Here is a 123,039-nt window from a genome sequence, read left to right as displayed (position 1 = left end):
CCCAAGGTAAAAACATGTGTGTGTGTGTGTGTGTGTGTGTGTGTGTGTGTGTGTGTGTGTGTGTGTGTGTGTGTGTGTGTGTGTGTGTGTGTGTGTGTGTGTGTGTGTGTGTGTGTGTGTAATGTGATGTGGTGAAATGGTACACCCACTGTGTGTGCCATTAGTCTAGAGTAAATCCCTCATAGCAATACAGGTTCAGTTGAACCTTTCGTAGATGATGATACATCATTTGGCATAAGCAAAACAAAACGCTACAGCGAGAGAGCAGTACTTTTTCATCCAACATGTACTCACAGATTTCATATTTTGAACTAGCTTTAGCCAGTGTTTTTTGTATAGTGTTTCCAAAACAGGCCTCCAAAAAGACAATAATCTTTTAATTGGAGCGCGACCGATGGCAGATTTGTGGAGTCGTATAGACCACGAATTACTGATGTTTTGAACGATGTTTTGTCAAAAAGTGCAACATCAATCAAATAGCCGATCTATGAGCCTTTAATGACATGCCGAAAATAGGGATGGCAGGTTGAAAGTTGTAAAAAAAAAAAAAAAAAAAGGAAAAGCTGCATAATTGCCAATATATCAGCCAAACCGATACAGTATAGCGGACTGTCTATATATAACATCTCAGCTGTGTGGACCTCATGTCTCCCCGATACCACACTGACACACATCTGCAGCAGCTGCTCTCTTACAGAAAAGTTCAGGCTGTGGTTTAGCCTTTGGACTGGACTTAAGCTGTGAAAGTCCTATTTGATGGAGGACCGGCCCAACGTACCCCCCCCCTCTCCACACACACACCGCCCCCCTCCCTCCCTGTCCACAGTGACCACACTGTTTACTCCACATAAACAAGCCGCCCGGCCCCCCAAGTCAGGGACAGCGCTCTGCTACCGGCGCAGCCACGCCGCTTGGGTCCAATTCACACATCCAGAATGACACCATGATCAGCCAATTAGAAACGAGAGGGGGGGAGGTGCAGGAAATTAGCAGGTAGCAGCAGCGTGGACTCGGGAACGCCGCGTAACGCGGCTGTCACAATCGATAGCTTTCATGCTGATTTGTGCCAAATCCCGAGCAGGACGCGGGTCGCTCTGAGGCCAACGCAACCAGAGCTAGAACTAGCATGGTTCTGGAGCAGCTTTTTAAAAGACATTCTGTTTTCCTTTTTCAGAGCCGTATTTACATAATATGTCAATGGCCGCCATGGAGTTTATTTGTTATGGTGCCTGAAAGCTTCACTTGTGGTTATTCTCCTTTTGTGACCTATGAGATGAATAATTCAAACTGAAAATGTTTTTGTTCTTCAATAAAAAAAAAAAGCTTCTTTTGAAGCCACCTCCTCGTTGAATAAGAAAGAAAAAGAAGTGAGAATTTTTTTTCTTTTCACCAGACCCGACTGTTTGTGTAAGTTATAATTTCACATCAGAGTCGGGCCGAGTTTTACATTTCAGCAATTACAGAAACTACATGTGTGCCATGAACAGTCTCTATTGAGTCTGGGGGAGAGAGGAAGGGAGGGGGCAAGGGAGGGGGCAAGGGCTCTCAAAGAGTACATAGGATTTTTCAGCCCATGTGTTTGTTTTTGCTCATGTTATAAGTGAGGGTTCAAAAGACATATCAAATGTCCCACATATCTGAGCCAAGGCCGTGTTCTTTCCCTCACTAAACACGCTCTCCCTTTTTCTCTCTCTCTCTCCCTCGCTGGCGTCTTTCTCTCTCCTCCTCTCTCGCTCACATTCTCTCTCTCTGTCTCTCTCTCTCTCTCTCTCTCCGTTGCGACGCCTAAGGCCTAAGCGAAACAGGAAGCCAGCACAAGGCCCGGCATTCACTGTGTCTCAATGACACGCTTCATTATGGCAGCAGCGGTACATGTCTCAGAGGCGGTGCTGAATCCGGGAGTCACGAGGACGGACGGACGCCATTTTGGTTAAAACATCACCCCCCCTTTCATCTCTGCACGCGCTTCAAAAAAGCAGCAATATGTGTTGATTTGTGTCCTCCCCAAAACGACCCGCCCGGCCACAACCACAAAGCCGCTTATTAGTGACGCAGCGGCTGGCTCTTCCTTCTACAGCCTTCCCTAATCTGCGGCTCCGCCCAGGGGGCAGCACCTCTTATTAACAGGGGTAATCTGTGCCCCTGGTATTGACGTTGTCTGCCGGCCAATCAAAATATTTGAAGGAAATGTTTATTTTCTTGAGCGAATCGCACCAGCTGCTTGCAAGCCCTTTCTGAATAAGGCCATTTATGTGTAAGAATTTGCCATTGTGAGGCGCAGCGCCGGACCTCTCAGTGGCTGAGTGCTGATTTGGGTCTTTGCAGAGGAAGTGGAGGAGCTCCAAGGGAAGTGGAGCTCCGTGTGCCTCGCCACCCCCCCCCCCCCGACACTACTGCCAGCCTCATTCTAGGTCATGATAGCGGCCGGTCCGGGGCTTCAGGAGGTTAGGAGGTACAGCAGTGGTCAGGTAGCAGTGCCGTATGATACCACACAACACGGCCCCCCACCCATTAAGAATTAGGCCTAACATGAGAACAAAATAACAGTATAATTTCCCCCGCAGTGGTTGCATAACATCCAGGTTTCTCTCTTCTCCTGGCTCTATACGACATGGAACACCGCACTCGGAGCAGAACCAGCATTTGAAAATGAAGCTCTCTCTCTCTCTCTCTCTCGTGCACACCCTGCGTGTACTGTACGTACACAAGGCTAAAGCTACCCCGTGTAAAACCACACGTGTGTTTGAGGCTGCACCGCGGTGGTTCGTGCAGGTTGGCTTGTAACAACTGCACCGTCTCAGACCGAGAGCAAACAGCCACTATTTGCATGTCAAATCGCCAGCCCTCCTGCGGTGTGACCGTCGAGTGCGAACCTGGGTCCCACGCACTGGGCCAGTAGGGACACTTTACTCTCCCTTGGATCCTGACAGCCCCGTTGGATGGGTCACCAAAAGACCCTGGCTGCACCCCCCCCCCCCCCCTTGCCAAAAGACCCCAAAATATCTCCCATAGGCCTATCAAGCATGCTTTCCCAAGCCCCATCTCACTCTGGTGAGAACCCCCCCCCCCCCCCCACCCCCCCGCCTCTCTCTCTCTTCCTATTCCTCACTACGGGCCAGCGGAGGCAGACCTGTCACAAGATGACACGTCTCCAGATGTCCAGACAGCTTTGACGTGTCCGTCACATTCCGTAACGCGCTTTACATTTCGATGGTATAGACTCCCGACTTCCTCGCTCCGTTAACACACACACACACACACACACACACACACACACACACACACACACACACACACACACACACACACACACACACACACACACACACACACACACACACACACACACACACACACACACATGCTGCGCGCCTATAACAATAATAATAATATTGACGTTTTGCATTCCTGCCCCCGGCCGATATATATCCCCCCACTGACCAGTTGTGCCCACTGAGTATAGAACCCAGAACTTAATCCAGTCCTATACGATGTGTTTTGCTAGGAGGCCTGTGGCCAGAGCCCATGGAGACCTCATCTCTGAAGACTTGTAAGGTGGAGGAAGACCTGAGGCCATGGTCAGGTAAGAAGAATTGCAACCCATTTCTATTCATTTGTATTTATTTATTTAGGGTAGCTTTCGCTGTGTTTCAGCAACGCCCTGCTTGCTTCATACAGACACACATTGACGCCTTGAGAAGCCGCCCCGGTACAACCACAGGCTTATACTGCTCCACTGGAGCAGTTGGGATTTAACCACTCAAAACCCTATATGGTTGTCCGGAGTGCCCCCTGGGCTCTATACTAGTGTCTTTTCAGGTTTTCAGTTATTGTGGGGAAAGCTTTCTCTGAAAATAGCCGATCGACAAGCTCACACCGTGTTAGCTTGTCGATCGGCTATTTTCTGAAAAAGCTTTCCCCACAATACGGATGCTGGGGTTAAAGCTACGATCCCTCATTTTTTTTTGTGGATAAAACATTTAAGCACTCTGACTGGTAGTGTATGGTTGGGTAAGAAGACCACTACTGGATGACAAGAGAGAAGTATTGCATGAAGCTCAAAACAATATATCCCATGCAATATACCTACCACTACAGTGGTATCAATACCCGCCACTACACAGTGGTGGGTATAGAGGGAAGGCACTCCCCCTCCCCCAAATCCTCCCTGCCGGTTCAGGGATGGAACCAGCAACCTTCCGACTACGAGCATGCCTCTCTGTCTGTCGGTCTCAGTGTTTACTAAGCCCTGTGCTTCTCTGATAGCTTCACCTTTCCTCAAAACAACAGGAAACACAAACATGATGTTCTCCTCATTTGACCCCAAAGTTTATGGGAATTTGAGGAAGGTTGTGTGTGTGTGTGTGTGTGTGTGTGTGTGTGTGTGTGTGTGTGTGTGTGTGTGTGTGTGTGTGTGTGTGTGTGTGTGTGTGTGTGTGTGTGTGTGTGCGAGCGTGCGTGCGTGCGTGCGTGCGTGCGTGCGTGCGTGCATGTGTGTGTGTACGCACACATTCTACGCTTGTGTGTGTGTGCACATGTTGATGAGAAAAAGAGCTTCCAAGTTAGCTAGCTTGTTGTCGAGACTTAACTCTTCCCACTCTGCTCGTTCCCCAGTGAACAAGCAGCAAGCAAAAGTGTGGGTGTGGCTAGCAGCACGTTAACGGCCTTAATTACAAGTGTGAGAAAAACAGGCCTGGAAAACACAGAGGAGGTGATTGAAGAGTGTTGGACTGTGTACAGAATACCGTCCAAAGTCAATTCACTCTCCATCCAAACCGAACGTCTTCAAGAGCATCTCAGGACAAACGAGACATTTTCCAATGTGTTTCTTTTCATTTAGTAGTCAATCTGTCATCTCTTCAATATAGAAACAAAAAAAAACCTAGCTTGGCAACTGGCGAGGTGGGCACGGTGGTGCATGTGCCACCCATTGGGATGTTTTTTTTTGTTCCATTTTTTTGTTAGCGTGTTCACTTCGCCCTCCGGGCTCTGCTGCATCTCAGTACATTCTTATACGCCCTCCTCCCCTCCCCTCCGCCACCCACTCGTTCTTTCACTCTTGTCTTGGTGATTTGGCACTTTGCTGCTGCCCAACAGCCTCCTTTAGTTGTGTACACGTCCCCTTCCCAGAATCCACCACACCACACCAAGACCTGCTGAGTCATCTACTCACACATCTACTCACACACGCACACCCACTATACTGTATATACACAGTACATAAATACATACATATTATATACATAGTATATTATATATACATAGTGTGTGTATCTATATATATCTCTATATATATATATCTCTATATATATATATATATATATCTATACACACACGCACACGCACACACACACACACACACACACACACACACACACACACACACACACACACACACACACTACACAAACACTTGGAAAGAATGTATGGATTGGCATATTTACATACGGCACTGCTTGTGCAAGAGTAACAGATTCACTGCAGAGCAAGATATTCACTATAGTGTGAAAGCTGTGATTGACAGAGGCTGGTTGTAAAGGCACATGTTTGAGATCTTAAGACCTACACAGGAAATTCCATCCTATCCCGACAGAACAGCGCAGAATGACACAGAGAGACCAATGTGTCATAGATCATATAATGATGCTTGTAGCACAGGGGTCTTCAACGTTTTTCAGGCCGAGGACCCCTTAGCTGAGAGAGAGATGAAGCAGGGACCCCCCCCCCCCACTACATAGTTTACAATTGTGTTGCAGATTAAACTTTTTCATAGATTTCATAGATAGCTTCATTGACTATCATCAGTGTAGTGTAAATGTATGTTTTTTGTCAATTTCAGACATTTAACCTCTTAAACCTTCAATACTTAGTACTTGATTTGCTCCTTTTTCCGCCTACGCCAAACATCTTTGCCGAAAATAGCCGATCTACAACGCCTCGCAGTTGTGAGCTTGTAACTGCTATTTTCGGATGAAGTTCCCCCTAGAATAGGAATGCTAGGGTTCAAGTGGTTATATGCTTAATGATTTGGCGGCCCCCTTGTAGTAACTCTGAGGACCCCCCTAGGGGTCACGGACCCCCTGTTGAAGACCCCTGTGACCTAGATCATATAATGATGCTTGTAGCGTATGAAGGTTATATAGTACACAAACCACCTGGGCTTGTAAAACACACACACATCGTGTTCTGCCCACCACATCTTCACTATAGCAACTTCAGGAAGAATTTAGTTAACAAATTCAAAACCCGATCAATCACATCTCGTTCGTTGACGCATTAGGTAAATCACCATGGCTTTCTGTAATCACAACAACGTCCCTATTGCCGTGCTCAGACTGCATGCTGGGAGTCAAGCCCATGCATGCAAAGTCCTGTGTGATCACATGACACCCCCGCTGCCTAACGTGGAGGAGACTCCAGGGGTTGCTGACCACGCGGCCGCGGTACATAGGTGATTATCATTTGCATTAGACACGATGCAGCGTCCCCACACACACACGAAGTGCTTACATAAACACCTGTGGATCATTTGTGTTCATTTGGGTCTCCTATTCTTTGGCTTTGCCCCAGTGGCATCATGTTGCATTGTTTCTCCCGGGGTTATCCACAAGGACTATGACATGTACCTTTCAAACTAAAATAAACAGAAACCAGCTATAGCTCGTAAAGTTAACCACTTAATGAACCTCATAGTCGACCAGGGTTCCCCAGGGGTCTATACTTGGTCACCTCCTTTTTCCCCTTCTGTGCCAAATTTCTTCGCTGAATGTTCGCCGACAAGAATAGGGTTCGCTAGGGTTCATGTGTTTTAAAAGTCTCAACTACAGAGCTATCTCGTCTTTCGTATAGAAATACGAGGGGGGAGGGGGATGAGAGAGGTATGGTAAATCTGAATGTTGCTAGGCGACCCACAGGTTGTAGCTTCTCTTTTATTTCTTCCCCGTATCATTTGCCTGAGACACCATTCCATGAGCGCTGGCCGTCACAGTTTGCATCAAGCCTGAGTAAACACTTCACAGGTGAGCGCCTGGATTTGCATCTTCCCATTGCCAGCAGCCACCACACACACACACACACACACACACACACACACACACACACAAGGTGGACAGCCTCAAACTCACCCCTTGTGTTAACAACCAAAATCAGTTTCTCCCATAACCAAATGAGGCAAACCTCCTGTCAGATCAGGGTTACACGCTTGACTGTGGACTAGTGGACTTCTCAGGGTGGAAGTGACCCCCCCCCCCCCAGGCTTAACGGAATTAACCCATTAAACTGGGAAAGCATCTGTGGCATTTTAGATTTTAAGCAGTTAATACAGCATCACAATATTTTTAACCATTTTAACCATTATTTTATAATTTGGCTATTAAAAAATAGCAGATATACAAGCTAGCGCGTCACTTCATGCTTGTAAGCTTGTGAGCTTGTAGATCTGCAAGCTTTTTTTATATTGAATTTTTTTGTCAATCTCTGTGTCTGAATATATGTATATATATATATTTATTTTTTTTAGCGATTTTTTTTTACTCAAATCTTTGCTTCTGGAGGTCCCTGGAACAGCTTACTTTGAAATGGGGGGGGGGGGGTCCGCGGCCAAATTCATATAATACAATTTTGGGGGTCCTTGGAATGAATACGTTTCAGCACCACTGATATAGCAACATAAGCTTTTCAGAAAACTGTTAAGGATTTAGAAGACATTTTTAGAATCGACCTCAGGTCTTAATGGATTATTAAACAGCCGCTTGTTGGCGCTGCTGTGGGGCATTAAACGGCGAGCAAAGGGTGCACTGGAACACTGTGTTCTCTATAAAACTGTGCTTCACGGAGTGAGAACATCACACGGACGACAGGCTGTGCCAGCCAGCCCTCTGGGGTCCATCCTTCTCTCTCCTCTCTGTCCCTGCAATTTACTCAACACGTTTCAGCTGAGCGTAATGGGGATCATGTGTGGGGTTGGGCCGCAGAGAGGTTGTAAGGCAGCTACTATAGCCCCGTTAGGAAGGAACCCTCTCTCCCTCTGCCAAAGATACACCACTTTTACCACAGCCACAACACTGAGGCCTGTACTTAAACTGGGAGTGGGGGAGGGTGGGGTAAGATATGCAACGCGGGGTTAAAGAGGAGGAAACGCAGTCGCAAGAAACCAGGGTTCGTTTTGTAAAACAACAGAGAGAGGGGGGGGGACTTATTCTTAACCACGTCTTAAGCCCCATGTACTTTGTCGTATGGAAATAGCCGATCTACATGCACACAACAAATCACGGTGCAACGTGTTGTGAGCTGGTAGATCTGCTATTTTTGCTATTTTTTTAATACAAAAAACGTTATGCAAAAATGTTGATTTCATCCGACAGTCCAAAAGGACATGCATGTATTTAATACAGTATGACCAGAAGCAGGGATAAAACATATCCCCCCCTGGCTATTGAAATGACCCAAAGGGAGATATCAAAAACAGAGGCATGGATCTCCCCCACACCCCAGCAAATCAAACCCTGCCAGAAACTCTTTGCTTCTGTGTGTCAAGGAGGGTGCAGTGTTCTGTGAGACCCTCTCCTCTAGAGGGAGCTGCTGTGCCACAGAGAGAGGCTAAGGGAGGGGGTGGCACTGGCCTGGCTCGGGTCCAAGCTGGTGACATTGCACGAGCCCCATTAAGGTGTTGTGATAAGTGTCCAGTCCAGTTTCCCCTGACGGAACACAGGAGTCTGTCCCCCACACACCACAGTTTAGCCAACACGTTTCCACCGACTCCCAATTAAATACAGATCATGTGTGGGGCGGGTCGCAGCCGCCAGAGACATCAACTCCCAAACGCCACTGATCCCCTCCTCAGCTCCACCCTGAACCCTATATTTAGCAAAGACAGACAGACAGACAGACAGGGGGAGAGAGAGAGAGAGAGAGAGAGAGAGAGAGAGAGAGAGGGAGGCTTTTTGGGAGTCCGGTAGGAATTAGTGGGCCGACTTCACTTCTCCCGAATCAACAGCAGCTGAAGGCTTGGATTTTCCTTGCGTGAAATCAGATATGGAGCCCGGCTCCGGTGCCTGGTGGAAGCTGGAAAAAGAAACAGCCCCCCCCCCCTTACCCCCTCTCCACTCCACTGCTCCACCAAACCCCCTCATCCCCAAAAAGAAGAGAAAATGTGACTGCAGAAATGTGTTGGAGAGAGAAAAAAAAGAGAAGAAATCATAGCAGAGGCCGTGGAAATTGCAAAGGAACATAATTTTTTTTTCTCGTAGCTGAAAATGGACCCAGTTCTCCAGACGTAGGGAAAAGACATTTCAACGAGAGTGTGGCACGCAAGTTTGACATCCTCTCCCCTCAGGGGCTGTGGCGTGCAAGCGCTCGCTGTTTCACAAACACTAGCTCTCTTTTCTCTGCCATCCAAATCCACATTTTACACTTACAGTCATGTGGATGTTACTAGGCCCATCGAAGCCACCTACAGAGACAAACAAACATAGCACGGACTCAGGTGTGTGTGCGTGTGCGTGTGCGTGTGCGTGTGTGTGTGTGTGTGTTTACAAGTGGCAGGTGCAGGCATCAATGTAATACTGTATGTTGATATGAGCTATCCCAAGTCAAATTAACAAGGATATAAATATCTAAAATCTCAGGGCGTCTTGGCTTGGTTAGAGGCCATCTTGACATTTTTCACTACAAGAACCAGAAGTTCACAACAGATACAGCTCGACACCAACAAAGCGACATTATTGATCCATTTGGCTCTCTAGTGAATGTCACGATGCAGTGTTGCTAGACATAGACAGTGAATGGAAAGAATCTCACGCACTTATTTTACACATTCTGTACCTGTGTGGTACGGATCTCTGTGATTAATGCAGCCATTTTTCTTCTGGGATTTGGGGTTTCTTTCACCATGATACTACAACATGACAAAATACCCCGTCTGTTCTTTTGTAGAAGCAAGGAACTTAGGTCTTCTAACGTTGTTTAGTATCTGTCCTGTTACTAGAGAAGGTAGTCATTTCGATGAACAGCTGTGAATTTCAGTATTTGTAATGGATTATAATGGATAATTATAAGTAATTAATTATTGATTATTGACAATGACAATTATGAGTGTTGATTCACCACAAGTGCTACTGTTGCTAAAATGCACTGAACTGAATAGTCAACTCAAGCAATTTGTGGAGACAGATTGCTGTCAAAATACTCTTGTCAATAGTACCGGAAAACAACAAACGATAATATCTCACTAATCAAAAAAATAAAATAGGCATATACCTTAGGCTGAACCCAGACAATTAACCACTTAAGTCCTAATGTACTAGTGAAAATAGCCAATCTACAAGATCACACACAACGTGTCGTACTGTAAAATCCCCAATGATAATATAACTCTGAGAGTGTGTCTAAATTACATTTTTACACTATCAGAGAGAGTTAAATTAACACAGAGGGTTTCGCTGTGCACTAACTTTAGCTTATAGGAGCATATGACATATACTATACCAATTACCAAATTATGTCCCCAACTGTCCTTGCCATCAGGATTCAAACAACAACAGCAACGCTACGGCAGGTGGCAGCAGGTCCCCCTGTGGGTCAGCCAACAGCATATACTACAGCAAGCTGTCTCAGTTGAGTGAACGAGGCCATTATGGGTGTTTTGCTTAAGGAAAATAAGTCAGTGACACTAGCTGGCCCGAATCCCAAAGAGGGAAAGTGCTGAGTCAAACACCTCGAGCCACATTTATCTATTTCCGTTTCGCCAGGTGAATGAATTAGGAAGTGTGTGCATTGAAACATGTGAAGCAAGCAGCTGGACTTTGCTTTACCTGTGGGATTACACCTCCAGATAGGTTCAGCAGTTAACACTGACAGGCCTGAGACATCGATATGCACAGCTCTACATCTGCACATACACACTCTTTCTTTTCCTTTCTTTCTTTTCCCCTCCCTCCCTCCCTCCCTCCCTTCCACCCTCCCTCCCTCTGTCTTCCTCTGTCCAGGATGGTTTGTCTGCTTGCCTCCTTTGTGTGATTTATGGTGGGTTGCACAACAGCACAACAAGCTGTCGGTGTTTGTACAAAGCACCCCTCTGCTCCGACAATGGCGTCCTTTCATCCCTCTTTTCATCCCTCTGAGAAAGACAGAATGCTGTACATTACTAGCCTCCTTTTTGAAGGAGCGCTGTGGAGGCTGCGACGGCGAGGGGGTTGCTTTCATAACTTCAGTCTTGTGCACGGAGCTGTGGGATGATGTGCTGTCAGTGGTTGATGAGTGTTATTAAGCAAAAAAATGTCTCAGTTCATTACTTTGAGCAAACATTTCCAGGGCCAAGGATATCGCGAGAAACTTGAGCTCAGGAGGGGTGGGGGTGGGGAGGGGGGGGGGGGGGGTCGCCATTCTGGGGACGTGGCCCCCTTCTTCTGGGAGGAAATGAGAAAACTGACCCCCCTGTTTCATATTCATAGCAGCCGTTCTCATTAATGCCAGGATGTTTGCCGTCTCATGCTGTTATTTAACATGCTCCGTGTGTGTGTCTGTGTGTTTTCTCTGCAGCGACTACAGACATCTTCCCCCAGAGGACTCCGTTCCCGTCTCTGTCGCCGCTGACGGACCCCCGCTTCTCGGACCCTCGCATGCACTACCCGGGGGCGTTCACTTACTCCAACAGCTCCAGCTCAGGGATCGGCGGCCTCAGCATGTCGGCCTCGTCCCGGTACCACACCTACCTGCCGCCGCCGTACCCGGGCAACCAGACCCAGAACAGTCACTTCCAGTCCAACTCCTATCTGTACTACGGCACAGGCTCCGGGTCCTACCAGTTCTCCATGGTGGCGCCGGGGGGCACCGGGGGCGAGCGCTCCCCCACCCGCCTCCTGTCCTGCTCGGGGGCCACGGGCGCCGGAGGGGCCAACAGCCTGATGAACCCCGGGCTGAACAACCAGAGCGAGGGGGTGGAGGCGGACGGCAGCCACAGCAACTCCCCCACGGCCATGAGCGCCTCCGGACGCATGGATGAGTCCGTTTGGAGGCCATATTGACTGACGGGCAGCTAGAGAGATAGAGAGACAAGAGAGAAGGAGAGAGAGAAAGTAGGAAAGATAGAAGGAAGGAGAGATAGGTAACGAGAGATAGAGAAGGTCGAAGGTGCCGAAAGTAACAGTTAAGGAAAATGTAAAGATGATGAACAAACAAACCAAAAAAAAGCTGAACAGCACCGACTAAAAAACAAGAAAAAAGAAAAAAAAAATGATGCATGTTTGTCTTTATTTCTCAAGCATTCGCTTTAAAGACTTTCTGCATTTTACCGACTGTCAGCCAGACTTCCATGTGTTTTGTCCATTCTGAGAGGACTCCCGCACTGTGCAAGGAAATGTGTGCACTTAAAAGCACATTTCCAGGAGAAGCCATACAAATTGAGATGACATTTGTAACTTGTAAATGTAAATACTGTAGAAGCAGGGGGTAAAACCAGAGAAGCCATAGTAATATATCATTGATCGATTGTCTGGTACAAACAGCTACTCAACCAAAGATGCTCGGACAAATAGAAGAACGGCTGTATATATGATTGATCACCCCTGTCCGGCTGATGAACTGATCGACGTAACGCAGCACACGTACATTCGAAACGCGTTGTTGAAACGAGGAGGGGAACACAGACTGGATTTTCGTGCATTTGCCCTCGTGGCTCCAGAGCCCTCCCCTGGTCGTGGCTGCACTGCTGTAGCGTTGGGTCTTCTTATGACTTTTATTTGTGGACATGTTTTGATATAAGACACAACACGAGTTATTCGATCTTTTGTGGTGAAAAGATTATCCAAAGATCATCAAAATGCATTCAGGGCTGTTTTGTGTTCTCACAGTACTTATGCATTACCTTGATAAACTAATTTATTATTATCCAAATGGACACTCAAGCCTTCAGTCTGTCGGTGCGCTATGGACAAAATGGCCGTGGTGTGTTTGAGTGACAAACGTTTCATTGGTCAGGAGTCAGGACTCGTGTGTTTAAGAAACTGTTCCTCTTCTGCAGGGTCCTTCATTTTTAAGTAATATTCCGCTGAACGGCGGCAGTCATTTTGAGGAACATCAGACACAAGCAGAGGGGTGTTTCTTGATTAGAATTTCCACAGGATTTTATTTTTTTGCCCTGTGGCCTATCTATTTTATTTCTTACATTTCTTATTTGATCCCGTTTCTGAATATAGTTCTAGTGTAGTATTTTTTGAACTGGATGACATGGTTTACTTTTTATATTTATTTGAGCCAAATTCTGAGGAAATGTACACATGTACCCCAAATCCTTAAGCATTTATCTTTACCTTTTTATAGACCTTTTTTTTTTTTGATTATTTGTTGTTTAAGTATAAAATTGGAATTTGTGTAATATATTGCTCCTAAATTATAAAAACAAAACTTAATGTAATTATTTTGTTTTCCAATGTAGCTTTGATGCACTAAAAACCTGTATTCCTTATGAACCACACCCAACATCAATTCTGCCAATGAGATTGTGTATTTAGGATTCCTACCCCAATATCCAAGTTGTCTTTTTGTGCACCATAAGCCATCGTTCTATTTCTTTTGCACTATATTACAAATTAATTTCTCACCCGCTTAATCAAAGGGAAGAACAAAATACCAAATATTCCTGCACATATATAATACAACTCACTGAAAGTGTCCTTTCGCATTCACCATAAATACATTAATACACAAACTCCTCGCAACTCAAACACCATGTCACACACACACACACACACACACACACACACACACACACACACACACACACACACACACACACACACACACACACACACACACACACACACACACACACACACACACACACACACACACACACACACACACACACACACACACACACACACACACACATTCCTGCTCCACAGGTGTGAGTGTGCACATTCCCCCTGTCCCAAGGGCCTTTCCCATGTTGTCACACACATGATCCCTCCATCCCCGGAGGAGGAAGAGAATGGTGGATGAAGGGATGATAGGAGGAGGAGGAGGAGGAGGTAGGGTCAGGGTGGTGTCATCTTACTAGCACCAAGGGCAACCATGCAAAAAACAGGCCCTTGTTCTGCACAGGCCCCTTTGTTCTGCATAAGCCGTGGGTTCTTTGAAGCCTTTATGGTCCTGATTTCTCTTTTTCTGTTTTGTAATTTACTGATCATTAGTGCCAGGGGCTCATGGTTTCGCCAGCGATTGATACGTCTGTCTGCAACAGACCATCTTTGTGTACGAGCCATGCTGAGCCACTTTATCAGCCACGTATCAGGTTTTATCGTCCAGTGGCTACCAGAAGGAGAGCAGGGCTACTTCTTCGGAAAGATGGGAATCCACACTGTGGGAATCCTGCGTGTTATTTAACCCAGAGTGTGCACATAAATGTAACCAAAATGGTTCCGTTCCTGCGCTCTCTGTATTACAAATGGATGAATTAACACTGAGGATTTTTACCGTGCAGACGCCACACAAGAATTAAATGTAAGAAGAGTAAAAAAAATCCAAAGAATGCTAGCATTTTTAGCTCAGGAAAAAAAAAAAGGAAAGAAAAAAAAAGTTATGCAAAGTGTTTTGTAGAGCCCAAATGTAGGCTCTCTCTCTGCCTTATTTCCCTCTTTGACAATCAGTCACAATGAAACTCATTCCTATCTCCCTTTGAGCTGGAGGAAAAGGCTTTGCATGTTACTCAGCTCATTTCCTTTGGAACCCCTCCGGGGTTTGACAGCCTCGCTTTATTACGGGCAACAATCATGCAGCTAGATAAACCACACACGTACCTGGACGCAGTTGTGCAAAGAACTTCACACCTGCTGCCTGCATTACGGTTTGGATATCGACAACAGGAAAAGATTTGTAGTACAAGACTGATTCTTTTGATCGGTCTCCAATATCATTCTTTGTGCAAGAGGTTGTATCTAAAATAGACTCTTGGAAGGTTTCAGAGACCGGGAGGCCAAATTTGTTCAGCAGAAATCTTTTTATTGCGTATTGGATGAAAGAGCACAATGATATTGTTGTTTTCTCTGATGTTTCTTTTTAAAAGAACCTCGTCTTCATCTTGATATCTAGGCTACCATCATGTTAATTCATTTCGCTCTTTTGTTTTTCTTTATGCTCAAAGCATGTACGTCTGAAACTGATATGTTAATTTAAGAACTTCATCTATGTATGTACTATCCTTAAAGACTCGGTATTAAGTGCTTGTAAAGTGTGCGGATAATGTAGTTTTTAATCATTTTAATTAAAAAAAAGACCTGTTCCACTTTTTTTCCTCACAACTAGTGTTTATTTCTTTTTTTAATGAAACCTGGTGTTCACAGAAACCGTGAGAAAGCAGGAAACGCAGTTTTGCTACATTGCTCAGAAGCTCCACCTGCTCTCTTGCAAAAATCATACACACACGCATTCACACATGCCCCCCCCCCCCCCCCCCACACACACACACAGGAAATGGTCTTATGAGTTATGTTTAATATTCCCAACCACATTCTTCAACAATATTTCTTCACCATAAAAATAATTCTATAGTATAATAGTTCTCTAATTTTGAAACTTAATACTCAAAAGTCGGGGATTGTGAAAACTTTTATGGTCCAGGGTTGGAAGGTGTTGAGAGTGAAAATGTCACACACGGAGGCTCATGCTATAACTCATCTCCAGAAAACCAAACAACATCACCTCAGCTGACAAATGAGTATGTGAGTTATTGGGCAGAAAGACTTCCAAAAAAAAGTTAATGAACCCAATTTAATAATTCCAGTTCCTTTGGAACCCAAACAACTACCGTTTCCTCGTCCAAGACTGCTCCCGGCGTCTGGCCTGTAAATACCACGGATACCACGCCCCTCCTATTCCTAACGCTGATCTCACAAACCCTGTCTAATAATTATCCCCTGCTCCCCCATTAGTATGCCTCTCACTGGCAAATTACCTACACTTCTCAGAGAGGTTTTTGCGGACGCCACGGCTGTCAGCGCCTCGGTACCCTGGGCGTAAATAAAGCATGGCCCAGGAATCCAACACGGCTCTCTGGCAGCCGCTGCGCCATTGCAACGGCGGCAAGTTGTCACTCGTTAAAAACAATAGGGGAAAAAAGAAAAAAAAAACATGGAATGCCACGACTTTCTTCCTTTTTTTTCTCTCTGGCTATGAGCTTGTTAATTCATTGAGTGCTGATGGCATCTACAGTACTTGGCCCGTTTTGAGGCCTAGCCACAAGGATTAAACACTTGAGATGGTACCTTGTAGGGTGGTCTGAGCTCAGATGACTCATGTGGTTAACCTGAAATACAATGCCCACAATCCCTCACTCTCAAACTAATGCCACCTGTTGATTGAGATACCATGAGAAGGCCTTTCACTTCTATCGCCCTTCTTTCTTTCTCTCTCTCCTCTAAACCTTTTTTATTATATTCTTTTATCTACTTATACTGTCCTCTTCCCTTTCCTATTCTTTCCCCCCCTCCTCTCCTTTCTTCTCCTCTTCTATTCTCTCCTTTCTTTTCCTCTGCATGGCTTAAGCTGTGTGTGTGTGTGTGTGTGTGTGTGTGTCTCTGTGTCAGGCCTTCTATGGGGGCAGTTTTGGCAGGACTACAAAGGACCCGAGACGCTCACACACAGCCTTGATACACACTGTATTCAATTAACTCTGCACACTCAAAGCATTTACACACACGCACGCACGCACGCACGCACGCACACGCACACACACACGGGATAGGCAGCCACACACAGAAACACAGTGAGAGACACACACACACACACACACACACACACACACACACACACACACACACACACACACACACACACACACACACACACACACACACACACACACACACACACACACACACAGTCACACACACACACACACAGGCACACAATCCCTCGCTGACAGATCTCACACTATCCTCACCCACACAGTCTGAGCAGTGCTCCAGTGTGCCAGTGTATGACAGATCTGCACCGTCTTAAACATTCCCGACTATTTCCTGTAGGTCTCATCACAGAGACGCCCTCCGCGTCGATCCCCCAGAGCCCAGGGAAGCACAAAGGGAAGATGATAAGCTTTCAATTAGGCCCGGCTCTGGGGAATTTTCCAGCTGTCTTCACACACTCCGTGAGATTGACTCTCCGGGTTCACATGTGGGGAACAGAGGAGCTCCCCATCTGGCTCGGGCTTTTCGTCGTTAGACGTACAAGAACCGACGAGCCACTCTGGTTTTCCATCTTCTCCCCTCTTCCTAAAGTTGTAACTCTCCGGGAAGAGAGGAAACGCGCACACAGAGAGATGAGCGTGTTTGTCTGGTTGTGATTGTAGCTAAAAGGCATGATGAATTAATGTACAAGACGAATGGCTGAAACATTCAATGCCGCAGAAAATATGAAAAGAAATAGAAACGATTGACCATGGACATCAATTTATATAAGACTAAAGCAAAAAACTCAGGTAGCAGATCAAAGTGAATTAGGTCATAATCGCCACGGTAACCTTGAATGTTCTCCCTTTGATCAAACCAGAACTTAGCCTAGTCTCTATTGCTTCTCTCTCCCCTCATTCACAATCTCATCTTCACCTCATCAGCTGACTGTTTTTCACAAAGAAAATGACTCTATTTATAAATGTGGACTGGGAAGACATACTCAGAGAGGGCTGAGAGGGGGGGGGTGTTTTGGAAAGAACAAGGGCTCGTTAAAGCCCTCTCATTTCTCATGAACACAATATCCCGCGTTGCTGCTGTGCTGTGGCCCTGCGGTACCTGCATACGAAACCCATTAGGGTCTCTATTCTGGAGACACTGACCTCCCTCTCTCTCCTCGGGACCCCGTGAGAAGGAGTGGGCTAGAACCGGTTTGGTTTGGGCAGCCTGGTACACAACCAGAAGTCTATTTTCTAACCGGACCAGCGGTGGGAAAGGAGGCTCTCGTCCAAAATCAGGGTTCCCACAGATTGACCGAGAAACAACAGGGGCCAAAGGGGTCTCACAAACCACCAGAGCTGTGATGCAACCATTCTTCTCACACTGATGACGACTGCTGCTGCTGAGAGAGAGAAATAAGAGAGAGAGAGTTGTAGGAACAAGAGAGAGATAGAAAGAAAGTTAAGGAGAAATGAGAGGATAGGCATGGAGGGTAAGTAAAGAGGAGCACATACTGTACAGTATCTCTGCCAGGCCAGGTGGCCTACCCAGGGCTGTGTAAGTCATGGGTTGCAACCATCAAGATCCCTATAGGTCTAAGAGTGAAACCAAGTTTGGCCCTGCGTTTGGTAAAGGCCCTTCACTATCTGATTCACATTTAGGGTTGATTGGTTAATATGGTTTGGCTTTTTTTCTTTTGTAAAATAGGCTCCTCAGGCAATATTTGCCAATTGGTATAGAATATCAAAAATAAATCGGTACATGTTTATCACTTGTATAATGTGCCGCAATTTGTATGAGTTATGGACAAAGGTTTTAGAAGCAAAACGTTTGTTGATGGAAATTCTAGTTAGGCGGAAATGGCTGTGACATATATGGGGTGTCATGATCCAAGGAATCGAAGGAAAAAGTCCAGGGAACATTCTTCAATTGTATGACTTCCAGATTTATAGGCCCAAATCTAAAGTGGACTATAGCGATGAAAAAAATATAATTCTTGGCCTACTGGCAGCATGAATACAAAGTTTGCAGCAGAACGGTCCAGCAGTTTGAGAGCTCCAGACAGACATACAGACGAGCAAAAACATAATCTCCGTTCCTGGCCTTCGGTCTGACAGAGATAATAAAGGGGAAAAGATAGGATAGACTTTAGACATGGAAGAGAAGAAAAAAGGGCAGCAGTACATGGACTGATAGATACGGATTTTGTACAATTTTTCTTTTGTATATGTGAAATGAATATGGTAAAAGAAACACAAATATTTGGGAGCCCGCAGGTCCTCCAGCTGAAGGTAGTTTTATCATCCAGTGTAAATCTACTCAGACCAATCTGTGTTAAAACCTATATGGTTCCCACAGCGCCGGAGCACCTCTCTCCACGGACGCCAGGCCCTTGTTCCTGACAGTGTAGCCAGAGGAAAGGCACTCCTAGACAGAGTCCCCGCTCTCACATCACATCCAGAGCGCTGCCACAGTGAAGTTAAGGTCACCGTGGTGTGTGTGAGAGTATATATGGGTTGTCGTGCAGCCGCACAAAACGCAGACAGGAAAATATCTACGGTACGCGGAGACTGGGCCAAGAGGGCGAAAAAGCTTCAGCTTTTATGCAGTGTGCAACTAAATATTCGGCAAGTGCAATTGATTACCGAACAGTGGTCACACGGAGAATTATTTTGATACTGCTGATCTTAAACGGGACCAAGCTGGAATCAATCTGCTGAACTTTATAGCGAGTCCTTCTCCCCCACCCCCGCTCATAGGAAACCAAGACATGTAAATGAGTCAAAACCAGAGACAGGCCTTTATAGAAATCCAGCAGACCACTGCACGGTGGTGGACCTGTGGCTCAGACCATGGTTATGGGGTATTCTGACAAAGACCACAACAGCTAGCTTTCATTCAGATGTCTTAATGGAGCAGGGGACATTTTGGATGCCTCTTCGTTACATAACAGCCGCAGCTACTCCGCGCCTGGCCCGATCTGCCTTTAATTTGATTGCTTGATAGCGAAAAGACAGAAGAACATTTGATAGAGAGCGGAACACTGCATTCCCCCCGTCTGATCGCGTCGCAGCACCGATGAATGCGTTTTGGAACGGTCCTGGCCCTGGACGGAGTGGAATCGTACAACAGCATGTGTTTGAAACTTTGATTCGGGCTGGGTTTCATGCTGCTGCATTTGAGCTTCACCAGCGAACCGAGACGTCGACATCGGAGGGGGAAAAAAAGACATGCAGTGAAAAAGAAAAAGTTATTTTTTTTTCTCCCAGAAACAATGACAGTTGTTTCCCATAAACTGAATCATGAGAATCAATACACATGGCTGCACTTCTCTCTCTCTCTCTCTCTCTCTCTCTCTCTCTCTCACAGAGCCTCTACAGTACAGTACATGTGAACACTGTTTCCTCTATAAAACAGGAAATTAACACACACACATGCACACTCTCATGCATGCACGCACACACACACACAATCGCACGCCTGGAGCCCAGTGCCAGGCAGGCTGACTCTTTTGGGGGGAGTCTTCATGGTGGAGTCCTGTGTGTGTGTGCGTATGTGTGTGTGTGTGTGTGTGTGTGTGTGTGTGTGTGTGTGTGTGTGTGTGTGTGTGGGGGGGGGGGGGGGGGTATCCCTGCGGACGGGGTCTCTGTTCACTTCCTGTTCTGAGCAGGGAACACGCTAACTTGGCAGTTCACATGCGCACTTTCTATCTTCCCTTCTATCTCTTCTACTTTTTTCATCCCTGCTTGCGCGAGCAGCAAGCGAGACGAGCATGATTGCTTAAGTCTGTTCTGGGTCGCATGGGAACACGAAAGGCTCATTACAGGGCCGTGTCCTCCGCTGCTTGTATCTGCACAGCCAGCGTCAGATATACTTCATTGTTTAACTAATTGTTTTATCGCACATCTCCGTCCTCCGTCTGAATGCAAATGTCATTCTGGGGCACGCCACAGACTTAATGACTCATATCCGTCAACCAGTGATGGTTCATGTGGTTTTGCAGTGAAATCAGTAACACAAAAAACACATCACAGCTGATCTACAGCCCGCTCTCTCTCTCTCTCTCTCTGCCACCCATAAACTCCTCAAATATCAGCGGCTGCGACAATGTCACAAACATCTTCTCGCGCCTCCCCTCGTGTGTTGGTGTCACAAAACACAAGGGCCCCGTCGTAAAACGCATGTATCATCTGTCATCGTCTGCCACGCCGTAACAATTGCGTTTTTTCCCTGCTTTCTCCCTGATGCTTTCTCTATTGTCGCACTTTGATCATCAAACTGCAACCACACCCCAAAAATACATTTATACCATAATACCACTTAACCATATGAGCCCCTAGCGTCCCTATTCTGGGGGGCGAACTTTCTGCAAAAATAGCAGATCTATAAGGCCACAACACGTCATAACGCGCATTATTTCCGGCGAGACAGGTGGGCAAAGAGATTTGGTGGTAACGCGTGACATTTTGTGAGCTTTGCAGATCTGCTATTTTCGGCGAGACAGGTGGGCAAAGAGATTTGGTGTACACAGGTTTCATACTTCATCATATGAAAGTTTCCTGTAAGTATTGCGAAAATACAAGCTCACAATGCGGCGCTTGAACACCAGCTATATATGTTATTTAAATAGAAAAGTGATTATAGGCTCTGGTGACAGAATGGCGAGCAGGTGCTATCGTCCAATGTTATTGGTTCAGGGCAGTGGCGTCCCCAAGAATTACATTTAGGGCAGGTGAGATTTATTTTTTTGCCTCCCCTCTATTACCCCCCAAAAAAGAAATTTCAACTCAATCGAAAATCCGTGATCGAAAACCGCAAAAGTGGCCGTTTTCAAGATAGTTTGGCCATTATCTCTGCAATGGAAGGTCCAATCTGCTCAGTTCAAAGCTTGTTGGATTATTGACTTTGAGGACATTAAGCACGCTATGACAATTTCGGGTTATTTGGGTTTTCTAGGGGAGGCGAGATCTTAGTTGGGCAGGCCTGCCCTGCCTCTACAGTCGGTACGACACTGACTGATTCAGGGTGAGTGAAGTGGATATCGTGTCGGGAACAGACCTCCATATTGAAACTTTTTATTTTCGTAAATGAATGCCCTATGTTTCATCATACTACAGTGTCAGACAAAAAATAGTAAAAATAGCCGATCTACAAGCTCAAAACGTGGCGCATCACGACACGTTTTGGGTTTGTAGATCGTCAATTTGTGCTATTTGAATCCTGAAAAGTAACAGTTTAGGACATACAGTATGAGCGTGGTGTTTCATTGTGGTGATGTTTTGTTTCTGGGCTGTGCAGCGTGTGTGGCAGTGTGCTCCACACCCCCGTGTCTGGCTGTGGCCCTGCAGGGCCCGTTCCAACCCGTTCCCATGGTTCCACCAGAGCGACAACTTCCTCAAGGGGGCTCCGCCTACTCACTGGTTTGTTTTCACGCTTAATGGGAGATCGCCTTACAATCATTTTGGTGTGTGTGTGTGTCTCTGTGTGTGTGTGTGTGTGTGTGTGTGTGTGTGTGTGTGTCTGTCTGTGTGTGTGCGTGTGCGTGCGTGTGAATTCCTTGTGTTTGGGATATGTGTCAGTGACTGCGCGGGAGCGTGCGTGCATGCGTGCGTGTGTGCGTGGTGTGTGTGTGTGTGTGCGTGGCCTTGTGTACGTGTGTGTGTGTGTGTGTGTGTGTGTGCGCGCATGCGTTTGTGTCAGTGACTGTGTGTGTACACATGCATGCGTGTACTGTATGTAATCCTTGCAGTCATCGTAATCACCTGTGAGGACAAATGCATATCAGTATCTATATACTCTGTGCGCGCGTGTGTGTGTGTGTGTGTGTGTGTGTGTGTGTGTGTGTGTGTGTGTGTGTGTGTGTGTGTGTGTGTGTGTGTGTGTGTGTGTGTGTGTGTGTGTGTGTGTGTGTGTGTGTGTGTGTGTGTGTGTGTGTGTGTGTGTGTGTGTGTGTGAGAGAGAGAGTGCGCATACAGTATGTGTGGCAGCCTATAGACACCAGACACCTTGATTTCTGCTCCCTTTGTTTTTGCCCATGAGGCAAAGAGGAAGACGAAGGCAGAGGAGAAACAAGTCTTTTGAGTGACTGGCTGTGTCTGTTGGGGAACATTCATTCATATTGAGGAATAATTGCTTTTAAGTGCTGAGATAAAACAGCCAAATGGGCCGGGGAACAAAGGCGTCTTGTGGGGGGATGGAAAAATGAAGCATTTACATTCAGGGCCTGGTAATGAGGGGATTTTCCTGAGATGACAGTGAGGAGGAGGATCAGAGAGAGAGAGAGAGAGAGAGAGAGAGAGAGAGAGGTAAAACTGAGAATAATGTCTCAGACCAGGGGGGTGGCAATTATGCCTGATACATACTTAGTTGCATGCCGGTGTCGCGCACGAAAATAGCCAATCTACAAGCTCACACAGCGCATCACAGAGCACCATTGTCAGCGTGTGGATAGGCTATTGTTGGAGCTTGACACCAGTATACGCAACTAAGTATAAATCAGGCAGAGCACTGATCCTAGACAAGCTTCTTTTGGCTGTGAAGATGTCCTGTGACTATGACACGCTCCGCTTACACTGGCCAGGAGATCATGCACGTCCACGGGCAATAATACAGATCTTTCCACTGTATGATGGAACTGGCTCGACTCAACTCTACTCACTTTACTTAGCTTTCGGCTACGGATAGGACTCCCTCAATGTAACTATAGCGGTGTCCAGGGACGTGCACAGATAGACTCTAGGTGGTGCTAAAGCACCTGCCCTTTGCCCTCTTGACCAGAAGTGCCCTTTTTTTCCCAGTTTACAGCAGGGGTCTTCAACAGGGGGTCCGGGACCCCTAGGGGGTCCTCAGAGTTACTACAGGGGGTCCGCCAAATCTTTATGTGATATGATTTTTCTTTTTACCATAACCACTCGAAACCTAGCATCCCTTTTCTGAGGAGAACTTTAGCCAAAAATAGCAGATCTACGAGGCGTTGTGGGCTTGTAGATCGGCTATTTTTGGCAAAGAGGTATAGGTGTAGAGGGAAAAAAGAGCAGACCAAGTAAACAAAAAAAAGTATAATTTACTTGAGCACCTGCCCCTCAAAATGTCTGTGCACGCCACTGGCGGTGTCCCATTGATATACACATAAGATACTGGATTTGCCGCTGCTGTTCATTACAGCGATGCGTCAACCACGGCCACCATATTGGTCGGGGCAAGCCGCGCCTGCTATTGTATGTACAGTATGTCTATTAAAGCAGGCGGTCTATCCGAAATTAAAATGACCATAGCTCGTTACTAATGCCAGATATGTAATTATGTTATGATGAAACAGGATACTTGGTATCATGTCTTAACGCAGTATAGAAACAGTTATGGTTATAAAGCAGACAACTTATTTAGTCTCAGGTACTTGTATACAACTCATATTTCTTGCAGTGGAGTTATGGCCCTGCGACGTCTATGTATATTATGTCTATGGCAACATCCAACCCACTGCGTAAAATAGTGCTAAACGATGTTAAAGTTAAACTAACGCTAACACTAATTGCTGTCTGGAAACTATCTCTATTTAACCTGTACACTCCAACAAAAACTGTTTCTGATTGCATTTTAATTGAGAACGCTGACATTGAAAATAGGCCATGCATGCAGCTTTTCAATATGGATTCATTTCACATTCACGCCTAGTTCTAAAAGGTTTGTTGACAGTATTCGGGAGCTTCCACGCGGTATAGGGGAGTCGATCAGTAGTCTGCAATGTTTTCACGTCACCTTTAGTATCGCCTCAGCTCGCTTGGAACCTCTAGAAGTGATATACCAAATAACACATCAGGTACTAGATACTCATTTTGTCAGGTGGAAGATCAAAAAAGGCTATAGGACAGTGGAAAAGCACCGAAAGACTCGCACACGCACGCGCACACCAGTGGTGGAAAAAGTACTCAAATGTTTTACTTAAGTAAAAGTATCAATACTGCAGTGTAGAAGTACTCTGTTACAAGTAAAAGTCCGGAATTCAAAATTTACTTGAGTAAAAGTACAAAAGTATTGGTATCAAAATGTACTTAAAGCCAAAAGTAAAAGCACAAAAATGTTTGAAAATAGCAGATCTACAAGCTCACAACGCGTCGCATCGCAACGCGTTGTGAGCTTATAGATCGGCTATTTTCAAATAGCCGATGTATAGAACAGGGCTAAAGTGGTTAATGTATGTTTTATAACGTAATAATTTATATCTGCAAAGTAACTAGTGGAGTAAAAGTACAAGCTTTGCCTCTGAGATGTAGTGGAGTAGAAGTAAAAGTGCAGAAAATTGGAAATACTCCAGTAAAGTAAAATACCTCAAAACTTAAGTAAATATACTTATTTACTTTACACCACTGACACACACACACACACACACACACACACACGAAGCCTCCAGGTGTTGGTCTTTTGAGAGAGGCCGTGTGCCGCTCGTCTGCAGGCCTTCAGCAGCAGACTGAGAGAGAGAGCAGGAAGACTTTGGCCACGGGGACGTCTTTGCTGGTCCAGGAACATCATGAGTTCCACTGCTCATGGCTTCATGTTTCAATTGGTCAGGAGGACTCACAGCGGGCAAAAGCACATACAAGAGCACAAGAACACAGCCGGGCCTCCAGAACCCATTCATCTTGTGCGTTAAGGAACAAATTATAACTGCACCGATCTCATTCACTCGACACAGCCAAGCCAGAGGATGATGTCTGACGTTAAAGGGGAATACCACCCGTTTTCAACATTATACTATGTCATTTACATATCTTGGTGGGAATAAGAAAACGTTCCCCACCTGCTGTGCAGCATAGAAGGCTGGGCCAAAGACTACAGCTTTGTCTGTCACCGATCACATGACCCAAAGCAATTGATTCTCAGATTCTAGCCGGCACAAAAGTTGGGGAACTTTTCCAGCCCCTGAGGTATATATTTGACATAGTGCAATGTTTGTGTGTTCCCCATTAACCACTTAAAACCCCATAGCGGAGTCCCTCAGGACTCTATGCTAGTGTATTTTCAGTTTTCTGTTATTGTGGGGAAAGCTTTTACTGAAAAGAGCCGACCGACAAGTGAGCTTGTCGATCTCCCATTTTTGGCGAAAAGCTTCCCCCACAATACGGATGCTGGGGTTTAAGTGGTTAAGTATTCATTTGGGGCGCCACGGTTAAGGAGTATACCACATATAGGCTCTAACAGCAGCGGGTCTAACAGCGAGTTGCAGGTTCGATTCCCGAGCCTGACGACCTTTGCTGCGTGTCACACCCCGTCTCTCTCTCCCAGTGTCCTGTCTCTCTCTACCGTGCACTATCAATAAAGGCAGAAAAAGCCTTCGGTATTCATTTGAATAGTCAAATACGTCAAATTCCTTGGAATCAATTTCAGATCCTTAGTGAGGGGACTGTGAACAGCGGTTATCAACAGCCTTGTGATGCTGGATGTCACCCTGTGTCCTCTAAAGCAGTGGTTTTCAACCTTTTTCATGCCAAGGACCCCTAAATTGATATACATTTGGCCACGGACCCCCACCTGAAAATGTTTTGTAGCAGGGACCCCCCAGAAGCAATTTGAGTTAAAAATGTTTGCTTAAAAAAATATATATTCAAATATATTCAAAGATATGCAGTATTATGCACACATTTTCATGATTTTTCAAAAATAGCAGATCTACAAGTTCATAGCGCGGCACTCGGTGCCGCACTATGAGCTTGTATATCTGCTATTTTTTAATAGCCAAAGCTAAGTGGTTAAAATGATTGTGACGCTATGTTAACTCATTTCGCTGGGGACCCCCTGGTACCCCCCAAGGACCACTGGTGGTCCCCGGACCACTGGTTGGGAACCACTGCTCTAAAGCATGGGTCTTCAACAGGGGGTCCGGGACCCCTAGGGGGTCCTCAGAGATACTGCAGGGGGGCCGCCAAATCTTTGTGCGATAGAGACTTTTATATATTTTTTTACATAAACCACTTGAAGCCTCGCAAACCTATTCTGGGGGGAACATTAGCCGAAAATAGACGATCTACAAGATCGACTGTACATGTAGATCGGCTATTTTCGCCGAAGAGGTTTGGCGTACAGGGGAAAAAAAGAGCAGGCCAAGTACCATGCCAAAGGTCAAGTTTACAAAGTATTGAGGGTTTAAGTCGTTAAATGTCAGAAAACACACATAACATGAATCCAATATGTAGTGGGAGGGGTCCCTGCTTCATCTCTCTCTCAGCTAAGGGGTCCTTGGCCTGAAAGACGTTGAACACCCCTGCTCTAAAGGGACACTCCGCTAGGCATACTGTGATCCACAGTTGGTTCTTGGTTCACTGAGGAGCAGCCCTGCAGTTTTACTTTTTGTGGTTTTCGTGGAAGGCCCCCACTTTTCCGGCCCTGCTCCAATTTTCTTTAAATACGACCGTAATTGGTTAGATTTCCTACCTCCGGCCTGGTGGCAGGAGTGTGTAGGAGTGTGTGTGCGTGTGTGCGTGCGTGTGTGCGTGTAATGTGTATATGTGTGCATGTGTGTGTGTGTGTGTGTGTGTGTGTGTGTGTGTGTGTGTGTGTGTGTGTGTGTGTGTGTGTGTGTGTGTGTGTGTGTGTGTGTGTGTTTGGGCGTAGGGTTGTGGGGGGCAGGCGAAGGGGGACACAGCCCACAGCGGGCGTTCGCCACGCTCGGGTGCCGAGGCAGTCTAGGGCCTCCATGCCAGCGTTTCTATTCCTCTGTTTATGGGCAGTTTACGGGCAGACCCTGGAAACCCATCCTCCCTGGAAACTGACATAAATCCACACAGAACAACCTTCTCTCACGCGCACGCGCACACACACACACACACACACACACACACACACACACACACATACACAGTGTTACTTAAACGTGTGTGGCGCAATTTACCTGAATGGCTTTCAAAGTGGACACACACACACTCACACATGATCCGTCTCTCTCCTCTTTCACTTAGGCACACATCCATGATGTATCCATCCATCACGGACCCCTGCCAACGTATCTTGCGACATTATCACAAAGGCATTCCGCCTTTCAAATCAAAACCAGTCTGCTGCACAAAAGCCTTTTCTTTGTGATGTCTTTCAAGCAGACAAAAAGGAGCGTGAGCAGCTCAGCAAAACATCAGGCAGGCATGAGTAATCAAACAGGAAATAAGACGTAGCGTCTAGGCAAGGCCGAGCAGCGGCCCCCACTGATCCGGAGCCAGCCCATTGTCCCTGCCCGCCATTGTTTCCCTCTCGGTCGGCAGACCAGAGAGCAGCCGGGCCGCTCCGGCAGCGCGCCTTGATCCCACCACTGTTTGTCTGAGACGCAGACAAACAGCGTGGGCAGAAAACTACCTGTGGAGTAATGACGGGGTAAGAGGGAGAGAGAGAGACACACACACACACACAGGCAGAGAGAGAAGGGAAGAGAGAGGAAGGGAGAGAGACTGAGGAGAGGGAGAGAGAGTGGGGAGAGGGAGAGGGAGAGAGAGAGACAGACAGACAGACAGACAGACAGACAGAAGAGAGAGAGAGAGAGAGAGAGAGAGAGAGAGAGAGAGAGAGAGAGAGAGAGAGAGAGAGAGAGAGAGAGAGAAGGGGGAGAGGGGGAGAGAGTGGGGAGAGGGAGAGAGAGTGGGGAGAGGGAGAGGGAGAGAGACAGACAGACAGAAAGGGAGAGACAGAGAGAGAGAGAGAGAGAAGGGGGAGAGGGGGAGAGGGACATAAAGAAAGAGACAGAGAGAAAAGAAGGGGGTGGTGGGATGGTAAAGGGTATAACTCTGATATATGCCTCCGGTGGGACTTGATGGCGAAATTGAAATCCAAGCAAATCACTGCCAGCAAATGTATCAGTGTGAGGAGAGAACAAAGATGAAAGGCTCAGGGTGTGAGAACGCCTCGCAGGTATCAAAACATAATGACACACGCTCTATTACTGCATTATGTCAAACTGAGACAGCTCCGCAACGTCGGCTGGAGCACCGCACTTGCTTGTCTCGTGAAATCCGATGACCCACCCGCAATCCGATCACTTAAGAGTGAAACATCAAAAGCTCGGCTGATCTACGAGCAACCACACGAGTGTGAGATGACAACGCCACGTTTCCTACACGGAGGAGGAACATCTAAACCTCCCTGACGACGCGTCCAGGGTGAAGCCTATAGACTTCCACGCTGCCTTAATCAGCTTCCTCACAGGCTGCAGCTGAAGGGCCTCAAAGGCTAGCATACTTCCCACAGATTACAACCACACACAGAGACTTTGAAAACATGACCAACGACAAAAAACTCCCATATCTGCTGGGCGAAGTACAACAATGTGCAAACACAGCAGCAAGATTCGTGAGTTGTTGTGATAGGAGAAGGATATCGAACGGAACACAACCACCCTAAAGACTAATCATTGTGTATATTCCTACACTATACCTGCACCCAGTGATCTTGGTACATAGAAATTGATCTATTGAAGATTCTGACTTTCAAATGTACATTTTTTGTTTTGATTGTATTGCTGTCTTTTTGCTTTGGCAATGTAAACGTATGTTTTCTCATGCCAATAAAGCCCTTTGAATTGAATTGAATTGCTAGCGGGAGCTTGGGGAACACACACACACACACACACACACACACACACACACACACACACACACACACACACACACACACACACACACACACACACACACACACACACACACACACACACACACACACACACACACACACACACACACACACACACCTCTTGTTGACTGAGCGGGCCAAGAGCGCGTGGGGAAACTGGATCCACACGCTGAAAAGTCGCAGTCTGGGGTAGAGGAGGTGTTGATTTTTACTGTAACCAGCGGCAGCCCCAAAACGGACCCGCTACAGTGTCAGCCAGAGCCAACGGGGTTGTTTAATATGGGAAGGCGAGAGCGAGAGAGCGAGGCGGGGGAGTCTCTCCTCTTTATGGTGCCTGGAAAGTCACGGACACATGTCCAACCAAAGCAGGGTCTCTCGGCACGGGGCGGGCATGTGGTTCAGCCGCACGGGAACTAGACCCAGAAGGCTTCCGTACCGTATAGCTTGACGCCTCCCTGGAGCGTTGGTGCGGAGAGAATCCAGGGACGCTTCCAAAAATGGCACAAAATTGCACGCACACATGAACACACACGTACACACACACACAAACACATAACGCACCACTTTTCCCGGCAAGCGACAGTCGCCTCTGTGGAAAAATGTGGTCACAGACGCATTAAGGCCCAGGAGTTTGAGGGACTGCAGGGATGCAGTGGCTGCAGTGGCAGACCAGTAGGAAGCTCAACACACCACACCACACCACACCTCCCAGTACACCCAGCAAGGAGAGACAGGTCAGAGGAAACCTATACTCACTCCTCCTGCTGCTGCTGCTGTTGGCTGAGAATCAAGCTAATACGATTTGGGCCTATGTATGAAACACAGGTGGGGTGTGTGTGTGTGTGTGTGTGTGTGTGTGTGTGTGTGTGTGTGTGTGTGTGTGTGTGTGTGTGTGTATATACTGTACATACATATATGCACACGCACGCACGCGCACACACACACACACACACACACACACACACACACACACACACACACACACACACACACACACACACACACACACACACACACACACACACACACACACACACACACACACACACACACACACACACACACACACAGTGTCTGTGTGTGCATTAAATGTGCACAGCCTTGCTCCACACATCAACCCATGCCAGTGTAAAGCCAGACCTACCCGATAATCACGGTGATTTAAAACAGTGTAGGCCACAGCGCTTTTCTCCACAACCGAGAGCCATCTCGCTCCTAATAAACAACTTTTATCAAAACAAGATGGCCCGGGAAGCAGAACCAGACAGCAGCCCAACAACAAAAACCCGACAACGGCTCCCCAAAAACCCAACCCCACTCTGCCTTTCATGCCTGGCCAGGCCTGTGGTTCTACTGGGAGTTCTGGTGCCATATAACATGATCCACGATCCACTTACAGACCCATTCCCAGTTCAGCCCCTCTGCCCTAAATATTGAGTGTGAAGCCCACCATTGTTCAGGTCGCCGTTTAACCCATTAAGACCGGGAAAGCATCGGTCATTTTAGATTTCAACCACTTTAACCATTAGCTTATGCTTTGCCTATTCAAAAATTGCAGATGTACAAGCTCATAGCGCGGCACCGAGTGCCGCGCTATGAGCTTGTAGATCTGCTATTTTCTTTCGAAAAATCGGGAACATTTGTGCACATCTTGATATGTTTTTTAAAGCGAGCATTTGTAACTCAAATCTTCTGGGGATTCTATAAATGTCTTCTAAATCCTAACATTTTTATGTTTTTTACTTATGTTCCTATACTATCAGTGGTTCTGATCGTGTCAAGGGCCCCCAAAATAATATGTATTTGGCCGTGGACCCCCATCTCAAAATATGTTGTTCCAGGGTCCCTCAGAAGCAAGGATTAGAGTTACAAATGTTCGCTTTAAAAAATAATATATATTTAAAGATTTTCACAAATGTTCAACATTTTTCAAAAATAGCAGATCTACAAGCTCGTAGCGTGGCACTCGGTGCCACGCTACGAGCTTGTAGATCTGCTATTTTTGAATAGCCCAAAGAAATCTTAAAGTGACAGATGTGTTCCCGGTCTTAATGGGCTAAAGACCACAGACCTCTTAGCTCAAAGTAACAAATTCTAAAGAATAAAAAAAGTTAAACAGTTTGACCCACGGTGACATTAGAACCTTTAGTCTTCAGTGGCATCCATCTCTCTAAACTCTGCATGACTCTCCTTCGCGTATCTCGGGAACAGTTAATCCGCTCGACTTCACACTTGGCGGGCGTATTGCTGAGGACCCAAGGAAGTGCAGTATCAAGTGTGAAGTCGATAAGATGAGCAGTTTTCCAGAACCGGCCCCGCACCAACAAAAACACGATTTCCCCTTACCCCCCCTCCCGCGCCCCCCGACCACTACGACTTTGAACTCTCGACCAACCTTTGTGCTTCTTTGTGATATGACAGGCTGGAGCGGTAACAGTGTCCGTCTTATTAATGCTTAAAGCATCCTGACAGGCCCTCTTGTTACTTACTTAAACCATGCTCGCTTCAACCACCTAATGGAGGTTCTAAAAGCCATTAGGCCAGAGGGCCTCCCTGAGACATCACAGGCTGTGTGCACGTTCTCCACAGAGGAGCAGCTAAGGGGCGATCAATATAAGGCTACTCTCCTCCTTGTCGTCTTCCTCCTCATCTTGGTCTTCCCCTTTCTTTGCCAGTGTTAATTCCAAATGGGACAGTATATCCACTATGGCTGCTGGCGAGTAAAGGAGACACCGTGGTTTAGATCAGAGAGGAGAGACACTGGGGGCGGAGGACCTAGCAGACACCTGCAGTGTGGGTAGAGATCACAGGTCTCCTCTGAGGTCGGACTGCAGGTGAATTGCCTCTTTTGCTCTAGGCTTTTCCACCCAACTGTCTCCCATTGCACTCTAACGTTTATTATTCGAACTCATATCCCCACGCTGCTGGTTGTCTGCGTGTTAAACTGGGATGCCCCCATTGTGTGTCCGTGGCATTTGTCAGCAAAACAATTGATGCTCTGTTGCAGCGAGGCGGACGACACGGACAGAATGCTATCATGTTCAGAGTCAAAAACACTAAATGACTTTACTGGAGTGTCCGTGCGTGGGCGTGCATGAGTGTGGTTGGTTGTCGTTTTGCACCGTGGAGGGAGGCAGCACTGGGAGGGAGGGGCAGAGCATTTCTCTCTAATGGGCCTGGCCTCTGCAGTAGCTGGCATGAAAAGAAAGCCAGCGAGCCTGGAGATGGATGGCAGACCTACAACTTCAAAGACCTCCTCTCTCCCGCTTCGATGTGCCACAGCTCTGAAAGGGGAACCTGCTAGTTCACTTTAGTACAAAGACACACAGAGACATGTGCACAGACGCTCAGACACACGCGCGCGTGCAGGCGCACACACACACACACTTGAACACCTTGGATTATCAGTATGTCCAACAGACATTTCCTGATTCTTTTTAAAAGGTACAATAAGAAATTGTTTTGGTTATTCTGAAAATACACACACAGCCTTATAGATCTGCATCGCACACTCTGACTCACGCACGCGCATGCGCACGCACAGCAATAATTCTCCACATACCAGACAGATATCCCCTCCGGGCTTTGACACACTAACGTAACACATAAATTGCAAGGTAAATCTTCTTGAGTGTTGGGTTTGAAGTCTGTATATGTGTGTGTGTGTGTGTGTGTGTGTGTGTGTGTGTGTGTGTGTGTGTGTGTGTGTGTGTGTGTGTGTGTGTGTGTGTGTGTGTGTGTGTGTGTGTGTGTGTGTGTGTGTGTAATCTTATATCTAATCGGGTTTTTTTGGTCATAGACTTTTAGAAAGATAGGCCACTGTTGTAGGCTACTCGTGCACAGAGACAACGAACACACACCACTGGTGTGTGAGGTGGCATCATATTTGGAGAAAAAACTAACAATCATGATCACACATGTTTACTGGTTTTCACATTTTGAAACAAAAAACTTTACACCCCCCTTTCTCCTCCCATTTTTCCACAAACATTCATAAAAACACGCACACGCGCGCGCACACACACACACACACACACACACACACACACACACACACACACACACACACACACACACACACACACACACACACACACACACACACACACACACACACACACACACACACACACACACACACACACACACACCTCTCTTCTCATGCTTCCTGTGAAAAAGTGCTGACCATGTAGAGCAGAGAAGAACAATGGCAGGGGAACAGTCCTCCTGTCAGCTTCGGATGGAGAGCGTTCCTTCCCCCTTTGATTACTGTAGCTGAGCGCCCTCTAGTGGACGTTATCGTCAACAACACCTCTCCCACTTGGTTTGTGCCCCCCGCCCCCCCCCCACCCCACCAGCCGACAGCCGCAGTCACCACATGGTTGCCACAGGGTGTGACGGAGGGGAGGCCAGATGGGGTGAGGGGCAAAAGAGGTGGGTGAGGAGAGAGGGGTTGGTGGGTGGTGGATGGGGCTTGGGGGGGTTAGACATGGCTCCCTGGGCAGCCCAAGGGGTCCACCACAATCCCCCCCCACCCCTCACCACTCACCACCACACTGGCCACCGAGCCCCGGAGAGAAAAAAGCCACCCCCACCGCATCTTAATGAGGGCTAAAATAAACAATGTGAACACACAAACCCACCCTGGCTGGTTGACTGCGGGCACGGGGGGCGGGGGGGGGGGGATCAGAGGGGACATGTTGGGTTGTTAGCTGGTGGTGTAATAGTAGGGATGATGGAAGTGGCTGATGATGCCTGCCTGCCTGCCTGCCGAAAATAGCCGATCTACAAGCTCACAACGCGTTGCGATGCGACACGTTGTGAGCTCATAGATCGGCTACTTTCGGCACACTAAACATTTTGTCCTTCTGCCCGACAGAAGCTTAGTGAATAATAACATCTGAATTATAATGTGTCCTCCAAAAGCATTGTCATATACAGAAGAAAGACACAATTAGATAACGAATGGTCAACTTCACTTAAAACTCAATGCAATGCATACATTTTTTTTTGACATGTGAAGCATTAATTACTTTCATCTTGATACAAGAGCCATCTCCAATAAATCACTGTCGCTGTGGCTCTGGCCTGGGTCTTATTTTTTCTTTTTTTCTTGCATTGTTTTGTCAATTCGTCACTACTCTTGATGTTCACTGTTTTTGAAAGTATTTTGAAATATGTGGAAAAACACTTTGAATGCGAGAATACCCTGAGGTTTGAGAAATGTAATCCACTGTGTCGCCCCGCATCACTCTTTACTCACTGATGTATTGAAATTAGGTCCATTAGGGTGTAGACAGGGTCAGGTTTTGAAAGCCATGGGCCCTGGGGACACACACTACAATGTAACCCACACACACACATGCACGCGCGTGTGCGCGCACACGCACACACACACACACACACACACACACACACACACACACACACACACACACACACACACACACACACACACACACACACACACATTCAGTGTGTCTAGGGCCACAAAATGAAAGAATAGAAATTATGTAAGAAAAATGACAGTCAAAACCTATAGACAACAGCAACCACAACATTTTAAAGAAAATATGACCATGAATGAGGAAATGCTATTAGAATTATGCTGCATTCACACTGGCAGCTACAAAGATACAGGCTACGATTCTTTTTCAATGGAAGCCAGCGACATGAAGATACAACGATACATCCAACGGTTGTCCCTGCTACAAAAGCTACAAAGCTACACAAAAGTTGAGCGGGTTTCAACTTCAGATGCAAAGTTACAAATATGCTGCGTATAGCTTTGTATCTTTTGTATCTGGAAGTGTGAACTCAGCATTAGCCTTCAATTCTGACACACACACACACACACACACACACACACACACACACACACACACACACACACACACACTCCTTGAACTGTTTATTGTACATATTTCTTGTTTTTCATACCAGTAACCTGTATAGCTGACTGTGTCTATATATAATAAAACTATAATGTCATCATGATTTGAGTGTGTGGGGATCTCATTTTAAATAAGCCATTGTGCTTTTATGAGCGATCCAGTTTAGAGGACCTTGTATTGTGAATTGTACTTCCATGTACTGTTTCCATGTCATCCATCCATCAATCACACTCTCACTCTCACTCTCTCTCTCTCATGAATGAATACACCAGCCACCCTGTAACAACTCAAAAGCTTTAACAGCAGCCACAACACAACATACGTACATACTGTACATTTGTAGATTCGTATCAGCCAGGAGCCAAAAACAACCACTGAATATGATTCATTACCACCCAGCCTTTGGGCACCAATAGAACAGCCAACAGCAATAGTAAGAAATAAATTAGAGGGCTACACACAACACAACAGTACGTTCAAATGTCCTCATGTCAAAGACCCTCAAATTGACATCCAAGCAAAGTAACTTATGATACTGTGTAGGCTATCTACTCTATAATACAGAAACTGAATTAATATTTATAATCATAGCTCTATTGAAACATTTTCTATATAATAGTCATACAATTGTTTTGTGTTGTATAGGCTAATTTAACCTGAATTGAATTGAATTACAGCTGAGATAACTAGGCTACACTGTGGCTTCTCCTTGCCTGGGGGCCCCTGGAACTCAGCCAAGGGCCTCAATTGAGGGCCTCCAATACCCTTTGCGGCCCCCCAGGCACCACTTTGAAAACCAGTGTTGCCATGTCCGCTAAGCGACTTTGGGCTTGTTTCTAAAGTGTATTTGTGCTTGCTGTTTAAACCAGTGGTTCTCAACCTTTTTCATGCCAAAATACTATGTATCTAAACTGAAAGAAGCGACCTATTATAGTCGCTTCTTCTGGGCTTGTTTTCACAGACATGGTTGCTTATTTCTCTCACAGAATCTGGCAACACTGTTGAAAACCACTTGTTTTTATAACACAGAACAGTGTCAGTGCTTACCTGGTAGCCGTCTTCGCCCAGGCCCGGCAGGCCGCCTACCACTCTTGCTTGTAGATGGGTTATTTTCATAGGTTATTTTAGCCAAGCGACACCGTCCCGTCGTACTATGGATATAGCCTCTACATTCTCTCGAGCGTTCCTTGCGTCCGCAGCACAGCAGCCTCGGGCTTAAAAACATTTGACACTCTCTGGTAGATTCATCTGGCCGCTTGCATTTCATGTTCTTCTCTGCCTCTGAGTCGTCTTATTAACTGTGACACTGTGCTGGGGACACGATGTTCGCTTCAAATGGCCTCACAATTGCAAATAAAGAGTGAAAACCGTTCACAAACATGCGTACGAGCCGGGCCGACTCAAACATTTCACTAAATCAACAGCACAGAATCTGGTGTGACTGTGAGTGTCATTCTGGAGTTTACATTTCCCGCCCGAAAACTGTGCTCTCACAGCATCTTCCTCCTCATCCCACAACAACCTGCAGTATTAGCCAGCCTTGATACAAAACTGTCATATCGTCACTGATGTAAAATAACTAAGTAGCCTACATTTACTCAAATGCTGTACTTATAATTTTTAGGTATATGTTTTTTTTTTACTTTACTGGAGTATTTCTAATTTTCAGTACTTTTACTTATACTCCACTACATCTCAGAGGCAAATATTATTACTTTAACTCCACTATAATTATTTGAAAACTTTAGTAGTTACTTTGTAGATTTTGATTATTATTACAAAACATACATTAACCACTTCAGCCTACATTTAGGCCATTTGAAAGTAGCAGATCTACAAGCTCACAAAGGCATTGTGTGCTAGTAGATCTGCTATTTTCAAAAGATTCTTATACATTTTATAGATTTGAAAACTTGTGAAATGGGACATTCTGCATAATGACTTGAGTATACTTTTACTCTTGTACTTCAAGTATATTTCAATACCAATACTTTTACTCATTTTGAATTCCAGACTTAACAGAGTGCTTCTACATTACATTATTGATACTTTTATACTTAAGTAAAACATTTAGTACTTTTTCCACCACTGGATGTAGGCTACACCACCACAAGACGCGTCCACATCACACCTTAAAAATGAGGAGTAGGCCTATATCCACATCAAACATGTTCTGATTAAAGCAAAAAGTTGTTGTTTTTTTGGTTAAAAAGTTAAAGCTCAATGTTCTGATGTAGCCTAATTAGTGTTTGTTCAGTCGCCTAATAGGGTCTCTCCAGCTTTACATTTACATTTTTGTTCCAAGATTGTGTGGGTCTAACCTGTATGAGTTCTCTCTCCTAAATAAAAGTGGTATCCCCCTCTCATAAAAGTGGTATCCCGACCCGAAAATAGATTTTCAGTTTTTGTAAAGAGCTGGAGAGGGGGAGACCTCCGCTTCTGAATCAAACAAACACTCATATGATTATTACTGACAGAATATTGAGCTTATTTTAACATAAATATCACTCATGCTTAGGCCTACTGCACCTTTACCCACTCAAGCCATTAAAAACGAACCCTTAAAATAGCCAATCTACAACCTCACAAGTCATCGCATCGCCACAAGTTGTGAGATTGTAGATCTGACATTTTCAAAAGATTTCATCATGCCAGGTTGAAAGTGGTTAATAGTTAATACACTCTGCAAGTTTCATGGCAATCTGGCCAGATGTTGCTTGGCACCGATGTGTTTGACAGATGAGGATGGACAGACTGACTGAACAACCGACACAGTCCCACTGTTATAGAGGGGATAAAAACTCTGGTAATATTAATACATTTTCTCCAGACATTTACTGGGGCCCCCTAACAAGCGGCCCCTGGGGTGCCGCCTATTTTTGAAGACCTGCATGCTGTATGAGAGGAGACAAGAGTCCTCTGTTGCAGCCAAAATAGACATGATAGAAGAACGACAGACTGTATGACTTTCATAAGGCTGGCAAGAAAAGCACACCTTTATCAACGTATAGCCATACCCTCCTCCTCCGTATTTTTTTAAAGGACGCGTTGGATGCCAACATATTTCCTGAATAAAGGCCAACGCCGCTGAAGATGTAAAGCGCAGATAAAGTGCATGGAAAGCATTAGGGAGGCTGTGAGATTTACAGTACTGCAGTCACAGAGGAATGTCTCAAGTCCACCGCCTTCCAAGAACAACATCACACCCAGAGTATGCCCGCCTTGCCAGGCCAGAAGTTGCTTGTAGTCTATACTGTACATCCAGGGTGGGTTGCTGCTTGTTTGGGGTCCAGGTTGTATTTTAAGGGGCCTACCAGCCTTTTTTACACGTGGGTCCTTTCATTTTCTCTAACTTTGATAGGATTTCATTCCTCAAAACATTGTTTTTTAAATATCCTAACACACTCTTATAATATACAACATGTATCCTTCCCTTTAATTTAAAGCTGTCATCCATGTCATGGTATGAAGCTGATAATGTGATTGAGTGCCATATTTTAGTATTTTATGAGAAAAACTAAAGTAGATATCCACTTAACAAACAACATTATATTGTAGCCTACAAGATTAACAACTCATCTCGTCTCTCATATATTCATTCATATTCGTATAGGTCTATCATTTCTGGGTATGTGCGCTCTGTAGAATATATGTCTGTCAATAGATTGAGTGAAATACAAGACAAGCTGTGTCTGTACCGAATATCAGGTGCACATACAGTAGTCCATACGTAAAGAATGTCTTGTGCATGTTGTGGGTTCAAACCCCACTTGGCGTATCACTGTGTAGCCTACTTTAGAGTGAGTGCTTCACTAGTGTAAATATTTATCCAGCTGTATAAATGGGTGTTGTAAAAAAAAAAAAAGTAGCCTAAATGCAACTGGTGCTGGCTGCTCATACTAAAGACCATTGCACAGAAAAGATTGTACTATGCTTTTTGCTTTTTTTTTGAATGATCATGAAAGTCGATACGGGTAAATGCCAATCACACATTAACATTTGTGTATGAATATGATAGAACGCAGAAAGCCTATCAATTGAAATACGTATTTAGAATTAAGTGTCCTCTCAAATATGACTTATTGTTGGTTGTCCTAATAGTCCAAACGGGAAAATAATTGTATATCCTATTTGAGTGACATGCCCAAAATAGGGATGCCAAGTACTATGGAAGGAATATAATTCATGGTGACATGTTGGCTCCCTCTGTTGGCCTTGACTTCTGCTGTCCTAAGTGGACTACATGCTGTAGTCAACATGTCAGCCATACATAACAACCTCCCTACTTTTTACCTCATCACATAATTACCATTACCCTGCAGGTAATGAGTGTGGTGTCTGATGGCCAACTTTGTTGTTTCACCCCCCCCCCCACACACACACACACACACACATCTGTTTAAGTCTGGGTGGATTTCCTTTGCTGTGGAGCTACGAGTGTAGAGACCATGTGACTATGTTCTTCAGGGGAAGGAGAGGAGAATGTTTGTGACTGAAACATGATATTTTAATGATCTGGACAGTATCCAAAAGCTCTACGCCCCCGACACCTTTTTTTTCTCCATGTTCCTCCTTGCCTGTTGCGAAACGTTGGCTACGATCAGATCTGCAGAGTAGACTTGTTTGTGCTGCGAAGAACATTGGAGGATTGGGAGCAGGCTGCAAAACATGGTCAAACCGACTGCTGTGGGTGTCTTCAGGGGGAGGAGGAGTTGGCAGAGTGGGTGGGCACCCACTCGATACATTCCTTGGTGGTGAAAACTGTGAGAGACAGAGAGAGCGAAGGGGGGGGGGGATTGCACACTGCAAACAAACAGGTCTTATTTCTGTTCCATTGCTTCCTCGAGCATCATAAGACAAGAAAGATGTGCAACAAAAGCACAAATACACAAGCCAGATGGCCAATAAGAGAAGAGTTTATTTTTATTCTGTCAAGACTTGTAAAAAAAAAGAAAAAGAAAAAAAAAAGCCATGACATAATTCAGTTGTCTTTTTTTTTTTTTTTTTAAACAATGAAACTCATTTCAATGCAGTGATTTCTGGGAGACGAAAAAAGAAAGTCTTGGGGAAAAAAACATCAGGAAAGAGAAAATGTTTTAAGGCCAGAAGAGATATTTTCTAGAATTAAAATCCAAGCAGGCAAGAAATAGGCCTAGTTCCTCGAGTTGAATGTATAAAATGTACACATTGAGCAATCACAACAAAATATTTACAATTCCTTTTTAATCAAATTTGTTTCAAAACAAACGTCTGAAAAACATGGCGGGTGGGGTGGGTTTCTTTTTATCTGCACCTTTAGAGAGCTACTGTATAATATCATACATTCACTAACTCAGATCAAGCTACATACTGAAGACGAGAATCCATTGATACTCTCCTCTATTCATTTTCTCATAAATATCTTTAGTGTCACCTTTCCTGGTGTCTGACCGCACATTAGAGTCCTTCCTTCCGTCTGCTGCGGACGAGAGCGTGTTTTTTTTTTAATGACTACACTAGTTTACATAGCAGGAGTCATCCTATCCACAGTGAGACCAGAATAATGTGCCCTTTTTTGGTCAGTGATGTGTAATCCAAACTGCTGCTACTTCCAGCGCCACGCAAGTGAACACTTCCCTTCACCAGAGAAGGAAAGAGTCAGCTTGCATTTCTGGTAAATAGAGGCTTGCTACTCAGTGTGTTGGTGTCTATGCAGACATATTTTGAGGCAATGTAGTGATTAAAAAAGGCATTTTTTTTTACATTTGTACAAGTACAAATGGTTCTGTAAGCTACATGCGGTTGAAGATTTCATAAATCTCAGGTTCCCTTTTTCCTGAGTTAAAAATGTTATACATACATGTATGCAGCCAGTACAGTTTAATTTCTACACAGCCCTACGGTGCTGAACACTCTTGCCCATAAAATATAATGAGAAATCAGAGCATGGATGCCAGGTAGCCATTACCTGTAGTTACAGTTATTCTGATTTATTGGAGCAACTCTACAGTAGAATAAATGCATCTTTCGCTTGATATGTCAACCGGTTCTGGTTCGGCCTATAGCCTCTAACTGACAAACCTTTCAAATACACTAACCAAAAGAAATAACAACAACACTGAAGCTTTCAACACTGTTTTACGCTGCTTCGTTAGCCAAAGGCAGACAGACAGACAAGAGAGAGAGAAAAAATAACTGTCCTCCCTCAGTGTTCATTTCCATAGCAAGCTTAGAAAGAGCAAAATCAATATGCTTTAGACAACAGAAAATAAACAACAGCGTATGACCATACACCGGTAGACTGAAGGTCAACTTGAAGGTCACTTCTCGGGGAGCATGTCAACTGGTGCTCCCAACACTGATAAGCCCAGATACACATGCAGGCCTCTGTAGTGTCTCACTGGCCCTTTATGGTCTCGCCAGCTCACATTTATCAGACGTGCAAGACAAAAAACAAAACAAAAAAGGAAGCAACTAACCACATTCAATCTGGCGTCCCTATTTTGGGCATGTCATTATAGGCGAACATTAAAAAAAAGGAGAGAAAACAGCAGATCTGTACAATCTCACACCACACCACGTTGTAAGATTGTAGATTGGCTATCTCTGTGCGACACCGTCGTATGACGTAGTATAAAATAGGGATTAAGTGGTTAACCACTGAACATAGAACATCGGAGACGTTTGCCGTCTCAGCTACAGAGATCTATAAAAAAAAAAAGAAGAAAAACGTTGAGAAATAACGAACGAACAGAAAACGGGTTCATGCACTGGGGTTCGCTCCTAGATGAGGAAGCGAAGGAGAGGAATCCATAGTTTTTGTTTATTTTTCTTTCTCGTGAATGAACGGATCCTTGAGCAGCGGGCAGGGCATCGAGGGTGGGAGGTGGGAGGGTGAGACGGAGGAGTAGCGTGGTACGAGTAGGAGCTTATTTGATCAGCCTCTTGGCTACGTCTGCGTAGGCGAACTCGATCTCCTTGTCACTGGGGCAGGTGTTGGTGAACTCCTCACGAGTGTAGGCGTTGTTCAAGTACTTCCACACCGCTGTCATCTCCTTGGGGATGTCGAAGCCTCTGTACTTCTTGGTCACGACCTGGAGAAAAGAGTTAGTGATGGTGAGACTGAGCCAGTGGTGGAAAAAGTACTCAGATATTTTACTTAAGTAAAAGTAGCAATACCACAATATAAAAATACTCTGTTAGGGCGCGCTCCCACCGCACTTTTATTTTACCTCTGGGGCAGAATCTGCCAATGCTTTGTCAATGCAAATGCGTGGATTCACGCAAGAGCAGATTTTTACGCTTGTCGCGCAGACCTTGCGTTTATCCGCCCTACACGAAGAAGCATAAAACTGCTGGAGGCATGGAGCTGATTTTCCCCCTCTGTCCAATCGGGTGAGTCGAAGGCGGACCGTCCCAAGACTCAGGAAGCAACATGGTGCTCTCAGTGGACCAACTGGAGATGCTGTTGCATCTCACCCAGTACTTTATGATTTGTGCACTTGGGGTTCGTACATCTACATACACATTCAGATTTAAAATATAAAGTGCTTACCCCATGGCCACGGATTTTACAATCATGTACGGGCCCTCAGAAGTAGATAGATACGGATACTTATGAGGGCCCGTACATGATTGTAACATACGTGGCCATGGGGTAAGTACTTTATATTTGAAATCTGAATGTGTATGTAGATGTACGAACCCCAAGTGTGAAAGTGCAAAGACATTTTTTGTCTAGTGGCTAGTGTCTAGTGGCGGTGCGGGCTACGGGGACGGTCTTGAATGTGAATGACAGGTGCGTCACAGCGTTTTTTTAGAATCCGCTGGCTGCAAAAAACTGTGGCCGCGCACAACCTGCGTTTAACAGCGGCCAGCCAACTTTTGGTGAGAGCGCGCCCTTACAAGTAAAATGCCTGTGTTCAAAATATTACTTGAGAAAAAATATAAAAGTATTGACATCAAAATATACTTAAAATACCAAAAGTAAAAGCACTAAATTGTTTGAAAATAGCAGATCTACAAGCTCACAACGCGTCGCATCGGCTATTTTCAAATAGCCTAAGTATAAAATAGGGCTGAAGTGGTAAATGTGCGTTTTATAATAATTTATATCTGCAAAGTAACTAGAAACTAAAGTTTTCAAATAATTATAGTGGAGTAAAAGTACCAATATTTGCCTCTGAGATGTAGTGGAGTAGAAGTAAAAGTACTGAAAATTGAAAATACTGCAGTAAAGTAATAATTCCTCAAAATTGTACTTAAGTACAGTACTTGAGTAAATGTACTTAGTTACTTTACACCACTGGACTGAGCCATCAGCCAGGTTGTATGCTCTGATAAAAACACTTTGTACAATACTGTAACTACTAAGGACATTCACATTCTTAGTTGTTACGCAGTGGCTCTGCAGGAGGCTATTTCATCTATTTCATAGACTTGTTTTCCAGCACTATCATCGGTGTTGTGTTGGGTTCATGTTAATGTGCATTTTCAGACATTTAACCACTTCAGCCCTCAGTACTTAGTAAACTTGACCTTTCACTCTGTACTTGGTCTGCTCTTTTTTCCCCTGGCCTCTACGCCAAACCTCTTTGCCGAAAATAGCCGATCTACTAGCTCGAGGCTGAGTTCTCATCAGAAAAGGGTAGGGTTCAGGTGGTTAATGTAAAGTAAAAGTTCCTATCACACAAACATTTGGCGGCCCCCCTGTAGTAACTCTGAGGACCATCTAGGGGTCCCGGACCCCCTGTTGAAGACCCCTGCTATAGAGTGTTCAGTAAAAGGGGGCTCCTCATCGTTCCAGCTCTTTAATAAACAGAAATAAAATGTTCAGGTCGGGGTACCACTTTCATCCAGTCAGGAGGATAAAGAAAGAAGTGAAATTGAAAGTGATTAAACAAAAAAAGAAGCTGATGAAATTGGATCTGGTTCATTCTAAAATTAAAGCTGATAGATGAAATGGGCTGTCTCGCCTGATTGGATGAAATTGCAACTCCATAGCAATGATTATTGTCAGAATATAGAGCTTTAGCACAAATTCAACGCTCTCACCTTGACTATATGCAGCTTGGGCAGCAGGTTGCAGTCGGCCAGGGTCATGTCGTCTCCGTCCAGGAACTTGCGACTGGACACCTTTACATCGTCCATGCTGTTATGGTCGATCTCGTCGGGGAGCGGCGAGCGCAGGTACTCGTCCAGCTTCTGTAGTGTCTTCAGGACCCCACGTTCCAGGGCTACACAGACAGACAGACAGACAGACACACACACACTTGAGAACAAGGGCAAAACTCAAATGGTGATCAGCTCTTCTGTGAGCCTGTGAAGACATTAGGTTTTGATGCCCAGTCTAAAATGTTTACATGCTCATAAGCAAGTGTACTGTCGGTACTTGTTCTATAAAAAGGTTAATTTTTTTGTGTGCTTTATTTAGACAAGTACAGTGCCCGTTTGGGGCATAGCCGTTCAGAATGTCTGCCCATTCGGAATGGGTCGATTGCTTGGTTCCCGGAACTTCTGCTTGCGGCATTGTAGAGAGAACCGCTTTAATAAACTTTACACTGGCCGGACTGTTGGCGTAACCGTCTGGGCACCTATAGGCTGGTAATTCAGCCTGACAGCGTGTCGCGGGTTCGACTCCCGATGGCCTTTGCTGCAAGTCAGTCCCCATTTCCTGTCAGCCTATGTTCCTATCAATAAAGGCATAAAAGCCAAAAAAAAATCTAAAAAGAAAAAGAAGAAATTACACTGTTCTTCCTTGTGTCCTCACACCTCAGCAATACACATGCCAAGTGTGAAGTGGATTGGATGAGTGGTTCTCAAGATATGCAAAGGAAAGATATAGATACAGAGATTCCTTGAATTTATACATATAGAGAGGAAGCAGAGAGGTTGACGCAGCTGCCGGCACGCCCCGTTGAGGCTTTTCTTGAGGCCTCCAACCACTGCACAGCTGTAGTGAACATATTACGATCACCCACCAGAGGGCAGCATTTCATTGAGAAAGGCAACCACTCTGGTATATAAAGATCTTATGTGTCACATTTAGCAGTATGCTACAGCAGAATACCTAGGTCTATCATTAACCAAGTAGTGTCTTTATCATCTAGACTGAATGAGATTCAGGCATAAAACTCTATTGACATAGCCCTGCTGGCATTCAGCACCTAACACAGTAGGTCAATATTTCCCCAGGGTGGAGAGCAGCCATCTAAACTAAGATACCGCAAGATAGCACAAGGCAAGTGTCATATTATACCTCATGCTTTTCATGAAAACCATGCTTAATATTTAAAATATGATAGATACAATACAGTTCCTCAAATCTTAAATAGTTGGACTGATACATATAATCTCTGAGAATGTATTACATTAATTGCAGTATTCTATGAAATATTTGTCCTATCATATAAAACATGTTTATGTTTGTTTAAACTACTGCAGCCTGTCTTTGGGGTTGATTAAACCAATTAGGGAGATTATGGAGACCAGTTCCCTTTTGGACTCTTGCCCAGTGTTAGGGTGACTTCATCGTATTGTATTAACAATCCATCCAAATGAGATGGTTTGAGGAGACCTGGGTGACAAGATTCAGTCCAGGTGAGATGGTCTGAGGAGACCTGGGTGACAAGATTCAGTCATGGGGACAGAAGAACAAAAGCTCTGTGTTCCTGTGTGAGGCCACACTCCCAAAGCAAACCTCCAATCACAGCAAGGCAACTGGCGTCGCCTAGCAACCACCATTCTGTCACAACTGGAGGACTTCTGGGCTTTGCGCCTCTCTTTACAGTTACATACCACGCTGTGAGTGCAAGGGTGAGAGAGAGGGAGAGAGAGATAGATAAGAAAGGTGTTAGGAGTATCAACTCACCTTCATTGGCATCTGGTTTTGAGTTCTTGATCAAGGCTGAAAACTTAGCGAAGATGTCCATACCAGCTGTGTTTGACTCAGGATGCCTGGCGCTGAGCTTAGCAAACCTACCCCACACACACACACACACACACACACACACACAGAGAGAGTGATTAGGTTACACAACAGCTCTGAACTTGACAGTGGTCAGGTTCTAACAAGGCACACCCACAGGCACAGGGTGCTCATGAGGGTGGCGTTTTCACAGTCTTCCTCACTCACTTGGGTGGGCTGAGGATGTCCTCGAGGAACTCCTCGATCTTGTTGACATCGGTCTTGACCTCGCCGTTGAAGGTGATGAAGGGCGGGTGTGTGCCAGGGGCCAGGTTCTGAAGGTCTGCAGGTTTCCTAGGATGAGACCACATGAACATTGCACATCATGTTGACTGAATGGGCAACACCTGCAATGCAATTTATTTAAGATATTTCAGATTAAACAAACAAAAAAATAAAAAAATAAGCACAAATATGTTTTTGAGAGGTAAAAAATAAACACATAAACCAAACTTTATTTCATTTAACCACTGCGTTGCAACGCGTTAAGAGCTTGTAGATCAGCCAATTTGGAAAAACGTTGAAATCATTTGTCTATAATGACAAGTCAAACAATGGCCTGAAACAAACAACCATATCATACTGGCCGATATGTATTGGTCTGGCTCTAGAATGGACACAATATTAAAAACAAAAAAGACCACTTCTGAAATACTCAACAGGACTGGAGCTTTTCGATTTGCGTCAAGGCTTTAATAAGTTGCATACAACCATAGATATCATACAGATATGATAGATAACCATAATATCAATTCGGAGTCATTCTGGGGAGTGACATCTTTATAAAAAAGCACATTTACAAACTAGACTGTAGACTAGCTTTCCTGGGTCAGTACAGAGGATTACAATAGCCTGCTGCAGCTGCACCATGCTCAACTGTTCTAGACCATTTCACTCACCCCAACACACACACACACACACACACACACACACACACACACACACACACACACACACACACACACACACACACACACACACACACACACACACACACACACACACACACACACAGCATGTATGTTTGTGCACATTCCTATCTCTGTGCAGTTCTCAGAGCTAGCACGTTGTGTTCTAGTTGTCTCGAGAGGTCAGATATGATGTACGTAGACACACACAAAAACACACCCAGTAATAAGCATGTGTTGAATGACGGGTGTGAACACAACACAGGCCCAATAATACCAACAAAAACCTCCAACTAAACAGCTCTGTCATAAATCAACATAAAGCAAATGTAACTGTGACCTTCAGAGACTGACAGAATCCCCTTTCATTTACACTACAGTACACCACAAGTCTTCAAAGCGGGGGCAGCCAGGGGGCGCCATATAGAGGGGAGGAAAAATAAAAAAGGGAATATTCATTCATCCATCGTTCTTTTTTAAACACTCACAAAAAATGTAAAGTTTCAAAAATAGTGAAAATAACACGTTGCTGCATCTAGATCAGTATTTTAATGTATTTCTTATTTTTAAGCCATTTCACAACAGGGGTGCTGCAGCCAGAGGCTATGGCTATTTGGGGGTCCATGTCATGGAAAGGTTTGGGAACCCCTGCCTGCAGTACAAAACACCATCACTGATCCAACATGGAGCCCGTGTCACTGTGTGCCGTGACCGTGCACGCACACGGTACTTATCAGGGTTTTTGGACAAGCCGCCCAAGGGCGGCAACAAAACAGGAAACTATTTCAATTCTTGGGCATGCAAAAAGGAAGTGGCACCCTCACTCAAAGAGGAGGGGGAGGGGGGTGTTCTCCACCAAGACACTGGTTCTTAACGTTGGGTCTGGGGACGACCAGGTGGTCTAAACTGACCCTTAACACTGAGACTTTTATAGTGTAGATTGGGGTGAAAGATTAAAAACAGCTCCATCTCAGAGTTCCAGACCCTTAAGGGTCCATTTGGACCCTGGTGGGCCCTGGACCAGACGTTGATTAACAGTGGTGTAAGAGAATTCCCTGGAGATTATCAGGCTTTTATCACAGCAACATTAGACTGCCTTGGAGGCCGAGAGAATGGAACTTTTTTTTGTGTAGGGAAAGTCACAGGAACCATTTCCACTCCAGGCAGTAACTCTTTGCATGGCTAATAAAGATGAGACAAGGTTCTCACATTCATATTCACATACTGCAGTAAAAGAAATATATAGAGCCATAAACAGGACAAACAAAATGCTTCTTGTGCAGAACGCTTGTGCACAGTCAAGGTCACACGTATGCTGCTATATGCAGCGTGGAAAATGTGAAGCAACGTTATCAATGGTCTCCTTAGAACAAAAAAATGCCAGCCAGAGCAACGAGCGGTCGCACCGGCGGAACAAAGGCTTGTTTGAGGAGTGGAGTGAGAGGAAAACAGACACTGCTAAGTGGGCGGATATCCTCCAATGCCTTTTACAGCAGGACCATGGCAGCCTGTGTTTTAGATTAGATACCCTGAGCGAGAGTATGGACGCACAGAATATAGAAAAACGTGGGGTGTTAGTGCATCCCCACACAGAAGGGTACAGTGCAGAAAGACAATCTATTCATTAACAGTCGATGATTGATATTATATAGTAACAGTCGATGATTGATATTGTATAGTAAAGGACAGTTCCGTTCCAGTTCAGTTTTATGTCAGTCCATTCTATTGGTAAAGTGACAATACATGACGATTGATTATACAGTATATGACATACTACTAGTAAAGTGCCAGTGCTAAGTATTGCAACAATAAGGTGCCAGTGAGTGAGACTAGAATAACGTGTTTATCATCAGGCTGGGCAATATGACTTCAAATCAATATCATGATTATTTTAAACTTTTGCCTCGATTATGATTAATGAATCAATAATACAAATCACACCCAGTGTGAAGAGAGTGGTGCCTTTGAAAGTGTAACTGGTTGCATCCTTGTGTTGCAATCAGCAACAATATGTTGTCACGTGACACGTGACAACATATTGTCACGTGTCACGTGAAGCTTGACCAATCAGCCGTGCTCAAACATACGGACGGACATACGGACGGACGGACATACGGACACAGTCAAATGTAGGAGTGGTTAGCACCACTCAAAAAAACTAAATGGTGAAAATAGACTATCTACAAAGCTCACAACGCATCGCAATTTTCGTACAAAGTATAATACAGAGTTAAATGGTTAATCAGACCAATCGATTTAGTCAATTATAAGAAATCTATTGAATTTGTTTGTGTCCATTCCTTGATATATAAGCCCCTCGATTATTCAATTAACGTACAGTACATGAGCAAGATTAAGTAAGTAATTGGTTCGAAATATCGGTTTCTATATATTTTCGTTGAATTGCCCAGCCCTAATTCATCGTTGATACAGTCCTGGGAAAAAAAGCGATATCTGAGCCTTGTTTTTGTGGCCCGGAGACACCGGTATTGTTTCCCACTCAGCAGGAGGTTGAACAGTCCATTAGAAGGCTGGGTGGGGTCTGCTCTCAGTGTTTCTGGCAGATGTACTTGATAGTGGGTAGCTGGGTACCGATGGTTCTCTCAGCGAATTTTACACGACAACGTATCTAGGGCTTAAGTCAGTGGTTCTTAAAGTGGGGTCCCCAGAAAAATGGGGGGGGGGGTCCCCATAAAAAATCGTTAATACAGCATCACAATCATTCTAACCGCTTTATCCATATTTTATACGTTGGCTATTCAAAAATAGCAGATGTACAAGCTCGCAGCGAGTCACTTCGTGTCGCGCTGCGAGCTTGTACATCTGCTATTTTTTAACATTTTTGAAAAATCTTGAAAGTGTTTGAAAATGTTTTAATAATTTAGAATTTATTTTAACACAAGTCTTCTCTTCTGGGGGTCCCTGGCACAAAACCTTTTCAGATGGTGGTCCGCGGCCAAATACATATCATTTTTGGAGTCCTTGACATGAAAAAGTTTGAGAACCACTGGCTTAAGTGGTTAACCACCAAATAGACACACATCATATTATGTTTCTGTGTAAGGAAAACAGTGTGTTCTGAACATGACTATGATGTGTTTCTCCAGCCAGCAGTTGGTGGTGAATCCAGTGGAACACGTCACGAGCCACGCGGCAACAGATCTTCTTCTTTCTAAGCGGCAATGGATCTGCACGTCTAAAATCCAGAAACGGGTCGCAGGCTCTGAGTCAAAAATAAAAAGAACCTAGAAAAAAAGACCCATGGAAACTAGGAGTCCAATCTGTACATGTCTGAAAATAATCAGCCGTTCGCCGGGCCTGGCCCAAGACGTGGAAAAACAATCAGGAAGCATTTACATGACTCATTCACTCAGACAGAAACATAACGAGTGATGGGTTATAGAGAGCTGCTGGTAGCCTGGTACAACTTAAGAACGTTCTCCTCATCTGGGAGGAGAAAATACTGGAAGTTGAAAATTGCAGACGATCCCCTTTTTTTAATCCTGCCTTTGATTCGTGGTGACCTCGGTGGTGAAAAATAACATGTTACCCCCCAAAATCTGAGGCAGGAAGTTGAGCTGGGAGAACAACCTTAAATAGCCTCCCCGGAGTCCCTGCACGTGTTTATTTTTCCTCTGGTTTTTCTACAGCTTGGGAAAGGGTCATGGGAAAAGCAAATAAGCAGTCGGGAGGCGGCCGAACGTGCCGGAGGCGGGGCCGGATCAAAGTGCTCGCCGCCGCGTCGCCGTGAAGGTCTTCGTGGAAAACGTCCGGGAAGGTTCCCGGGAAGCAACGAGAATAGGAGAGGAGGGAGACAGCGGAGAGAGACAGGAGATGGAGAACGGAGACCTCCTCAACCAGGAGGAGGAAGAAGAGGAGGAGGGAGGGGCTAAGGGAGGGGCTAAGGGTGGGTCTCCCCCCCTGCGATGGCCTGTGAAGGATTCCTGCTGACTCACCTCTTAAGATCCACTGTGGTGACGTTGAACACGACCCCCTTCAACCACAGGATCATGAAGAGTCTCTGGGAGAACGGACAGTTTCCAATACTCTCACCATCGCTCCCCGCCTGAGAGAGAGACAAAGAGAGAGAGAGAGAAGATAAGATATCTAGAATGCAGGAGTGCAAACGACTATACAGAAGATAGTAGACAGATACCATCTCCTTATGTCTCGTAGAACGACTACGGACACAACAGTCCACAATGAAAACTAAACAGATTAGACGTTTTGGAGGCAGAACGTCCAAGCTAGCACACAAAGAGTTGGAGGTAAAAAAAAAGGCCTCTCAACGAGCCTGGTGCACTGATCCCAATCGGGTCAAGGTTTAGCCTTAAATGGAAGAGGTCCCGATGCACTGATACCGATCACATCTCCTCTGCACCACCTTACGGCCTGAGGGCTGGTCCACTGCACTCACCCAGAGAGAGCCCATGAAAGACAATGATGCTTTCACACGCACGCACGCACGCACAGTATTACTATACTTGAGAGGACGTCAACATATTAGGACAGCATTTTAGGACTGGAAATAGCTGATAAGTACCAGTTCTACAAACTCGCAACGCGTCGCAGTGCGATACGTTGTTGTGAGCTCGTAGATGGGCAATTTCATGGTGCGCGACTTTGCCGCACAACTAAGCATAACATTAGGAAATCTCTAAACCAACCCCTAAACCTATCCTCTGAAAGAGCCTAATCCTAACCTGAATCTTTTCCTAACCATAAAAACAACCATTTCTCAAATTCTACTCTACTTTTTGTGGGGACATTTGGCCCTCACAAGTATCGTGATACAAGTACACACACACACACACACACACACACACACACACACACACACACACACACACACACACACACACACACACACACACACACACACACACACACACACACACACACACACACACACACACACACACACACACACACACACACTGAAGGCATAAGAAGCAAAGAGAGAGAGAGAACTGACCCCCTTGTCTCAAATGCTTCAGCACACTTCCCCTGCTGCCTCCATTAATCCCACTCCGCTAATGTCTCAGTGTAAGAGGAACCGTCCACTGTGATTAACCCGTTTAGACCGGGAACGCGTCCGTGTTAAGCACTTTATCCATATTTACTTTGGCTATTAAAAAATAGCAGATATACAAGCTCATAGCACGGCACCGAATGCAGCGCTATGAACTTTCAAGATTTTTCTAAAATGTTCAAAAATAGTAGATCTGCTATTTTTGAAAAATCATGAACATTTTGAATATATATTTTTATAAGCAAACATTTGCAACTCAAATCTTTGCTTCTGGAAGTCCCTGGTACAAAATATTTTACAAATGTTCACTTTAAATAATATATATTCAAAAGGTTTTCACGAATTTTCAAGATTTTTCAAAAATAGCAGATCTTCAAGCTTGTAGCGTGGCACTTGGTGCGGCATAATAGCCAAAGTATAAAATAATGGTTATAGCTAAAATCTAAAATGACACAGGTGCGTTCCCGGATTGACTGGGTTAAGGACAGGACAGCTTCTTGTTCCCCTATTTGCAAGGCTTATTTCTCACACACACACACACACACACACACACACACACACACACACACACACACACACACACACACACACACACACACACACACACACACACACACACACACACACACACACACACACACACACACACACACACACACACACACACACACACACACACACACACCTTGTGAGTATAGCAACGTTTTAGATATAGCCATTTTGAAGCCCTAAACCTAAGCTTAAATCTAACCCTACAAGCCAAACTCCTAACCTACCGTGATCCCACGCCTAAATCTTTTCCTACTTGTTATCTTTAGCTCTAAAAATCTTTGTTAACCATGAAAACAACACTTCTAGCAAAATGGTTCACAAGGTTGATTTATAAAACCATATTTGTGAGGACAACAGTATCCCTCACAAGTATACACACACTCTTTTTTTGTGGAACAAAATTCTCACACAAGAAGATTAAAACCACAGTAAACACAGTATAAAGAACCAGCGTGACAAATGACAGCACAAATGTCCCAAGAAGTGGCCTGCTCTGTCTCCACACACACACACACACACACACACACACACACACACACACACACACACACACACACACACACACACACACACACACACACACACACACACACACACACACACACACACACACACACACACACACACACACACACACACACACACACACACGTAAAGGGGGTGGGGGGGGGGGCTAGAGAAGGGTATTGCAAAAACTTTCCTTGGCAAACACACCAATTCTCAGAGATCTCTCCGTCTGACACCAGAACCATGTACTGTATCTCTCTGTCCTGCAAACGCCCTGCTACCGGAGCCAACTTACAGCCAACTGCTATAACCACTTTCAAGCCGTGTACCTATTTTGGGCATGTCATTATAGGCAAACATTTTCAACACTTTCATCAAACAAAAGGAAAACAAATTGTAATTAAACTACAAAAGTATTGAAGTGAGCTTGAAGATCTGCCATTTTATCTATTTGTCGTACAACAAAGTATGGACTATGTAGGTCTTAAGTGGTTAATGGACACTTCACAGCTTTGGAGTTATGAAGCGCGTGTGTGTGTGTGTGTGTGTGTGTGTGTGTGTGTGTGTGTGTGTGTGTGTGTGTGTGTGTGTGTGTGTGTGTGTGTGTGTGTGTGTGTGTGTGTGTGTGTGTGTGTGTGTGTGTGTGTGTGTGTGTGTGTGTGTGTGTGTGTGTCTCTCTCTACATGAATACGACATAAGAGGGCAAATATGGTTTGGATTTGTCATCAGAAGGAAGAATAACCATTTGATTTGATTAACGGACCCCAGCGCAGTATCTTAATTAAATCTGTGCCGATGACTGACATAGGACCGTATCGCCTCCAAGAAACCAATTTAATTTCTATTAAACTGCATCAGGGCTAGTTCGGTGAGAGTCATGTGATTGCAATCACACAAAACACAGTCCAGAATCAGATCTCTCCAGGTCATTCATGGTGTGTGGTTACTAAAATATAACCCTAGTGTTTGACTATGTTCATTTTGCATCCTTCTCTCTCCAGGTCATTCATGGTGTGTGGTTACTAAAATATAACCCTAGTGTCTGACTATGTTCATTTTGCATCCTTCTCTTTTCAGACTTGAAACCACAAGCATTCACAAAGTATGAACCGATTCATCCAACGTTTTTGCTCAATGTTTTAAAATGTTAAAATGTAATCTCGCCTTCAAAATAATAAGTAAAGCTTATAAGCAGAAATATTAAGATAACACATTAATTATAATATATATATATTTTTCAAGTAGAATTTCTCAACAGAGAATATATTGCAGGCTGCAGCTGTGGTTATATGGAATAAAGAATGTTGGGTATTCAGGTATTCACAGGACAGACGTGGAGGAATGGAATGCATCTTAATTCAGTGCATTACTGCAGCCAAACCTCTGTATGAAAGATTGAATTGCTTTCCCTTTGTCTGCCTCTTTCAATGTCACACATCCTTCAGGCTCTTTTCATTGCATTTACCTTCTTGGCGTGGCATGGAATGCCCCCTACCCCTTCTCTATCCACTAAAGCTCTATTTAAAAAATAAACGCATTATGAGCTTACATAGATCCGCTATTTTCTCTATTTTTGAGAATTCTTGAAATATTTAGAAAATGTAGATGTATAATTAAAACATGTCAAAATAGGGACGCCAGGTTCAACATGATTAATAAGGAAAAGTGTTCTTGTGTAAACAAAACATTCTAATGTAAAAAGTATGCAGTTAATCATATGTTAAACTGTGCTGGGGATGGTTTAAGACATCCTGATATAACCACAGCCTTGATGAAGAGTTAAACCATTCAATGTAAGACATTTAACCCAGATCGATCAGTTCTCCCAGTCTATTCTACCAGAATATCTGTGTTAGAAACATTTGGTGCTTTTCCTTTTGCATGGAAACTTGACACTTTTGATTTTCCATTCGACAAAAAGTACGGTACTATTTTGGTACTGCATCACCTCCATCGAGGTAACTAGCGAGCTGAGGCGATACCAAATGGTGATGCGGGAAACACTGCAGACTACCGATTGTCGTGATGTAATGACACTAGTGCATTATTCTCTCTGACCAGAGTCCCCTATACAGCATGGACGCTGCTGAATACGGTTAAAAAACCTTTGTTGTAAATGTTGTATGTTGTAAATGTGACAGAGCAACTGCATGGCCTATTTCTCACCTAAAATGTTAACCGTTTTTGTTGGACTGTACAGGTGAAATGGAGATCGTTTCCAGACAGCAATTTAGCATTGTTTACCACTCCTACACAGACGGAAGGACGTTGGCAACGGTGAAGTTCAATAACGTCCAACCATAGCGACGCGCTATGGTTGGACTCGGCTTTCTGTGGAAGAAGTTAGTCGGTTCTATGCATTGGAAAAGCAGCTATTGCGCCTCAGTGGGCTGAATGGTGGCCTTGCTTCAGCCCCCTGCCACTGAAGACACACCAGTCGATGCCGTCCTCTGTGGGATGGCTCTGTTGGATGTGTCTGCTTGCCGTCATTGTCCTGCTGCCTTTCTCTCCCTCTTTTCTCAGAATTCAATAACTGAGAGGCTTTGGGATTAGATCACCACTGCCTTTGTGCAACAGATGAATATACCCCTTTTTTCACCTCGCCTTATTCGATTCCTCTGCTAAAAAGAAATGTTTGTCCGGCAAATCTTTGGGGCCACAGCAGGTTTGCGGCTCTCACTGAGCAAGCAATGTGTTTGTGTCTAAATTAAAGACACAAAAACATCAACGGGCTGATTACTCCATTTCTCTCCCCACGGCGCTACACCTACAGACCGATCAATTCAGGTTAGTTATTATGGATCGTCACCGTGGTACGCTGGCGGTCACCATGGCAATAGCCAGACACACATGACATGGAGTGGAGCACACAATGAGAGGATTACCAATTCAAAGGTCTGAGGCTGAGGAGAACACAGGCACCGGCAGCAACACAACTGACACAATCTCTCTCATAAATGATGTTTACAACATTCCGAACGGTCGCTGGCTTCCAGGCATAGAGACTTGGGGTTCGATTCTTCCACGGTGCATCCAGCTTAGCCTGAGACCCCAACAAACACAGTTGGCCGTGTTTGCGAGTGGGAAGCCGGGAGGAGAGAGCGATCTCTGTCACTGGCACTGCACTAGCAACTCCTACAGGTTGGTCGGGGCACCTGTTCAGCAAGGAGTGGAACTGGGAGGGATAGCATGTTCCTCCACATGTGTCATGTCCTCCTGCTGAAACTCCTCACTGTCAGGTGAAAAGAAGCAGCTGGCTCCATGTGTATCAGAGGAGAGGTGGGTGTCTACCTCCTCCCCAGACTAACAAGTAGAGGTTGTCAGTGACAGGGACTACAGTATAAATATGTACAGCCAAGGGGAATTGGCATAACGAATAAATTGGGACAAAAATGTAAACCATTAACCACTTAAGCCCTATAATATATACTTTTCTGTGCGATGAATAGTAAAAGTAGTCTATCTGTGACGTGAGCATGTATATCTGCTACTGTAAATGCTTCGGAATTGTTGGAAAACTGCTGCCTACAAAGACATGCCCAAATAGGCATTCCATAATAGAAAAAAAGAAAGAAAACAAAACACTGCTGCACAGCTGATAAAGATTCTCTTTTTCTTTCTTTGTTTCTTGTGTCCTCAGAACCAGGGCAGTGCTCCTACGCTACTCTCCAGCTGAGCAGACCGCAGCTTGTCTGATAGTAGAGAATATACTGTACTGCAGAAAGAGAGAGAGAGAGAGAGAGAGAGAGAGAGAGAGAGAGAGATACAGAGGAAGCCAAAAACAAAGATCTACTGCTACTGCTTAATACTCCCAGAGACACCGTGGGGGGGGGGGGCGGGGGGGGAGACAGAGGCATGATGAGTCGACATATAGAATTCTAAAAATAGATCCCCAAGGTGTGAGGAGGAAGAGAAAAGTCGAGTGAGACAGATGGAAGAGAGGAAGAAAGCAGATGATAAAACCTGGCCAGCATACAGTGTTATTAACAAGCTGCAGAAGCAATCTGAACCCCCCTCCCCCCTCCCTCCATCCTGGGCCCCTTGCTAGAGGCAGAAGGGGGGGGGCTGGGAGGAGGGAGAAACTATTCCAGAAATGTCCTGTTCCTCCTGCAGAGGAGCGCTTTGTTTAGTTTAAGTGATGACGACGCTGGTGGAGGGACATTTCTTCTGCTTGGTACACTATCTCTATCTAGTAATACATTATAAACACACCTGGAATACATACTACTGGACTAGATTTAACCACTTTCAACCTATGTTTGGAATGTTATAGATACATCTAGTCAAAAACGTACAAAATATATATATATTTTGAAAATAGCCGATCTACAAGCTCACAAAGAAGCGACACCACACTATCATACAACAAAGTATAAAATAAGGCTTGAGTGGTTAAAGGACAAGCTTGTTAGGGCCAAGTTGCGTGTGTAGATCGGCTGTGTGTGTAGAATGACCTTCAGCTAGCATGAACAAGCCTTATGAAACCATATCAAACTCAAACAAGAGAGTAAATGCTTTTGTTTACACACAAAAACAGTAACCAGCTAAATAAATATGATTAAATTCTTGAAAACAATCCTTTACAATGCTCTCAAGAAAAGATATGACAAAAATAATCTTTAGACCAAATAAAAATAAGAAATGATTGTGAGATATATATATATATATATATATATATAAATATATATATATATAGATAGAGGAGGAGTTCTATTCATACGTTTCATAATTCTATGTTTTTGGAGGTTTTTAGGTCTCCCATTAGGCTCTCGCTAAATGAAATTTACATTTGCCAGAGAACAAAATTAAATGTTTTAATTGAGACGATTCTGTATTTTAAATGGCGGCTGGCAGACCTGACCTCCAACACTGTGTGCTCTTACAACCTAAGGCCTCATAAGTGAAGTGTCATTATTCCACTGCTATGCAGCATTGAGAGGGAGCTGCCTCCTTCAGTAGAACACACTGTACATTCACAACACAGAGCTCTTTTTGTTTGTGGAGAGTTTGGATCGCGTCACTACTTGGAAAAAAAAGAAACACACAAACCCACCTCAATAAAACACCCAAAGTGAGGTAAGAAATGTATTTTGGGACAGCAGCACCTTATAAGGTTGGGAAATCAGTTGAAGTGGACGTTTATGAATGTTATCCAATAAATACATGAACAGTGATTTAGTGGTCATGTTGTAGCAGTTACACTGAGCCCGTAGGAACGGTTAGCGCCAGTAGGAACGGTTAGCGCCAGCCGTGGGGCCTGAGTTCTGATGTTCCACTGGCTGTGCTGTGAAAACTACCAAGCTTGCAGAGTGTTGCATCATCTTCCACAGAACGGCTGCGACATCTCACCCTTATGGGAAAACATTCACCAACAGCTGACTGCTGATACACTGTCTCCGGAACATGAATCAATAAATACACACACACACACACACACACACACACACACACACAGCTGCATGGTGGAGAATGTGAGTCACCCTAAAGTCAAGGCATGTTATCACGGGCTCACTGTCCAGGACAGGACGGCCCCACCACTGAACAATGGAACCTCAGACAGCTAGTGGTCCGCTCATCTCCTGGGGATGAACACACACACTCCACTGGTGAGGTCATGCCTCATATCACTTCCACTCTAACTTGGCTTACATTCAGTGTGTGTGTTGGTGTATCGACTGCCCTGTGCGCGCTAGCGCTGATTGCACTCGGTCTTAGCTAATGAGTCTGCCGATGACACCACAGTGTTCTCACAGCAGAGTCTATCCATGCGTGGATTTTAATAGGCACAAAGGTGCAATCGTTGGAAGGCCTGTAATATTTTATGACTAGGCAAATAAAACGTCTGCCGCTCCCTGTGTTGTACCTCTTATTTCAGAACCATGTACTGATGTTTCAGCTACGGATGCAACACACTTTTTAAAGAGCCCATAATAACTGAAAGCACCGCCCTTGACTCCCACGCAGTGTCAGGAGATCAAAGTTACAGTGTCTAGCTAGATTAGCTAGGTAAGATATAATAGATATTGTTTAGGCTGGCCACAGTTCTCTGGGCCTCTGCTCATGACCTAATTTTAGTACCATGACAAGGCTTGAGCCCCCCCCCCCCTCACAGACACACACACACACACAAACTACACATTCTAAATTGGGTGGGCTGCTCTGAAAGTTCAGGCCACACTTTGACCGAATAAGGCTCTAGAAGCGAGCGAACGGTTTCTTCCTCCCGCTCAGGGACACAACAGGAATGTCGTCTGGGAGGAGGTGGCCATGGAAACGTCATGTTAACACGCCTCTCTCCGTTTGCTGGACAAGCATGCAGACAGGGCCAGGCTGGGTGTGGGGCCAAGACTGTGGCTAGAGACCCAACGCTGGCTGCTTCCACTGGGATAAGTCAGCTAGTGCTAGACTGGATTTAATGGGCTGTGTTGGGCTGAGGGGTGAAACCATTAATGGAATGATCAATTAACAGAACTTTTTACCAAATTCAGATAAACGATTTAGTGATCATGCAAATATTTCTAATATGTGCCATTCACACTACAGCTTCAACAAACGTGAATTCTTGTTTTGCTCCATATAAAAAGGAACATTTTTGACTGCTGGGTAGTTAACATTAAAAGGACCACAACGGTGGTCTGGCATGTAATCCACTGACAGTGACTCCACATGACATTACTGACATTTTCCAAAGCTTGCTGTGGGTTGTTCTGATGAAGCCATTGGATTCCATTCATTTTAGTACTGTATAAAAAGAGATGGGTAGTCCAACCCTAAATATAATTGCATGTTCATGTTATATTTTGATTGTTTTAATGCATTTTTTTAAAAGAGGCCTAAAAACCTTTCTTTTTAACAAGGCATTTGCCTAGATAGAGATGTAGTTGTTATATTCTTTTTAAACTTCTACTGTGTTTTGCTGACTTGATTTGAAGTTTATTCATTTCACTGTCTTTTATCATTGTTGTCTTCTTCTTTCTTTTCTTGTTTTTAAACCTGTAGCACTTTGAGATTTGTTTCAAATATAAAGTGCGTTACAAATAAAATGTATTATTATTATTATTATTATTATTTTAAAGCATCAATTTGAAAAGTCGATCTGAAAATAGTCTGTGGAAAAAAAGACTGATTTACAAACAAAATACAAAAAGGCACACTGCAACGACTATTGACTACGTCATCTTAACATGTTTTACTTATACCCCCCAATTAATTACATCATTTAGGTCAGAGGTGGTAGGGGGTTGGGATGGTGAGTGGGATGGGTGGGGTCTGACCACCGTCAGAGACAAGAATGTGTTGAGGAGTCAGACCCAGCCAGAACGCAGAAACGCATCACATCCCTGGTGTGGCCGTGACTCAGGCTGACGTCATGCAGTGGAAACCTCAAGGCTTCCAGGCAGAGACAGGCCCACTGTGGTGGAGCCCTCTGGTTCAGCATGGAACGCTACTGGATAAACAGAATACTGCCATGACATAATCCTGCCAAGTTAGAATGGCTGCCATGGAGAATAATACAGTGACCGAGATAAAACACAGAGAGACTTTAGTTTCTGTGGGAGAAGGTAGGGTGATGAAGAGCGACAGAGATCCAGTGTTGTGGAAAAAGAAACAGAACGTTGCTGAACCAACCAGCTACTGGTAAGTACAGCACCACCAACACACAGACCGACCCCTGGCTGGGGACTAAAGGCAGACAGGTGCATTCAGCCTTTATCATGTGCGCACACGCGTGCACGCGCACATTTCTGTCTCCTTCTTTTGTTCACATCCTTGCCATGACCATTCTTAAGAATAGAAGTAAAGAACATCCTTTTCAAAGCCCCATTACCCTGTTGAAAGCGGTCGTCTGACAAAAGAAAGGCTCTTTAAAGCCTCTCTGCACAAATCAAAGTCTCTTAACAGAACAATGAAGAAGTTGAATCAAACTGAATTGAACTTTGTCACCCCCCACCCACCCCCCCAAAGGAGAACTCAACGTGTCAACAGCTGTGAGCAACAGTGACCAACCGTTGTCACATGATGAGTCCTTTGCCAGGTCCACATGGCAGCAAAACTTGCCCCATGGTCACACAAACAAACACGTGCCCCATCGCTCATTCTGAGCTGACAATTTGGTTGGACTGGACACATGCCAGACCCGTGCCCCCTTGACCTGCAGCAGGCTTCCCTTCCAAAGCTACTCTGGACTGGGGGGGGGGGGGGGGGGGCGGTGGTGGGCTTTACTGCCCTGCTACATACAAATGAGCCTTCTACCCAGGGGGCAAAACCCCCTTTTTTTTGGAATGCTGCATTTGCCCTGCTATAAAAGGTTGGCCACCAGAAATAATATGTATGACCCCGTAGGATCACAACCTATATGGACAACCCGGTCAATTTTTTGCTGGAAATCCAATATGGCCGCCTCAATATTGGCCCCAACAGTACCCAGGGGCAAATGGTGGTATGCTGCATTTGCCCTGCCCTAAAAGGTTGGCCACCAGAAATAATATCTATGACCCAGTAGGATCACAACCTATATGGACAACCCGGTCAACTTGCTGCTGGAAATCCAATATGGCCGCCTCAATATTGGCCCCTATCAGAAAATAGCTTTGGCAATAACTTTTGAACCAGATGGGCTAGAAATAAAAACTTGGTGTCTATTTCATGGTTTCAGAGCATGAGAAACTCAATGGAATACTTATCTTTATGATTGGGTGTGTCTGGACCTTTAATTTGCATATTACCAAGATGGACGCCACGCGAAAATTAGTTTTACTATGACTTTTACAGTGACAGCTGACTGTTATGGCAACAGAGATGGCAGTCCTAAGAGAGCAGCTGCTGCTTTTTCAGGAATCATTGAATGGGCAACCAACTGCAGTCCTCTGGTCAACCTTCCTGGAGATGTCAGATATTCTCCAAAGGTTTATCTACTACGATCGCGAAGGTGACTGGACAGGACATCTCTGTGAATCAGCAAGAATGCTACCCTACCTCACTGCAGCAGGCCACTACAAGTACGGGCAGCAATCTTTACCTCTGTATTTGGCTGAGATGAAGAAACTACCAGAAACACCTTCTGAGGTACATGAAGCACTGATGGCAGGTGTATTTGTTGGCAGACGAGCAGATGGCAGCCACAACAGTGTTTCTCTTGACATGCTACTGGAGCAGACCTATAATGCCGATGCCAAGGAAGCAAGCAGTCTGGATGGCATTACACTCAGCCCTGCTGCCAGGACAAAATGGGTCTACACAGCAGCTGTCTCTGCAGAGCTCAAGTCTATGCTCCACCTCCACTCCTCCAACCCACACCATGAGTCTGGTCAGAGTCGTGTAATCCGAGATGCAGAGATGGTAGTCAAGGTCATGGCAGCAGTGAGCACATCATCCACGATCAACATATCTACAGGACAGTGTGCTGATTCCACAGTCAAGGACCACTTGATGAGTGTGAAAGAACTGGGTCTGAAGGCACTGTGGGATTCATTGTCCAGTGAACAGAAGAAGACAAGCATAATGAAGCTTAACACTTCCCACACTCAAAACACAAAATCTAAAAAATCTAAGGGGAAAACCTCAGCACCTGGCAGAGCAATGAAATTACTGCCCTCCTGCGCATGACCCAAATCATAGCCAGTGGTGGAGAACTCAACCTTGTTGACTTTATAGGCAACCACGAGTGCAGTGGCTTTCCCTCTTCCTTCTTCCAGGAAGATGGCAGGATGAGAACAGGTACCAAGGCAAGCCTTGTGAAGGTCCTGAAAGAGGAGACCAAAGTTGCATGCATCCCTGACCTGCCTACAGAAGACAGAAAAACAGCAGTAGTTATTGATGCCATGTATGCCATACGCCATTGGTCGTTCCTGAAAGGTGAAGCATTTGGAACCATCGCTGAACGATACCAACGTCTGCTGTTGAATGATGTGCCTGCTGGCACAGAGATCATTCACTTCTGTTGTGACTGGTACAGTGGACCTAGTCTTAAGACAGCTGAGCAAGAACACAGAAATGCTCGACCAAAACCTACCAAAGAATATGAAGTCAGTATGCGTTACACAGCTCCAGATCCTCAGGAGTTTTTTTGCTGTGTCAGCTAACAAGGCAAACCTATTGAGTTTCCTCTGTGATGAATGGTGTGAAAATGAGAAACTTAAGTCGGCCCTTGGTCCATCACATCTTTACCTGGGTGGGTGGTTTAAAGAAGAGACAAGGAGTGTGGTGATCAAGGAGGGGTCTATTGAAGATGTCCCTGCACTAGAATCCACACAACAGGAAGCTGATACAAGAATAATACTCCACACCCTGTACAGTGTCCAGAATGACAAAGTTGACAGAGTTGTCATCCATGCCAATGACACAGACATCATCATCATGTGCCTTTACTATGCAGCAACCCATCTCAGATGCCTTCCAGAGCTGTGGGTGAGAACAGAGCAATATTCATACCTTCCTATCCATCAAATGGTATCAGCACTGGGGCTTTCACAGTGTCGTGCCCTGCCCTTTATCCATAGTTTAAGTGGCAGAGATACCACCAGCTATCCCTTCTTCACTGGGAAGAAGGCATGGTTCAAGGCCAGCATGCGTTTGGATCTCCCTGCACTTGAGGAGTTTGGTGAAAACTCTTCTGATTCCCTCTCATATGAAGTCATCAATCAGGCACGAGACCTCACAATTGCTGTATATACATCCAAAGCGGACCACCCGGAGGATTTTGACCTGAGTAAGCTTAGAGTGTACAAATTCCTCAATAATAGATCAACCCTCTTAAAGCTGCTGCCCCCGACAGAGAATGCCTTTGACCTGCACCTGAGAAGAGCTGCTCTAGCAACTATAATAGATAAATGTGCACATATCGCCATGCCGGATATTCCTTCTTTCACAGAGTATGGATGGTCTCTCAGTGCTAGCAATGCAGTCCCCCTTGCATCTACCGAGCCAGCCTTGCCTTTGTCAATGAACAAGGCAATATCATGCCTCTGTTCCTGTGCAAAGAAGGCAATTCCATGCTACTTAGGATGCCGTTGCCAGGTACTGGAGACACAATGCAGCAGGATCAGTGCAACACATGACAACAGTGACAGTGAATAGCATTGTACCATAGTATCATTGGCTTTAGAATCAGGCAAGACAGCACCATAGAGGTCAAAATGAACCTTTTGTAGGCAACCTCAACTCCACCTTTACTCTATTTGTCACTAAGTAGTCTATATTTTGTTATGTTACTTGAATGCATACCACTATGTTAATTTGTATAGCCCTAAAGTTTAAGTTTTTGGCAAGTCTTGGAGTGTGCATGTGTATGTTTATATTGTATTTAGTTTATTAAAATGATACATAAGATACATTGTGGGCTTTTTCTCCGTTTTTTCTCTGCAATCATCCCCACAATAGATCTATAAATCAATACATCTGGGGGAAAATGTAATGCCATACATTATTTATGACTGCAGCCATATTGACAAAATAGAAATGAAAGCTCAAACTGACCAAATGTGTTCATATTGCTTAAAAAGCAGACTTTTTGCCATAACAGTAAGCTGTCACTGTAAAAGTCATAGTAAAACTCATTTTCCATCTTGGAAACATGCAAATTAAAGGTCCAGACACACCCAATCATAAAGATAAGTATTTCATTGAGTTTCTCATGCTCTGAAACCATGAAATAGACACCAAGTTTATATTTCTAGCCCATCTGGTTCAAAAGTTATTGCCAAAGCTATTTTCTGATAGGGGCCAATATTGAGGCGGCCATATTGGATTTCCGGCAGCAAGTTGACCGGGTTGTCCATATAGGTTGTGATCCTACTGGGTCATAGATATTATTTCTGGTGGCCAACCTTTTATGGCAGGACAAATGTAGCATACCCCCCTTTGCCCCTGGGTACTGATAGGGGCCAATAATGAGGCGGCCATATTGGATTTCCAGCAAAAAATTGACCGGGTTGTCCATATAGGTTGTGATCCTACGGGGTCATAGATATTATTTCTGGTGGCCAACCTTTTATAGCAGAGCAAATGCAGCATACCCCCCTTTGCCCCCTGGGTATTCTGCTGCTAACTGGACGGAAATGGTGCCAAACACTTGAGCAACAGCTCGTGCACAAACACATTTGTTTTGACTGTTCCCTCAGCTTTAAAAGGCTGAGAGTGACATTACAAGGACCTCCCCGCCGCGTCGTCGTCGTCTCAAGTCAGTGGTGGGTTGGCTGAGTTCACTGGTTGAAACCAGGGCTGCTGCAGCTAACGATCATTTTCATTGTTTAATCTATCCATTATTTATTTTGATTGTGTGATTAATTTAGATCAATTGACAGTACCCTAAGGTAATTAAAGTACAAAAAGGATGGCAAAGGCTCATCTCAAATTACCTGGACCTAAACAATTAGAAATTAGAAAATTGCTCATTACCTAGTTCACCTAGTCCTAGCAGTTAAAAACATAAGTTTTCATGTAATAATATGTACGTATTGGCACAAATGTTTGCAGACACCATCAAACTGATTATTGGATTATGTTCAATTGGATTATGTTGTTCAATTAACATTGTCGATAAACAATCTCCGTCAGGCCAAAGGCCGGGGAAGCAGGTTATGTTTTCACCCCTGTCTGCGTGTGTTTGTGGCAAATCTCGCAAACTACTGGGGGTGGCGGCAGTGGCTCAGGAGGTAGAGCTTGACCCCGGGCTCCCCCAGAGTTAGTGTCGAAGTGTCCTCAAGCAAGACACTGAACCCCGATGAGCAGGTTGGTGCCTTGCATGGTTTCCTGTGCCGTCGGTGTGTGGATGTGTGTGTGAATGTAAAGCACATTGTAAAGTGCCTTGGATAAAAGGCACTATATAAATGCTATATTGATGCAATGCCACACATCATCCCAGCCAATGTCACATTCTGCCTCTTACCAGGTACTTTGGCCTAATGGTAAAGCAAACAAGAGGAGGGTACTGCTAATACTTATATGCACCAGACCTGGCGGACATCTGCACTCCACAGTGTGCCCTTTCTAGTTGATAATTCAATGAATCATTGTAGTTTAACCCATTCAATCCGGAACGCATCTGTGTCACTTTCGATTTCTCTGGCTATTCAAAAATAGCAGATACAAGCTCATAGTGCGGCACCGTATGAGCCTGTAGATCTGCTAAAAATTTTTTAATCGTGAAAATGTATGCAAATCTTTGAATATATATACAGTGTATACATTTTTAACTAAAATATTTGCTTCTGGGGGTCCCTGAAGAAAATATTTTGAGATGGGGGGCCGCAGACAAATACATATCTATATACATATTTTGGGGGTCCTTGACATGAAAAAAGCGTTTGAGAACGTCTGTTCAAAAAAATTCACACACACACACACACACACACACACACACACACACACACACACACACACACACACACACACACACACACACACACACACACACACACACACACACACACACACACACACACACACACACACACACACACACACACACACACACACACACACACACACAATTTTTCAAAACAATTGCAGATCTGCAAAAATAGCAGATCTACAAGCTTGTAGCTTCTACATCTTGTATATCTGCTATTTTTGTAAGTCTGCAATTTCTGAATAGCCAAAGACATCTAAAATAACACAGATGCATTACCGGATTGAATGGTTAAAAGCCTATGACAGATATATGGGTCACATCAGGTTGAATGTGTGCAATCACTGACAGAGCGATGAGTCAGCCAGGCAGTTCCTGCCACCCTATCCCCTACATGCAGACAGTCCAGTATGGGTTATCTACACTTACGCTAGCCGTCTCCCCACAGCTCACGTAGCTCATTTTACTACAGTACCTGTTCAAAGAACACAGCACCACGTGAAACATAAGCAGAGAGGATCGTGTTGTGACTGATTGAGTTACACACATTTCTGTGGCTGCAGGCCTTGTCATGGTGGAGATGATGTAACAGAGAGGTACAGTAGAAGCTCAAAGGCTTGTTTTCTCTGTGGGGGGCGGGGGGGTCTCCATTATGCAAAACACCCTGAACATGCAATCTTCTCCATGTCAGCCCCGTCTCTCTCCAAAGCCTCAGAACACAACACACACATCCATCCAAGCTCAATCCATGTTTTCCTACGTTAACGACTAAAACCCTCAAGCTCTAGATTAGTAAACTGGACCCGAGTTGGCTCTGTACACCAAATGTCTTCGCCCCAAAAACAGCCGATCTACGCGTTGCGAGGCGCTGTGAGCTTGTAGATCTGCTATTTTCGTTGATATGTTACCAGAATAGGGATGCTGGCGCTTAAGACTCATTTCCTGTTCCTGCAGGAGAAATAGCTCATTAACCCTGGGCTTCCCCGTGGGCCAGCTTTTAACAGGACAACTCCCCCTAAAGAGACACATCCATCAGGCCTCTTCCTCAGGACAGCGTGGCGTTGCCACGTACGCATAACATGGTGCTTTTATACAAGACAAGTTAAAGCAATCACGTCTGTGGAAGTGGGTGCCATTAGGGATCGAGTTTTCTGAAATAAATATGAAATGAGCCTTCTAAACTACCATCCCATTAAGCCCTACTATATGTGCTTGCATTGTATTGTACGTGCAATAGCCATGACGCGTTGTGGGCTTATAGATCTACTATTTTTGAACATTTTCACTTATTTTCACCTACAAGCTCAAAATAGGGAGGCCAGTTTTAAAGTGGTTAAATATGCGATCAATAACTTTCATGTCCTACCGGGGAAGTAAGTGCTGAAACGAGACTATGTTTTCGCCCCCGTCTATCCGTCCATATTTCCGCATGTTTGTGAGCAGCTAATCTCCGGCACCGTTGGACCGATCGGCGTGAAACTGTGCATGCACACTCCTACAGATTCAGTCCAAACATCACGCAAATTGGTACATATTATCTCTATAGTCGTGGGATCAAGACGGATCTGTCTTGATTTTTCATATTCCATCCTAATTGGCTAAATATTGGCTTCTAAAGTTTGCAGGAGTCACCTGTTTTGAATAAATCGTGAACGCAGTGTCCAATTGCCGTGAAACTTTGCACGCACATTCCCACTAGGCCAAGGAAGAACTGCCACCCCACATTTTTTTAAATCGGCCTCATGGTAGCGCTATAACAGGCAGATTTCTGTGAGCAGCTAATCTCCAGCACCATTGGGCCGATCGGCGTGAAACTTTATGTTTTTTAAATAATGTTTTATTCAAGTCATGGATTGCAGCTTTAAATCCCTGAATCGGGTTGCTAGGCTACATTGTCAGATTAGTTGGGGTTTTGCCTAGAGGCCCAGTCCAAACAGTTATAATGGATGTAGGTAGCACAAGGCTAGGTGCTGCAAAGAGTCCACAGAGCACAGCAACATAATTGTACTATCTTAACAAGTCATTAATCTTTGTCCCTGGCCTAACGCACGATGCTGACTGCAGCAGTGCTTAGTGCTTGTGAAAAATAAACTGCTGTATTGATTTCCCTATTAAAAAAGAAGGACAGGCAGCTCTCAGTGTCTAAAAATGCCACCCAAGGGAAAAAGTAAAACCTTATTCAAAATGCAACATGCAAACAAGAGGCAAATTCTGTCTGACTGACATGCAGTCGTAGCAAGGGCCTGCTTGTTTTCAGGAAATAAGTTAATACTTCGGCTAGATACCATGTCTGCACCAAACAGTAGCTTGGCTTCAATCACCACAAAAAAAAGTTTACCTCTGGGTTGCCTGGTGGCTCTGCCAGACCACATGAGATGCCAGGAGGACCTGAGTTCGAATCCCACTCCTGTCATGTCTACATTCTCCCTGACCTCGGTTTCCTTTCCGTCTACACTTGTATTATCTATTAATGAAGCAAAAACTGCCAAAAAACATTATCCTCAGGTAAACCATAAACTCCTACAAATAAAACATTTAAGAGGGGAGTAACTTCTTTATATCTTTATAAAATGAAAGTTATTAAATACCAAATGACATGCAATTTCAGTTAAATACTATAGTCCATGAAATGTAATTACAGACAATGGATCATTGTGAAATACAATGACCTCACATGGAGTACATCACATCATCTTATGCCGTGACCATAAGCCTCACTTTCTAAGCACCTAGAACAAAAACGATCAACCAGATCCTTTCAAAATATCACTGTGACACTCCCCAACTTCTAACCTTTCAGAGGGAGAGAGACGTCAGTGACTCAGGTTGATGTCCTAGGTCAATCCACCAAATGACTACAGCTCTGCTTTGTCGAGCGAGCCTGCTTACTGGTATGTTACTGGGCTCCATCTCCATAGCAACCATTAGATTGAGTCAGGAGACATGCACAAACACAGACAACCACCCCTCGAATCCCTCCAGGGTCTCTGGCTGTTAAGGACAACAGTTACCCAACATGTCTACTGTACTGGCCTTGGAGGTGGAGGCCTTTAAAGCCAGTGAGATGACCTTGGCTTGCTGTCAGGCTGGAGATGTGGACTGAACCGGGGATAAAACAACCTCATCTACATCCTGTACAGTGTCATGGTCACCGCTGGGGACTTTTATTCCGTCAGCTCTGAATTAATCGGGGTCAAGCTGTGAAAAACTAGACTGGAAATAAGACTGCAGGAGTCCTGATTTTATCATTTAGAGAGAAGAAAAATTAAGGATGGAATGGTTACTACCAGAATAGGGACGCTGGGATTTGTGTGGTTAAGTACAACTTCTGAAGGATGTCATCTCTTGCTTAGTCATCCAACACACAGCCTACAGCTGCAAATCTGAGTAATCTCCATCCGTTAGGAAAGACACTCAGTGGTTTTTGATTCAATAAGTAAGTGAAAACAGGGTTTAAGTTAGTTAACGCCGGAATCAATAAAGGTAGAGATTGAGAATGTGGGTGGACCTCGTTTAGCTCATGTAGACTAGAGGAAGGAAAATGGGTGTGATAATAAATCCAATTATAAGTAAACTGGACGTCCTGTGTCTACAGGACACAGGGGGCTGGGGTGCTAAGGGGAGATCACAATGAGAAGTGATCAGGTGACATAATGTCAATCATTCTACAAGATCACATGCTCTTAAACTTTTCCCCTCTCCCATGGCTAACTTATGAGGAGGAAGAACGACATTTGCCTCACAATGCTAGGGGTGACTAATCAAAATGCATTACAAAACATAAAGATTGCAACATTAACTACTGCAATTTCCAAATGGAATGAATTGCTTAAGAGAGAGGGGGGTCCAAAATGGACTTCCAAACAAGTTATGCTAGTGCTTTGAGTAATATTTGGTCAATGAATCAAGTTAAAAATTGGTGAACCCTTTCATCATATTCAAGCCCAGTAAGTCCTCCACAATAATTTCTAGCTGAAACCACTCAGCTACTTGGTCGCTCAGTCTGTCAAACATTTTTTGATGCAAGTGCAAACTGGTCGCAGTGTATCACGAATGACATGCATGCTTGCTTTTAACGAAACCACGTTTCTCTAAACAACATACAAAAATGTATGACAAGAAATACTAATCATTTTAAAATGCAATTACAATTATTATTCTTTGTCAATATTGTTCAGCCATACCCATACATGGCTGTGTATCTCATCTGTCCGACATGTACCATTATCATTTATTACATATGTAAAAGTACCACATTACATATGTTTTTTTTTAAAGGGACAATATCTAATCTGCTGAATTGCAGGGGGGGTCAAGGGTTGGTTTTTCTCCACATTTGGAACTTGGAGTAATAAAACCTGACAACAAGCAGCTTCACTTCCACAATCTCAAGGATGAGGACAATCAAACCATGTTTCCATAGTGATGTGACAACTTAGCAGGTCAGTGTAAACAAGGTGGGTGGTTTTAAAGCTGGCAGACAGCCCAATTCCTCCATAGTCTGCAAGCATCAGCTACTTTACTTGTCAACCTTTGCCTTTCAATGAATAGAGCTAAATCTCAGGTGTGTTAAGACATAAATGAGGCAGCTTCGGTACGTAGCATGGCCCTGAAAGATCGTACAGTACGTAGTGAGCACACAGAGCGTGTTATCAGCTGTTCCCAGGGGCCACGGTTACACAGCAGGGTGCCTATGGCAACCTGCATGCCTACCATTGTCTCCTATAACTATGTTTAACGCAGCACAGTGGGAACAATGACAGACAACCTGGGACATCAATAATGGATGCAGTCGTGTCAGCCGCTTCTGCACAACGCCAAGCGGCACAGGGGAGATAGCAGCTTTAGACATACATACAGTACATTGGTGCACAATAGAACCTCTGTACACAAGCACCGCTCAGGCTGAGCACACATGATGCTGCACGCTCACTGTGAAGGGAGGGGCAGCCGGGACAATGACGTTGACCACATGTGTGATCCTTACAGGCAGCAGGGGTGGTGGCAAGAGGCCGTTGATGAGGTGGCTAGCTCACCCAGGCCCATCTGTTGTGCCTCAGAACGAGTCAGCTGGTCACTCGGAGGCCAAACTGACTCAGTGACCAGCCTTATCAAAGTTTGACACTCAAGAGACACAGCAGGGTCTGACCACTCAAGAGTCAATAGGAGCAATAAAAATAAAACCTTCTCAATGGCCAACGAATGGAATGACTGGAATTTCTCAAAAGTGTCACAAGCAATAACAATAGATAAAAGGCCAGGCTTCAGGCTTATTTTCAATCACACCATGATAAAACGGTCTTTTATGGTCCCAACTTACTAATGTGAGAACATAAGAAAATGGGGCAAAATGCCACAGATTGATCTGAATGTAAATAATGTATTAATCATCATAATTCAAGTAATAATTATGGAGCTCGATCTCCATTGTAAGCTGATCTACAACTCCACTAAAGCTCAAAGGTTGGATGCAGAACCAATGGCCCCCCTCTCCCAATGTTTAATTGAATTCAGGCCACCATAAACCCCCTCCCATTCCCCCCTAGCGGGGTCCCACCCTCCTCTCCCTCTGTTCTTTCTTCTACCATTTTCCCGCCCTGCAAAGCAACAGGCTGCAGAAAGAAAAACATCCTCATTCCTCATCAAGAATCCTCTCTCCCATGAGTTCTGTTCTGTGGCAGGACAGCATCACCTGGGTTATGTTAAGATGCTGGTCCACAGCAATAACATCTACATGTCATTGTGTCATCATCCCTCTGCTTTATCATAATAATAAAAACACATACAAGAATCAGCTGTGGGGAGGTGGGTGACTACCACCAGATATTTCACAATTGTCTGCAATGCAAGAGAGCAAAATATCTACAAGTTCCCTTTATACACAATTAACTTAGAAGAGAACAAAGTAACACGTGTATCATCATCACACATCCCTGTGATGTTAGAAATCAACCCTATGCATCTGACACTGTGGTAGGCTATGTCAACAAGGTGATCAACAGTGACACATACTGTAACACATACGTCAACAAGGTGATCAAATAATAAACACAAGTCAACAAGGTGATCTAAATATAGGCTGAACACTAAAACGATCCACAATGATTTGCCCTCTGTTGAATCATTGGACCTTCCTATCAGGGCGGATCAACTCCTGTGGCTCGGTCCACGTTATAGTAGGCTGTGCGTGGACTGGATGAGCCGCTACATTGTCTCACCACCGGCGGTATTAGATACAATACAGTCATCCAGTCAGATCAAAGAAATCAAATGTTACCAGGGCAACACTGTAACCACAAACAATTCTAACAACGAAACCAGCGTCCAGTTGTTAACATTATTATGGCCATTTACGACGAGGGAGAAGAAGTGCATCCGCCCTGATAGTGACACTGCAGAGGGTCCACATGGTCATCAGATCTGAAGGTTATACATCTTAAGGAAATATAATTATGAAAAGTAATTGGGTTCATGTAAAGGTGAATAGGCTACAAGGACTGTAATTAAAAGTAAAGTCAACTATTAAATAGAAGCCTTAACGACCTCGTGTGTTCGTAGCCTTATATTGTTGTTTCTCTCCTCCCGTCTGTGATGCAAACGAAACATTCGCCTCAATTTGATCAAATAAACAGAAATATATATATTTTTAAGTCCTGTAAACTGAAAAATCAAAGTTGTCCATGATGCGACTTCTTACCTTCACAAAAAGCTCGATAACGGGCTCGTTATCCGCCTTTATTCCGTTCTGTGGCACCGACAGAGACATTTTAAATGTTAGGCTACTTTCTTTAAAGTTTCGCCAGCAAAAACACTTTTTCTTTTTTTGCTACCACGCCCGTCCCAGTTTGGTCCTTGTCTCTCCTTCAACCGTTTTCTTTTTCCAGCAACGAACCAGCTGCAAAACTCGCCCCGATTCCCACACGAGATGAAAGGGAGAAAAAAACAAAACAATCGAGAGCGGGCAGCAAGTAGACCTTCTGTACCTCAGATCAGAAATACTAACGGCTTGGAGGTTGTTCCACAATAAGCTACAGAATCATTGTTCAACTAAAGCTGTGGTGTAGGAGATGAGAGGAGCAGCTAGGGGAGGGAAGAAGCAACGGGAATATTTAAGGCTGTGATGTCATCTGCAGAGCAAACACTAGAATGTGGGCAGGGTTTGAGGAGGAGAGTTGTAGGGAGGGAGGATGCCTGGAGCTAGATTCTGTAGTATGACGGTGTCGCATGCCGACTAAACACATGATGGGAGTATAGATGAAACCTGAGGCTATGCAGGAACTGGAAGAGAACATGGCTTAATTCAGTGGTTCTCAGAGTTGGGTCCAGGATATCCTTGATACAATGACCACACTTATGACCGATGATCATCTTGATCCAAGGCTAGGTCCAGGAACCCCCAGGGGTTCTTCTTGAGGGGGTTCCATATAGGGTCCCCAGCAAACGAGGAACAGTTTAATTTCACTAATATTTCACTGGTTAAAAATTAACCAGATAAGAGAATGTATAAGAATCATTAGGCAATAGGTTTCACTATCCACTGTTATCCCCCCAATCCCACTTCCAAGTTGTAGAGTACCAAATATGGCAAAAATCTTTTCAAATGGGGGTGCGTGGCCTGTTTCAATTTGGGGGTCCTTGGCATTTAAATGTTTGAGAGCCACTGGTGGGGGTCCCTGGCTTATAACAGTTATGTATACATTTGGCTGTCCTTGGCATTTAAATGTTTGAGAGCCACTGCCCACTTAAGTCATGTGATAAGTCATGACAGGGACACAGATCTTGCTACCACAACTACAGCTCAACTTGAAATAATTTGATTTTTACATTTAAATAACGTATTTCAATACAATTCCGTGTTTCCGGTTACATCTTAACTTGAAACCATGTGGAGCTTTATATGTGCCAACACAAAACATATATAAACGCCATTTATGAAAGAAAAATCATAGATCCTATAAAAAATCTTTTAATCTTGAAAGGATGACAAGAGCCAGGAGTATTAAATACAATTCAAATAGCACTCCGACAGAAACGATTGGCTTAATACAACAGCGTTTTCTCGACGTAAAATTGCATATCAACCCATTTGGAGAAAGAAAAGAAAAGTGTTCTCAGGATTAGGTCAAATCATTTTAGTCCAAAACAAAAAGACTGCTTCACAGCCAGAAATAACAGCAAGGTTAAACAGCGCCAAACACCTCTATTACGATACAATATGGGTCAAGACATTCTGTTACCTTTTTTCTTTAACAGCACACACAGAAAGGAAGAACCATACTGTATCCACTGATAAAATACAATGGTAACAGGATGCTACTGTATGTTAAGCTCCTGTCTACGCTCCAGTTAGGACAGTGGTTCATGCACATCAGACAATCACTGTACATGCTATCAATCTCCCATGAAATCTACTGCAACTTGTGTTAAAGATGTGAAATTTAGCCCCAACACAAATCTTGACGTTTAAACTGTTTCCCTTCCTCAAATTATCTCATATGCAGGGACAACACAAGCTTCTTTACAGTTTACATAATACAGTGTAATATTACACATTGGGCAAAAAAAAAAGAAACACAAATCAAGCTCTTGATAAAACCCACCCATCAGAACATAGTACCAAACCCTTACAAAGAAATAAAAAGAACAAGGAACCAACACTTTGTACATTCTAAAGCTGAACCATGTTGACGACAAACTTAAAAAGAGAGAAAGGAAGATTGTGGAACGGGAGTGAAGGAAGGGTGTCACGTGACGTCACCCCCTCCCTCCCCCCCTGGGTTTCATGACATCTGTGACGGGGACAGCTGTGCCTTCCTCATGGAGCGCAGTGCTTTCTCTCGTAGGTGTTTCTCCAAGTCATCGAGGCTGTCATCTACTTCACTGTCTGATTCCTTAAAGAAAGGGGGCTTTCAATTAGACATGATTCGGCATAGCCAGCAGGATACACAGATAGAAAGCTGTATGACACGGGCAATTAGCACAAGAGAAACACTTGCTACTTTAACCACATGAACCCTAGTGGCATCCCTATTCTGGGCATACCATAAGAGGCCATCATTAGTAGAAGATTACAGGTGTACAACCTCACGTGTTGCATTGTTGAACTTGTAGAGTGGCTATTTTCAGCTAAAAGATTCTGTGTAGAGGGGAAAAACCCTGGGGGACTCTGATCACCACAGTTGGGTTTACGTGGTTAATACTTAAGCCCTATATACTTTGTTCTATGATGAATCGCGATCTACAAGTCACCTTCCAGGAAGCAATCGATTTCCATTATTTTCAGTACAATATATTTTTTTTGTTCAAAGTTTCTTTATTGGTATTTTCTATTTTCACATACAGGTCAATGAGACAAAAGCATACAAAAACAGTGTATGTTACCCCTCCCACCCCCCAAAGTTTCTGCTCCGAAAAAAACAACCATGGTATCTTAACACAAAAAAGACAATACCCTTTCAGTACAATATTAATATCAACTTGCAGACTTGAAACGTGCTTGATATATGCAAATCAACAAGGTGAACTTTATTTCCATTGGTTCATTTGTCAAATTTATATTATCCACAGCAAAATAGTTTATTGTTGCCATGCCGTTGGATGGTCTACTCTATCCCATGACAGAGCCATTAGGCCATGGTGCATTGGAGTAAGAATGGTGCATTGTAGTACCATCTTACTGACCAGAAAAATTACTTCCCTAAATCAGAAGGTAGTCTTCGTAATGCTACCAAATTCACATCATAATTGTCAACTTCTAATGTTTGCCTACCGTTTCTTACTGGATACATTTTCCAACAAAATAGCATGAGAATGTGATAACGGAACCTTGAAAGGAAATTAGGGTGATATAAAGTTTGCTATGTTGGATTACCCTTTTCAAGCTAGTCTCGCATAGCCAGACGATTGATACGTCTGGTGACATCTAAATTCAATGTAGCTGTTAGAACAGAGGCGCAAATGGCTGCAAACAAACAAAGACATAGGACCAAAATGGAACCAAGTCCCCAGGACCTTTTTGTGTTATGCTTTTAGCCCAAATGTCTGACTGTACCTCATGCTGTGTACATTTCTGTCTAATAAAGTATGCAGTCAATAAGTCCTACTGCTTTGGAAACCCATCATATCACAGTCCAAATATGAAGGACCACCCTAAAGAAATTGCATTTAGTTATTTTTGAAATATCATGATTGTTTTTATCCAGTTTTAGCAACGATATTGAATAGATATCACCAGACGTCTCGGTAAGCAGAGATCTCCGATCATCTGGCAATGCAAGACTAATCTCAATCAAACTTTAACTCTGTTAAATTGATTGTCATATACTGAAGTAAGGAAAAAATGAAGAAAAAAAATGAATCTTTAAGACTATGGAATGTGTTGGAAATGTAATGAATGCACCTTTTTCGACTCTGCATCCTCGTTCACCCCCTGGTTCTCTGGAGCATCTCCGGCTCCCACGCTACCAGCTTTCTCCTTCTTATGCTTCTTGTGTTTCTTGTGTTTCTTCTCTTTCTTGTGTTTCTTTTCCTTCTTCTTTTTCTTCTTCTTTCCTCCGGCCTCAGCATCTGAATTCTGTAATGGCAGATATTTCACACATGCATTATTAGCAGTGCTGCAAGCGACGACAACAACATTTTAAGTGCATTTGGAGTGTGAAAAGTTATCCCTGCCCGTCCCATCATCCGGAGAGACGGTCATGCTGTGACTGTCTAGTTGACCATCGTTTTGGGTTTGATTGATTTTATAGTTGAAGGCAGAGAGTAATCTAAAACCTCAACACTATGCTCTTCATATTAACTTCATCACAAAGGTGATAGGATTTCAAAACGCAGCAATGCATATGGTTTGGAGGGAGAATCGTGGGCACAAAGTAAAACTGGGTGGAAGGCGGCTTTGAGTAAATTCCAAACATGACATACGTAGAACAACTTGCATCATCACTATGCTCAATAAACCAACATGTGTAATCTGATAGTCGACCCACCTTGCTTGGGCTTCTGGAGCCACTGCTGGCCTTCTTGGCCGGGGGTGGAGAACCACTGGCTGAGCGAGCAGGTGAGCCGGAGGCAGACCGTTTCTGTACTGCTGGAGGTGGAGGGGAAACAGACCTGGACCTGGACAATGCTCTCCTCATAGGCTGGGGGCTCGGAGATACTCTGGGGAAGAGAAGGAAGAGTTGATAAAAAAATCCTAACATTTTTTAAATAAGAAAATAATATTCAACACAGGTTCGACGAAACAATTAGTAGTTGATTTAACCCATTCAATCCAGGAACGCATCTACTAATGTCCTCTAAATCCTAACAGTTTTCTGAAACACTTATGTTGCTATAATATCAGTGATTCTCATAATTTTGGGGGTCCTTGACATGAAAAAGTTTATGTATTAGGTCACGGACCCCGATCTCAAAATATTTAGTTCCAGGGACTCCCAAAAGCAAAGATTTGAGTTACAAATGCTCGCTTTAAAAAATAAATATTCTAATATTTGCACACATTTTCATGAGTTAAAAAAATAGCAGATCTACAAGATCTAAAATGACAGATACTTTCCTGGTCTTAATGTGTTACGGAATAATAATAAGTAATTCCTTTTAGAACTCAGTAGTGTAAATATTTAGCCCTACCACCTACCTCTGCTTGCGTGGCTCAGGAGTCCGGGAAACCCTGCGGATGGGTCTGCTCCCATGGGAAGGAGACTGCTGTCTCCTCTGGTTGGATGGAGAGGAACCGCTGTTCTCAAAACGACCTTTAGGACTGATGGAGCCCCGGGCATTGCGACCACGGTTGGCAGGGGACGGGGAGAGGCGGTTGGTGGCCGCCAGGGGGGATCGTGTGTCCCTGCTTGGCCGGTTAGAAGGCAACATGGGGCTCCTCCTGTGTCTGGGAGGAGAGACCGAAGAGGGAGGCGTGCGTCTCTTTGGAGGGGGAGAACTTCTGCGCTTGGGGGACCTGGAAGGGCGTCGCTTGGCCGGCGGAGAGCCACGCTGCTTAGTGGGCGAGCTGGACAGCTTCCTCTTCTGAGGAGGCAGAGGGGAGGGGCTGTAGCGACGCTGGATGGGGGGAGAATACCGCCTGGGGGACGGAGATCGTCGTCGGGCAGGTGGGGACGGAGACCTGGGGAGGACACAAGGGACACTCAGAGAACTGTAATATGGATGGACAATGTTTAAATGACAGCGCTCGTCTGGAGGTTAACGCGAACGGGCCTGTACCTGCGTCTAGCTGGAGAGGGTGATCTACGCCGGCGTGGGGGGGAGGGTGAACGACGGCGGCGTCCTCCAGGAGAGGGAGAGCGTCTCTTCCTGCAGAAAGAGATAGAGGGGGAGTAAACACACACCAGATTATTAGATGTGTTCGTCTTTACTAAGCGGTTTTAAGAGATTAAGAGTGGCATGCTGTGTGTGCGTATGTGTGTTTCTGACCGTGGAGAGGCTTCCCGGTGTCGCCTCCGTGGTGAGGGAGAGTGGCTCCGCCTCCTTCGAACGTCACCGTTCCTGGCTCCAGGCCCTCCCGCAGGCCTCTTCGGCGCCTCGTCTTCTGATGAGGAAGAAGAGCCCGTATCTGAAACCAATCAGAGGTCATGCCAAGTGTATGCTTATGGCAAAGAAAAACACTTAACAGCAAGGTGTCAAATGTCAGGGAGACGATGGGTTTAAGATGAGACAGACAACTAGGACTCAAGAGGGAGGAGAGTCAGAGAGAGATGGGAGGAGATGTGAGTGACACATGTTGAAGTCACTTTTGACAACCTACCTCTATGTCAAGTGTTTTTCTTAACCGTTCTGCATGTGTGTTCTTGTAGTAAAGTTGTATTTTGTTTGACAAATTGTTTTCTGATTTTGCTCTGTTGTCCATTTTTAACCTGGCTCTGTACAGCACTTTGTAACTTCGTTTTGAAAAGCGCTATACAAATACTCATTATCAACAACATGGGAGGCAGAGAAAGAAGAGATGGAGAGAGAAGAGAGATACAGAATGGGTTTAGAGAGAGGAGAGAAGAGAAAAGAAAAGAGAGAAAATGGAGACGTTCGAATAGAGCACACAGATCAAAATGTTTCTAACCTGACGATGATTGACGGTTCTGTCTGCGATACTGTCTGCGCTGCTGCACCGAATCTGTTGTTGCCTCTTTCTCATTTTTATCCTCCTCTGAAATGTTAAGTACAAGTCAGGAAAGTACAGTGCTCAGGAAACCACATGGAAATTCAGTACACCATCAAATTTACATACACAAAGGTTACAAAGAAAACAGGCTAGTTGTGATCTTGAACATTTGACTATTGTTTGTACCTATTGTACCTTGTTTCTTCTTACTCAGCTGGCACTGAAATTAACGATTACTTGTTCATTAACACATTGACTGCCATTGAAGCAGATCTATGTCATTTGGTGTTTTCAGTGATTAAACTAGAGGGCGCTCTTCGTCAACCTATGAACCCTTGACTGCCAAAGTAGACTAGAACCGGAAATTACGTTAAAAAAAGAAACACATCTAGCTTGGATTTCTTCTCCAAGATTGCGTTTTTTGATGAAAAGAAGCCATATTCAACTGCCGATAACAGAACGGACGATCGCAGTTAAGATGTTTTTGTTCCGGTGGAAAGCAGAGAGACTCGTCTTTCCACGGAGACCTCGTTTGTTTACATCCGGGTTGAAAAAAAAAGATCGCTGGATTGTCAAAAAGACAATATAAGGTAAAACCACTGGCAGTGGCGGATGAATTAATGAATTACTACCAGGCAGTGAATGTGTTAAGCCAGAGTGACGTGTTGTAAGCTTGTAGATAGGTGCATAGTTATTAGTATGCTTCCATTGAAGACATGCTGACTTCTATGGAATCCAAATGATGAAATCAGTCGAGGCGACTGAGAACTTTAATCCATGTTAACTGTTCTTGAAGCACACAAAGCCTGATGCTCACCTGACTCAGACCCATCAGATTGCCTGGGTTTTGCTGGAACAGGTGGAGACTCATTCCTCCCTCTTTGTTTTTGCATTGGGCCTGAAAAACAAGTCAACGCAACCTTTAAAATGATAACAGAAATAACACATGTTTTCTATGTCTCATTATACATACGTTTAACCTGACGTTCATATACATCTTTGAGCCAAGGAACAATGTGTTTCTACATAGGTTAGTGCTAGATCCCATTAAATACAGAGATACAGAAGAATACCAATCAAATTGTTTGGTGTGGTTTAATTTATACATTTTATTTAGGTTTAGACATTTTGAGTCTTAAGAGGTTTAGACTTTGGTTTGGTCAAGATTAGGGTAAGGATCTGGGAGGGGCATTCCATGCCTACATTTTCTGGGATTTCACAATAACCTTTCTTCATTCACAGAAGATGTCATGATTCTCCAAATCCTTCAAATTTTAATGTCACAATTCGTTTTTTGATTGTCGACAATTCTATTGTCGACAATTCTAACCATAGTGGCTTTTGCAGGTTGGGGAAACTCAAGCTGTTGTGAAGTACCATTCTGCGATGTAGTGACTCTACATTTACAGAATTGCAACACCACGTTTCACATAAAACAGCAGGTGACATTCAAGCTCTTGGTGGCAATTTGACTCGATTTCAAGGTCACAGATTCTTGCTCATTTTTGATCGATGATTAAAAAAATGATGTTAGTGCCACCCCTTATAATTGTTTGGGGTGGAACGGCCCTAATAGCTTGTAGTCTCTTGCTGCTGTTCTAGCACCTTGAATATTCTGCACATTTTCCGTCTGGCAATTAAAATATCAGGGGAACTGAGATAATGAATGTCCTAATTGTCAGGTCACAGAGTTGAGGACATGACACAAAGGCTCTTGCTTGTACTAAATATCTTGATTTTTGAACCTATTGAACCGAGCTAGATTCTTCTCAGCATGATATACGATGTACATCAGGGATCAGCATGTAAGTTTGGCATTACAGGGAAAACATTTGCCCGAGGGCCAGAACATAATCTATAGCTAATTTAAGAACTGGATTTGCGATAGACGTTAATAAAAAATGTGTGTGGTATAATTGCATAGGGACAGTACTGCGTGTGTAATCATTTTGTGCAGGCCATATCCTTGAATGTTACACTTAAGGAGGTCATTTCCTTAATTTTTTCCTGAGACAAATAGTCATTCTACAGAGAAAAACAGTCTGTGGTTTAAGGCATGTAAAACACCTGCCTGTCATTCACTCTCAAAATGGATAAAAGGATAATAATAAGTGTTCTTCAGGTGAGGGTAGGTTTGTTTTGGACATTATAGCCTGTATGTAGGACTGTTAGACATTGTACATACTTTACAAAATAATTAGCAGGGCCATATATTACAGCTGGCGGGCCAGTTGTTGCCCACGGGCTGCCTGTTGCCTACCACTGAGTCTATTATGTTTTCACTGGAAGCAGTTGATCATGTAACGCAAGACAGTCACTGTGATCTGATGACTCCATCATGTAAGGACAATCACTCTATTGTCAATAGGCTCTATGCACAGCAGCCATATTGGGATTGGGCCCCTGCCTTACTTCCTTTACAGGTGTTACAAATAATACTAATTAAGGCTCTGTTCCATAGTGGTTGTCTTATTTTCAAGGACCCCCATAACACTGAGAGTGTACAAATGGAACCAAATGGACCCATTTGTACACTCTAAGAGTTACACACCCACCATAAGGGGCCATTTGGGAACCAAAATGGAGTGTTTCCAGTGAGCCAACATGCACGATATCAGCACCCTTGACCAGAATGGAACAGAGCCTTCATTAGTATCATTGGTAACACCTGTGAAGGAAGTAAGAAGAGGCCCAATTTCTTTCCAATATGGCTGCTATGCATAGAGCCTGTTGACACAAAGTCATTGAAACCAATCTAGATTCACATACGCAGACTCCTATCCCCCCCATGCACTACATCATAGAGGTTAGTCAGGCACAGTGCAGTGTCTGGAGCATTTATGGGATTCAGTGCCTTGCTCAAGGGCACTTTGAGACCAGTTCACATCTGGAACACTCCCTCCTGTCTATGCCAGGAACTGAATCAGCAACCTTTAAGTCACTCGGTCGGCCCTCTCTATGTTAAGGCCAATCGGCTACCTCCAGGGACGGGGTGTGATGCAAAAATAGCAGATCTGTAAGATTTAGATGTGTCGTGAGCTTGTAGATTGTTTTTTAGTGGGGGTAGGGTTTAACCCATTAAGACCTGTAACGCATCTGTGTCACTTAAGATTTCTTTGGCTATTCAAAAATAGCAGATCTACAAGCTCATAGCCCGGCACCGAGTGCCGCGCTATGAGCTTGTAGATCTGCTATTTTTGAAAAATCTTGAAAAAATATTTTTTAGATTTTTTTCAAAAAACTGTTAGGATAGATTTAGAAAACATTTTTAAGAATCGCCTCAGGTCTTAATGGGTTAAGTGGACTAAAGAAAATAAAAGGGGGCCCACGTACCTGATGACCTGGATGGGGAGGCAGAGCCACGAGCCTTCCTGGCCCGTGGGCTGACTGAGCGCCTGACCTTCCCCACCGGGCTGACGGACCTGTCGGGCTGACGTGCCGGTTTCCTGGGTGGTGTCACTGATGTTCTCTTCATGGTCTTCTTCGGTGAATGAGAGGTGGAGGAGCTGCTGCCCGTGGACGAGGCAGAGCGAGAGCGCCTCCTGGAGGTCACAAAGTGCAGTTAGTAAAGTTCTACAGGCGCATGTATCTGAAGTGCTCGTACATTTTCATCAATTGTTACGTAATTTGTTATGTCCAAAGACATTACTCAGGGGTGCTACTGAAAAATATGACATGGAACACTGGATATAACATGACAAACAGACTCTTGCATGAGCTTAAAGGACCTCTTCGCCCATTTTCAACCTATCTTCATATAAATGGTCCTCACTAATAGGATTTCTGGCCTCAAGAGCAGGGCTGTAGAACACACTCACCTGCGAACAGGGGAGCGTCTGTGTCTGTGTCTAGAGCCTGGAGGGCCACGCCTTGGAGGGCTCCTACGGCGAGGGGACATTCTCCTCCTGGGGCTTGGTCTTCTGCGTGGGGAGTAAGATCTGGATGTGGGAGAGAGGAAATGATGGACCACAACATTAGAGGCCGACCACGGGTCACGATGTTTGGACCGATATTTTGTCTAAAATGGCATTTTTTTCAAGTTTCTACTTAAAAGGTAGGGTAAGTGATATTTTTTGGTTAAAACAAATGTATTTTGTTAAAAGGTTAAAGCACTATATTCTGATAGTACTCATTGCTATAGAGTGTTTGTTCGGTAACAGGAGTCTCCCCGTCTCTCCAGCTCCTTAATAAACAGAAAATAAAATCTCTGGTAGGTGTCAAAATCTCAGCCAATCAGGAGAAAGTACCCATTTTTAAGCTTAATTTTTATAGTGTTCCAGTTCCAATTTTGCCTGCTCATTTCTTAGTGTCATCACCTCCAATTTCACTTGTTTAATCTATATCCTGATTGAGTTCTTTATCCTGATTGGATAAAATTGGAAATGAAACTGAAACGAAAATGCATATATAAGAGCTGGAGAGACAAGGAGACTCCTTTTACTGAACAAACACTCTATAGAAATGAGTACTATCAGAATATAGAGCTATTTAACACTTATTTTAACCAAAGAAAATCACTTACCCTACCTTTAACATTTAACTTGTGGTAAGCAAAAAAATAAAAATAAAGACAAATAATATTTGATAGAGAAAAAAATCTACACAAATAACTAAATTCACTTTTGGAAATGTCCACCTATAAAGACAAAATAGAGACGCAAAGTTCAAAGTGGTAAAATGGCTCTACACAAAATACACACACAGTAATCCGTGAGAGGTTTAGCGCAGGAAAGGACAGCCGTACCTGGAACGAGAGCGTCTTCTGCGGGTGCGGGAGTGGGATCGTGAACGGGAGCGATGGCGAGGCCGATCCCGTTTGCCGTCCTTCTCGCGGGACTTGGGTCGCTCTTCCTTCTTAATAGGCTTTTCTACAGAGGGCTCTTTGACCTCCGTCACAGAGTCTGCCTTCACCACCTCCACAACCACATCACTGGAGACCACAGGGAACACCCAGTTAAACATTTAAAAAACATATTGATGTGACACTTAAACTAAACAGACACCTTTTCTGATATTTAACCTGAATCATCATGATTGAGTCAGGCTAAAAACCAGAGGACAAAAATAGCTGATCTACAAGCTCACAACATAATGTGTTGTGAGCGTATAAGATCTGCTATTTTGGCCAAATGTTTTCCCGCAGAATATGGACACTGGGGTTCAAGTAGTTAAGAATGCCAGAGGAGGTATTGTGCCAACCTGGTGGAGGAGGCTTCTTGGATGACCGGCTCAGGCACGATGCTTTCTGATGTGTCAGGCTGAGGCTGAGGCTGTGGCTCCTCTGGCTTTGGGGGGAGCTGCATTAACGCAGGTGGGGGTGAACTGGATCTGGGACTTGGACTGGGTTTGGGTCGCGGGGAGCGCGAGGGACTGTGCTTCCGGTCTCGCTTCACTGGCGACCGGCGACGTGGTGACGGTGTCCGTGACTTACGCCTAGGCAGAAAGGACGCAAACCCCAGATATAGAATTATCGTGTTTTGTATGATAAATATTAAAACATCCTGTGTGGAAAACCAACCCTCACCTCCTGGGGCTCTTGGACTGAGCCCTCTCTCTGCTTTCGTCCTTCTTTACATCAATCTTCTTCAGGGAGGCAAGCTTCTCCTGTTCAATCTGCCAAAGATAAGACATAGCGGGTTAACGTAAGGAGCAATGTAATATATCCATTACAGGATATATATATATAACTGCTTTAACCCATTGAGACCTGAAGCCGATTCTACATGTCTCCTAAATCTCAACAGTATTCTGAAAAACGTATGTTTCTATATCAGTGGTGCTCAATCTTTTTCATGTCAAGGACCCCCAAAATGATATGTATTTGGCCACGGACCCCCATCAAAATATTTTGTTCCAGGGAACCCCCAGAAGCAAAGATTTGATTTAAAAATGTGCGCTTTAAAAAAATATATATTCAAAGATTTGCATACATTTTCACGATTTTTCAAAAATAGCAGATCTACAAGCTCGTAGAGCTTGTATATCTGCTATTTTTGAATAGCCCAAAGTGTAAAATAATGCTTTTTAGCTCAAATCTAAAAATGACACAGTTCCAGGTCTTAATGGGTTAAGCAGTAGTAAATGAACTTATTCTGTATTTTGTATTTATGATCACAATTGCATTTGATGCTGTGCAAATTGTTGTATGTTGTCTGGAAGACACTAATGGTGTGTTCCTCACCTGTCTCTGCTTGATCTCTTCTTTCTTCTGCTCCAGGAAAGCAGAGGGGATGCCGGCGATGTTGTCTTGGGCACTGAGCAGTAGGGGCCACAGGTCCCTCATGAACTCCCGAGCGTTCTTCCCATTCAGGAATCCAGTGAGGTTGATCTGCATCATCTTGCTATCCGGATGCTGCAACACACACACGAAGGGGGAAAAGAAAAGACCATATGGCCATTGAAACGTGGAATGGAAGTGTAGGCGAGAGGGCAGCATCCCATTAAGTGTACTGCCTACCCCATAGACCCCACTAAACTTCCCTTCTTAGCTATATAATATTAACCATACTCATAAATTGAGAATGAAAAAAAGACTATGATATTCAAAATGCCCTGGGTCCAAATTAAGGACCGAATCGAGGGTGTTCTGTAAATTCCTACGCACTCTCCTGAAACTGAGAATGCGAGTTAGCTGGAGGGTAGACATGTTTTTAACACATTAAAAAAATGTAAAATTATCCCACTGCATGCAATACTGCCGTTGTGCCTCCCATGTAATAGCTGCCATACAATTAAAGTGATACCCCCTCGTTCTTCTATACAAATTGTACCCAACACACCACCCCCCCACTAACTTATACTTAATGTATACTTCGTTGTACGACAGAGTCACTTGCCGGGAAAAAATGCCATTTGCAAGCGTATTTTCGGCAAGTGACAGTTGTATGACGATGTATATACATATATAAGAATAAACAAAGAAATCAGGCTTTATAACTCTGTCACTTTCTGTCAACTTGCTCTCAAGTCTCCACCACAGTGAGTCTACTCCTCAGGACACAAAACATGAAGCCACAGTACAGAGTGCGTTAAAACCCAACACTGCAAGTACAGTCCCCGGGGGTCTTCAGTGAGATCAGCGTGGGACCAGCGGGCAGGGAGCTCCCTTGTGGCTTGCTTCCGCCTCCCTACTGCTTGAGACTCAACCACCTTGAGCTTAATGTTATATCATTTATCTAAATTGCAAGAGACGAACAAGCAATAATGAGTGCACAGTACAAAGAAAAGGGGTTTTATTTCAACAACTGTCACAAGAATGATTCTGAGATACCAATTATATACTTTTACCAATATGCTACAGTGCCCTTTAATATTAGCCTTTAACTCCCTCCCCATTACCCAAAACAATATAGCAAGCAGAACTGAATCAAACGTTTCTTATATACTAAATATACTTGGCCTTCATCACCTCTAGCTGAATGAAAATCACAAGTTATACAGTATACACCAAGATTTCCTAACAAATATACCATGGATCAGAAAACAAAAAGGCTTCTCATCAAGTTCTGAGCAATTCTCCTGTTTATAGTTTTCAATGATCCTAATATAGCATGGATAATGGCAATTATTCCTCACTATGTGAAACCCCAAATTATGTGAAACTTTAACCACATAAACCCCTGTGTCCCTATTCTTGGGTGAACATCCGGCAAAAATAGCAGACCTACAAGCTCACAACACGCCGCAGCGCAATGTGAGCTTGTAGATCGGTTATCTTCTGCAAAGGAACTTTTTGTAAATGGAAATATTAGCCTACCTAGTATAGCACTAAATATAGGGTTTAAGTGGTTAAAGTGGGGAATCAAACATTGCATTAGGACAATAAGACTCTAAATGCACAGGTTTATCTGACTATATCTCTGACAAGGACTGTACAACATGACGCATGCATTCTGCAGTCCTCACAGATAGCATACAGAACATAAATGTACAGTATATGGGGGCTTAACTGTATTAAAAGGCTGGCTTTTGTCGAAATCCTAAGTACAACTGCCACTGACATGCCAAGAAGTATATGCATTAACCTTAACATTTGGCTATACCATAATGCTAAACGGTGCTATGTTCTGTTTCCCCTGCAATTCCAGTTAGGGCTGAGGGGATTAAGAAGTTGCATTGCAAATTTCTGTTAAGAAAATGATATGGCATTGTTTCAAATGTCTATCACTGTCATGATGTTATTAATCCCTCCACATAACTCACCTCAAACCACACACTGCATCATGAAGGGAGAGTTGGGCTCAGTGACTTTGGGCTCAGGAGAGCTAATTAGGTGTTGGTGCTATACTTCTGATGCAAGGTATAACATCCATATTGGTTCAGGCCTTTTAAATCATAAATCACATCATCATTAGAAGACTGCTGAACAAAGGCACTTTGTCACATCACAGCAACAACAAGGTTATGTCATTATAAATCCGTTTACGCTGTTTTCACTCCACCCCCCCCCCCATTTAATTTAGTAATCTAACTTAACTAAAGTGTCATTTATTTTCTTACAGCCTTTCATGTCCCTCTTACTCTTTAGGCAATACCCCGCAATAATACTTTGTTTTGTGAAAACAAAACAAGTTATTTTGTCAATGACATTACCTTCTCCTCCAGCTGGTTAAATATGAACTCTATGACGACATCATCCTCGAACCCCAGGATCTCCGTCACTCGCTGAGTGATCCAAGGTTTGATGACCTCCAGGTTCACTTTGGTCATGTCCACCTATAAAAAGGTCCACAAAACAACAGCAAAAGTTCACTCACAAATTACACAACTTCAAACGTAGGTTGTCAAAATTGAACATCACATTCTAATAGTTACGGTTGACCGTATCTACAGATGAGAGACATCTCAATAACCTACCAACTAGATTTTTTTTTTATGGAACACGACATCTACACAATTGCTGACTATTAGTTAAAGCATTTGATGGACAGGATAATCACTCTGGTCACAACCAGATTGACCTGCATTTGCCTGGTTGTCAACCTAGTAGCAGAACTGTACCTTCTTGTCCAGACATTCTGCAAATTTCAGCTGCTTCAGTAACTTCTTGTGTTTGTTGCTGAAGCGGTTGTCTTGTTCCGCGCTGGTACCCTTTAAAATAAAAGGACAAATGTAACAGACCTTTGCATTATTACTTTGACATACAATTAGTACAGTACAAGAACACTTCATATTACGGCCAATGAGTGTAATCACAGGATAGTCAGCTACTGTAAGATTCCCCCCAATACAATATTGGGGCCCAAACCAAGATTAAGTCTAAAGCTTAGCTGAGCCGATAATTCATTAGCTCATCGGCTCTTGTTAAGTATCAATATCTTACACTCACAAGTTCTTGAATATCGAGACCATGACGGTAACCAATCACTCCCAGTCCCAATTTGATCACAGGGCTTCACTCTCTCCACCATATAGACCAGCGGTTCTCAAAGTGGGGTCTGGGACCCCCAGGGGTACTTGGGGGGCAAGAACCACTCATATAGACAGTTGTAAAAACGTGTGTACTAAATCTCCCAAAATCTCATGGGGGTCCGCATCCTAATGCACACCAAGTTGTGGATCCTTGATATGAAAATGAAGAAACAACTGGCTTACCAGAATGTAACTTATAGTCACTTCAACCTGTTCCTTTTCAGCTAATTAAAAAAAATACAACAATCATGGGGCATTACACGTTTTCGGTGATTTAAGTTTGATTTTTAAGACTGGTGAGAGTGAACCCCGGCCTTCGTTGGAAGGTGTCGCTTGGTTTTCTTGTCGGCGAGCGACACCCTCTCGCGTGGTGGCCCACTGGCCTGTACAATAAACATATACTTCGCCGTACGTCCCACGGTGCTGCTAGCCAGGACGAGGTGTACGTACAAGAGCCTTTAACTCAACTTTTACTTTACTTGTCCCATGGCTTTAGAGGCGAACATTTTCATAACGTTTCGCATCGACGTGTTTTTGAGACATGTTGAATGGGGCTTAAGTGGGTAACAGTAGTAACTCAACACACGGCCGCCATGTTTATTAGCTTAATGCTATAAGTTAGCCAAACGGACCCGGTCTATTTCCTGGTGTCTCTATAAAGGCTCTTCCACTTCCATGCGAATTCATTATCAAACACGATATAAAACATACCGAGATTACCCCAACGTTAGTGGGTATTCTCCATGTGAACACACCGTCTTTTACTCATTAACTAACTAATGAAGTGGAACAGCACGTTGTCTAGACGTGTTTATGCACAGATTACACTTGAATCAATGGCGTCGCGTATTAAAACCACACAAGCTAGACGTGCTGCTGTAAGTTTTACAACCGACACACTTCAAAATGCAACGGGTTAACACATCGTGTAAATGTTTTAAAGTGCTTACGCGGAAGAATCCCGCGTCCATTGTGGTAGAAGAAGAATATTATACACAGATGATGTTGAAGACAGACTTGTGTGTGTGGTGGTTCAGTCTCGAGGCTCCGGCTAACATGGATGGAACAGTGACACACCATAGGGTGGTGTTGCCAGGTTTCGCGAGAGAAACACGCAACCAGGTCTATGAAAACAAGCCCAGAAGTGACTGTATCAGTTTAACCACTTTAAACCTAAATTATATATACATCTGCTATTTGATAGCCAATCTATTCTACAAGCTCTCAACGGCTATTTTCAAAACAATCTTGAGAAATGTAAAAATGGTGGAATGTTTTTGTAACATTTTAACAACACAAATCTTGTGTGGGGGGTTCCTGTCACAAAATATTTTCAGATTGGTGTCCGCGGCCAAAAACATTGGCGGGGTTTCCATTGGGGGCTTCCTTGACATCAAAATGTTTGAAAACCACTGGTTTAAACATCCAGTGAAACAATTAAGCTAATAAGCTCCAAATAAGCAACTACACTTTAGAAACAAGCCCAAAGTCGCTTATAATACGAAGACATGGCAACACTGACCATAGGGCAGTGATCTCTCGCGTGGGTACGTCTACCGCTACGCGAGATTACGATAATACCCGAGAAGGGTCCATCTCTCTGCAGACCGTTAACCGTTAGAACTGTTTCATGATAATGACATGTATTTGGCCGCGGACCCCCATTTGAAGATATTTTGTACAAGATTTGTGTTGTTAAAATGTAAAAAATAATAATAAAGAAAAACAAAGAAAACATCTGATTTGAAAAATGTTTTCAAGATTTTGTGAAAATAGCAGATCAAGATCTGCTATTTTCAAATGTAGGGTTGAAGTGGCGGACCCCCGACTGATGTGAGTTGTCCATTCTGGGAGTATTGGGCATAACGGTCAAAAATAGCTTAATAGCCGATCGTAAATAAAAGGTAGAAAATACATCTACAAGCATTTTGAACTTATGTATTTTCGACATACAGTGACAGTGACACCATCTTACAACAAAGTTAGTGGTGTTGTTGAATAATAAGCAATGGTAGCTATTCCAGCATGTATTATTCATACGTGATTGTATACATTTGGTTTGGTGTGAATCAATTAGTTCATAGATTATGTGTGTCTTCTATTGCCACTTTGCCATTTGAGATCAACAGGCATTAGCTACCCTGATTGGCCAACCTTACCTAACCAATCGGCTGCCTTCACGGATTGGCCAAGTTTCACATGATGTTTGTGCCTGTACCAATATAAAATGGTAGTAACACAATAGTGTTTTACCATTAACACCCATTAGGACCAGGGAGGCAGTGTGTCGTTTTAGATTTCTGCGTGGGCTATTCAAAAATAGCAGATGTACAAGCTCACAGCGTGTTGCTTCGTGCCGCATTACAAGCTTGTACATCTACTATTTTTGAAGAATCTTGAATGTGTGAGAACTACTGGTTTAGAAGGCATTTGTAGAATCGGCTTCAGGTTTTAATGGTTATAACAGTAGTTGTGTGAAATGTTGCGCTGGACATTGAATTTGAAAGGAGTGCCAAAGAAGAACTTCCATGCTGCTGTGGCAGTGGGACATAAGGTGTACTCCTTTGGCGGGTACTGTGTGTACAACACGGATCAGATTGGCGTGCACGTCTTCAATGCGGTGTCGTTGCGGTGGATTATGTTGCCCCAGGTGACACCTGGAAGAGGAAAACATCCCCTCGAGGTTCCCTCCATGCTCTACAGCCACACTGCAGTGCCCATAGAAGATATCATCTACATCTGGGGGGGGTTCACCAACACAGGGAAGTACTGCAACAGGCTTTATGCATTTGTTGTCAACACCCACGTATGGTTCAACCCCAGGGTTTATGGGACTCCTCCAGGGGCGAGGTATAACCACTCGGCCTGTGTCCTGCGGAAGGTCATGTATATCTATGGTGGATTTACCCAGCTGGCTGGACGCACTAATGCCGTTCACAAGTTAGACACCAGCGCAATGATGTGGTCTCTTATTGACACCAGAGGCACTCCCGCACCTGCTTCAGAACGTCACTTTTCCACCGTCATCGGTACAAAGATGTTTGTATTTGGGGGCTTCAGTAACAGCTATGAAAACTACAACAGCATCAGAGTGTTTGACACAGAGACCGACTGCTGGCTGAGCATGTCTTCTGCACATCTTTTTCCAGAAGTACGAGGGGATAATCCTGCCTTTGCCTACGATGGAGAACTGTACGTATTTGGTGGCAAAAACCACGACTTCAACGATCTGTGGAAATTCAATCCAGAGACCTTCTCCTGGAAGAAGATTGAGCCCAAGGGGAAAGGCCCATGTTGGATGTCTAGGATGTGCTGTTGCACCGTGGGAGATCATATTATCATCTTTGGAGTGTACACGCCTGATGACCTGTACATCTTAGACTTAAGTCCTAGCCTGAAGACGTTATGTAAGCTAGCAGTTATTCAGAACAGTCTGGAGCAGTCTGGACTCCCACACACCATCAGGTGGGAATTGACAGCCATGACTACCAACAGAAACAGAAAAGAATATTGAGGGTGGGTTCGCTACCAGCGCGAACCCACAAAAAAACAACAAAACAGCAAGCCCACATACAGATTTAAAATAGATAACAACATCAGAGAACAAGTTCCAGGCAATGGAACAGAAGAAATGGAAAGACCAGGAGGTCGCCACACTTACAATATAAGGTGTCCCTTCAGTCAGAAAGAAAGAAAGAAGAGCACAGGAATGTGCTCAATGATACCCAACAGGAATTAAGCAGCATCATAGAGAGAACTCAACTACCAACTGAACTGTGCCAGGGCAGACACTTCTGCCAGGGACGTGCACAGATAGACTCTAGGTGGTGCTGGAGCCCCTGCCCTTTGCCCTCTTGACCAGAAGTGCCCTTTTGAAAAAAAGAAGAAAAAAACGTGGGTTTTTTTTTTCAGTTTGCAGGGGTCTTCAACAGGGGGTTCGGGACCCCTAGGGGGTCCTCAGAGTTACTACAGGGGGTCCGCCAATTCTTTATGTGATATGATTTTTCTTTTTACCATAACCACTCGAAACTTAGCATCCCTTTTCTGAGGAGAACTTTAGCCAAAAATAGCAGATCTACAAGCCCACAACGCCTCGCGCTGCGAGGCGTTGTGGGCTTGTAGATCGGCTGTTTGTAAAGTAGAAGAACTGAGTGAGAGTGGGGAACAACTTTTTTTTTCAAATCATATTTGGGTCCATTTTAAAGCAAGCAGTAAATTTGAGGTCATAGTTGTCAGTTATAGAATGTTTGCCTATAATGACATGCCCAAAATAGGGACACTAGGTTGAAAGTAGTTATGTGCCAACTTACATTGACATAGCTTATGATGCAATTTTATATGTATTGATTGATTTGATTTTGAGTTATTGTGATATCATGTTTATTCTTATTGTTTTCTTATTTCAATGTAATTTGTTTTAGATACTGGTAACTGATGTAGTGTGGTCTGGGATGGTGGGAGAGCCATGCCCTGTGTTACTATGTTGATTGTTCTGTGTTGTTGGATTGTTTTATTCACTATCATTGCTTATGTGTTGTGCTCGAGGACCCCCTTGAAAACAAGATGATGCATCTTAAGAGGCTTATCCTCCAATACATCTTTTACATAAATATAGCAAGCAGCAAGTAAAAATGACAATTGGGCAAGGGTGATATTTATTTCAAAGTCTTTTTCAAAGTACACTGCAATGTCTTTTTATACAAACATGTTTCAAATGAATCTGTAATTAAAAATAAGGCTTCACTTTTATTGGTAGCTACTCATTTGTACCCCAAATCACACAACTGAAAGAAACAAAAGTTGAACTCATCCTTTGTTCATGTTAAAAATCAGCAAAGTTGCCCTTGAACTGAAACGGACATTCATAGACATCTCAAAATATTATAAAATATATTCCCTGCCAGCATTTAATATCCAGAGAATAAGTTAAGGCACTGAGCACTAAATTACAGTTTTATATTAAACCTCCTAGGAAACACATTTAACATCACAAAAAATTATGATCAGAAGCATTAGAGCTCGAATATTGTGCCATACTGTATGATGGTAATGAACACTTCACACTAACTGAGGGTAAAGAATGTAAATGAAAGTCTTTTTTTTAAATCAGGGTAAGACATTAATTTCTTAGAATAAGTTTAGTAGATGGGTTTGGTTTTGTCGAGGTATTGTCTAAGGTCAGTCCAGAAGTAGTCTCTCGAGACAGACGTGTTGGCTCACACAATTTTAAGATAATATTTGTCGTGATTGGTCGAATACCCTTCTGTTCTGAAGAGCAGATGACAGCTTTCTGTTCCCAATTTTTACTGGGCGGAATTACAGACTCTCTGTAGTGTTCAAGGGAGACAGTCAGGCTTGAGAGTCATGGCCAGTTCCCCCCATGTGTACTGCTATCCCTGTTGCTGCCAACCCCCAATACTGACCTGGAGAGGGTGTTGACTTCCATGTGCCTCCACAGAGGACTTCTCACTGAGAAAATGAAATGTATGCAGAGTTTCACGCTATTGCCGGCCAAACCGAAGACACCACTGCTGGGAACATGCGGCCGATTGTTTCACCTGTACGCCACCAGAAGTAACTTCAACATTGAATTGAAGCATGTAGGACTAATGTATGATTAAGGCATGACTTTTCTGACAGATGTATTACTTAACATTACGTAACACCTTGAAAACTATATTTCATAGAGAAAGGTATAAAAGTGAAGTCATTGTTCTATATCCTTTGAGGTAACAGCCCCAGTTGTAGAATTACTTTAAAGAGAAATGTAATAACAATTAAAACAACAGAAAATAGTGATAGAAACAAGAAAAGAGAATGTTTGACAGTGTGGTTCCCTGAAAAATAACAAGGCTGCAGTGTATGTGTGTGTGTTCATGAATCTTACTTGGCGAGCAGTCTTTCAGTGTCCCACTGTAAGTTGGGAGGCTCTGGCTAGTCTTGTGTAGCCAGACAATCAAGTGTTCCCCACCTGTTGATACGTTTGTGGATCTAAATCCATTGAATGGGCTTAAATACTGGAGAAAACCTAGCGGTGACAAGCCTACGACCACTGCTTTGAAAACCAATCCTGATAACATCCCATATGAAGGACTGCGCTAAAGTCTTTGCATTGGTTCTGTGAAGCTGTCATTTTGAACATTTTGGAATGATTTCCAGTTTTGGCCCATTTACTGAATTTAGATGTCACCAGGCAGAGATCTCTGATCGTCTGGCTACGTGACACTATGCTCTGGCTGACACATTGCGTAGTTGAGAAACAGTCTTTGGTTCACTGATTGGCCAAAGGAAGATCCATCTTGTATTATGTGTAAACGCAAGCTGAAGTAGATGTGTATGCTAGATCAGTAGTTCTCAACGGGTCCTTGAGGTGGTTCCAGTGGGTCCCCAGCTAAATTATTGATAGTTAGTAACCAAATGGATCCTTACGGGTCTGTAACCCCAAAAGTGTACAAATGGAACAAAAAGGACCCTAAGTCCATTTGGTCCCATTTGTACCCTCTCCGAGTTAAATGAATACAGAGATTTTACAGTGTAGATCCCAGAGATAAAACATCAAATTGGGGTCCGTGGCCTAATGCATATCAAACTTGGGGTTCTTGAAATTAAAAAGGTTGAGAATCACTGTGCTAGATGATTTGTTGGTCTCTGTGAAGTGGTCTTTGTTAGCTGACTGGCAGTCTCTCATTGGGCGGCTTTTCTCGGATGGATTTGAGCATGTCGGAGACTAGTTCTTCAAGGCTGTACCTTGGTGCCCAGCACCAGTCTCTCCTGGCATTGGAGTCATCAAATCTCACTGGCCAACTGTCCGCTGCAAAATACCAGGCAAGATTTTAGGAAACTTCCACATTGTCGAACATATAAAGCAATGACTCAGAGGTAAAAACTTACTCAGAGGTAAAAATTAAACTTCATTTATATTATTTGCATCAGATGAATAGAAACATCATGGAGTGGTTTGCCTATTTTCAACTCATAATAAAGACACACTCTATTCCCCTTTACTACAGTATATAAAAGGCTCTGTGCATAACTGTAGTCCCAGGTTTCCAGAAGGTTGTGTACCCATTTACGATTCAGTTTCCCATAGCTTTGTTTGATTGCTTCTGAAGCATATTTGAACTGGAAATACACAAGACACCTTCATGAGTTTCCAGTAATAAACCAACACACTAAATTGTATTTATTTTTAAATAAGTTGTTGCATTTTAAACCATTTTAATGCGTGGATTGATTTGAAAAGTCTAGCCTAAAATAGTCCCTGGAGAAAAGAAAATGTAAATGCCCATGACTTATTAGCCACACAGTTTTGTTAAGCTAAATGTAGGACAAACATGACCTCTAAAAAATTAAGTAATTGATGGCAAAATGTTTTATAATAATAATAATTTATGTATGATATACTGTATGACCGAAGCTGTGCAGTATGTATAACAATTATGTGTGATTAGATCTTTGACCTGTTTCATCTTCCTTGTTTTATCTTTTATATTGCATGATTTTTTCATTTTATATTTATCATTTACATTGTTCAAGCCCAAAAAAAGTCCAAGCATTTAACCACTTAAACCCGAGCATCCCTATTCTGGGGCAAACATCCGATTAATATAGCAGATCTATAAGCTCACGTTGAGAGGGTTTGTGAGCTTGTAGATCAGCTATTTGACAAAGATATTTAGTGTAGAGTGAAACTGGAGGGGGGCTAAGTACAGTATAAGGACCTGGGGGACGGTCAACTAATTATAGGGTTTAAGTGGTAATCACCAGCAATGATTGTTACAGCCTGTAAACAGTAAAATCCTTAGTGTTAATTTAACTGTATATCATTGAGTATTTAACAAATAAAATTGAAACGCTTGAATCAGCGTCACAGCACGTGCATTCAAGACATACCAATGGTCTGGCGAACCGAGTCAGGATTGTAGGTGACTTTGAGGTGAGGCAAATGCTTCCGGATTTCTTCTGCCACCTCTTCTGGTGTGAAGCTCATGGCAGCGATGTTGTACGTACGCAGGGACAGCTGGCACTCTGGAGCCTGCATGAACTCCACTGTGGCACGATGGCAGTCGGAGATATGCATCATAGGAAGGCGGGTGTCTGGACGCAGGTAGCACTCGTGGTGACCTGTGCTGAGGGCATCGTGGAAGATCTGAACTGCGTAGTCTGTGAAAAGGGAGACGGGAAATAGTTAGTTCTTCATTTATGGAGGACATGTAAGCTTTGCATGATTATTTTAAAGGTGCTGTAAGTGATATTCTTTGGGGGGGGGGGAATGTTAAAGGTTTTAAAGCTATATATTGTGGTAGTACAACTCATTGCCATTGAGTGTTTGTTTTGTACAGTAACAGGGTCTCCCCGACTCTCCAGCTCTTTAAGAATGAGAAAATACAGTTTCAGGTGGGTCACCAATTTAATCCAATCAGGAAAGAGAACCCATTTATCAGCTTTAATTGTATAGTGTTCCAGTTCCGATTCTGTTTCCCTTCCAATTTCACTTGTTTATCTTGTATCCTGAATGAGTTCTCTATCCTGATTGGATGAACTTGATAGCCCAACCTGAAAATGTATTTTATGTTTACCAAAGACCTGGAGATATAGGGAGACCCCTGTTACTGAACAAACCCTACGTATTTTAACAAAAGTATATCACTTACACCAACTTTAAAGTGAGGAAATACCTGTTGTTCCGCCCCCAGGTTGTGTGTTGGCTGAGATAACTCCTGGGTAGCGAAGGCAGCGGAAATCCAGGCCATATTTATGATGGAGATACTAACAGGTAAAGAATCAGACGTGAATGCACAGGACGCACAGGAATTTGAGATTCAGAAGAGCTCACAATTGCGAGCATTCAAGTGACTCTGTATTTGCATGTACGCACATGAAGAAGATAGCCTCACCTCCCCCATTAGTTCACCGTGCACTTTGGAGACCCCATAGATGGTGCGAGGCCTCTGGACACAGAGGTCAGGAGCGGGGTCACGGGGAGACGAGGGTCCGAAGGCTCCAATGGTGCTTGGGACAAAGAGACGCAGGCAGTTCTCCAACGCCAAGTCCAGCACATTGTGAAGCCCTAACGGGAGAGTAAGACATTTATAGCAGGATTTTGAATAGAACGTTCCATAAAAAGTCCAGTACATGCTGTATGGGTGCAATATTCGAGAGGACCTGTGATGTTGATCTTGCGAGCCAGTGCCACGTTGGCCTCCCCTACGGCGCTGAGAAGGGCACTGTAGTGGACCAGCCAGGTGACTTGGTTATTCACTACCAGTTCTCTGAGATGCTTGTAATCTAAAACGTCAGCATACACAAATGGACCTGTGGGAAAAGAGACGTTAGCGTATACTGTATGTGTATGTACGTATGTGTTTTGCCACTCAAACCCTAGCATCTTTATTCTGGGCATGTCATAATAGGCAAACGATCTTTGGACAAAAAATGTGTAACATTTGTCAAAAAATAGCAATGCGTTTGTGAGCTTGTAGATGTGCTATTTTCGGCAAAGAGATTTGGTGTAGAGGGAAAAAGGAGGGTACAGATTGCAAACTGAGTAGGCTATTGAAAACCACAGAACACAAAACAAACAAACAAACAACGGAATCAGATCAATGTCAAATTGATTTCTCATACCACTGCTGTACACATGGGGTGGAGGCTTCTTGATATCGGACAGGATTACATTTTCTTTTCCAAACTGTGCCCTAAGAATTAATGCACACATTGAGATTTGAGAATTAAGAATAATTTGGGTAATCAAAAGTATGGTACAATGTTTTAGGAAATTGAAAATATCTCACCTCAGCATCTGTGCTAGCCCCACACCTAACTGTCCAAGGCCACCTTTATTCAGATAAATAATTGTGTATGTTAAATTATTTAGTAAATAATAACACATACAGTATTTATGTTCTCTTGGTAAAAAAAAGAAGAAGAATGTGGTGTTTGTAAGCTAGAAGACATAAAAACACGTAGCATAGACCTACATGTTACACACCCAGATAAACTATATTTCAACTGGACAGCAACTTTTTTTTAACCACAGCTTTAGTCAGAAACAAAAAGTGACTGCATGCTATTATTCTCCCATGAGTGTTGCCTTTATGGCATCAGCTCTGTCTGAGCGCAGCCTATTGTTAGGGGTGAGAATGGGATTCCTGCCGCCAATGAAAACAACCCGAAGAGAAAAATAAAATAAAAAATACGCCACATGCGTAACTATCCAGTGTTGTGGCTCCCACTTACAAATTCATGGCGAACAGGTTTCTGCTAAGAGGTTATAATACTACATTAGCCCAGTAATTCTCAACCTTTTCAGGCCGTGACCCTCCAAAACAATTATATTTGAACTGGGGACCCCCCACCCTGACAAGCACTTGGAATTGTAGAAGTTGAGGCATTAAATAGCCAATCTACAAGCCGTTGCGAGGCGTTGTGTGCCTGTAGATTGGCTATTTTCTAAAATGTTGCCTCTTTCTCTTTCTAATATTATTAACAAATTAGTCAATGTTTTACCAGTTTTTAATTGTTGATTATTTTTGTTGCAGTAATGGTCTTTTTTTTAGGTATTAAAAAGGTCTTAAAAGTCTTTAAATTGTCACTTCACTGTCATCTGTGTACCCCCCCCCAAATCATGACCCACAGGTTGAGAACCACTGCATTAGGTTACCTATTATGAGGACACATTAAAGGGATAGTTCGGCCAAAGAAATACTTTTTTTCTATTAATAAGTCACCCCATGGAGAATTTAATTCATGGTTATTTTGCCAATAATTTCATGACCAACGGACTGGTAGACAGCGGTTCCGGTAGGAGCCGCAAAGGAGACTCTTTGTGTCTCCTACCAGAACCGCTGCTGGTCATCAAAATATATGGGGTGACTAATCGATAGAATTATTTTTTTGGGGGGGTGAACTATCCCTCTAATACCCCCTTTGGTATTAAGTTTGGGTATTAAAATGTCTTAAAAGTCCTTAAATTGTCACTTCACTGACATCTAGGGACGCCCCCCCCCCCAGGTCCCGACCCACAGGTTAGAACCAGTGCATTAGGCTACCTACCTGTTATGAGGACACGGGGTTGGGAATGGTCCCAGTTGGGACCAGGGGGAGTGTTCCACCTGCTGCTGTGCCTGGAGGAGCAGCTGAAAGCCCGCACCCTGCTGCTGCCACAGCCACGGCAGAACGGAGCCAGCAGAGCCGCAGCAGAGGTCACACACACCCGCATCCTGTTGAGCAGCCGCCCCTGAAAAGTGAATCTGAACATAATTGACATAATCCCAGTGGTGGAAAAAGTACTCAAATTTACTTAAGTAAAAGTATCAATACTGCAATGTAGAAATACTCTGTTACAAACGCCTGGAATTCAAAATGTAGGCCTACTTGAGTAAAAGTACAAAAGTATTGGTATCAAAGTGTACTTAAAGTACCAAAAGCAGAAAGTACTCATTATGCAGAATGTCCCATTTCACAAGTTTTCAAATGTATTAAATGTATTAAAATCTTTTGAAAATAGCAGATCTACAAGCTCACAATTGTAAGCTTGTAGATCGGCTATTTTGAAATGGCCGAAATGTATTTAGGGTAAGTAGTGGTTAATGCATGTTTTGTTAATAATAATCTAAATCTACAAAATAACTAGTAACTAAACCTTTCAAATAATTGTAGTGGAGTAAAAGTACATTATTTGCCTTTGAGATGTAGTGGAGTAGAAGTAAAAGTAAGTAGTATTGTAAATACTGAATAAAGTCAAATACCTCAAAATTGTACTTAAGTACAGTACTTGAGTACATGTAATTAGTTACTTTACACCACTGCATAATCCCTGCCTTAGACATCAATGTTTTCTCTGACAAAATTAATAAACATCAACTGTAATTGTTCTATTATCAACATGGTACTCCTCATGTTTCCATTAAAATAACATCACAAGCCACAGTAGCCTTGAGATATTATTAGGCTACTTCACAAAGTTTCTAAAGTTGTAAATAGAGCAAAAAGTATTACCTGTGTATTGACAAAAATCTACTAGAAGTTGTAACAACAGTTGAAACGATCATCACCACTTATTGGACCGAGGCGAATGCGTGTCACTTGACAAATGCGATGCCAGCCAGGCTAAAGTTAATGAAATCGAGCTGATAAAACGGTATTTCGTGGCATTTCACGGTTAGAATTAGGAGATTGCCTTGTGATTGGTCACCGTTTGAGCGCACCGACAGGCCATTGGGCAGATACGCACCTGTAGAGAGGCATGCTGGGGGTTGTGGTTCTTTGTCCCCTGTGGGCATAGAGTTAAGCCTGTGGGGCCATCACTTGTGTCTCTGTACTGAAACAGGACTACATTTCCCAGACTCCAAAGCTCCATATAATGTGATATAATCAGGGTTGCCATGTGTGCTTATTATAAGCTACTTTGGGTTTATTTTTTTGTAAAGTTGCTCGTAAATATTGGTAGTTGCGGCTTGCGGGTTGCGTTTTTTTTGGGCTTGTATCTAAAGTATAGTTGCTTATTTGGGCTTGCTTCCACATTTTTTTATTATTATTTAAAACAGTGGTTCTCAAATATGTTCATGTCTCATGGACCTCCACATTAATATGTAGCCTATTTGTGTTAGAATGTTTCAAAATATTCCATATTTTATTGGAAAATATTTTGAAAATAGCAGGTTCTAGATCGCCTATTTTGAAATAGCCAATGCATAGGTTTAAAGTGCTCATGTGGCCTAATAGTCGGTTCTTTTGGGCTTCTTTTCATAGACCTGGTTGCTTATTTCTCTCGCAAAATCTGGCAACACTGGATATAATGTGCAAACATGCTGACTGGCTGCCCAAGGGGATTTGTATTGTGTGAATTGTATTTAGCTGAGCTTAACAGGACCATAACAGGACTGAGAGCTGTGCTATAGTTCTGACCTTGTATAGGCTACTACTGATAATAATTATGAGGCAATACAAAGTAGCTTTTTACACACGTTTGTTACTATGAATCAATAAAATGCAAGATGTTGTGTTTTGTTGCAAGTGTGATAGACATCCAAAGCTCTTAAAATAAGATCTTCGCATTAGGATATAGCAAAACTGACATGTTTTCTCTAAATTACTGTTAAAGGAAACAGAAGAAACGACACCAACACATATGTCTTTAAACATAAATGTTATTAAGTCATAAAAAAGACAGCAGAGTTTGATTGATTGAATACTTTATTAGACAGAAATGTAAACAGCGCAAGGTACAGTCAGACATTTAAGCTAAAACACAAAAAAGTCCCTGGGGACTTGTTTCTATTGTGGACCTATGTATTCAATTCATCAACATGGCATAAAAATAACACAAAAATTACATAGCATCAACAAATATAAAACACTATATGTACAAAGGCAAAAAAGGGGGGGGGGGGGTATCAACAGTGAATGCCACCCCCTTTCTATGGGAAAAATGAGTTAACCTCCCCTTATGGTCTACTGAAAGGTGGGTTTTCAGGCCTGTTAAGTAAGTAAGTAAGTAAGTAAGTAAGTAAGTAAGTAAGTAAGTAAGTAGGTAGTTATCATGAAACAAGTTTAGAAGCATTGCACATTGCTCCACCAAAAAAAAAAGAAAAAAAGCCATGGCCTTTATGGAAGCCTCCATTGTCAGTCCCCATGCTGGCGGCTGGTGTTGCGTCCTCAACAGTCTGTGTTGTATCACAATGTGATGTTTGTCCTTATGGGTCCGTTGTATTGTTCATATGGTCCACATCACATCAGCTTGCTGTTAACTTGCTCCACTCAATGACCATGTTCCTAATCTCCTGCTGGGTCTCTTCCAGTTGACGAGCCTGTTGTGTCCACCGTAGAAAAAAACCTGACAGCATAATAACAAATAATATTCCCCTTAACCACATAAGGCCTTCATCATGTAATAAAACATTTTTTGAAAATGTCTGCCGAATAGGGACACACCATGTTGAAAGTGGTTACCCCCCCCCCCCCCCCCCCCATCATTTAACTTTATTTTACAGTCAAAAGTTATCAAACAGAGTGATCAGACAGATGCCAGGTTCATTTGTTGACCTGGGATCCTATAGTTTTATTAGTTTGTATAGTTTCAATGTACATATTTTATATGAAATAATCACACTGGTGGACCTCAAGAAGAGTGTGGTCCACCAGAATTCTCTGAGGTGGTTAAGTGCTAGATTGGGAGGGCTGGAGGCAGATGAGCGCTCGTTTGGTATCACCCTCAACTGAGTAAAGAATCTTTTTATGATAATGCCTTTTTACATCACTTGAACACAAGAGATGTGTACCGACAGTAGAGTGTGCAGGCACGTCAACTAGCATCTGACAGTTGGAAAGCAATGATGGATGGAATAGGTTAGCACCTGTTCAGAAATTGCACATCATGCAGTACATTGTGCGACACTAAACAAACACTCCCTCATCCTAACATGACCAGATTCCCAACATGACCAGATTCCTCCCTCAAAACTATTTAAACATGATTTGGAACAATAGAGACCTGATTAACGAGAAGTTAGATGCTTCTCTTGTTGGCCAAAGTGAAAACACAGTGACCATTAATCGTGAAACCGACAAAAGGATAGCAGAATGTTGATTATTACCACATTTCCCAGAGGAATGACGAATCTTTGGAATTTCCCACATTTCACATTTTTCTACATTTACCATTACATATACACATGGAAGATCGCTAAAACAGCATGCAGCGCATTTCAACGCTGATCTTCCTCAGGCTATAGTAGGCATCATCTCTGCTATATTTCCTGTTTCCTGCAAAGCATCCTAACGAAAATGTGTTTGTTATGGACCTTACACCGCTCCAGTACAAGGATCCTGTTTATTTCAGTTGAGAACTGATTTTTCAGTTGCTAACAAAGAATTAGGTGTTTGGTATGACTCACCTTCCCAGAGCTGCAGAGACTGGGGGTGGACAGAAGGCCAGATGGCCAGCTCCATGCGGTCATACAGGGGGTTCGAGTAATGCTCTCTCTCCTCAGGCCTCAGCAGGGCCTGGAACAGACAATGAGTTTTCCCCTTTACCCCTGCAGCACACCTAAGTATGAGGGAGAGAGAGACATAGAATCCCAACGAGGAAGGGAGAGGGAGAAGAAAATCGAGAAGAAGGATCTACAGTATGAGAAAATAACAGAGGAAGATGGAGTTTGTACAGAAATTACTGATTTTTTATGTGTAAATAAATAAATGAAGTGGCTTTAATATTGCAACTCCCTCCTTAATGCTCGCTCTACCTTCCAGAATAGCCTGGCATGGCCAGACTAATATCACTGCGTAGATATTAGTCTGGAATCTCTGTGTGGAACCTGCGTTTCCAAGGGGCGGATTCAATAGAATGCCTCTGGTGATAAACCCGACCCTTATTTGCATACTGGTTCCTGATTGGTGCCCCACAACTTCGGGGGCAGCAAAATCCAATCACAACTGTTTTAGCCTGGTTTCCAGGGTACTTCCAGAATGCCTGGACTTCAACCTTTCGAAAATGTTCACGTCTCCCCCCTTTTGCGTTCCCTTCACTGGCTTCTGGTTGTACAGCCAGTACACAACACTTGATGGCCAACAAGGTAATCAAGGGCATGTCACTCTGTTACCTTCAGGACATCCAATCCTACACCCCTTCTCCCTCACTTACAGTAAGGTCCCTTTCTATTGCAAAGTCCTGACCCGACATGGCACGGCTCTACCCGAATTCTTTTTCCTTTCCATTAGTGCCTGGTTCCTGGTACCAATAGCCTGGGGAAGACCATAGGTTAGAAACAGGCGGAGTTGAAATGCGTTGAACGCTGTTGTAGCCATCATCTCTTTACTATGACATTATGGTAAACGTTCCAGACAACATTCTGCTATGCCACTGCAGGTCTCACTATTAATCATCATCACTATGTTCTCACTTTTGCCAAGAAGAGAAGTATCTAACTTCTCGTTAAATAAATTTGTCCCAACAATTTGGAGGGAGGACTCAGGTCATGTGGGGGAAGAGGGAGCGCTCGTTTAGCTTCACTCAACATCCTGCATGTGCAATTTCTGAAAAGGTGATAACCTATTCTGTCCACCACAGAAATGTGCCAGCATGCTCCCTACTGTCACGGCGCCTTCCATGTATTGAAATCCAGAACTTATTTTAATCAATAAAATGTTATTTTAACTAGGGGTGTGCCGATATATCGTCCCGCGATATATCGCGATACGTTTTTGTGATGATATGTATCGTTTTGGGGGAAAAAAATATCGTTTGAAAAAATGCTTTTCTTTTTTTTTTTTTTACAATCATTATAATCAGACATGCAAACAGCCCCGAGGTGAAAAGGGTGACAACATGTTGGTTTTTTTTTCGGGTCAGGTGTCACACTATTGCCCTATTTGGATTCAAAACGGCTATTGTAGCTGAAAAGCTATAAGTTTACATGTCTGAATAATGCAAAAACAGAATTATTTGTTTGCATTTGCTTTTTTTCTCCCCCATATATTTTCATAATAAAAAAAGTGCGTATCGTATCGAAGTTGTGAGCCAAATATCGTATCGTTTGGTGAAATTAGTGTATCGGCACACCCCTAATTTTAACCAATCTGTATCAGTACAATATAAGGAGTACATCTGCAGTGGTTGGAGGTGGTCTTCCTACACTTCAATTGAGAGATTTAGACCCTGATGTCAGGTAGGATACTGAATGGTTATTTGCGAACTGCATACCGGATTGGACACTAGATGTGTCACTCATTTTATCGTAGTTTGAATATAATTGCAATTACCTCTCTCCATCAGTAGAGGGAGACAATGTATACACGTTTTAGATTGTGGCTTTCAACCCTCTAAAATGTAAATCTCTCTGCACTTTTCTGCTTCCTCCACTGGCTCCTAGTTGCTGCTCACATCCAATTCAAAATACCGGTGATGACCTATAAGGCAACCAAATGGGTGCCCCCCCCCTAACTTCCGGATATGATCTACTCCTACACCCCTTCCCGCACACTTAGATCAGCAAACACAGGACGTCTGCCTCTCCCTTCCCTATAACACCATGACCAATGCTCCGAGCAAACTCGATTCCCTTCAGGCTACCAAGCTGTGGAATGAACCCTGCCCTCCGACCCCCCCCCCCCCACAACCTCACCCACCTCGGTCAGGACTGCCGACTCACTTCCCAGTTTTCAAATGTTTGAAAATGTTGCCTATAATGCCTCTAATGACATGACTAAAATAGGGATGCCAGGGTTAACGTGGTCAAATTGTACATGACTGACCTCTCCTGGTCGCTGTTACAGAGGAAAGTGCCGTAGTCAGATGCGTAGACCTCTGTGGCCAGTCTGAGGAGCAGGGCCTCAGAGAAGCCCAGTGCCAGAGGGAACTGGTTCCACAGCTGCCACACACAGTCCAGCAGCAGCAGAAAGACTGGCACCTCCTGCTGGAGACGGGCATGGGAGTGGGCAGAGTGGGCACACCTCTGCTGGAAGGGGTGACCTGCCTAGAGAGAGAGAGAGAGACAGAGAGAGAGAGAGCAAGGTTTTATGTCTTTATGTGAATGAAGGTAACCACTTTCAACCTGATGTTCCTATTTTGTGAATATAGCTGACATTTCTTTAAATAGAAGAAGAAAGAATTTTTAAAAAAATCTACAAGTTTGTAGATCAGCTATTTAATAAAAAAAACACATACTGAATGGGTTACACAACGTTAGCACACTCGTCTTATTTGTAAAAAAAAAAGACTTTATGTTGCTCTGTGAAGTAAAAGGCTTCAGTAATGTGGAGCTTCTGTGACTGCGGTCTGCTACATCGTCAGTCCTTTTTGTGTTGGTATTTTGTGCTGTGTAACACATCACGCCTCTGATTCCGCAACGCCAGTGTGCTATGTAAAGACACACAAAGTGTGAACTAAACACATTTTTGGTGAACCAAACAAGGTTTGTTTCTGTGTAGAACGGCAAAGACTGCATTAATGATGGCAATATTGGACGATCTCTGTGTAAAAGGGATTACACACACACACACACACACACACACACACACACACACACACACACACACACACACACACACACACACACACACACACACACACACACACACACACACCTGTACCCACTCCCTTTCTAGCAGAGCCAGGAAGCCTTCCAGTGTCCGACAGCAGGGGTCCATGATGAGTTGAGCCAGAGTGCTGATGAGGAGACTGGCATCTGTCCCTTCAGAACCATGAACTAGCACCGAATGACCGTCCCTGCACAAATAAACACAACATAGCATCTACAATGTTGATACTAACTGTAAACATTATATTACTGACTAGCCTCGGGTACCATGTCTTGTTTTGTTTTACAGACAGAATTTCCCCGCAGGATCAAATGTCGGTCGGCCTGTCAGCCAGTCTGTCTGTCTGTCTTTCTATCTACTCAGGACTTCACAGTGTACCTACCTCTCAACACACTCGGCCAGCAGTCCGGCGGTGGACAGGGCCGTCTGGACGTGAGACAACCACTTGGTGTTCTCCAGCTTACTGAGCCATCTGTCCATGTTGTGAGACTGGTCTGCACACGCCTCCACCAGCTTTATCAGACTCTCCTGAAGTGCTTTACCTCTGCGTGCACGCACGCACGCACGCACGCACGCACGCACGCACGCACGCACGCACACACACACACACACACACACACACACACACACACACACACACACACACACACACACACACACACACACACACACACACACACACACACACACACACACACACACACACATTCAAGATTTTTTATTTGTTACATCTCATGTACAGTACGAGTACACAAGAGTAAGGTTATTTGGTTTCGGCTCCTCAACATTGTAATAAAAACAACAAAGGCACATTATTATATTATTCTACTTGGCCTGTGGTGATATCAGCGCTGGATTTATGAATGAACCGTCCGCCGGTCAGCAACAGGATTCTGACGGAGCCGCGGCGGGTGTGATAAATCCAAGCTTTCTATTCGGTGGATTACAATTTAAGGGGTACCCCGAACTTTAGTTATTCTTTGGACCGTTATTGCGGAAGATTGTTTGCGTTCAGTTTGGAACTAATAGATTTTCTGGGAGGGATTTCTGAACTCATTACCAATTCTTTATTTATTTTGTTTGTTAGGGAAAGCGACAGGGACAGTATTTAAAATCTCGAAGTGTATTATTTATTGACTATTTGCTTTGTCAATTATTTAATCAGCAAATTCTTATCATGAGACATCACCTGATGTCACCGAAATGTGATCACCTGACATTTTCAGGATATGTCAGGACAAGACAGCTTGGTCTGTAGAGGGGTTTAGGGGTTCAGTGTCTTGCTCAAGGTTTTCAAACTTTTTCAATTTTAAGGACCCATAACTCTGAGTGTACAGATCTGTGTACACACTCTGAGATACACGCCTGTAAGGGTTCATTTGGAACCTCCCTGACGTAACCCCGGGGGTCCCCTGACCCCACTTTGAGAACCACTGACATATTCACACACACATACACACCTTTCCATCTGTCTGTGTAGTCTCTTCCAGCGGTTGTAGTTGGCTTTGGACTCGAACCCTCCCCCTGTCACTCTGGCCTGTTGGGATTGTTGGCGGGAGCGAGTGTCGATGATGTAACCTTTATCTGAGCCGTCAATCACAGCCTGGAGGAGGAGCTCGTCCTCCCTGCATCGCTTACGATTTGCTCCCGTCAGCGGCTGACTGCTGCGCATGACTACCTGAACGATGTCAGGATAATTCATCAGGTCACATTGTGTGTGTGTGTGTGTGTGTGTGTGTGTGTGTGTGTGTGTGTGTGTGTGTGTGTGTGTGTGTGTGTGTGTGTGTGCGTGTGTAAGTCAGGAAGTGATTACATTGTATGAACATGTAAATATCTCTCACTGCCGTCTCCCTGCTGTCTAAACCTTCTTTTTGTATGTTTTTTCATAAATGAATGCCCTATTTTATACTTTGTTGTACGACAGTGTGCACAAATGTGGTGAAAATAGTCAATCTACAAGCTTGCAATGTGAGGTGATACGTGACACATTCTGAAAATCTGTTTTTGCCTATAATGACATGCCCCAAAATAGGGACGCCAGGTTGAAAGTGGTTAAGTCTGTCTGTAGTGGGTTTCATGAATATTTAACCAATGAAAAGTATTAACAAGAGCTTGTGACTAAATAATATCTACATTGGATCCATTGGAACACAGGTTCTTTTTTCCATTTCTTGAAAAGTACCGGTTTTGGATATACAAAGAGAGGTATATTATTATATAAAGCTCACCATGCCATTTTTCCTGTGGTAGTAACAGAGTACAGGAAAGCGTCCTCCATGTCTGAACTTGGCCAACTTCACCAGAACATCGTCATCGATTGTTTTGGGGACGATGACAGCAGGAGGGTAGGAGGGACACACAGAGTAGTCCCTGTTCACGTCACTAAGTCTCCAGCGATCATGCTGCCCACAAAGGACATGAGATGCACATGAGAATGTTAATCACAGCAATGAAGTCTGGATGAACTATGTCAGATGTGATGGGCAGATATATAAAATATGTACATACAATACAAATAATCACATAGTGTAACTGTATAGAGATTGCCTTCCTCCCTCCACAATCATCAGGCTCGAGTAAAACAAAACAAAATACAAAATGACAACAAAAACAAAACAAAGTATCACATGGCTAGAGAGGGACATCTAATTTCAGTTCAATGTGACAGGTACTTCTGAATATACCATTGCAAAATTACACATACATATATTTGATTATCTTTGGAATAACCAGATAGACAATAGATTCAAAGAAAGGAAAATATTTCAATAGGTCAAAGCTAAGTTTTTGCTGGCACTCGATATCTTAGCTTCTCTAGAGGAAGAAAAGGTCGTACCTCTTTTAACCACAGAAGAAATGACAGTGACTTAATTACTCCTCGGGCCATTTTTTTGTAAGCCATCATAAGATGAGATTGAGATTTAGTACAGAATTGTACAACTGTGTCCATACTGTAGTTGGGGAGATAACAGTGGAATGAGTGAAACCTATGACCACAACAGCCACAACAGCCATTGCATACAGTCTCTCTAGCTGTGAAATAACAGTGAAATGAAGCTGTTCCTCATTTTGTTGACCCCTGGGGGTCCCCAGGCCCGATTTTGAGAACCACTGGTTTAAAGCACGTGAGACATAGCTATACAATCACTTGACTGGTTCTGTGGGGCCTGCTGGGACATGCACTGTTCTTCTCCGGGTGGGGGTTCCACTACATTCCATCACAGCGATTATGTTAGATAGAGGATGTTTTCTAGGGAGGTTTTAACACTTCCATTATATAATCTGCACGATGCAGTCATTGTGAAGAATAATTGAAAGCACATGGGGGTGATAGCGCTGCTCTCTGTGCAACAGAGGATGTGCTGTTTCTTGACCCCCTGAATTCTGACTGACCAGTACCTTCCTGTCATGTGACAGTCTGTTAGGGTCATTGTTATGCACGATTGTCCCTGTTTGGGAGGAAAAACAGAGTGCAACTGAGATTCTGTGAGAGCCTGTGTATGTGCATGTGTGCATGTGCATGTGCGTGCGTGCGTGCGTGCGTGCGTGCGTGCGTGCGTGCGTGCGTGCGTGCGTGCATATAAGCTCCTTACAAGCTCTTTCATTTCAGCGTAGTGCTTCTCAGGGGTGGAGAGACCCCACTGGTCCTGTAAGCTGTGGTCTTTAGGTCTGAAGAAGAAGGGATACATCTCTGACACACATTCTAGAGAGGACAGGGCCTACAGGGCGATGGAGAGACACAGAGAGAGAGAGAGAGATAATTATTCAGACCCAACTGCAGATATAAAGCTAAAGTGGAACTGCAGGGCGATCAATATATGAGACAAAAAGAGTGGTATATTTCACTTTGTGCATGTGAATACATTTTAAGAAAAGCCATTTTCAAATATCTTTTCTGCAAGACATAGTTTTTTTTCTTTTCTTTTTTACATTTTCTAATTGGAGTTTAATATACTGAATGACAGGTGTTTTTCTTATAATTTTTGGTTCTGTTTTTTAAGCGTTCACATGGCGTTTATGTCTTTACCTGCCTAATGTAAAGCACTTTGAATTGCCTTTGTGTATGCTATGCGCGATACAAATGAACTGGCCTCACCTCAATTGAGTGAGCTATGTTGAGACACTGCTCCATGCCGGGAATGTCCAGCTGGATTACACTCAGGTCCTTACACTTCAGAGTAATGGTCCCCGAGGACCCAGATGTCCTGTATGTGACACACACACACACACACACACACACACACACACACACACACACACCACACACACACACACACACACACACACACACACACACACACACACACACACACACACACACACACACACACACACACACAATTATGAACAATGCTCCCCTTCCGCTGCCCCTCCCACTCATATCACTCCACGTTTAGTGCAGCAGGAAAAACAAGCAGACTACAGTATACAATACAGTATGTGTGGGAGCGAGGTGGGTTTCTTCTATAGTATGTGTTGAAGGTGAGTTTCTCTAATAGCCCACTACAGTACAATATGTGTGTGTGTGTGTGTGTGTGTGTGTGTGTGTGTGTGTGTGTGTGTGTGTGTGTGTGTGTGTGTGTGTGTGTGTGTGTGTGTGTGTGTGCGTGTGTGCGTGCGTGTGTGTGTGTGTGTGTGTGTGTGGGGGGGGGGGGGGGGGTGGCCAGGTGGATCTCTCTAACTCAGTGGTTCTTAAACTTTTGAATTCCAAGGACTCCCATAACTTTGAGAGTATTCAAATGGAACTATAACGCATTTGGAACCCCCTGAGGTTCTCTAGTTGGACCCCACTTCTGAGAACCACTGCTCTAAACTGACGTCTTGATTTGCAAGTACATTAGCCCTTAAGGTCAACACGATGTAGCTGCATGAAGCAAAGATGTTGTGTTTAGAGAGCAGAAAGTCTGTAATGCAATGCAGCAGTATGAAGAGACACAGATTGTGCAGACAGTATATTAGCCTACTATTAGAATGTCCCTGTGCTTCAGTACTGTGGGGACAAGACAAGAAGCAACACACCAGTTTATCCACACAGCAACTTAAATTATGCCCAACCTTTGACTCTGGCCTGCTTTAGAGAGGAGACCGGAATAGCCCAAAAGGTTTTCCACACTGGTTAGAAAGATTAGAGAGATCATTAGACATTCATTACACACTCAAGCGCCACCCATGGCACAGTCATTTTGATTAGCTGTCGATTAGTTGATTGTCGAATTAGTGGATTAGTCCAAGACTCCAATCCTCTGTGTTAATTTACCAATTTGTAAATGGAACCACATGGACCATTACATTAAGGCAGCAATCCATAACTGTTATGTCTTACCTGGGATTCGGAACCCCAATTTCTACCACTTATCCAAGATCAAGATGCAATACCCACTTGGCCAGGGGAGGTATGAGCTTCAGGCAGTATGTACTTGTAGATAAACATGTATGTGTGTCCTACCCAACACCATACTATATTTCTCAATGAAAGAGTAGGGAGACCACCTCCAACCACCAAGTATAGTAGTTATAACTTATATATAGGCCTATTAACATACTACTCTAACATAAGCTATGAACAGTGGTGCAAAGTAACTAAGTACAGTCATTTACTCAAGTACTGTATCTTTATGTTGTCTGTTTGTTTGTTTGATTGATTGATTGATTGATGTATTTTATTTAGTAAGACATGAGAACAACAGTACATCCAAGTACAAATTCACAATACAAGGTCGACTAAACAGGAAGGCTCATAAAGCACAAAGCTTGTTTAAAATTAGACCCCCCCTCGCACACAAATCATGAAGACATATAAGAGACAGACAGATAGTGGTGTTGTTGCTACTTTTACTTAAGTAAAAATATCTGAGTACTTCTTCCACCACTGATGATAGTCTTGATCCAAGGCTACCACTCACCTCTTCTCGATGGCATCGATGTTCCTGAGCAGCAGCAGAACCTGTCTCCTGCAGCAGTCCGTCTCCCGGTCAGAGAACAGCAGGTGGTGGCCGGTGATGCACAGGGTGCCTCTGGCGGGCGGCTGGAAGGGCAGCCGCAGGACCACCTCTTCAACGTTGGCCGTCTTGATGTGCTCGGAAAACTCCATGAATAGTTCTGGATCTGGAAGTTACAACAGTCTCTGAGAGTGCGTTTTGCTACTGCTGCTTAAAAACGTCTTCCGCAAAAAAAAAAGAAACTCTTCTGTATGACTGTCATGTAGAACTGGAGGACACTCCGACACAATAGTTGTTGCTTCCTCAGACTTGTTTAAAACCGAAAATAAAAGATCTTGAGAAATGATCCGAGCCCTTCCTTCCTCTCTCTCTCTCTCTCTCTCTCTCTCTCTCTCTCTCTCTCTCTCTCCAGTTAACAAGGTGGTGTTGGTGGTGCTGCTTCTGTTTGTTTGATGATAAGGAGCCTATAAATAGAACAGATGCTCTTTCATTCTACTTCAGCGCCTGGTTTACTTTACACACCTTCTAATATAAACGCATGGTGGAAAGAAACACCTTCTAAACGCATGGTGGAAAGAAACACCTTCTAAACGCATGATGGTGGAAAAATGAAACATCTGCAGGCAACAGAAGGAGGAAGTATTTGTGTTACCTCAGAACAACGGTGAGATAATGACACAGGCTATATAGCGACCTCCTGCTGTCACAAGCAATGCTTTTTTATTTTATTTTTGCTCTCTCTCTCTCTCTCTCTCTCTCTCTCTCTCTCTCTCTCTCTCTCTCTCTCTCTCTCTCTCTCTCTCTCTCTCTCTCTCTCTCTCTCTCTCTCTCAGCTGTTTCACTGGATACAGGATAGGTGGGAACTATAGGGACATCTGGGCACCTTGATGTAAAATTGGTTGTTTTGCAGAATGTGAACAAATAAAATATTAGAAAAATGGTCCTAAGTAATGTAAAGTATACATGATACATGATGTGAACTGTGAACATGCACGGTAGGCCTACATCATTATCAGATTTAAATGTATCCTTCAATTTCTTGTTTATGCCCCAAAATGACTGGATATACAGGTTTTGTAGCAATTGTAGAAACATTAGACCTTAATTGTCGAATGTTTAAGCATGTTCTAATCATGTATACTTTACTTTACTTTTTCCAAAGTAAAGTAAAGTATTTTCCAAATGTTTTTTTTTTTTTTTTTACATTTTTGGGGGGGAAATGCCAATTTATCACCGAGGTGCCCACTCTTCCTTGGTGCCCACCTATCCTGTTACCGTTTGGGGTTGCAGCCTACGCTTATATCAGATGCCTGGCCACCTGCAGTATGACCTTGGACCACTAGATGGCAGCATTTCCTTAACATTGAGGAATAGGTCGTGGAAACTGACTTATTACAGTAGCCTACTATATAGCTATATAATAAATACAGCATTCGCAACAGTAAAATCATAACGACTAACTAAGACCACAATTCGCTTCAAATCCAAAGGTAATTCACTAAAAAATAATGACTTGTTATTATTTAACAGGAACAACTACCAAACTGTCCGTAAAAACTGTAGCCTACTAACTGTACTTCCATGTGCTTTTTCTCTGCAATCTTCTAAATCAGGGGTTTTCAACTGATTATGAAGCAGGGACCACCACCCTGACTAGGAATCAACCTGGGGGGACCACTGTTGTGTTGGGAGGGGTGATATGGGTGTTGTGTCGGGGGAAAAGCTTGAAATTGAATAGGCTAATGACTGTTAAGGGCTTAATTACATTTGTTAATTCGAGGTGAATTAAATCAAGTCCATGGTTATTATTTAACTGAGATATGCTAGTGGTCCAGAGCTAAAAAAAACAACAACTCATCTTAACTGATTCATTGCAACTTATGCATGAACGAGCAGACACGTGCGATTGATTATGGGCACATTTCCTAAGGTGAAACAAACAGACAATCCGGTACAGTTTCCCTTGAGATTCCAAATCCCATTTCTGTGGAAGTTCTTCACATCCGACTTCCCAGTAACTGACACCATTGGCCATATGCTTACTGTAGTTTACAGAATTCCGCAGAAAAGTGACTATTGGAAATGTTCAGAACAATTGCAGAAGCCTACATGAAACCAGTGGTGGGAAGTAACTAATACCCTATATTTAGGCTACGCATTAAGTACAATTGTACTTGATTGATGGAATACTTTATTTAGAGGTTTGCAGAAAAAAAGCACATGAAAGTACAGTTCAAATACAAGGTCAACTAAATAGGATTTTTAAAAAACAAGAAAGCCATGTTTTTATTTAATCCTAGTTGACCGTGTATTTGAACTGTACTTTCATGTGCTTTTTTCTGCGAACTTCTAAAGTATTCAATCAATCAAGTACAATTGTGCGGTTCTTTTACTTTACTTGAGTATTCCAATTGTTATATAGACAACTTTTACTCCATAGCCTACATCTCCCAGACTCAGAGCAAATATTGCACTTTTTATTCCACAAAAATATAGCTGATATGACATATGAGCAGCTATAAGCTATATTTGTAGCGGAATAAAAAATATTTGCTCTTAATGTGTTTTCTTTTAGTAATCTAAATTGATTGATTGATTGATTGAATATTTAATTAGACAGAAATGCAAACAGCACAAGTAGCCTACAGTCAAAAGGATCACACAAAAAAGTCCAGTGGACTTCACTTGTTTCACTTGTTTCCTATATATTAAATTCATTAGCATAAAAAACAACACAAAAATACAAATATCATCTGTAATGTCGCTAAGCCTTAGCTGCGTTACAGATTTAAATGAATAATAGAAAACACACATTAAACAATAAATAATGATATATTATTATATAGCAGCACATTCAGTTATTTAAATCAGCCCCCTCCAGCCAGGAGACACCGTCATAAATCAGGCTTGACTCAGCTGGAGACATGTGGGCGGTCACTGCTCCTCATCTCTCCCTATAAATGAAGTTAAGGATCGGAGTTGCGCTCCAGACAGTCCAGAACGCGCACTGACTGAACGCATAACAAGACAGTTTGCGCGCAGCCTCGTTCTTCTCACTTTAATTGGCTCAAACTTCCCTCGCCATGGATTTCAAAGAGTTCGGAGGAGATGATAACCGTGATGATGACACCTCCGAGGGAGAAGCAGAGGACCTGGACAGCGTCAAAGCGCTGGCGGAGAAGCTCAAGCTGCAGACGCGCAGACCGTCCTACCTGGAATGGCAGGAGCGCCTCCAGAGCAACCCGTGGAAGAAGGAAAGCTGTCCGGAGGGAGAAGGTGGTGCATCATCCGGGGCGAAAGATGCCGTCAACGTGCCTGTGATCTTAAGAAATGAGAACTCGGAGTTGGTTGTACGCAACATCTGTGGCTTTGACACGATTGATGACGCCCTGGAGTTTCTTAGAAAAGAACTGGTGAGTGAGTTTGAGTGAGTGAGTGAGTGAGTGAGTGAGTGAGTGACTGGCAGTTGTGGAAAAAGTCATCGATTTCTTTACTTAAGTAAAAGTATCAATACTGCAATGTAAAACAAATAGCCTACTCTGTAATGAGTAAAAGTCCAGAATTCAAAATTGACTAAAAAAGTACAAAAGTAAAAGTAAAAGTACAAAAGTATTGTACTTAAAGCACCAAAAATAGAAAGTAGCCTACTCATTATGCAGAATGTCCCATTTCACAACTTTTCAAATGTAGAAAATGTATACAAATCTTTCGAAAACAGCAGATCTACAAGCTCACAATGAGCTTGTAGATCGGCTATTTTCAAATGGCCGAAATGTATATAGGACTGAAGTGATTAATGTATGTTTTGTATTAGTAATCAAAATCTACAAAGTAACAACTAAACTTTTCAAATAATTGTAGTGGAGTAAAAGTACAATATTTGCCACTTTCTCCACCTAAAGGCATGTAGACAGTTGTAGAATTCTGTATGTACTAAATATATTCCAACTACAGAAATCTTCTCTTAAGGGGCTCCATGGTACAAAATCTTGTCAAATGGGTGTCTACGGCCTAATAGTTTTTGATACATAATACATTTTTGAGAACACAAGTGATTCATTATTCCCATTGCTCTCACAGTAAAATGTATGGATACATAAGGGTCTATTTTGTTCCATTTGTACACTGTCAGGGTTAAATTAACACAGGAATTTACTGTGCACATGCTCTGGTGTTGCCTAGACTAGAAGAGTACTATGTTTACTATGTATCCTGAGATGCCTGGTGGCTGCAGATGCTGGTGAGTCAATCACTCACCGTTGTGCACTGCTAGCCTGTGCATGAATGCCTGGTTGACAGAGTATGCATGACTTACCTCATTACTACCCGCATCCTAAACACACAATGACACTCATTGAAAAAGTATGGAATTGTGTTCTTAATGTGTCTGACCTACTGAAATAGAAACGTCAGCCATTTCATGACAACAAAAGACAAAGACAAGATAAGAATAGAGGCTACTTCACCCCCAACAGCACTTGCATCATTAATTACTTAAAACAGTGAACTCCGGAGAGTTCGTTTAACTATGACTGTCAACCGTTAAGCAGTGGTTCTCAAAGTGGGGTCCGAGGACCCCCAGGGGGAGTGAACATTTGGGGCAATAGTTGAGATGAATTAAATCCCTGCTCCTAATAGTTAGGGTCAGTTCATTGCAGAGGGTGAATTTCAGGTATGCACTTGGCCGATACCCCAACCACACAAAAGGTGACACAACTATTTATTATTCATTCACTTTTTCGAATCCGTCTGCAGAGGGAGATGCAGATGCAGGACAACCGTCTGGCCCGCCAGCTGATCCGCCTGCGTACCGAGATCTACCGGATCAAGGTGGAGCAGGTGTGCCACCGCCACAAGGAGATGCTGGACAACGCCACGTACGAGCTGGAAGAGTGCGGCGAGGAGTCTGATCTGCTCTGTGACATCCCCATGAAGGCCACCTTCGCTCTGTCCACCCCTCTCAAACACCTGGGCCTCACGAAGATGAACATCAACTCCAGGCGCTTCTCGCTGTGTTAGGAGCACTAACAAAACGCCAGTCAGAGGATGTAGATTATATGTCCAACACCTCTGTGGTGGTCTTGGTGGGCCAGGCTTTGTTCTGGACGATGGAGGGAAGAGCGGTTGCCAGACTCCTGACGTGAGACCTTGTTCAAGGACAGAAGGTCTGCGGTGTTGAGCCGTGTCCGGGCTCCACACACACACACACACACACACACACACACACACACACACACACACACACACACACACACACACACACACACACACACACACACACACACACACACACACACACACACACACACACACACACACACACACACACACACACACACACACACACCTATATTGAACCATAATTGCTCAGGTATTGTCTGTTATTTTTACACTCAAGTCAGGGTGTGATTTAGAGTACCTAGAGATTGGTGGGATACTTACGGATACAGGTCCAGTGGGCACCTAAACCTTGTGGGCACCTCAACGTTAAATTGCCATTTTATTCCCCAAAATGTAAAGGAAAAATAATAAATGTATGTTTTGGAGAATGGTTGGAAATAATGTAAAGTACACATGATTTTAACATGCACGGTACATCATTATCAGACCTAAATTTACCCTTCAACTTCTTGTTTATCCCCACAATGACTGGCTATCACAGGTTTTGTAGCAATTTGTAGCATTTGTAGAAATATTGGGCCTTAAATGTCATAAAAACAATATTTATGTAGAATATTTGGCCTCATTTGTAAAATAAATGTAGATATATAATCAAATATAAAATAAATAAATGTTTTAAAAAAAAGTGTTCTCAGGGGCCCACTGTTCCGGTTACCATTTGGTGGATATATAGGTTTACACTTGGTAGCATAGATATGGGTTCAATATGTTGTACCCCACTGCATTAAGGGCATTTGTTGTAAACAAAAAAAAGAAGAAAGAAGTATGTGCCCAGGTATTGTAAAACACTGAAGAATAGAGTGTTGTACAGCATTTAAGACAATGCATCACTCTTTCCCTGGGAAGCCTAATGTTCCCTGCACAGAAATATGACTGCCAACAGATTGACCGAGACTGAGAGAGAGCATAACTTCACATGGTCCTGATAAAACTCAACATCAGAAAGAGTGTTCCAGACCTTATTGACTGAGAGGTCAGAACACAGTGTTCGGCATTCTTTCCCCTGTGTTGTGGTGTGGCGCGGTCTGGTCTGGAACAGTGCCAAAAGGCAGTCTCAAAGGAAGTGAGCATTCTCACACCTCTCCTTCGCTGACCAAAAATAACAGCAAACCCAGTAGGGTCATTACTGCAATGACAGAAGTGCACCATGATTTCCATCACGTCCGCATGCCACTGAGCACAGATTCCATGGAATGCAGACTGATAAACCCTTTGTATTGTGTTGCATGCCAGGCATAATATTGGTAAAGGTGTTTTTTCAGGTAGACTGATTTTCACGGAATTCACACCAGCAGCAATAGTGGTTTTCCTCTAAAGCATCTTTCCGTCTCATCAGTAAACATACTGTGATACTTAAATGACCACTTTCAAGTAATGTCATCAAGTACTTGCGTATTTCTGTAGCCATATGCATGTTTTGTACATATTAAGATTATGTTCGCATATTAATATGTAATATCGTCTCTGTCGGGTGGAAACCTCACATGTCCAAAACTGTTACTTTACAGGATTCAAATGAAAAAAATAGCAAAAGTGGCAGATCTACAAGCTCGAAACGCGGCGCGAGGATCTGCTACTTTTGATGCTTTTGTGTGACACTGTAGTATGATCAAGTAGGGCATTAATTTACGAGAAAAAAACACAAAAAAGTTAGAATATGGAGATAAGAGGTTTCTGCCCGACAGCAATGATGTACTGTACAGTAGCAGCTTATCCATTGTTATAATAAAAGAGCTGATTATAATATTAATAACAATGCAGGCGTGCCGAAAGAAGCAGGCTTGAGCTCCCCGTCCTCGAGGTGTCACCCAAGCAGGCCATTAGGCGGGCATGTGCCCGCGTCAAGGAATCTGCCCTGTCGACTCACTGTTGACCAACTTACATGCCGATAGGGCGGGAATCAGTTATAATCTACTCCCAAAAAGTGGTAGGGACCTTCAAATTGCAAAAGTATCTGCAAAACATATTATGTACAGATACAATACATGTTACCTATGGCTAGAACATAAAAAACCTTTACATTACACCATTTGTTTTACCTGTGGTCAATTAGCACTATATTTACTTATTCTGAGTGAGAAAGGGCTGGTACAAAATGTCTATAACATTCGTGTGTATAGTACACCTGGTCCACGCCTAGTTCAGACCAGTCACCACAGCAAGCTTCTGATTTGAACATTCCTCAACGTTTTGGTACCGCTGTTTGCATTTGAATTCATGGATATTTTTTTGTTATTGTCAAATTCCTAAGTCAATAATTTGATGACCAGCGGACCGGTAGGCAGCGGTTCCGGTAGGAGACACACAGGAAACTCGTTGTGTCTCCTACGGGAACCGCTGCCGGTCATCAAATTATTGAAGACAAAAGGAATGCGACAAAAACAAAAAATATCAATGAATTCAAGTCTCCATGGGGTGACTAATTGATAGAAAAAAAGTCATTTTGGGGGTGAACTATCCCTTTAACAATGCATGGACCCATAGCGCTTTCCCAGAACACAGAAGCAGAACTGCGGTCATAGTGTGAATTCAGCGTAATGTAGGTATGTGGAGGGATATTTCAGTGGTTCTCAATGCGGGGTCCGGTGACCCCCATGGGTCCTTGAGGGGGTGCCAGGGGGGTCCCCATGCTAGATAATTGATAGTTACGAACCAGACAGACCATTACAGGTCTGTAACTCTGGGAGTGTACAAATAGAACCAAATGGTACATGTGGTTCTATTTGTATACTCTCTGAGTTACAATAACGCTGAGGATTTTACAGTGTAGATTGGGGTCCCAGAGATATAATTAGTAGCAAATGGGCAGGGGTCTGTGGCCTAATGCATATGAAACTAGGGGCTTACAGTTGAGTAGAATGACCAATAGTAATCTATTTTAATGGATGTATGTATGTATTTTACAAGACTGCAAGTGAAAAAAAAACAGCAAATGACACTTAACAATTAAAAAGCTATTTTACCACTTTTTTCCCTCCACGCCGTTGCATAAGCACCACAATGACCTTATGGATTATGTTTTTTATTAACATGTGTCTTGTCAAAATATATTATTTGATTATTAAATATTTGTACTCAAAATAAAGCTATTCTATTCATGTTATTGTCTACCCACCTGCTTCAAATGTTCCATACAGCGTATCAAGGGTTAATGAACCCAGTCACCTACGTACATGTATTCTATTATACCATTATATACATCCTGGCTGCTGAGTTCACCACAGTGCCACAATGGTTCCCCCGCCATTCACATCACATATCGTCGCTGTCGGGTGGAAGGTGGAAACCCTGCGTGTCTTTTTTATTATTACAATTATTTTTATCATGAAAATACCCGATCTACAAGCTCACAACACATCGCATCACGATATGTTGTGAGCTTGTAGGTCAGTTATTTTCAAAACCTTTGTGCAACACTCTTCTATGATGAAGTAGGGCATTCATTTATGAAAAAAAGTTGAAATATTGGAGATACAAGGTTTCTGCCCGACAGCGACGACATTCATAAACATACGAGTGTCACCCTGCAGGGATTCACACCGACATTGTTACCAGACAGGCAACTGGCTGAGCAAGAAACCAAATATGCAGCACAGTGCAGTCATTATCACACACACTCACACACACTCACATACACACACACGTTTGGATTTATATCCCTGTGGGGACGTCAAAAGCACGGCTCGTTTTGTCCCTCCACACCAAAAGGCATCGTGGTTAAACCTAATCGTAACCCCAACCTAAACCTAATCATAACTCTTAACACAACCCCACACCTAACCCTTACATAAGTGGCTAATCCTAGCCCTGACCCCAACCTGAATCTCCTATTAACTGTAACCGTAGCTCTAAAAACCTGTGGTATCCCAGAGGACCTGAACAATGTCCCCACAAAGTTAATTTTGATAGACCTTCGTGATGAGCACTCTCAGGGGGAGCTTTTAGGAGTTAAGTGTCTTGGTCAGCGACACTTCAACACATACGGGGGACGAACCGGCGACCCACAGATTCACGGACGGCCGTGCTAACCGCCCAGCTACAGCATCCATCTTACTATCCTTGTGTGTCCCCATGTGGATAGTAATACAAACACACACACACACACACACACACACACACACACACACACACACACACACACACACACACACACACACACACACACACACACACACACACACACACACACACACACACACACACACACACACACACTTCCCATTTGAAATGGACATACATGTAACATGATGGACATAACCTCATTGATGACGTTAGACATACAAAAAGCATACAAAGGTCCATTGTCATGAATCCTATCGTACGCAGGATTTGACAGACACTGTGTTGGCACCTTAAGGCCTTATTCTTTAGCGTGTGCTTTTTTTTATTATGTTTCTCTGCCCTGCAGACGGACTTATCTTATTCCAACAGCTTCCATTTCTGCATTGGGTAATATTATACAGGAGCATGATGTCAGAGCATGATGTCACTCATACATCTGTCCACTCATGTAGTAGGTGAACCCTTAACTACTGTACTTTCAACCTGACCTCCTTTATTATTATCATCATCATAGGCGAATGTTTAACAAAGTCAGATCTACAGTACAAGCTCACAACGCGTCATGTACACTAGATCAGCTAGTTTCATGCGATACTGTCATACGCTGAAGTATAGAATAGGGCTTAAAGCCAATCTGGAACTTATTTTAGTGAATAAAACGTTATTTCAACCAATTGGCATCGTAGAGTATGTTAATACAATAACTAGTACATCTGCAGTGGCTGGAGGTGGCTATACTTCTATTGAGAAATTTAGATGTGGGTAGGACACCTACTGATTGAGTACTGCATGAAGCTCATAAGCGAGATATCTCCCTTGGCCAAGCTGGGAGACGATATTTGA

General features: G+C 43.6%; 7 protein-coding genes across 21 annotated transcripts in view; 3 read left to right on the top strand and 4 right to left on the bottom strand.

The window, feature by feature from the left end:
• runx3 (RUNX family transcription factor 3) overlaps nt 1–15,285 on the top strand; it is a 64,997-nt gene extending 49,712 nt beyond the window's left edge. The window contains exons 7-8 of one of the 2 annotated variants that reach the window (XM_084044424.1): nt 3,506–3,583; nt 11,539–15,285. In XM_084044424.1, coding sequence (XP_083900550.1) covers nt 3,506–3,583; nt 11,539–12,023 — 563 coding nt within the window. In that variant the 3' untranslated portion in view covers nt 12,024–15,285. The remainder of the gene's footprint in view (nt 1–3,505; nt 3,584–11,538) is intronic. The other variant, XM_084044425.1, reaches the window with a different exon arrangement.
• A 24,773-nt stretch (nt 15,286–40,058) lies between these two features.
• On the bottom strand, nt 40,059–73,548 carry clic4 (chloride intracellular channel 4). Its single transcript, XM_084044862.1, has 6 exons — nt 73,154–73,548; nt 50,974–51,083; nt 46,278–46,403; nt 46,014–46,120; nt 44,198–44,379; nt 40,059–42,237 (listed from the first exon to the last, which is right to left on the bottom strand). Exons 1-6 carry the CDS (start codon nt 73,220–73,222, stop codon nt 42,073–42,075), a joined length of 759 nt encoding a protein of 252 aa, XP_083900988.1. The 5' UTR covers nt 73,223–73,548; the 3' UTR covers nt 40,059–42,072.
• Nucleotides 73,549–74,406: 858 nt separating this feature from the next.
• Nucleotides 74,407–90,064, bottom strand: srrm1 (serine/arginine repetitive matrix 1). 6 transcript variants are annotated; one of them, XM_084044417.1, is made up of 17 exons: nt 89,926–90,064; nt 88,565–88,654; nt 88,157–88,279; nt 85,746–85,916; nt 85,089–85,177; nt 84,764–84,997; nt 84,309–84,494; nt 83,383–83,502; nt 82,898–83,106; nt 80,382–80,462; nt 79,523–79,609; nt 78,883–79,021; nt 78,673–78,762; nt 78,092–78,574; nt 77,442–77,613; nt 76,856–77,029; nt 74,407–75,347 (listed from the first exon to the last, which is right to left on the bottom strand). In XM_084044417.1, the coding sequence occupies exons 1-17, from the start codon at nt 89,944–89,946 to the stop codon at nt 75,237–75,239; spliced, it is 2,580 nt and encodes an 859-aa protein (XP_083900543.1). In that variant the 5' UTR covers nt 89,947–90,064; the 3' UTR covers nt 74,407–75,236. The 6 variants fall into 6 exon arrangements, with proteins under 6 accessions (XP_083900543.1, XP_083900546.1, XP_083900544.1 ...); XM_084044420.1 differs by having other exon boundaries at nt 74,407–75,340; XM_084044418.1 differs by having other exon boundaries at nt 78,883–78,997.
• Nucleotides 90,065–91,454: 1,390 nt separating this feature from the next.
• On the top strand, nt 91,455–93,406 carry LOC311036115 (kelch domain-containing protein 3-like; the record flags this gene model as incomplete). The annotated part of the gene is made up of 2 exons (XM_084044637.1): nt 91,455–92,167; nt 93,397–93,406. 2 exons carry the CDS (start codon nt 91,455–91,457, stop codon nt 93,404–93,406), a joined length of 723 nt encoding a protein of 240 aa, XP_083900763.1.
• A 2,234-nt stretch (nt 93,407–95,640) lies between these two features.
• Nucleotides 95,641–100,196, bottom strand: tdh2 (L-threonine dehydrogenase 2; the record flags this gene model as incomplete). Its single annotated transcript, XM_084044636.1, has 8 exons — nt 95,641–95,786; nt 96,869–97,138; nt 97,654–97,744; nt 97,873–98,045; nt 98,141–98,290; nt 98,603–98,673; nt 98,770–98,812; nt 100,031–100,196. The coding sequence occupies 8 exons, from the start codon at nt 100,194–100,196 to the stop codon at nt 95,641–95,643; spliced, it is 1,110 nt and encodes a 369-aa protein (XP_083900762.1).
• Nucleotides 100,197–102,290: 2,094 nt separating this feature from the next.
• LOC311036289 (myotubularin-related protein 9) lies at nt 102,291–113,679 on the bottom strand. 9 transcript variants are annotated; one of them, XR_014599835.1, is made up of 12 exons: nt 113,371–113,679; nt 112,918–113,329; nt 112,070–112,126; nt 111,111–111,219; nt 110,608–110,733; nt 109,243–109,416; nt 108,475–108,692; nt 107,397–107,558; nt 107,060–107,201; nt 106,229–106,449; nt 103,873–104,013; nt 102,291–102,812 (listed from the first exon to the last, which is right to left on the bottom strand). XR_014599835.1 is itself a non-coding variant. In XM_084044889.1 (12 exons), exons 2-12 carry the CDS (start codon nt 113,103–113,105, stop codon nt 102,712–102,714), a joined length of 1,650 nt encoding a protein of 549 aa, XP_083901015.1. In that variant the 5' UTR covers nt 113,106–113,329; nt 113,371–113,679; the 3' UTR covers nt 102,291–102,711. The 9 variants fall into 9 exon arrangements, 8 of the variants coding, with proteins under 8 accessions (XP_083901015.1, XP_083901016.1, XP_083901017.1 ...); XM_084044889.1 differs by having other exon boundaries at nt 103,873–104,024; XM_084044890.1 differs by having other exon boundaries at nt 106,229–106,445.
• A 2,191-nt stretch (nt 113,680–115,870) lies between these two features.
• Nucleotides 115,871–118,258, top strand: fam167b (family with sequence similarity 167 member B). Its single transcript, XM_084045212.1, has 2 exons — nt 115,871–116,366; nt 117,709–118,258. The coding sequence occupies exons 1-2, from the start codon at nt 116,037–116,039 to the stop codon at nt 117,970–117,972; spliced, it is 594 nt and encodes a 197-aa protein (XP_083901338.1). The 5' UTR covers nt 115,871–116,036; the 3' UTR covers nt 117,973–118,258.
• Nucleotides 118,259–123,039: the final 4,781 nt, after the last annotated feature.

Source organism: Gymnoscopelus microlampas (genome assembly GCF_963454915.1).
Source record: "Gymnoscopelus microlampas genome assembly, chromosome: 20".
Taxonomy (NCBI): Eukaryota; Metazoa; Chordata; class Actinopteri; order Myctophiformes; family Myctophidae; genus Gymnoscopelus; species Gymnoscopelus microlampas.
Note: the sequence above shows the minus strand (reverse complement) of the source record. Positions and strands in the feature narration are given on the sequence as shown.

Excerpts from the sequence above, each read along its gene's own strand:
- clic4 (XM_084044862.1), bottom strand. The coding sequence starts at position 73,222 with ATGTCTCTGTCGGTGCCACAGAACGGAATAAAGGCGGATAACGAGCCC. Across the intron at positions 51,084-73,153 it reads TTATCGAGCTTTTTGTGAAG|GCGGGGAGCGATGGTGAGAG; the intron begins GTAAGAAGTCGC and ends TCTCTCTCTCAG. Across the intron at positions 46,121-46,277 it reads GACATCCTCAGCCCACCCAA|GTTTGCTAAGCTCAGCGCCA; the intron begins GTGAGTGAGGAA and ends TGTGTGGGGTAG.
- srrm1 (XM_084044417.1), bottom strand. The coding sequence starts at position 89,946 with ATGGACGCGGGATTCTTCCGC. Across the intron at positions 88,280-88,564 it reads CAGAATGTCTGGACAAGAAG|GTGGACATGACCAAAGTGAA; the intron begins GTACAGTTCTGC and ends ACCTTTTTATAG. Across the intron at positions 83,503-84,308 it reads AGAAGACGCTCTCGTTCCAG|ATCTTACTCCCCACGCAGAA; the intron begins GTACGGCTGTCC and ends TCCCACATCCAG.
- fam167b (XM_084045212.1), top strand. The coding sequence starts at position 116,037 with ATGGATTTCAAAGAGTTCGGAGGAGATGATAACCGTGATGATGACACC. Across the intron at positions 116,367-117,708 it reads AGTTTCTTAGAAAAGAACTG|AGGGAGATGCAGATGCAGGA; the intron begins GTGAGTGAGTTT and ends ATCCGTCTGCAG.
- LOC311036289 (XM_084044889.1), bottom strand. The coding sequence starts at position 113,105 with ATGGAGTTTTCCGAGCACATCAAGACGGCCAACGTTGAAGAGGTGGTC. Across the intron at positions 111,220-112,069 it reads AAAGCAGGCCAGAGTCAAAG|GACATCTGGGTCCTCGGGGA; the intron begins GTTGGGCATAAT and ends TGTCACATACAG. Across the intron at positions 107,559-108,474 it reads CTACACAGACAGATGGAAAG|AGGTAAAGCACTTCAGGAGA; the intron begins GTGTGTATGTGT and ends GCGTGCACGCAG.